Below are 144,179 nucleotides of genomic sequence, written 5' to 3'. Positions count from 1 at the left end.
GGTTCATCCTTTCAACACCTCTGGCTGAGGATGGTGCAGATACTACATCCTTGTCTTTTTCACTGATGTGCAGGGCTGTTCTATTATTTAGCATGGGGATATTTCTGGTGTCCTCTCCTCCAGTAAGTTTTTTAATAGTACATCGACATTTATGTCTGGATGTGGCAGGACTGCAGAGCTTAAATCTGATCTGTTGGTCTTGGGATCATTTCGTTCTCTCTATCAGATGTTAGTTCTGCTGTTTGGAATGAAACCACTCAAGTGCCGTAGCTTTGTTGGTTTGTCATCAGCTTTAGGTACACATGGTTCTGACCGTGGCCTGTTCATCCACACTCATCACTGAACCATCGCTCGGCTTAATGGTAATGGTAGACTGATGGAATATCCTGGGGAAAATGATACAGATTATGTTTGAATACAATCCTGCTTCTGTTGCTACTGTTGTCTACAGCATCACATGAAAGCCCAGTTTGAGCTGCAATATCTGCAATTCAATTCTACTGACTCTCCCCCAGTTCACATCGAGACCCATTCACCCATCAGCCATGTACTCAGTGACCACACCTGGTTTATGATGCAGTAATATTTCCATTTTCATATTCTCATTCTGCTGATGGTTCTCCTTGGTGTCATGCTTCCAATTTGTTATATTACTCAAACCCTTTAACATATTCATTTGAATCTTTTCCTTGCTTGTCGTGCCATTTGCGTTTGAATTAAATGTGTTTCCCTCTGGTTTTCTCCCTGATCATGATTAAGGGCTCTGTGGTGTCAGTGATATCAGCCTTATGCAGTTTCTTAGCGAATGAATGTGTGCATTTCAGTTCCCAGTGTAGGGCACTCCGTGTTGGACAGGGCGTTTGAGCAGCTTTCAAACACGTCATTGGAACTTGTTCAAAAACAGAAATTCCTGAAGAAATAAAGCAGCTCTGGCGGCATCTTCTGTAGAGAATGTAGAGTTAATCTTTCGAGTCCAGTGGCCCTCTACAAAGCATGCAGTTTCTTCAGCAATTTTTGTATTTATTTTGTATTTATTTCCAGTATCCATAGTTATTTGTTTCATTGAAAATTTGTGCTGTGCCTATTCGTTTCTGAAGAACCTCAGCAGGTCTGGCAGCATCTGCAGAGACAGAGAAACAGAGTTAGCGTAACAAGTCCAATGTGACTTGTTCTGAACTGAAAAGGGTTGTCTTTTTAATGCCTTGCCGGAGATGGGGGATGGGTGATTTGGAAAAGAGGGCGTGGCAAAAGATAATAGGGCTATTATCAGTGGTGAACGAGAATATGATGCAAAATGGGGTTAAATTAAGGTGTGAATGGGGGAAAGGGGTTTTCTCCCGTTGAGTGTAAGATAAAGAAGACACAACCACACAAGGCCATAGGGAGAACAGGAGAGAGAATGTCGACAATGTGGTATTATATAGATCTAGATCTCTACGTTTTCACAGTATACATCATCACTGCCTTCACACTATGGAATTCACGTGCTTGACCTCTTATTGGCACTAGTAAGAGTTTCATGCTGCCTTAGTTTTGTAACATAGAGCAAAACTAACAGTATGAAGTTTGTGCTGTTTTGTACACCTGTCATTTTTAATATTCTTTCAAATTTGCAGTACTTATCGTTAAACGTTTGATCTTGAAGTTAGTATCAGATGGAGTGTACGAGTTTGAAGGGTGGCATTCTAGAAGTTTATAATATCATGGGAGGCATGGATAGAGTGAATAGCGAAGGTTTTTTTCTGTAGGATCGGGGAGTTCAAACACAGATGCATAGCTTTAAGGTGGAAGGGGGGAAACTTGAAAGGGACAAAGGGACAAAGTTTTTTACACAGACTGTGATGTATTATGGAATGAGTTGCCAGAAGAACAGTGGGAGATGCAAGTACAGCTACAATATTTCAAAGACATTTGGACCAACATATGAATGGGAAATGTTTAGAGGCATTTGGGCCAAGTGCAAGCAGATGGGATTATTATAATTTAGAAAACCTGGTCAGCATGGACAAGTTGGACCAAAGGGTCTGTTTGAGCGCTAAATGACTGGATGGATGTAGAAATTAAGGAAAATGTACGAAAAGAGATGATGTAATAAATTGGTAAGAAATATTAAAACAAGCATCATGAGCTTTTCTGTCAACATTAAAAAAGCTTGAAGATGTGTGTGTGAGCTGAGGGGGAAGTGAATTGAGGAAAGTACATTGAGGCCATTAGGAGGGTGTGACTGGAGAACAGGCCACAGGGAACAGGCAGATAATTTACACTAGTATTTTAAATCACTCCTCATGAGGAAAGTAGTGTAACCATGTCAATGGTATAAACAAAGTGGTAACAGGAGGGAAGTTATTGAACTGTCTCTAACAAAAGGAACAAGGTATTTATCTAACAGATAAGAATAAGGTTTGGCAGGTCAGCAATAATTCATAGTTAATTTTAAAAGAAGTGGTCACACAGTGACTAGCGGCATTGTGTGAAATATTCCATAACTCTTTGGATTCCAGGAGTGTTCCAGTGAAACTGGAGAACCTCCAATGTGGCGCCTGTCTTCAAGAAAGGAATGAGAAAGAACACAGGAATAATTTAGCCTAACCATTATCGCTGGGAATCTGCTAGAGCCTGTTATTAAGGAAAGCATTGCAGGGCACTTAGAAAAGCTTAACGCAGAGTTGGCATGGTTTTGTAAAGGGGATACTATTTTTGCTCTGTAAAATCATACAAATTCTGTTTTGGAGATCCCTGAGAATGTCAAGATTAGAGTCATGCTCTAAAAGTACAGCATGTCATGCAGCATCCGAGGAGCAGGAAAAAAATCAATGTTTCGGGCAGGAGCACTTCATCAGGAATCCCTGAGAAAGTGACAAGCAGATTTGATAAAGGGCACTGGTCAACATGAGGCTTTCCAGAAAGTTTTCACAAGGTATCACAAAATAAATGTTCTGACACAAGACAGAGGTTTGTAGTATGATAAATAATATATTTGCATGGGATAATGGTTGCTTAACACATAGAAATCGGAGAGTCAGGATTAATGGATCTTTATGATAAAGATGTATCTACTGGATTACCACAAATATCAGGCCGATGGCATCAGTTATGTACAATCTATACTGATAACCTGACCGCGGGAGCTGAGTGCAATATACATTGGAGTTTGTGGATCACTTTGAGAACCAAAATGCAGGCTGCTATTTCATGAAGAGGAATCCCAAAACAGGAGAGATTGGAGTGTTCCTGAGTATGAAACGTAACGTCTGCATGCTGATGCAGCAAGTAACTAGTTTGGCTCATGAGGCGGCTTCCTGAGATGGAAGGGTTGAATTATTGAATACATTTAAAATGGTGAGGAGATTATTCATTGTGGTTGAAATGAATGAGGGTGATATTACTGAAATGTACAAGATACAGAGGGGGCTTGACAAGGTAGATGCTGAGAAGGTGTTTCCCCTGAGTCTCGAACTCGAGGTGGTAGATACCGAATAAGGGACATCGATTTCAATCTGAGATGAAAAATGATGCAGTCTCTCAGAAGGTAGTGAATGTCTGGAATTCCCCAATACAGGGAGTTGTGGAGGGATACAGGAAATTGGATAGGAAAGTGGAGTTGAGCCCGGAAATAGATCAGCCATGTTCTTATTGAATGAGAATTCAGTCTTGAGGGGCCGAATAGCCGTCTCATGTTCCTACTTCTTAGTTTTTTATGTCATGCTTTTGGAAAGTAATTGGTTATTTTCCTGGAAGTCGTGTTGTACAATATTGCATTCAGGAGAGGAGAAAAATTGCCTGAGTTAATCCTGGATGGGATATGAGATCTGCATTCAAAGCAATTCCAGAGCAGAAGTTATAGAGTGGGGAAGCATGGAAAAAGGGATTGCGGCTGGGGGCCACTTCCTGACCAAGCCTGGAATTTCCAAATGCATTTCCGAAACTACACCTAACCATCGGCGTGGCTTCAATCTTCCTGTTTGTAGCAGGTCTGAAGGGCTGATTGGAACAGCAGAACACAGGGCTGAGGGATGCAAGTGGGCTAAACAGCCCTTTGACACTATCCCACCAGTAAATAAGGTCATGGCTCATCTCATTGTGGTCCCAGCTGCACTTTTCTCTCCTTGCACCATTATCCCTGATTCACCTGCACATGGAAAATCAGACAAAACCAGCCTCGATATAATATAAAGATTCAGCCATCTCAAACTTCTGGGGAAGGGAATTTCACTTGAGTGAAATCCGACTTTGTGAATTTTTCCTCACTCCGGTTCTGACTGAGGTTGGAGGGTGTCACTGTTTCCTTTTCTAGTCCCACTCCTCCACTGCTCACAACAAGTTTTAAATATAACCGGGTCGGTGATACGACCGATGATAAAGGTCTCAGACTGGGTCAGGTTCAGTGATAGGAACAAGTCAGGCAGATTTCTTTCGTCAGCCGCACGTAACTAATAGGGCTAATGGAGCAGCATGTTAGATTTGTGGTTAGCACTGCTGCCTCATATCAGCAAAGAGCTAAGCTCAATTCCAACTTCGTCCCACAATCTATGTGGAGTTTGAACATTCTTCCCGTGTCTGTGTGTGTTTCTTCCCAGTTTTCTCGTTTCCTCCCACAGTTCAAAGATGTGCAGCTTAGTTTGATTGGCAAAGGTAAATTACCGATTAGTCTGTTTATTTTTGTTTATTCAGGGTGTAGTGAGTCTTTGAAACACTCTTCCCTGCAGACCATTCGAGGCAGAGATATTGAATATTTTTGAGGCAAGGTTCACGAATCACAGATGAGTCAAGGATTATCGAGGAGTGTGCAGCAATGTGCAGTGTTGGGGAAAATGTAGACAGAGGTACAAAATGACACGGCTCCAGAATATCTCGGAATTAAACGAAATGATAACATCGATAAAGTTTTATAGGGGAAACAAGATGGCAGCGATCTGAAAGGTCAGCTTTGCTGATCTCTCTATCACAATAATGCTCTACCCCACCCCACCACAGTCATTTACTTACAACTGAACACTAAAAGAGCTACAGAATCCTCACTAATGCCATTTTGTCAAGTGGAAATGACAAAACATTGGAAAGGATCAAGTAAGTCCCAACACGCAGTACACCCGTCAGAAGCTTTCAGCATGTCTGTGGCCGCACCTGCAACACCCTCTGCTCATTCAATAGACCGAGTTACTCACCAGGACTTGGTCACCGAGTTCACCAAGTTGCGGGAAATGATTGAAACCATGATTGAAGAAACAATCAGCAGGAAGATAGAACCACTCTCAGCAGTGCTCCAAAAACATGAACAGCAACTTGAAAGCCTTGGAAACAGAACAGATGAGGTCGAGAGACAAACTGCAGGGGCAGAGACTGTGATCGATTCCTGTAAGGAGCGGATCCTCACCCTTGAAAAACAGGTCCGTACCTTAACTAAACAAGGTGACGACCTCGAGAGCAGGGGAAGGATGAAGAGTGTTCATATACTCCATCTGCTGGACCGGACATAAGGTGATCAGCCAGTGAGTTTTTATTTGAGAGAACTGGCTGCAGAGATTCCGTCACTTCGAAGCTGAAGAGGGACGGGTGAAGAGTGAGACAGTTCATCGGGTTAGGGTGCGCAGGTCAGGCTCAGACCAATGCCCTCACCCTGTCCTTGTGCTATTACGTTGTTGCAGAGACAAACAAAGATTTAGGGAAGCTTCCAGAACACAGGGAAGAGACCCGAACAGGGCTCCAGGAGTATGTTCTTTCAGGTCTTTTCAGCGGCAGTGATTCAGAAAAGAAAATTTTTTATTGATATCAAGAGAAGATTAAGGGAACTTGAGATTCAGTATTCCTTAATGGACTCAGCGGTGCTCCGTATGCTCTAGTGGATCTTTCAATAGATCCACCAACTCTCCAGAGGATGCGAAAACTTTGTGGACACTTTAAAGTAGGCTGGATGCATTAATGGAAAGCGATAACCTTGTTTCCCTTTTTTATAAGAAAGTTTGTTGACCGTTTCTGGTATTAAGCAGTGTTAAATTATAGTCGGGGGTGGGTAGAGTACACATTTTTAACTTCTTCATTAGTAATACTACTCATTTTTCTCTTGATTAGTTTGTGTGTCTGGTTCGGCTCAAGCTGGAGAGAGTTATGAAGGTGATCGTGATGACTGAATACCTACCTAAGGGCAGTTCTGTCCCGATGTTTGTGATTAATTGCCCTGGATGCATTATTGATAATAGGGCAGAAGATAGAGATTTGTGACATGCAAATGCCCCCAAGTCGGCAGGGGGTAAATGCCCCTCCTGAGTGCCACTGGCACTTTGTATTTTTTTTGTTTTAGAATGTATTTAGTTTTGGAACGTTTTGAGAGCTTGTTAGTTGTAGTAGCATTAGTTTGTATGTTTTCTTAAGCTCTATGATTCTTTTTTCATTGGTGCTCAGTAATTTGTAATTCGAGCTCTTCCTCTCTGGATTTCAAATATTGTTTCAGTGTGTCATGGCTAATGTCGTGCTTAAATGGTGTATCTGGAACATTAAGGGGAGCCATTCGCCAGTTAAGAAAAAGGAGAGGGTGGATATTGTCGTATTGCAGAGATGCACTTTGATAACAAGGAACAAAAGACATTAGAGCAAGGTGGATTTGATCAGGTTTATTTCTCGTCTTTTAACACTAGGAATAGGAGAGAAGCCATACTGGTGAGGAAGAATCTTTCATTTAAATTTGTAGATTGTGTTAGACACCCACGGGAGGATCATAACCCTCAAAGATATATCGGGAAGAAAGCAGTAGTTTGAATGTTTATTGCTCCCTGGCTCACTGCCATAAATTCCTGACAGATGCATTTTCCAAATTAAGCAATCTTTCTTCGTAGCACATTATCGTAGGAGGAGATTTCAATTGTATTTTGCACCCACGGTGGACAGCATGCCCAAAGGCTCCCTGTACCATCTTTCCAATCTAAGCAATTAGTGGATTTTTGTGTGGAACTGGGGCTGGTGGATGTTTGGAGGCAGATCCACCTCATAAATAGGGATTTTAATTTCTTCTTTAACCCGCAGAAATGCCACACTAGAGTTGATCTCTTCCACACCTTGCAGCAGTCTTCGATTCAGTGGTGTTCTGTACAATTGGGAATATTACCATTTGTGACCATGCAGCAGTATATTTATTGGTTAAGATTAAGGGCAATATAGCAGGTTCGAGACACTGGCGAATCCCTTTATTCTTAAGGATAGTAAGTACATTGAGTATTTCTGTAATGAATTCAGATCTTTCTTAGCCATTAATTTAGATTCAAGCAGTAACCCATCCATTCTATGGAAAATTGCTCAGGCTTATGCCAAAGGAATAATTATTCCTTAGGGTGCGGCAGAAGCTGGAGCAGGAACGCTTGGCCAGGCACGGTTGAAGGCAGCCGAGAGGGCATACTTTGATAGACCCTCGGTGGCTAGGCTGCAGAGGATCACAACGCTACGGTCTGCAGTGAATTCCACGCTCACACAGACAGTCAAGAAGGTACTTACTTTTGCAAAGCAAAGGCTGTTTGAGCATCGTGATAAACCGGGCAAGTAGTTAGCCTATCTTCTCATGAAAAAGAGAACCCCAAAGCCATTACCTCAACTAGGGAAGGTTCTGGGACCCTTTCCTGTGATCCCATAAAGATTAAAGCAGCATTTCGGAGATTTTACTCCGAATTATATCAGACTAAGCATTATGGGGATAGATGGATTTAGATGGAATCTTTCTTCAAGAATTTTGCCCTTCCAGGGGTAACCCCCAAATAAGCGTCTTGCCTTCATTCACCATTGTCGGTGCTGGAGGGTGTAAAGCAGCTTCCAGGCGGAAAGGCACCCGGTCCTGACGGATGTCCACGTGAGTTTTATGAGGAATTTATAAACCTGTTGTCAGATCCGATGTTTACTATGTTCGTCACTCACACAGTCACGACTGCATCCCACTATCCTTAAGAGAGGCTCATATCTCTCTTATTCTTAAGAAAAGGACGACACGGAAAGATTGTGCTTCCTATCGGCCCATCTCACTTCTAAATGTTGATTTCAAAATTCTGTCTGAGTCCATAACATTGAGGATGGAAACTATTTATCCTTCCATTGTCAAAGTATACCATACCAGCTTATAAAAGGCTGCAGATATTCCAACAATGTTAGGAGATTACTCAATATGATCCAAGCGTGTCAACAGCAAATTATGCAGGTATTAATGATCTCTTTAGATGCAGAGATTTGGTCTCGGCAAAGTTTTTATCAAGTGGCTGAGAGTCCTTGAAAATGGCCCTCTGTGTGCGATCCTGTAAAATTAATATTTCTAGACACAGTCAACAAGGTTGTTTACACCAGTGTTGTTTACGATGGTGATGGAGCCACTGGTGAAGGCCATCTGCAGGGACCCAAACATATCTGCCACAGAAGTGGGATAGAAGTCACGTAAGATTACATTGTCTGCAGATGATGGTCTTAAATTTTTGTTAAATCCCACAGTTTTGGTACCTCACCTCATGCAATGCATCAGTTCGTCTGGTGCCTTTTCCGGCTGTAATATTGATTTTACAAAGTTAGAGGCCATGCCTCTGGGCAAACTCAGGGAAACACCTGATGCCGTGGGAGAATCCTGATTTCCTTTCCAATGGTCCGGAGGTAATGGGGATGTTCCCTATTTAGGTATATTCATTAATCCTATCTTTGGACTTATATTTAATGTGTGATTTGTCCATTTGTTTGACAAAATTAAACAAGATCTTTGAATACTTCCAATATCCTGGCTGGGTCAGATAGCTCTTATTAACATGAATTCCCTTCCTTATTTGCTATACCCCGTGTGAATGCTTTCTTTGATGTTTCCCAGACAGACATTTAGGAGATTAAATGGATGATGTAGCTCTGATTTGTCACCATAAGCGACCCCTTATCAAGTTAACCAAATTAGAACAACCCCACAGTTTGTGGGGAGTAGATCTCCAGGATGTGAAAAGCTATCAATTAAGCTCTTCTTTACCCGATGTTAGTGAGGCCTCGGTGTCAATATGGTTAGATATTGAAGCTTCTCAGGCAAAGTGCTCCCTTATTAGTCTGCTATTCATAGACAAAATGAGGACAGTTAGGAAGTATTACCATTTCCCAATAAATATCGACAACTTTAAAGTAGGGAGGGCAATGTGTCCGATCGAGGGCAACATAGCCAAACCTCATTTCTTACCCCAAAGCGTGATGTTCCATGTTTCCGACGGGGAATACTGGATTCCATGCTTAAACTATGGACAACTCGTTCGTGTATCTTGCTTTGATAGTTTATCTGAGGGAGAAACAAGGATGTCCTTTGATCAAATAAGTCGTAACTATAGACTACCGAGTAGAGATCTCTTCTGTTTTCTTTTTATCAGATCAGAGATGTTATTCAGAAAAGAACCACGCTTTTAACAGACCCGTACAGATCCGATAAAGAGAAGAGGGTGCTTATTCCTAAGAACACACTCTCTGTCAGTACCCTTTATCATTTGTTGGAGACTGACCTCTCAGACGAGACATTGTGACTTTCTGAGGTCTACAAAGAGAGTTGGGGATTTAGATCTCTTTGGACATAGGGGAGGATATTTGTGTAAATGCAAGAAGGATTTCAATCTGCAAGAAGACTCTTGCCATGCAGTTGAAGATTCTTCATAGAGTCTATCTGGCCCCAGACCCGCTCGCAAAATTCAAGATGGAGTATGTCTTAAATACAAAATGACTATGAACACTCTTACTCATTGCTTGTTGACCTTCCACCGGCGCTATAGGAGCGGTGTGCTCGCTGGGATGGAGAGGATCTTGCGGAACGAATTGGAGATGGATCAGGTATCCCTTTTCCTGGGCCTGCCCAGTCTATCTTACTGTGATGTGCATATGAAAAAATACTTCAATACCCTCACTCTCTGATTTCAGAAAAAAAAGTTCTGTTGCATTCGGTGTCTGAAAACCCCCTGGGTCTATTGGTTTGTCATAACCTCGTCATGGAGCATAGCCCTTTGGACTTTTTTAAAGGTATGTTGCACCATAAAATAGAGGATTTTTATAAGAAATGGCAGCCCTTTTTGAATTACCAAGGTACAGGCTGATCTGCCATTCTAATAAGGACTTTTATATAGCTATGACGAACTTGACTAATGAATCTAATGGCCAGAGAGGAGGAATTACGAACAAATGAACGTGTATTAGTTAATGCTCTTGAAGGTTGAGAGCTATAGTTTTGTTACACTGAGTTCTACTATTCGTTTTTATTATTTTTTTATTTTTCTTCGGTCCGTTGATTTACCTTTTCTTTATGTACATGCACATGGGTGTAATTGTGTTCAATTTGCATTGTTTTTTGAGTTGGGTACTTATTGGTTCATCGAAGCATTAAAAAGATTTTCTCTGAATAAAAATATTTTTGAAAAAAATAAAATATTAACATGGATAGAATAGAGTCCCAAAGGACCACTTTCTCATTAGTGAGGCCACAAATTATGGTTTATCTTAAGGGTCATCACACTTCGGGTGACAGGATGATGTTGAGAGGGTGTGCCCTTCGTGGCAACCTCTGTCTGAGTGGAGAATTGAAAATGCGCTGTTGGTCCACAAAACCACCAATTTTAGTGTCACCTTCAAATTTACTAATCATGCCTTATACATTCTGAAGAATATCATTGAAATAGATAATAAACAACAATGGGCCCAGCACTGACCCTTGAGGCATTTCTTGTGTTACAGGCCTCCACACCGAGAGCATCCTTCCACTATAACCCTCTGTTTACTACCATCAAGCCAATTGTGCATCCAATTTGTCAGCTCCCTCTGGATTACATGCGAATCTAACCTTCCAGACCAACCTATCAAGAGTAATCTTGTCCAAGGCCTTACTGAAAACCATACAGACTATGTCTACTGCGCTATCCTCATTAAAATTCCTGGTCACTTCATCAAAGAACTTAAAATTTGTGAGGCATGATCTCCCACTCACAAAGTCATGCAATCGTTCCAGTCTAAAAACAACTATTAATAATAATTGTTAAAATAAATAACAACAAACAATAATAAATAATTGTAAGATGACATTTGCAATGGACAATAAATTATCCATGGTTTGTGGCATTGGAACGTACATCATTGGTGAAGGGCAGAATAGATTTTGTGGAGAAAGTGAGGACTGCAATGCTGGAGTTCAGAGCTGAAAATGTGTTGCTGGAAAAGCGCAGCAGGTCAGGCAGCATCCACGGAGCTGGAGAATCGACGTTTCGGGCATGAGCCCATCTTCAGGGAGGGCTTCAGGATGATTCCTGAAGAAGGGCTCATGCCCAAAACGTCGATTCTCCTGCTCCTTTGATGCTGCCTGACCTGCTGCGCTTTTCCAGCAACACAGAATAGATTTTGTACCTGTGTCATTGAACTGTGTTGGAAAAAGGCAAGGGTGGCATGGTGGGTCAGTGGTTTGCACTGCTTCCTCATAGTGCCATGGATCCGCGTTTGATTTCAGCCTGGAGGACTCTCTTTTGGAGTTTGCACATTCTCCCTGTGTTTGTGTGGGTTTCCTCTGGGAGCTTCATTTTCCTTACACAATCCAAAGATGTACATGTTAGGTGAATTGGCCACTGCTTTATGTGCATTAGTTAGGGGTAAATATAGATTACGGGCATGGGACTGGGTGGGTTGCTATTCAGAGGGTCGTTGTGGCCTTGTTGGGCCAAATGGCCTGTTTCTATACTGTAGGAAATTGAAAAACAATAAACTATTTCTAATCAAACCCTGTCTTTCCAAACGTGTGTATATCTTATCCCTCAGAATCTTGTCAAGTAACCTACAGACTCCAGATGTTAGGCTTCCCGGTCAATAGTTCCCAGATTTTTCTTTGCTTCCCTTCCTGAATAATGGCACAACGTTTGCAACACTTCAATATTCTGCAACCTAACCTGCGGCTAACGATGATGCAAAAATATCACCCAGGTTCCCATAGTTTCTTCCAAAGCCTCTTGCAGTATTCTTGGATGCATCTGTTTAGGACCAGGAGATTTATCCACCTTTATACATTCTAATGCATCCAACACGTCCTCTCCTGTGATATCGACTAACCCCAAGATATCATCACTACCTTTGTTAACCTCCCAAGTCTTCATTTATTTCTCTACAGTAAAGACAAAGGAGAAATATTCATTGAGAATCTCACACATCTCCTATGGTTCTATACATGCATGTCCACTTTGGACCTTGAGGGGTCATATTCTCATGTAGTTATTCATTTAACTTTAATATACTTAAAGAACCTCTTTGCATTCACCCTAATCTTCTCAGACAATGCTATCGTGTGCGCCCTTTTCGCCGTTCTGATTTCCTTCTTTGGTAAACTCCTGTATTCCCTGTACGCCGCCAGGGATTTCCTTGATCCCAGCTGCATGGATCTCAGCCACTCCTCCTTTTTGCCTGTCAAAGCCACAATATCTCCTGACTTCCAGGGTTCTCTCTTCCTGCCAACCTTGCCTTTTACCCTCACAGGAACATACAGACCTTGAACTCCCGCCATTTCACTTTTCAAGGCCTCCCAATAGCCGGAGGTCCCCTCGCCTGGAAACAAACTCCTCCAACCAACCCCTACAAGTTCCTCTCTAATTCCATCAAAATTCGCTTTCCCCCAATTTAGAAATTGAACATGCGGGCCAGTTTTGTCTTTCTCCATAAGTATTTTAAATCTATGGTCACTGGTCCCAGCGTGATCCCCCACTGTCACCTCAGTCACCTGTCCTGCCCTATTTCTTAGAGTAGGTGAAGTTTTACCCCTTCCCGAATTGCACCCTCTACAAACTGCTTGAGGAAACGTTTCTGAACACACTTAATAGATACACCCATTCTCAGTCCTTAATTCTATGTAATTTTCAGTCAATGTTAGGAAAATTAAAATCTCCGACTATGGCAATCCTATTGGCCCTGCAAGTCTCCCCAATCTCTGTACATATTTTAATTATTCTAATTCCCTTTTACTATTAGGGGGGCTATAGTACAACCCAAATAATATCATCAATCCTTTTTTTATTTCTTAGCTTCCCCCACAAATCCTCACTGGATGATCCATTAGTTATTTTATCTCTGATTACTGCTGTGGTACTCGCCTTAATCAAAAATGAAACCCCCCACACCTCCTTCCACCATCTCTGTCTTGCATAAAGCACCTGTACCTTGGTACATGAAGCTGCCAGTCCTGTCCCTCCCTTAGCCATGTTTCTGTCATGGCTATAATATCGCAGTCCCACGAACCTCTCCACGCACTGAGTTCATCGGCCTTACCTGTCAGCCACCTTACATTGAGACAGATGCAATTTAATCCAACAGGCATTCCTTGCTCCCGGTCGTGTTCCTACCTAACCTATCTCTGCACTTTACTGTTTGTGATTACGGTATCTCCTTCCAGCCTCGCACTTGCAACCCTGCTGTTGAGGATCCCACACCGTCCCCACGCCAGCCTGTCTAGTTGAAACATTCCCTTGTAGCACTAGCAAACCTGCCAGCCAGGATATTAGTCCCCTTCCAATTCAGGTACGACCCGTCCTTCCCGAACACGTCACCTCTGCCCCACAAATGATCCAAGTGATCTAAAACTCTGAATCGCGACCTCCTGTACCAATTATTAAGCCACGCATTCCTCTGCCATGTCCGCCTGTTCTTACCCTCACTAGCACGGAGCACTGGAAGTAAACCGGATATTACCACTGTTGTGGTCCTGTCTTTTACCCTTTTTCCTCGCTCTCTATAATCACTCTGCATGACCTCATCATTACTTCTATCTGTGTCATTTGTATCAATGTGCACAATGACATCTGGCTGCTCCCTCACCCCGGTGAGAACGTTCTGCAGCCCCTCTGAGATATCCTGGACCCTGGCACATAGGAGACTATACATCATCTTGGATTCCCATTTGCAGCCATAGAATCCCTTGTCTGATCCCCTCACATATCGAGTCTGAATAATTACTTCTGAAGTTATTCGTCTCGCATAACCTTCTGACAATGGGATTTCTTCCTGAAACAGTTGGATTGGCTGAATTGCTTTGCTTCCGGCAGTGGGAAGATTCCAATGAATCATCATCAGGAATCCTCCATGAGTGGAAAGACGACGAGGCTTGTTTTCCTTCCCACACAGTGCTGTGTTGAGCAGCAGGGAAAGAGAAAAGGAGCAATAGACTGTTCCTTCACAGATAGGCTACATTTTTCTATCTGTAAGTTAAATCAGTAATGTTATCAGGCCCCAAACGGGACCATGTGAGCTCTCCTTGAATATTGTCTGAACTATATGACTCCATCACATTCTCGACTCCAGGTCAGTGCATCATTGCTGTTGTCATACACCGAATCAATTCATTAACAACAAATGGCCCGACTTGTTTTGAAGATGTGTTGATATGTGCCTGCATAGTGTAAACATAAGCGTTTGATGACTTCACAATATCTGTGTTAAGATGGATATGTTTTATTCTTAAACAAATACAGAAATTGCTGGAAAAGCTCAGCCTGTCTGGCATCAGATATGAAGAGAAATCAGAGTTCAATTGTTCGGTCCAATGACCTTTCCTTTGAACCTGACTTATTCTTAAATTATTTCCCCAATTTTATTCTCCCAAATAAGAAAAACTATCCATCCGGTATTTACCAACTACACTCTTCTCAAGATGTTATACGGTCAATAAAATATCTCTCATTCTCAGGTCGAACTGTTCCTTCTTTGTAACGTAATGCCTTCATCCCAAGAATGAGTAAAGAGAAAAATCTTTGAAACCTTTCGAAAGCAATTTTGTTTTTATCAGTTAAGGCAATTATAACGACACATAATACATCAGATGTGATCTCAACAATGCCCTGTACTGATGCAAAAATCATCGCTAAGATCAAACACAACACCCCTTACACGGAACAGAATAATTCCATTTACCTTCCAAATCACCAGCTGCATCTTCAGAATAATTTGATGTGATTCATGTACTAAGACACACAGATCCCTCTGTACCACTCTGTTCTGAATTCTCCTTGCATTTAAATAATTTTCTGCTGTTTTGTCTTTTCCCCAAAACAGAAAATTCCCATCACAGAAATGTTGTACTTTTTTCTGCTGAAGGTTTACTCAAAACTGTCCCCTGTCTGAATCCCATTGCAGACGCTCTGCCCTCCCCTGTCTGTATTCCATCGCTTGATTCTCTGTCCCTCCCCCTGTCTCTATCCTATTGCAGACGCTCTTCCCTCCCCTGTCTGTATCCCATTACAGATGCTTTGCCCTTCCTCTGTCTCTATCCCATTGCAGACGCTCTGAACCCCCCCGCTCCCCCATTGTATCCTATTGCAGACGGTCTGCCCTCCCCCTGTCTGTATTCCACTGTAGATGCTATGCCTTCCCCGTCTGTATCCCATTGCCGACGTGCTGCCCTCCCTCTCTGTATTTCATTGGAGACGCTCTGTCTTCCTTTGACATCTTATTGATTGACTATCCTGATGTATGAGCAAACTGAGATAAATCCTCTCCATCCAACTCATTGGTGTGGATTGTAATTTGTTGATGACCTCACACAGATCCCTGAAGAATTCCACTAGTTACAGCTTGCCAAAAACAAAATCAGTAATGATCTCTTCTCTGTATTTCCTGATGCTGCCCAAGGCGCCCCTGCTCCTGTGTAACAGCCTGGGATGGTTATATGGCGTCCTCCTGTGCTGTGTAATTTACTGAAATGATTTGAATACTTCATTCTATTCCTGTCTAACCCCATAGAGGTGCATTATGGCCTCCACCTGCTGTATTGTTACGATGCTGACTGGCTGAATGGGATCTTTCTCTCCCTCTGTAACAGCCTTGGAGGTGAATTGACAGAACAACGGGTGAGGTAGGAGCAGCAGTTGGCCATTCGTCCCCTCTCCAACTTGCTGCTCAGTTTAGAAACATAATGGCTGGTCTGATTGTAACTGAATACCCCTTTTCTGTCTGTTCCCAATAAATGTTGACCCTCCTGGCCATCAATGATCAGTTAAGGTCAACCTTGAATATCCTCAATGACCCAGACTTCACTGTTCTCGGGGGATGAGAACGCCACAGATCGCACAATCCAAAGGAGAAAGGAGCAAAGTAATCTCAAATGGAAATGGGAGACCCCTTTTATATTAAAGCGTGTTCACCTCACAGCAAGTCACCTACTCTTTTCAGAAACAAGGGCACAGCAAATAGGAACAAACATATACCATTCAGCCCCTCAAACCTATCCCACAGTCAAATTGATTGTTCAGTCAAGTATTTATCAAACTTAGCTTCTACTGCACCCTTGGAAAATAATCCTGACACCTTAAGGCCACAGAGCATATGAAATTGGAATTAGGCCATTTGGCCCATCAAGTCTACTTTGCTATTTGATCCTGTCGGGTGTGTTTCTCAACACATCTTTCCTGCCTTCTCACTGTATCTCTCGATCGTTGTTTTAATTTAACCTTTGTCTTAAAGACATAGTTACGTCGGTGTCTCTGTATGTGTGTGTGATTGCGTGTGTGTTTCTGTGTATATCTGTTTAATGGCAGGAGACAGGGTGGTGGCGGATGGTTGTTTTTGAACAGGAAGCCTGTGAGCAGCGATGATCCAGAGGCAAAATTGTTGTGTCCACTTTTGTTTGTCATTTATATATATGATTTAGATGAGAGTTATAGAAGGTATATTTCGCAAATTTGCGAATGACATCAAGTTTTGGTGTACAGTGAACAGTGTTTGTATAATGGTGAACAGCTGAAGATTAAAAAGAGACCTTCACTAATTAAATCAATGATTCATAGAGATGTACAACAGGGAAACAGACCCTTCAACTTGTTCATGCCATCCGATTATTCTAAATTGATCCACTCACATTTGCCAGCATTTGGCCCATGTCCCACTAATCATAAAGCCATCCAGTTGCCTTTTAAATGTTATAATTGTTCCAGCCTCCACCAGTTTCTCTGCCAGTTTATTCCATAGAAGCACCACCCTCTGCAGGAAAAAAAGTTGTTCTTCATTGTCTTTCAAATATTTCTCTTCCCACCTTAATCCTATGCCTTCTAGTTTTAGACTCTCCTACCTTGGGGGGAAGGAACCTTGACCACTCACCCTATCCATGCCCTTCATAATTTTATAAACCTCTAGAAAGTGTAAATGTGACTCCAATCAAGAGGGTTGGCTGTGTTTTCAGTCATCCTGGGTCTATCGTCTCAAATTCAGTCGTGGTACCTCTTCCTTCTCCATCAAGGCACGATTCCAAAAACGTTTCATCAACTTGTTCAGATATATTATGAAACAGCTCTGTGGGAGTTGGAACTAGATTTTTCGGCGCAGTGATAGGGACACTACCATCATTCAGCATTAGCCCCTAAAGCTGCAACATGATGCGACTGTGTGTTTGTTGATCAGCCTGTAGTAACAAGCTGTGACACAACTCCACAGGCCATGAATGCACTCCACGTTCTCCAGAGATAGGGGCACTATCAGACATTCATGGACTGGAATCGTATCCAGAGCTCCGGCGCAGAAACTTGGGCACCATCCATTAAACAAGGCCTAAATCATGCCCAGATTTCGGGTCATATTTGAAGTGTGTGGATTTATTAAATTCTGGTTAACATTACCAAATTATACAGGAGACATTTCTAATTGAAAAAAAAAGTACAAGTTATTAGCCTCAACTAAAGGATGTTGAGTGCATTCGCTGTGTCATTGAGATAACGAATGAACATCTTCAATTGCTTGGCTATGATTTCTGGTTTAAATGGTTATTGCCAGTAGTCTGCTATATTAGGGAAAGAAATCCTGCAGATACACTCTGCACTATTAATGATCGCGAGTAGATATCAATACTGAACACCAGAGAGGAGAAAGGAGCACAATTCTGTTCCCAAAATACTTGTCACTATTTCAAATCTCAATCATGTGGCTTCCCTCGTCCTAAAATCATTCATTGATACAAGGCAACTGTTTCCTTTCCAGATTTTGGTTATGGACTCCTCGCTCTGCCTGTACAAGGCAAACCAAGCACTGGGTCTTTGGGAAACTCAAGGTTGGTGTCTGTAGGCCTTCTGGAGAGGGGATTGTCGTTTAATCCAAAGGGGGAGTGTGAGGGGGCAGTGATATCCCTCACTGGGCTGAGGTGTGGCAGATGGAGTTTAAAATGGATACATGTGAGACATTGCATTTTGAAAAAACAAACAAGGGGAGGACTTATACAATTAATGCTGGGCTTTGGTAGTTACATAGACAAGAGGGACCCAGGGGCGCAGGTATAATCCTTTGAAGTTGTGGCGTAGGGTGTTTAAGGTTACTTCATTGCTCATACCTTTGAGGTTAGAAGTTGGGAAGTCATGCTGTGATTGTGCAGGATATTGATACAGCCTCTTCTGAAGTACTGTGTGCAGTTCTGTTATAGGAAGGAGATTATTAAGCCGGAGATGGTTGAGAAGAGATTACCAGGATGTTACCAGTAACACCTCATCTTCTGCCTCGGAAGCCCCAAAAACACGGCATGAACATTGGATTCACTGGTTTACAAATCCCTCCTGGCCAACCCAGATCCTAGATCCAACCCCCGGACTCACATCTGCCCTCTCGAGGAGACTTAATGTCCATCTTCCTTCCCACCATCTGCTCCACACTCCCCACCGATCTATCACTATCACCTCCTATCTTCACTCACCTATCACTGATCTTTCCCCCAGCATCACCCCCTCGCCCATTTTCTGTTAGCCCCTTCTCCCTCCCCAGTCCTGAAGAAAGGTCCTGCCTGAAACGTCGACTCTCTTGCTCCTCGGATGTTGCCTGGCTTACTGTGCATTTTCCACCGCCATGCTTTACCTGCACTGAATTATCCAATATCTGCAGTCACCATTATCTCTTAGGTACAATTCCCTTTTAACATAGCCATGTCGCAGTCTGTTATAACCGCATGTAGTCTTAGGGATATTTTCTTCTCAGATCATGGACGATAAAAGTTCTCTCAATGTCTTCCTGATATTGCAGTGCCTGATCAGTAGATACAGAACGTATGTTTCAATTCATAAACGAAGAAGCACGCTTATATTCTGATAAACCTTTGGCATTGCTCCCATATCCAAGGCAGATTGAATGCTTACACATGATTGATCTACCAGACCCAACATTTGTTCCCTCAGTCACCCCCACATATATCATCCAGAATATGTAAATTTTTAATCATAATTTGGAATTTTAATAAAACACATTGAAGTGAAATGGGTAAACGGGAGGTATTTGTTCATTGACTATGATTGATGTCAGTCCCCGTGCATCCTAAATATGTCACTGGAGGACTTTCCTCTTCTATTAATTAGGGACTCGGTTCAATGTGTTATCTCATAGTATCAGTGGGAGCATCACCGACAGCAGTAACAGGCATCAGCAGATCCAGAGAGAGGGGGAGGAGAGATCAGAATCTGAGAACATTAGACTGGAATGTTCCAACAATGGATCAGAATCTGAGACCATGAGCCTGAAATGTTCCAGCAATGGACAGGAGTTTATCCAAGGGTCTTCACTGTCTTTCTCGGCCTTGGATCTCATTAGTTTTGCGGATCTATGATGTACTGATGGTTGTTCAAGCTGGTTTCTATCCCATCCTCGCTAATTTGGTGTTCCTGGTAATTCATTCTATCTGTTCATTAAGCCAGGTTGGACTGAATTGCTGCACATATTATTTAAAATTTAGAAAGGTGGATGTCAACATTTTCAATTCCAATGAAATATTCCATTACTCACAAATTGTATAGAGCAAATTAATCTTGACAAATTACTCACCAAATTGTGAGGAGAACCAGATTGTTCTCAAACTCCATAATCCTTCTAGCCCTGTACAGATCTACATTTCTATATCCTCCCACTCACTAATCCTGTCCAATACCACCATCATGATATCCGCGACTCCTCCTCTGCCTCAGTGCATCTTCTGAATAAACCATCAATTGTGCCTTTGTTAAATCTGGATACAATTTATCAAGTCCTTTTTAACCACATGTCAATTACAGAATAATTGCTCTTGAGTATGTTGAACTTGTTTACTGCACAGATTCTGTCAGACGGGCGGATGCTGCATGCTGCTTAAGTCATTGACATATAATCTAGAGGCACAGAATAATAATCTGTTGATATCTCATGAACGAAATTGATGTTATTGGACTGAAACTAACCTCATTTGTGAGAAAAGGCCCATCTGCTTGCTTCATGTCCTTCAGAGAAGCCAAAGCGTTATCCTTCCCCAGTCATGTCTGGGCAAACCCACAGCAATATGTTTTACTCTTGACTGTCCTGTGGAACAGCTGAACCAGTCACTCAATTCAAGCTCAGCATAACATTCTGGCCTGACCATGGCTGCACACCTCCCGTGAGAGACGAACAAAAGTAAAGTTAGCTCCCTTCCTCTGCCTGTTTTCCTTATTTCTACACTTCATTTCCATTCAGGTAGGTGACCATTCCTTATTTCAAGTGCAATCTTTCTGACTGAGTCTCTCCCCAAGAGTGATGTTCATTTCCACGGGCACCTCTGGTGCTGGCTTTACTGATGCTGACAGACAGATGTAAGGAACTTTTAAATTCCACAAAAGTGGCAGTGCATAGAGAAGGAATGGGTTTTTATGTCATAATAAAGATACGGAGACCAGTAAGTGAGGGAAATGAAGTATTGTGATCATCACTGAGAGTGTAGTTGAGGCCATATTCGGGGTATTATGGACAGATCTTTCTCCTTTAAAAGGAATTATCTCATTACAATAGAGGTTGTCCAAAGGAATTTTATGAGACTAATCCCTGGGCTGGTGGTAAAAGACGAGTGAGTGAAGGTTAATCTGTAGCACAGTCAACGAATAATAGGTCATTGCATTGAAACTTGATTGTGATGGACAATCACTCGTTATATTCTACACAGACACTGAGAAGGTGATGAATTCCATGGCTTGTATTTTTATTTTTACTCGGGATGCATGATTCTGGGTATTTAAGCGCCTCTGTCGATAAAATCTTCAGTCATATCCAGCCTTGATATTAGGGTCAATCCCTCTTACCTGAGCAGGTCAGTTAAACACTTTTGTTAATGTTAATACGTGATGGTGTCTGTGTGGAGAGTATTTTCTTCTCATAGAGGGTAGTGAATGTTAGGAATTCTCGGTCTAGAAAGTTAGGGGAGCCATATCACTCCAAGTATTTAAAAAGGAGGTAGATGGATTTTTGACCTGTCAGAGAGCTGAGGGGTGTGAAGAATTGCGCATTAAAGAAGAGTTAATGACAACAGTAGGTTAGCCATGATAGCATACAATGGTTTGAGCATCCAAATTACCTCTTCCTGTTTCTTATGTTCTCATATTCTGTCTTTGGAATGTTAATGGTTTTAAATTTCCTGGAAATTTTCCTATTGAATGTTGAGGACAATGAGAGAAACGAATTTTATGAGCCGTCTCTGGGAGAGGTAGGGGCTGGATATTCACATGAATCTGGGTCTACAACATGACCAACAAATGAAACACCACTTGCAGAGAGGAGACACTCTTTAAAGCGGTGGGAGACCACTTTCATACACAGCTTGGATTTCCCATCACATTTTCCAACTCACAGCAAACCACACAGTGTTGAGGGACTGAATGATATCCTGTAATACTGCGAACCAGGTATTTGGAGCAAGTGGTCTCTATCTGCTCCTATACAAGTGGTTTTAAGGACTGAATGGAACATAGGAACAGAGAACTGAAGAGCAGGAGTGGGTCATTAGGCACTTTGTCATTGCTCGAACAGACAGTAAGATCATGGCTGATCTGAGAGTGGTCTGCGCAGCACTTTTCTGTCTGTCCACAATTTTCCTCCATTCACATGTCTGTCAAATGTTCCAAAACACAACTTTGAATAAATGCAAGCATCCAGGCACAATACTAGGGAACTGAACAAAGTCAAAGTACACAGGCAGCACAATTCTGGAAGGCAACAGGCATTTATCTATCAGTCTTGTTCCCAACCAATTAATGCTGTTGCAGTTTATAATTTAAATTTGTTCATGGAATGTGGGTGTTGTTGATAGGCCAACATTTATGGACCATGTCTAATTACGCTGGAAGTGGTGGTGTTGAGCTGCCATCTTGAGCTGAATCATCTGGGGAAGAGAATTCCCATTTGAACAGCCCGTGCGAATTTCTCAGTTCTGCTCCGACAAATGTTGGAGGGTTGCTGTGTCCTTTTCCAGCCCCACTTCTCCACTGGTTACAACAGGTTTGAAGTGTAACCTAGCCCAGTCTCTCAAAAAATGTGAATACACAGAGTCACACACGTACAGACACATACACAATCGCACATGTCTGAAGACGAAAATGAATAGGAAAAGGTTTCCAGAGTTTCATAATAGTTGAACTCATTTCAAATGGAAAAGAGATAATGCGTCCCAACCGATACACTGTCTCCAACGGTATTCTACTCAAACAAGCTGCTGGTATGAGACTTCTTCCTGGAACAGTTGGATTTGGCAGAATTTCCTTTCCTTCAATCAGTGGAGCGATTCCCCTGAATCCTCAACAGGAATGCGCCAAGTTTTGTGAAGATGACTCAGGGATTTTTACTCTCACATTTTGCGGTCAGACGGGGCAAAGTGAGAGAGAGTGGGCAATAGTCAGTGGGTAACGACCATAAGATCATCGGATACAGGAACAGAAATTAGGCCATTCAGCCCATCGAGTCTGATCCACTATTCAATTACGGCTGACAAGTTTCTCAAAATCATTCTCCTGCCTTCTCCCTGTAACCCTTGAACCCTTTGATACTCAAGAAGCTAACGACCTCTATCTTAAATATACACAATGAACTGACCTCCACTGCCTTCTGTGAAAATGAATTCCATTCGTTTTCCACTCTCTGGCTGAAAACGTTTCTCCTTACTTCCGTTCTTAAAGGATTTCCCTTTACTGTAAGGCTGTATCCTTGGGTCACAGAGTCTCCTACCAATGGAAGTCTTCTCACCATCCGCACTGTCCAGACCATTTAGTATTCTGTATGTTTCAATTAGATCCCCCACATCCCTCTGAACTCCATCAAGAACAGACCCAGAGTCCTCAAACATTCTCATATGTTAAGCTTTTCATTCCTGGGAACAGTCCCGTGTACGTCCTGTGAACCCATTCCAAGGTCAGCACATCCTTCCTGAGATATGGGGCTCAGAACAACGCACACTACTCCAAATATAGTCAGACAAGAGCCTTATAGAGCCTCAGAAGTACGTCCCTGTTTTTACATTCAAACCCTTTCAAAATAAATTCCATCACTGCATTTGCCTTCCTAACTACTGACACAACCTGCAAGTTTACATTGAGACAATCCTGGAGTAGAATTCCCAAGTCCCTTTGCACGTCAGACATCTGAATTTTCTCGGTAGTCCATGTTTTTTATTCTTCCGAACAAAGTGCATGTTCCCACAATTTCCCACGTTGTACTCCATCTGCCATTTCTTTGTTTATTATCCTAACCTATACAAATCCTTTGTGAGCCTCCCTGCCTCTTCGACGTTACCTGTCCCTATACCTATTTTTGCTTCATCTTCAAACGTAGATAGAATGCCTTCAGATCCTTCATCTGGATCGTTAATGTAGAAAGTGAAAAGTTATGATCCCAACATTGAGCCTTATGGTACACCACTTGTCACCGACTGTCAACCGGAGAGGGACACTTTTATCGACACTGTTTGCTTCCTGCCAGACAGCCAAACTTCTATCCATGTTAGCACCATGCCTCTAACACCATGGGCCCTTGCCTTACTCAGTAGCCTCCTGTCAAAGATCTTCTGGAAGTTCTGGTCGATGACATCCATTGGCTCTCCTTGATCTAAGCTGATTGTTACATCCTCAAGGTTTTCGAACAGATTTTCCAGGCATGACCTCCCCTTGATGAAACCATGCTAACTTTGTCCTACTTTACCATCCACATCCAAGTATTCAGAAATTTCATCCTTCACAATGGATTCCAGGATCTTACGTACAGCCAAGTTTAGATTAGTCACTTTGTAATTTTCCGTTTTTTTGTTTAATCTTTTAAACGGTGGTATCACGCTCGCGATTTTCCAGTCCTCTGGGAATCTCCCTGATTCGAGAGATTCCTGAAAGATCTCCACCAACGCCTCCCCTGTCTCATCAGCTATCTGCCTTAGAAATCTGGAGTGGAGTCCATCTGGTCCAGGTGATTTACTTACCTTCAGGCCACTCAGTTTTCCCAACACCTTCTCCTAGGTGATGGGCACCTTACTCAGGTCTGTCCACTAAGTCTTTTCAATGTTTGGGATATTACTCGTGTTTTCAACCGTGAAGACTGACACAAATAATTTTTCAGCTCCTCAGTCATTTCCTTGTTCCACATAACTATCTCTCCTGTGTCAATTTCTAGCGATCAGATGCCCAATCTTGCCTCTCTTTTGCCCTTTATGTCTGGAAAGAAGCTCTTACAGTCTTTCTTTACATAACTGGCTTGCTTATCCTCATATTTAACTTTCTCACTAATTATTTTTTTTTCTCTCTGTTGGTCTTTGCAAGTGTTACGATGTGGGGGTGAACGCCTCTGTTAATGAAACCAAACCCCCAGGAGAGCTCACCTCACCTCGTAATCTATTAGAATATGAGTGACAGAGAACTCCCAAATTCCACTATTTAAGGAAAATAACGTCAATTTATTTTTAACTGTAAAAGTGAACATCATGCCACAACTATTTACAACTTTAACCAACCCACCCCCCATAACTGCCCCCAAATCCCTAACAATATGCTGTTTCAATCAGACACTTATAAAGATTACATCAACTTAATTTCAAAACCACACAGCCACTGCCGTCCTCTGTGATGTTACTCTCCTGGCTATGAATTCCCTGGGTCGTCGTATTTCTGTTTACTGTGAATATGTTTCATATGAAAAAATATATATGACAGTGAGTATTTCCTAATTTCTTGCGGAGCAAGATGATTGATCCCAGGCTTCTTCCGTCTCGATGGCATCTGTTCTCTCCCCAATTTTCAAAATGTCTGCATTTTATGTCCCCAGCATCAAACTGTCTCACTGTTTCAATGTTGGCAAAACAATAAATTTAATCTCGATTTGCTTTCAGTGACAGAGAGAGTGAAGGAAAGAGAGTGTTGCATGCAATAGTGAGAGTAGTGGAACAAGAGCCTTGTTCGGGTGTAGGTGCTGTAACAGATATACAGAGAGTGTGAGGGAGTAGAGAGAATAGGAAGACCATTGTCCTGGCTGAACGGGGAAGGTTATTGATGCTTGTCCTGTATTGATGGGCATTTCTTCAGATCATCTCAGCATCGGGGTGAGCCTCCCCAATGTCTTGTCCACGTCTATCACTAATAACAGCACAGAGCACATCCCATAGCTTCTTCAGAATATGTTTGCATGGATCTTGCAAACACAAGGAAGAACACTCATTGGTGCCTTACATATCTAAACCAAAACTGTTGTGCAACTTTGCGCATCCGATTATCTGGAAATTAGATATGTAAATATCTTGAGTGATGCGGTAATACTGGATGATCTAAATTTGCATCTAAACTGCGTTAACTAAATGATTGCTAATGCTGTGAAAAATCTATTTCATGTGTATATGAGGTAGCTTGAAGAGTGTGTTGTGAACCAAAGTAGATAGCAGGTTATTTCGGGTGTGGTGTTGTGTGGTCAGAAGGACTAATTACTTACCGTGCTCTGAGGTAGCTTTTGGGCAATCGCATTAATATGTTGAATTTTACACGGCGCCTGCAAGCAATATAGAATTTTTGAACATTACACTCAAATATCATGGAAACCCGAATGCTAGAGGGTCAAGTGAATTGGAAAAATACAATATGACATTTAGTGTGAGACAAACAATGGCATTCAGTGATAGAAATACTGTAAAGTCTGAAAAATACATACATATCACTAAGTTACAAACACCAACGAAAGGGAAGGTGACTCATCAATGGTTTACGTAAGAAAGCAAAGATTGCATTAAATCTAAGGAAGCAGCTTCAGAAGAATTCCAGATATTGTACAAACCTGAACATTCTGAGAGATTTACTTTTCCGATAATAAGGATGAAGAAAGTGTTAAGGAAATCAAAAAGAACATGAAAACAAACAAACAGGAAACACACAGACTGCTTACATCTACAATCCATATTCCAAAGAAAACAAAAGCAAGGTCAAATGTAGAAATTTGTAAGGTACAGAAGAATTTATTTATGGGGAACAAGGAAATGGCAGAGAAAATAACCAGCTACTTTGCATCTGTCTTCATGGAGAAAGCGCGAAGCAAACTATGTGTAAAGCAAGTGATCACATGGGACTTGTGGAACTAAAGACAGAAAGCCCATTCATATCAGCAACAAGGTAGTACTTGAAAATTGAGCGAGATTGATCATTGCTAAGTCTGATGCGCCAAATATACTTCATATCAAAATGTCAAAAATAAAACAGCATATTAATTGAACTGTCGGTGACTGTATTTTATTTACTTGCAGACTCTGCAAAGGCCATAGACATTGTAGATAACTGAAAGGTAGTAAACATGATCCATCTATGTACACAGGGAAGAAGAGATCATGTGGAGGACTGCAGACCAACTCATTTGACATATGTAGGGAAACAGTTGGAATCCATTATATAAGAAGTGATATAGGGTATGTAGAAATGAACAGCAAAATTGCAGAGAATCACAATGCATTGCTGTCAGAGAAATCTTGCCTGACAAACTTCGGAATTATTTGAAGTTCTTTCTTGCAGCATAGACCACGGACAGCCAGTGGAAGTAATGTATTTGGATTTTCAGAAGTCAGGGCAGGAAAAATTCCTAGCTGTAAAAGCTGCTCCTTTTTTGAGGTATTTTAGGTGTTGGAGTTGATTTCCTCGAATTCCAGAAGCAGCAATTACTGTTTTGTATGCTGTTGCGTTGTTTTGGAACTTTGGGAAAAAAAAGTCAAAGCAACAGCAGCTTTAAGAGGGAAAAGAACAGACAAAGGAAGCACATGGTGTGGGGAAGAAACTGATAGGACAGCGTACCTGCTGAGTTACTGCCTTTTGTATTTGCATTCATGTATCGCTGGATATCGGAGTGCGTCTAGGAAATTTAACACACAGTGAAATTTACAACTGGTTTGGAGGAACTGTTTGGGCAAGGTTCCCTGCCAGATAAGTGAATTGTTTTATCTGTGTCCTACAGAAAGTCTGCAGAAGTACGTCGAGTGGGTTCTTCCTTAATTATATGTTTTTGAGATATGTCTCTTGATTAATCTTAAAATATAAGCCATAAATATTAATTTTACTTTGAGCAGTGTTTTGTAGAGGAATAAGACAGTTTTGTTTTTCTGGGTCAGTAGATTGTGAAACAGCACAAATGGCCTTAGTAGAATCATATGCGCTTCTTGTCAAATGTGGGAGTTTAAAGAGGATTTAAGGCTTACTGCAGATTATATCTGCAATAAATGCTTCTGGTTGAGAATTCTGTCAGATCGAATGTATCGTTTTCAGAGACAGTTAAAGACAATGAAGAATTTGTAACAGCAACAGTATGTGATGGATAGCAGTTATAGGAAGGGGGGAGGTCTCAGATACAGTCACATAGATGGGTTAACTCCAAGTAAGGTAAAACAGTTAAGCAGGTAGTGCAGGAGTCTTCTGCGACTGTCCCCATTTCAAACAAATATGCTGTTTTGGAAAATGTAGCGGGTGATGGATTCACAGGGGAATGTAGCACGAACAGGCAAGTGTCTGGTATTGAGATTGGCTCTATTGCAACAAGGGATACGTCGGATTCCACGAGGTCAATTGTGTTAGGGGACTCCCTAGTCTGAGGAACAGACAGACGGTTCTGTGGCCAGCAGAGAAAAAAATGGTGGATGGTATGTTGCTTACCTGGTGTCAGGATCAATGATGTCTCAGAAAGGGTGTAGAATGTTCTCACGGGGGAGAGGGGCCAGCAAGAGGTCATTGTCCAAATTGGAACCAACGACATAGGAAGGGAAAAGTTTGCGATTCTGGACGGAGATTGCAGGGTGTTAGGCAGAAATATTAAAAGGAGGTTCTCGAGAGTAGTAATATCTGCATTACTCTTGGTGCTACGAGCGAGTGAGAACCGGAATAGAGGGATAGAGCAGATGAAGGCATGGCTGTGGAGCTGGTGTATGCGAGAAGTATTCACATTTTTGGATCACTGGAATCTCTTTTGGGGTGGAAGGGAACTGTACCAGAAGGACGGATTGTATCTAAATTGGAAGGGGGTGAATATACTGGCAGGGAGATTTGCTCCAGCTGCTCGAGTGGATTTAAACTAGTAAAGCGGGGGAGGGGGGAGTGGGCAGAGAGATAGTGAGGAACCAGATCAATCTGAAATTGGTACAATTGAGAAAAGAAACAAGTCAAATAGTCAGGGCAGACAGGGACAAGGTAGGACTAATAAAGTAAACTGCATTTTTTTCAATGCAAGGGACCTAACAGGGAAGGCAGATGAACTCAGGGCATGGTTAGGAACATGGGACTGGGATATCATAGCAATTGCAGAAACATGGCTCAGAGATGGGCAGGACAGGCAGCTAAATGTTCTAGGATACAAATGATACAGTAAAGATAGAAAGGGAGGCAGGAGAGGAGTGGGAGTGGCGATTTTGATTAGGGATAGCATTACAGCTGTACTGAGGGAGGATATTCCCGGAAATACATCCAGGGAAGTTAGTTGGGTAGAACTGAGAAATAAGAACGGGATGATCACCTTATTGGGCTCGTATTATAGACCCCCTAATACTCAGAGGGAAATTGAGAAACAAACTTGTAAGGAGATCTCAGCTAGGGTGTCAGAAAGTAGGGTGATTCGGTCGGAGATTTTAACTTTCCAAACATAGACTGGGGCTGCCATAGCTTTATGGGTCTAGATGGAGAGGAATTTGTTAAGTGTGTACAAGAAAATTTTCTGATTCAGTATGTGGATGACCCTACAAGAGAAGGTGCAAAACTTGACCCACTTTGGGGAAATAAGTCAGTGGAGATGCACTATGGGGCCAGCTACCGTAATTCTATAAAATTTAAAATAATGATGGAAAAGGATAGACCAGATCTACAAGTTCAAGTTCTAAATTGGAGAAAGGCCAATTTTGACGGTATTTGGTAAGAACGTTCAAAACCTGATTGGGGGCAGATATTCACAGACGGCTGGAAAATGGGAAGCCTTCAGAAATGAGATAACAATAATCCAGAGAAAGTATATTCCTCTTAGAATGAAAGGAAAGGCTGCTAGGTATAGGGATTGCTGGCTAACTAGGGGGGTTGATTAATAAAAAGAATGAAGCATCTGTCAGGTATAGACAGGATAGATCGAGTGAATCCTTAGAAGGGTATAAAGGCAGTAGGAGTATACTTAAGAGGGAAGTCAGGAGGGCAAAATGGGGACATGAGATAGCTTTACCAAGTAGAACTAAGGAGAATCCAAAGGGTTTTTCTTTACAAATACATTAAGGACAAAATCATAACTAGGGAGAGAATAAGGCCCCGCAAAGCTCAGCAAGGCAGCGTTTGTGTGGAGCCGCAGAAAATGGGGGAGATACTAAACGAGTATTTTGCATCAGTATTTACTGTGGAAAAGGATATGGAAGACATAGAATGTCAGGAAATAGATGGTTACGTGTTGAAAAATGTCCATATTACAGAGGAGGAAGCGTAGGATGTCTTGAAATGGTTAAAGGTGGACAAATCTCCAGGACCTGATCAGGTGCATCCGAGAACTCTGTGGAAAGCTACAGATGTGATTGATGGGCCTCTTGCTGAGATATTTGTATCATCGATAGTCACAGGTGCGCTGGCAGAAGACTGGAGGTTGGCTAATGTGGTGCCACTGTTTAAGAAGGGTGGTACGGACAAACCATGGAACTATAGGCCAGTGAGCCTGACGTCGGTGGTGGGCAAGTTATTGGAAAGAATCCTGAAGGACAGGATGTACATGCATTTGGAAAGACAAGAACTGATTAGGGATAGTCAACATGGCTTTGTGCATGGAAATCATATCTCACAATCCTGCCAGAGTGTTTTGAAGAAGTAACGAAGAGGGCAGAACGGTAGATGTGATCTATATGGACGTGTTCGACAAGATTATCTATGGGAGACTGGTTAGCAAGTTTAGATCGCATGGAATACGGGGACAACGAGCCATTTGGATACAGAACTGGCTCAAAGTTGAAGACAGAGGGTGGAGGTGTTCGGTTGTTTTTCAGACTGGAGGCCTGTGACCAGTGGAGTACCACAAGGATCAGTGCTGGGTCCTCTATTTTTTGTCATTTACATAAATGATTTGGATGTGAGCCTAAGAGGTATCGTTAGTAAGTTCGCAGATGACAACAAAATCGGCGTGCAGTGGACAGCGAAGAAGGTTACCTCAGAGTACAACAGGATCTTGATCAGATGGGCCAATGGTCTGAGAAGTTTAATTCAGTTTACTTCATGGAGTTTAATTCAGATAAATGCGAGGTGTTGCATTTTGGGAAAGCAAATTTTAGCAGGACTTATACACTTAATGGCAATGTCCTGGGGAGTGTTCCTATATAAAGAGAGCTTGGAGTGCAGGTTTATAGCTCCTTGAAAGTGGAGTGGCAGGTAGATAGGATAGTTAAGGCGGCGTTTGGTATGCTTTCCTTTATTGGTTGGAGTTGGGAGGTCATGTTGGGGCTATACGGGACACTGGTTCGGCCACTGTTGTAATATTGCATGGAGTTCTGGTCTCCTTCCTATTGGAAATATATTGTGAAAATTGAAAGGGTTCAGGAAAAATTTACAAGAACGTTGATGGGTTTGGAGCATTTGAGCTACAGGGAGAGGCTGCACAGGCTGGGGCTGTTTTCCATTGAGTGCTGGAGGCTGAGGGGTGACCTTATCGAGATGTATAAAATTATGAAGGGTATGGAGAGGATAAATGGACAAAGTCTTTTCCCTGGGGTCATTGAGTCCAGAACTAAAGGGCATAGGTTTAGGTTGAGAGGCAGAAGGCGTTGGGTGGCACGGTGGCACAGTGGTTAGCAATGCTGCTGCATAATGCTAGAGACTCAGGTTCAATTCCTGCCTCAGGCTGTGTGGATTTTCTGTGTGGAGTTTGCATATTCTCCCTGTGTCTGCGTGGGTTTCCTCCCACAATCCAAAAATGTGCAGGCTAGGTGAATTGGCCAGACTAAATTGCCTGTGGTGTTAGGTGAAGGGATGAATGTAGGGGAATGGGTCTGGGGGGGTTGTGCTTCGGCGGGTTGTTGTGGACTTGTTCCCACACTGTAAGTAATTAAACGTAAAGGACCTAAGGGGCAACTTTTTCACACACACAGTGGTACGTGTATGGAATGAGCTGCCAGAGGATGTGGTGGAGGCTGGTACAATTGCAGCATTTAAAAGACGTTTGGATGGTTATATGAATAGGAAGGGTTTGGAGGGATATGGTCCGGGTGCAGGCAGGTGAGACTAGATAAGGTTGGGATATCTGCTCGACATGGACGGGTTGGACTGAAGAGTCTGTTTCCATGCTGTACATCTCTATGCCTTTTTAACTCATACAGTGTGTTCGTAAATGCAAATAGCGTGAATGGTATTTGGAGGAATACATGTAATTGGAAAGTTAAAGTTAGGTTGGAGATTGTTCAAGGGAATTGAAATATAGAGGTAAAGACATCATGAAGCAGTGGCATAGAATGTTGATGAGAGTGTACCTGAGGTATTGAGTGCAGCGTTGGTGATCTAATCTAAGAAAGATTACACTGATCACAGAGGACGTGCAATGGACATTCTCCAGATTAATTCCTGAGATTACAAGAGTTTCTGATGGGGAGAGTTGTCTTGCGACCTCTCCAGTTTCAAAGCATGAGAGGTGATCGCAGTGAAATTTCAAAAATCTATGATTCATGTGATGTGGTGGAAATAAACAGGATGTTTCTCTAGCTGTCTACTCTATATTTAAGGCAAATAATGACAGGATAAGGGATTTGCCATTTAAGACCGTAATAAGGAGGCCATTCTTCCCTTGGAGGGGACTGACGAACACAGGGGCGTGGAAGCCTGTTGGCAGGGCAAGATTAAGGAGAATCCCAGATATTCTTCACGTATATCAGGTGGAACAGAACAACCAGGGAACATGTAGGGCCTATTAGTGACTTGGCAAGTTGTATCCAAACTCAACTTCATGGTAAAAGGGTGTTTGTGTGACTGGAGCCCAATTTCCCCAGTGCACCCGGTAGAGATCAGTGCTGTGTTCCGTATTATTTGTGGTATTCATAAGTGATGTAAATGTGAAGTGGGTAGGGGGAGTGTGATACGTACGTTTGTGTTTGACACAAAGATTGGCCGGGTGGTTGGCAGTGAGGAGGGAGGTCTTATGTTACAGGAAGATACAGATAGAATGGTCAGATGGACAGAAAAATGGCAGATGGAATGTATCCCTGATAAATAGGGGATAAAGTTTGGAAGAACGAACCAGACAAGGGGAGTACCCAAAGAATGGCATCACACTAGGAAGCTCAGAGCGTGCTTCTCCACACATTCCTGAATGTGACTGGATATGATAATTGATGAGTTCAGCATGACTGTAGGTAAAGCCTTTATTCATTTACCCAAAGATTATCCGAGTTTTATATAGCACTTCGGTAAGGCCAAATGAAATATTGTGTGCAGTTCTGGGAGCCGCATTACAGGAAGGATGTGATTGTACTGGATGAGGTGAAGAAGAGATTCACCAGGATGCTCCCTGGGATGGACCATATGAGCTGTGGAGAGAGGCCGGGTAAGCTCGAGTTATTTATTTTGGAGCAGAGGAAGTTGAGCGGATAAGTCATTCAGGTTTAAGATTACAAGGGGCATGGACAGGGTGAATAGACAACAGCTGTTCTTTTTAGTCAAAGTTTCAGCTTCCTTACAGAGTGAAACCAGGGAATGGAGAATGGAGAACAGAGAAACATGACACAGCTACTTCACTTCTGCCTTCACAGAAAAAGACATAAACAAAGCCTTCCCAGCAATAGGAGAAAACCTGAGTCTGATGAGAAAATGATGTGGAATGAAACTAGTAAATAAACTAATTTGGAGAAATTATTGGAACTGAAAATAATGGGCACAGAAAAAAAAACAACACAGATTGATGAAATGGGAAACATATTTGAAAAACTGACAGGTAGATCAATTACAGAAAATACAATAGAGGCATTGAACTTGGATTTTCAGCAAGAATTTTAATAGAGTCCCAAGCCTCGTGTGCAAAGTAAAAGCACATGGGATGGCGTGTAATATATGAACATGGTGTTAAAATGGGAGTGTGGACAGGAAACAATGAGGAGGAATAAATGGATGGTTTTCAGTTTGGAAGGCTCATGAGGCATCGCAATGATTGGTGCCGGGGCACCAGATATTCACAATACATCTCAAACATCTCGTTGAGGGAATCAAATGCCAAGTTTCTAAGTCTGCTGACGGAACTAGGATTTTGAAAGTGAGGAGGATGTGAAAAAAACTTAAAGGTGATTGAAACAAATGGAGTGAATGAGTAAACATGTGGCAGATGAAGACCAGTGTGGATAGATGTGATGTTGTCTACTTTGTTGGGAAACACTTAAATTCCAGCCAACCATTGGAAAAGGGAGTGGTTGAGAAATGTCCATCTATGAAGGGGATTGCACTTTTCTTCTGTTATTGTTTGGACAGACATCTGAGTTCCATGCAGGGCAGTGAGTTCTGAAGACAGAAGCCAATACAGGGAATACATTGGCACACAGACCAGTTTACACAGACCCATTATGTGGGGAGCTTTAACATTGAAAATAATCTGGGATTTCCCTGTACACCAGTCACTGAAAGCAATATTGCAGGAGCAGAAAGCAGTCAGGAAGATAAATGGAGTGTTGACCCTTATTTCAGGTGGGCTTGAGTCCAGGAGTAAGGGTGTCTCAGTGCAGCTGTACAGGCCCTTGGTTAGACCTCAACTCGAACATTGTGCAGTATTGTGTGCAGTTTTGGTGTCCGTACCTAATAAAGGACAAACCTGACATTGAGGTAGAGCAGTGAAGGATGAACAGACTGATCTCTGGGATGGCAGACTTTTTGTGGAGCAGAGTTTGGGACAACTGAGCCTGTATTCCATGGGGTTTAGGAAAATGAGTGGAGATCTCAGTGAGATATATAAAAAAAACTGACAGGGTTAGGTCGATTGGAAGCAGTGATGATAATTCCCTTGGCTGGGAAGCCTAAAACAAGAGGCCACAGTATTAAATACAGATGGGTCACATTGCATTTAGATACAAATAAATGTCTGCACTCAGAGACTGGTGAACCTGGGAATTCTCTCTCACATAAGGCTGTGGAAGACAAGGCACTAACGACTAATAAGGATGTCTAGACACCGAAAGGATGGGGGAGAGAGCAGGAGTATGTCGTAGAAATAAAGGGTCAGCCATCATTATATTGAATTGGATAGCAAACTCGACAGACCAAGGGGACAATGCAGTTCCTATTTTATAGCTCCACAAGGTTAATCACATTAAGGCATGTGTACAGTGTGTGGGGAAAGTGCATTGAGGAGATGTTCAGACATTAACTGGAATGGGGCAGGCTCAATGTGCTGTATGGCCTATTCCACTCCCGATGTTTCTGTGCGGTCTGGAGGAAAGCTCTGTAAATGTTGTCACAAGTTCGCAGATGTTAGGAAGGGGGTCTCTGCAGGGTCAACAGGACCTTCTTTCCAGTTCCCTTTCCCATACTGAGGCTGAGGCTGGGTGTTCTGTCCGGTTTTATCCTTTAAGACCTTGGAGCAGTTTGATACAATAGAATGTCTTGCTTGGCTTTTTCAGAGACCATTGAAGAGTTGATACGTGTCTGTGCGTCTGGAGTCAGATTTAAGCCAAACCAGGAAAGCACGGGAGAATCACTTCCTGAAAGGTCATTGGAAAAACAAATTGGTGTTTACAATCGACATTGACTTCAAGGCCACTGTTACTGACACCAGATTTGAGACCTCGATATTTTATTAATTGTTTTTAACTTCCACCCGCTGCCAGAGCATTAGCCTGGTCTGGGTTATTCATCCAGTATCTTTTCCAAAACAGCGCCATCTCCACAGGGGAACGATCGGAAACCACACTGATCAAGTTTATATCTGTGCTGCTTGACAGCTCTGTCAAAACGAACTCCCAATTTGACTATCGTGATGAGAATGAGAGGGTTGTAATTGGTCAGATTGTAATTATTCCCCGACACTGAGTAATTTTCCACATTGCCAGGGAGATGTCAGAGTTGGAGCTGGAAGGAAACCGCTTCCCCAGGGGCACGGCTTGTTGTACAGCACAAGTCTTCAGTCCTATTGCAGGAATGGGGTCAGGGCCCATTGCCTTTGCCGTCTCTACTGTGTTCAGCTGTTTCTTCATGTCACGTGCAGCAAATCGAATTGGTTGAAGACTGATCTGTGATTCTGTGGGCATCATGATGACGGTGAGTTGAATCATCGACTCAACACCCCTGGCTAGGATGGTACAGATATTATTTCCTTGTTTTTTACACTGAGGTGCAGAGCTGATCCATTGATAGAATGGGGATAATTGTGGAGCCCTTTCCATCAGTCAGTTGTTTAATCGTCTATCACGATTTTTGGCCGGATGTGGCAGACTGCAGAGTTCGATCTGGGTGTATTGACCTTGTGACAATTTCTCTCTCTCTATCATTAGATTTGGGTTCATTTGATTTGATAGGAGTCATTGTCGTATGTATCTAAGTGGAGTGAAACTCTTTGTTTGTACACAGTTCTGGCAGATTATAGGGAGAGTTGGAGCTGACCTTTTTTTAGAGACATGGAGTGGCCAAAATTTAAAAGTCTACTTCAACTGTCTGTTTTTGAAGAGCCACAAAATAGCCAGAAATTAAAATAGATTGCTTCAGCATTAGTGAAAAAAGGGCCTTTGAGAAGGGAATTATTCCAAAGCAAAATAAAGGATAATCTGATTCGTAAGATTCTGAAACATGCCAACATAGTGATAAAGAAAGTTCTTTTTTAAAGAATCGATTATTTTTAACAGAACACAGATGAAATAATGAAATTGTAGAACAAAAATTTTGAAGAATCATTACAAAAGGTAACTTATTCTGATCTCAGTAAGGATTCTTTTCATCCACAAAAACAGCAACTCAAGTTATCTTTCAGAAGCTCGCTGTGCCTTTGAAACTGTTTACAATAGTAATAGGTCCGAGTTAAATATTTGGTAAATAATCATGGACACAGATTTCAACGTAATTCTAAAAGCTTAAAGAGATGCCTGGCATGTCTTGTCTAATTCACTAAGAAAGAAGTTAACAGTAGAAATAATAATAACAATACGAATTTTGTAACAGAATCAACTTTTTAATGTAAAATGTGATCTCGGAATTTGATAAGAGATAGCCTGCCCATTGGAGAATAGAATTTATGCAATCCTTCAAGATAAACAATGAGGGCTATGACTAAAAAGAGCACAGCCACTAACTTTGGAATGCATTATAGAAAGACCCCAAGGCCTAGAGATAACAATTGTTAAACTTCCGAAACAAATAAGAACCTCGAGCTGTCCCTGGGAGTGTCCATCATTGATCAGTTGTTTTACAAGATTGGTTCTGCAGAAGGGGAGTGGAGTGTACACTGACAAAGTTGTGTATGATCATTGCATCATAGAAAGTATAAAAATACTGTCCTTTTACTGGAAACTCGAAGTGTGTCATTGATTTGCCGTCTGATCTGAGCTAAAGATTAAGGAAACGATTGTCTTCTCATGTCAAAGTCAGATTCGAGGAAGATCCTTTGGGATTCTCCCAGCATTAGCCAGGTTTTGCTTGAATTAAAGTCCATTCCGTGCCTGTGCCCTGTCTGCCTCCAGAGTCTTTGTCCCTAGTTGGGGAATCTCCCTCCTACAATAAGCAAGGACATACAGATCATAGGGTAAAAGAAAAGCATAGACTGAGGCATACAGGCTACACCAGAAAGGACATGCAATAGGCAACATCAATGTGAGCAAGATCACCATAATTTGAAGTTAGAGAGTCCATTCATTAGTTAAATAATGGCTCGGAAGAGGCTGTCCAGGAGCTGCTGGTTTGTGTGTTCAAGCTTCTGTATTGTCTCCATGATGGAAGAGATTGTAAGAGATCCAGGGTTCGATGGGTCTTTGATCATGTTATCAGCCTTTCCGCGGCAGTGAGCTGTGTAAATGGAGACAATGGATAGGACGTTGGTTTCCGTGATGGCATGGGCTGTGCACACAACCTTCTGTCATTTCTCTTACTGTCCTGGGCAGGGCTGTGGCCACACAAGGTCATTATGCACACAGATAGTTTGCTGTCAGTGGTGCATTTGTAGAAATTGCTGAGGGTCCTTGTGGACATGTCAAATGTCATGAGCAGCCAGAGAAAGAAGAGGCGTTGTTGTGCCATCTCGGCTGTCACATCTACATGGGAGGTCGGTTATCGTCACTCCAAGCAACTTAATGCTTTCCACTCTTTCAACTTCAGTTCCATTGATGCAGATAGGGGCATGTTCTCCTCATTTCTTTCTGAAGTCATTGATCAGTTGGTTAGTTCTGCCGACGTTGAAAGAGAGATTTGTCTTAGTGCAGCACATCACCATGTCCTCTATTTCCGTTCTGTATTTTGACTTGCCATCATTACATACCTGTCCGACTATGATGGTGTCACCAGTGAACACGTAGATGGCATTTGTTCAAAATTTGGCAATACAATCGTGGGTGAAAAGGGAGTATACTAGGGGGCTGAGGACACATCCTTTGGGATTTCAGTATAGAATGTTTTCATGGAAGAGACACACTTACCTATTTTCACTCACTGTGTACTGTAGGTCAGAAAGATGAGGATCCAAATTCAGAGGGCGGAGCCAAGACTAAGGTCAGGGAGTTTGGTGATCAGTCTGAAGGAATAATGGTGTTGAAGGTGAACCAATAGTCAATGATGTGGGTGTCCTTGTTGTCCAGATGTTCCAGGGATATGGCACCCGCTATGGACCCATTCCACTGGTAGGAAAATTGTAAGGGATCGAGGCAGGCTGGGAGACTGGAACTGATGTGGGCCATGACTAGCTTCTCGAAGAACTTCATGCCTCCCTCAGTCTCCTGCGCTCTAAAGAGAAATGTCCCAGCTTATCCAACGTCTCCCTATGACTCAGACCCTTGAATCCTGGCAAAATCCACGTAAAGTTTCAGTTTAATACCATCCTTCCTATAGCAAGGTGACCAAAACTGAACACAATGATGAACTGGGAAATATCTGGAACTGTAAGTTTTACTCTGCTGCCAATTATTATGCTGCTGTGATATTGTTTTATTTTTTGAGTTATTCTGAAACCTTAAAATTCATTGAATCCCCTGACGGTAATCCCCTCGGGTGAACGTCCTGCTGACTGTTTGAATTTGAATCAATCTATTTTGTTTGGACTGATATTTTGAGGCCGCTGTATATCAGAGAACAGGAAGAGATGATGGATGATTGTGCAGTGTGTGTCTTTTACTGGACCAGCTTGTCTCTCCAGGCACCTAAAGCTTTTATTGTGGGCCAGAGTACCTCAGAATCGTTACATCAGAAAAGAACGCTACTTAGCCCATTGTAGGTCCATGCACACAGAACATTACTGCTCAGTACCTACAACATCCTTCAGCACTGCCGACAGATCCACCGACCTTACTGTCAACCGTAAATTTACTAACTCATCCTTCTATACCCTCATTAAGGTCATTTTCAAAAGGACAAACAACAGTCACTCCAAAGCAGATCCTTGCAGTATACCACGAGTAACTAAACTCCAGGATGAACATTCTCCATCAACTACCACCTTCTGTCTGCTTTCAGCCAGCCGATTTGTGATCCAAACGCTAAATCATCCACAATTCCACGTCTCCATATTTTCTTGGAGAAAGTAAAGACTGCAAATGTTTGAGATCAGAGTCGAGAGTGTGGCGCTGGAAACGCACAGCAGGTCAGGCAGCATCCGAGGAATGAGGAGAAAATGAAGACTGCAGATGCTGCAGACCAGAAAACTGATTCCTGATGAAAGGCTTACAAGAGAATCATCAACGTGCATGCATCTTGGACGCTGCCTCATCTGTTCTGCTTTTCCAACACCACACTCTCCATATTTTCTTCAATAGCCTACCATGAGGGACCTTATCAAACGCTTAAATGAAATCCACATAACTGACTTTACCCTCATCCACCTTCTCAATGAACTCGGTAAGATTTGTGAGGCATGACATACCCTTCACAAAACCTTGTTGACTATTCCTAATCAAATGATTCCTTTCTAGATGATAGTAAATCCTATCTCTTATAATCCTTTCCAACACCTTACCCACAACCAAAGTAAGACAGGCATCTAATTACCAGGGTTGTCTCTTCTCCATTTCTTGAGCAAGGGGACAACGTTTGCTGTCCTCCAGTCTTCTGGCACTATTCCTGTAGATAATGGCGGTGTAAAAATCCGAACAGATGGTTGTGTAAACTCCTCTCAGAGAATCCTAGGATAAATCCCATCTGGCCCAGGGGACTTATCTATTTTCACACTCTCCAGAACAGCTAACATCAATTACAAACTTCAATCCTGTCTAGTCTAATAGCCTGTATCTCAGTATTGGCCTCGACAGCATTTTCTTTTTCCATTGTGAATACTGATTCAAATATTAATTTACAGCCTGTCCTATCTCTTCAGACTCCACACACAACTTAACACTACTGTCCTTGATTGCCATTAATCTTCATTTGTTCATTCTATTATTCATGACGTACTGATAGAAAGGTTGAGGGTTTTCCGCGATCCTACTTGCCAAAGACTTCTCATGTTATCTCCTGGCTATTCTTAGCTCTTTCTTTAAGACCTTCCAGGCTGACTTGTAACTCTCAAGCATCTGAACTGAGCCTTCACGTTTCATCTTAAAATAAGACTCCTTCTTCCTCTTGACAAGAGATCCTACTGCTTCAGTAAACCACAGCAGCCTCACTCGACCACATTTCCCTTTCCTGACAGGTATAAACTTATCAAGGACACACAGTAGCTGTTGTTTGAAAAAGCTCCACTCTTAAATTGTACCCATCCTCTGCAATTTCCTTCCCCATCCTATGCATCCGAAATCCTTTCCTAATTGCATCATAATTGCCTTTCCCCCCAGCTATAACTCTTGTCCTGCGGTATACACCTGTCCCTTTCCATTGCTAAGGTAAACATAACTAAATTGTGGTCACTATCAGCAAAGTGTTCACCTACCTCAAAATCTAACACCTGGTCTGGTTCATTACTCAGTACCAAACCCAATTTGGCCTCGGCCCTTGTTGGCCTATCTACATACTGTGTCAGTAAACCATTCTGCGCACATTGGACAAAAACTGATCCATATGAAGTAATTGAACTGCAGCATTTCGAGTCAATATTTGGAAAGTTAAACTCTTCCATGACAACTACTCTGTTATTTTCGCTCCTATCCAGTATCATCTTTGTAATCCTTTCCTCTACATCTCTGGAACTTTTCAGATGGCAATCGAGAACTTTCAGCAGAGTGACCTCTCCGTGTTTGTATCTAACCTCTTCCCATACATCATCAGTAGACGAGTCCTTATCAACATCCTTTCTACCAACGTAATGCTGTCTTTGATTTTCAATGACACCTCACCCTCCCCCACCCCAACCCCCACCCCCGCCCCACTTTTAGTACCTTCCTTGTTCTTATTGAAGCATCTAAACCCCGGACCCTCCAACGATCAGTCCTTTCCCTGCTCTATCCATTTCTCCAAAATGGCCAAAACATCAAGTTGTTCAACTGCACAATTTGGAAACAGGGAGTGATTGGAGGGATGCTAAAAGAGGGTGAGTTGGATAGATCAGAAGACAGCATGAGGGGTGATAGACAGGAACGGACAGAAAATGGAAGTTTTATTTAGAAATTCTCACGGATGGCAAGGTCTTTATCTATTGCCATACGGTTTGAGCATTGTGCGGATACTGGCTGTGGTCCCAGAGCATTTATCGCCAATAATATCACAGAGCTGAGTTGCTGACAGTTAGCAGAGTCCAAAAGGCAAAGTGTTTTTTTTTCTCTACAGTGAGAAGGTGATTTAATTTAAATAGACTGGATAAACAGCAGGAGGAACTGAGAATCGTGCTCGATACTGAGATACTGCGCCAGCGAATCTCAATGAGGTGGATCACTGACAGAGGGGAAATCAGCATCTCAGCTGTGGGCCAAAAAATGATTGACAAAGATTACACACAACTTCCGTGGTTTTGTAATGCACATTTCAATTTATGAAGCTCAATATCATGAGTGTATCTTATTTCTTTGTACTACCCATAGTTTAGCACGGACAGAAAATTATTTTGTCCCCGTACTTTGTGTTCAATAAACAGATTTTACTCCTCATTCCTCACTTTAGATATATCCTTGAATCTGTTCTTCATATGAGGTATAAAGAGTAACATTCCAATGCTGATGACTGGGGAATATTATTGTCCCTCCCTCCAGTCTGAACTGCCATGTCTCACAATTCTCTCTGTTTCCTGTCTCCTCCACAATGCCATAATCACACTGTAATTGAAGTCCAGTAAATAACATTTCATCACAGTTCACTAACATCGATAACATCAATAGCACAGGCCTCATCTGCCTCTCTCTAAACCTAGAAAAACAATCTGAATTGTATTCGCCACGTTCAATTCTCTGTTAACATATCCATGCTACTTGTCTGTGACAACCCCACGTTTCTCAGACACGCATTCACCTCAGATCATGAATTATAAAAATTGTCTCAATGTTTAATTGAAATTATGATGCTTGATCAATAGTTCCAGGATGGATGTTTCCATTTATAATCAGAGACACGTGTTTACGTTCTGATAAACTTATGGCATTACTCCTGCATCCAAGACAGATTGAATGGTTACACTCAATTGATCAACAGTCCTCAAGTTTGTTCCATCAGTCACCCTCACATAGCCCATCCAGAAAATGACAGTTTGAATCATTGTTTTGAATATGAATAAAACAATATTGAATTGAAAGGCGTTGGCTGGAGCTATTTGTTCAGTGACTGTGATTGATGTCAGTCTCCGTGGATCCGAGATGTGTCACTGGAGGGTTTGCCTCTTCTATTAATTAAGGACTCGGTTCAATGTGTTATCCCAGTATGGGCAGGAGCATCAATGACTGGACGAACAGGGATCAGTAGCTTGAGAGACAGGGGGAGGAGAGATCAGAATCTGAGAACATTAGACTGGGATGTTCCCTTAATGGATCAGAATCTGAGAACCTTAGACTGGAATATTACAACAGACAGGAGTTTATCCGAGGGTCTTTACTACCTTTCTCAGCCTTGGATATCATTAGCCTCACGGATCGAAGATATCCTTTGGATTATTCAAGGTGGTTACTATCCTATCCTCGCTATATTTGGTGTTCCTGGTAAGTCATTCCATCAGACCATTAAGCTGATTTGTTGTTCATATTCAAATTTTAAAATTTGCAAGTCATCATTTTCAGGTCCAGTCAAAAATTTTATTCCTTACTGATTATAACTAGCAAACTACTATTCACAGCTTACTCAACAATACACGAGGAGAAACCAGACTGTTCTTAATTTCCATTATCTTTTTTCTTCATTCATATTTACATTTATACTTATTCTCCCCTCACCAATCCTGCCCAAGACCACTATCAAGATATTTCAGTCACCTTCTCAGCCTCAATGCAGCTGCTGAATAATCCATCGTTTGTGCCTTTGGTAGATCCAGATATAACCGTTTCAAGTCCCTTCTAACTATGCTTACGTCACTTGAGCTGGTTAATTTGTCCTCTCCACAGAATCTGTCAGATTGGACAGACAGTGCATGGTGGTCAAGTCGTTTACTCATAATCAAGTGGCACAGAATAATAATCTTTTGGTGTCTCATGAAAGAAGTTGATGGAATGAAAATGAAATCATCACCACTAGTTTTAAACAGGAGCATATCTGTTTGCCTCATGTCCTTTAGAGAAGGCAATGGGTTATCCTTTCATGTTCAGGTCTCTGTGTGACTGTAAACTCAAAGCAATGGTGTTTACTCTTTATTATCCTGTACAACAGCTGAATCAGCCACTCAGTTCAAGATCAGCATAACATGCTGGCCTGACCAGGGCTGCACACATCCCGTGAGGGAAGAACAAAAGGAAAGATAGCTCCCTTTCTCTGCCTGATTTCCATTTTCCTGCAAGTCATTTCCATTCAGGTAGGTGACCATTCCCATTTTCAAGTGAATTCTTTCTGATTGAGTCTCCCTCTGAACGTGATATTCATCTCCATCGACACCTCTGGTGATGACTGACGCACATATGTAAGAAACTTCAAAATTCCACATCATTCGCAGGGTAGAGAGAAGGAATGGCTTTTTATACCACAGGAAAGAAGCTGAGACAGCTAAGTGAGGGAACAGAATTATTGTGATCAACCCTAGAGTGTTGTTGAGATAGTATTTGGAGTATTGTGCGCAGATTTTCTCTCCTTTATAAGGAATAATCCTCTTGGCAGAAACAGTATAAAGGAGTTTCACCAGACTAATTATTGGGATGATTGTACCATCGGGAGTGCATGAGGATCTGTGGCGCTTTGAAGAATAAGAGGTGATTGCATTGAAACTTAAGATGATGGACAGTCACTCATTATATCCCAAACAGAACTAATACGGTGATAAATTCCATGTTTGTTTAACATGGTTTACATAATTCTCAATGGCTTAAAAGACTCTGAGAATGTCCCTCTAAGTCCACGCCACTCCCCATTTCGATAAACTCTTCCAACATTAATCCAGTGCATTTGGTGTGTGATCATACATAGAACTTCACGTTATCCTCCATCGCGACAGGAGCCACAACACCTTCATTCTAAAACAGTTAACTATTCCCACCAGCTTCTATCCCCCACGGAGAACATGGGTCTGTCTTCTTGGAGATGGAAGATGCCTCCTTGAGGCTTGGCACAAAACATTTGATTCCTTCCTCATTGCCAGCAAAACACGTTAAAGAATCATCTGTTCCACAGGCAATGGAGCCACGAGGAACATTGTGAGCAGTCTATAAGTGCAGTCTCTGCTCCATTCGTTTTCCAGTTTGGAGAATCAATGACACCCTCCTATTCCTGTGTAAGTGTCACGAGAGGTGAATGGTCTCTTCTTGGTTCCATAGAACAGGTTTAGGGGTCTTACTGAACTCTGCCTGTTCCTGTTTAACAGTTCAATGTACTGACCAGACGCCTCCTCTTCCTGTGGAACAGGCAGAATGATTGAATGGGTTGTCCCTCTTCTTGTTCAGTCATTTCGATGGGCTGAATAGTTTCCACATATCCGGGTGTAACCAGCTTGAGGTGCTGAATGATTTTCTCTTTTAATTGTGGAAATGTGCAGTGCCTGGCCGTTCTGTTACATCAATGTTACCGACACTTTAACAGCACAAATGTGAATGTTGGTTGGGTCTTGCTGAATATGGACACATACCGGTTCAGGAGCTGAGTGGGGACAAAATGTTCTGAATATTGTGTGATCTTCAGTGATCACTCCGCTTCTGATCTTGGGATAGATGGGGGGCGCCGGGAATGGGGGCACATAGACGATGACGAATGAGCTGAAGATGTTTGTGCTGAGGAAGTTAATCTGAGGATGTCCTGAAGTGATGTCCTGGGACTGAGAGGATTGTCAGCCAACGACCACAAACACCTTCCTTTGTGCTCTGAAAGACCCCAACCAGTGAGGACGTTAGACATGACTCTCATTAAGCTCAGATAAGTAGGTGGTCTTGATGACATCCTCAGTCAACTACTGCCTTGATATCAAGGCCATTCACTCTTTCCTGAGCCCCTGTGTTCACCTCTTGTTCACATCAACACGGTGACGGTGTATGTGTAGAGAGTGTTTTCCTCTCACAGAGGGTAATCAATGTCAGGAATTATCTGGACTAGAACGTTAGGGGAGCTACATCACTGAAAGTATTTAATGGGGTGGTACATGAATCGTTGACCTGTCAGAGAGCTGAGGAGTTTGAATAACTGGGCATTAAGGAGGAGTTAATGCGAACAGTAGATTAGCTATGATCGTATACAATGGCTTGACCGTCCGAAATACCTATTCCTGTTCCTTATGTTTTCATTTTCTGTAATTTCAAAGTAAATGGCTGTAATTTTCCTGGATGTACTGTTATTGCATGTTGCAATCAGAGAGAGCAAAGCACTTTTGAGTCATCTCTGAGTGAGGCTCTACCATGCACTATGATCTGATTAAGGTCTCAGCAGCACTTTTCTGTCAGTGTACCATTTTCCTACATTCATTTGTCTTTCAAATGTCTTACATAGACAATTTTGAACAAATGGAAATATCTAGGAAATATCACAATCCTCTGTGGAAGGGAATTCACACCTTGACAACCCTATGAGAATCTCTTGTTCGTGTTCTGACCAGTGTTGGAGGGTCACACATGTCTTTTCCCACTCCTCTATTGGTGAAAGCAAATTTTAAATGTAACCAGTTGAGTGCTGTGTCCAATGATATAGGTATCGGACTGGGTAATTTTTCTTCAAAAATCTGAGACACAGAAAGTTGAACTGTGAACAAATGGTAAAATGATAGTGTCCCAAGTGTTTTTTTCTGACTTTCAACTTATTCTGCTCACACAAATGTCTGGGAATGCGGATTTCTTCCCGGAACAGTTGGATTTGGCTGAATTCCCTTTGTTTCGAGCTGTACAGAGATTCTTATGAATCCTCATCAGGAATCCTCCACGAATGGTAAAGATGACTCAGGATTTTTCTGCTCTTACACCTTGTTTTCAGGCAGAACAAAGTAAGAGATAGAGACCAATTGGCTGCTGCTTCTGAAGCAAATAATATTTTTCTCCGTCTTTGTGTGGAAAAATACAAGAATGTCAACTGAAAACAAAACTGGACCATGTGCGCTCTCCATGTACATTCTCTGGAATGGATGATAATAGACTGTATGCTGTATGCAGCATCATTGCTGTTGTTGTGCACAATGTTTGTTCATTAGCAAAAGAAAATAATGTCCGCACCGACCACCCCACCAACCTCCATGTACAGCATATGATCCGCCGCCATTTCCGCCACCTCCAAACGGACCCCACCACCAGGGATATATTTCCCTCTCCTCCCCTATCAGCGTCTCTACAAAGAAAGTAATGTGCCCGTTTGATGATTTGATGAGATGTTTATATACATCTGCGTAATTTTTAAAAAATGGGTTGATATTTTCATAGTATTTGTGTTAATACCAATGCATCTCATTCAAAAAATTATTATCGATCTTTAGTCTTCTTAACAAGGGAAAATGTGTATCCAGCTGAAAAACATCTCTGAAAATCGTGGTTTAATAAGATTTCTCATTTAAGATCAAAACAGATAATCCCTGATAATAAAAGGCCTTCATTTCAGGAATGAGTAAAGGGAAACATCTTTGAACATTTTTGAAAGGAATTATATCCGGTTGTATTTTTAGTTTAGAGGATCAGAACTTCACCCAGAGTATCTGATGTCGTCTCAGCAATGCCCTGTACAGATACAGTGAAATATTCCTAATTAAACACAATACCCGTTGCTAAAAACAGCATCATTCCACTTACCTTCCGAATCACTTGCTGCATCTGCAGACAGACTTCGTATCAGTCATGTAACAAGAATATGAAAAACATCTGCATCAAAGAGTTCTGCAATCTCTCTGCATTTAAATTGCTCCCGACTGCAATAAACAACTCACATTATATTATTTCTGCTGAGGGTTGTCTCACTAACCTTCCCTGTCGACATCATAATGCAGATTCACTCCCTCCATTTGAAGATCTATTGAATGATCATTTTGGTGTACAAGATAGTTCAGCTTTGATCCATTCAGTCCCTTCATTCAGATATTTTCCATAGATTATTGATCATTGATGACCCTACAGTGATCTCTGAGTCAAAACTAGTTACAGTTTTATTTTTAAAAATCATATATCTCTACTATTTCCTGTTAGCGACAGCTTCCCTGTTCCTGTGCAGCAGTTCAGGCGGGTTGAATGGCCTCATCCTGGGCTGTGTAATATACTCAACGAGCTGAATTACTTCATCCTATATTCCTGTGTAATTCTTTGGAGGAGCAGAATGGTCTCCTCCCGTCTCATTGTAATGATCCATTCAGGCTGAATGGGATGGTCCTCTACCCTGTAATCGCACTCAGTGGTGGATTGAGGGAACAACACATGGGGTATGGTCAGCAGTATATCTCTGTAACGGCCGTGAGCGTGGATTGAGGGAACAACAGATTGGAAAGTGGCAGCAGTTGGCCATTTAGCGGCACCATCCAGAATGCTCATGGCTGATCCGGGTGTGTCTGACCATCCGTCTCCCGTCAGTTCCCAATAAACATTGTGTCTCCTGCCCGGCAAAGATCAGTCAAGCTCAAACTAAAATACCTAAATTAACCGAGTCTCCACTGCTCCCTGAGGATGAGGGCACCACTGACAGCACAACAGTAAAGGGAAAGGGACATCCTTCTTTCATTGTGGGACACAGTTTTTTTAAAAAACCGTGTTAACCTCATATCAAATCACTGCCCCTTTTCGGATAAAGTGGTACATTAACTAGGAATAGACATTAACCATTCTGCCCTCCAATCTTTACCCACGTTATCACTGACTGTTTCCAATCAAATATGTTGCTGCTGCTGTCTCAGGAAGAGAATACCTGATAGCATAACACCACATGGGCATTAAAAAAAGGAGCAGAATTAGACCATTTGGTTCATCGAGTCTGATATACCATTCAGTCATTTCTAATATGTTCCTCAACATCATTCTCCTACCTTCTCCCTAGAATCCTTGATCTCCTTATAAATCAAAAACTTATTTATTTGAGTCTTAATGACACTCGCGTCTGTGTCTTAATGTGTATTTATGTGTGTGTGTGTGTGTGTGTCCATGTGCTTGTTACTTTTGTATTTGTGTGACTATGTCTGTCTGTCTTTGTATCAGCCTGTGTGTTTCTATCTGTGTTTGTGTCCAATTGTGTGTGACTGTTTATGTCTTTGTGTGCTTCTCCGTGTGTGCATGCTTATCTCCTTGTATGTATTGTGCATGTTATTATATTGGGGTATTTAACAATGCGTCTGTGTATTTCAATGCCCGCATCTCTGTGCAATGGGGTATCTGTTCTTCTACGAGTGAGAGAGATGAGGTTGGAACTGACAGTAGGTTTGAATTGAGAATTGCTCTTTACTGAACACTGCTCCTTATTCAGTTGGTGGGACGTGGATGTTTCCGAATCTCCACACAAGGCCTCCTGGTCCTCTCCGGCTCACTCCAGGATCCTCCCCACATATCAGGGTAGGGGCATGAGGGAACGGATATCTGGCACTCCACCACCCGGCCTGGCCCGTTCTGTCCTATTCCAGGCTGGTTCTCCTGGAATGGGAGAAAGGGAAGGAAGGAGTGTGGGTGGAAGTGGATGGTCCTGCTGTTAGTGCTGGACTAGGTGAGGTGTGATATGGTGAGGTGGCCGGAGGGAGTCTGTCCATAGTGTTGTATCCATGTTGTGCTCTTAGTGTGTGGGACTATTGCATCAGGGACAGGAAATGTGGGGGAGGGAAGGTGCTGAATTCAACAGTGAGAGTGGTCGTGCTTGAACCTTATTGGATTTAGAGTGTGAGCCTTGGTTGAGGGTAGGTGCTATAAGAGATATACAGTGAGTGTGAGGGAGCAGTGAGAATATACGGTGACACTTATCCTGACAGAGCGGAATGGATATTGATGCTTGTCCTGTATGCTGGTCATGTCTTCAGATCATCTCAACATCGAGGTGAGCCTCCCCGAATGTCTTATCCAAGTCTATCACTAATAACGACACAGGCTCTGTCCCTCAGATTCCACAGAATGAGTTTGGGTGGGTCTTACAAATAGCAAGGAGAAACAAACTTGTTGTGTTATATATCTGAACCAAAACTGTCGCGCAAATATTTTGCATCATATGCTCTGGAAATTATATATGCAACTATACTCAAAGGGAAGCTATGACATAGTGATATTATCGCTGGGCTCTTAACCCAGAGACCCAGTTAATGTTCTGGGGACATGGTTTCAAATCCTGCCATGGCAGATTGTGGAATTTGAATTCAATATGTATCTGGAATCAAGGGTTTATGATGATCAGGAATCCATTCCTGATTGCTGGAAAAACTCATCTGGTTCACTAATGTCCTTTAGGGAAGGAAACGGCTGTTCTTATGTGATCTGGCCTGCATGTCACTCCAGATCCAAGGCAAGACTCATAACTGCCATCTGGAATGGCCAGTAAATGCTGGTTATCCAGCTAAGTCCCCATCCTGTGAATGTGTAACAAATACTCGTGGGTTCTGCAGTAATAATGAATGGTGTCAAGTTGCATCGAAACTGAGTTAACTAAGTGACTGCTAATGTTGTGAAAAATAAATTCCATAAGTGTATATCAGATAGGTTGAAGAGTATGTTGTGAACCAAACGAGAGAGCATATTATTTCGGATTTGGTGTTGTGTGATACTGATTAAGGATGATCAGCCATGATCATATTGAATGATGGTGCAAGCTCGAAGGCCAGAATGACGTACTCCTGCACCTATTGTCTATTGTCTCTTGTCTATTGTGTGGTCGGAAGGACTAATTACTAACCTTGCTCTGAAGCAGCTTTGGAGGAACAGTGACATTAATATGTTGTATTTTACACGGTGTCTGTATTCAATGTGGAATGTTTGAACATTCTGGTCAAACATCATGGAAGCCCAGACGTTAGAGGGTCAAGTTCACTCCAGTGAATTGGGAAAGTACAATATAACATTCAGTAGGAGAGCAATGGTTGTTAGACCCATATAGTCTTACAGCACGGAGAAAGGCCGTTCGGCCCAAACTGGTCCTTCCGAACAAAATATCCATTCACATTAACCCCATTTCCCCGCCATTTCCCTGTATCCTTCTAATCCTTTCCTACCTGTGTATTTGTCCAACTGTATTTTAAATTTTGTGAATGTACCCGTCTCAAACACTTCTGCTGGCAGCTCATCCCATATGCATACCACCCTGTGTGTAAAAGAAATTGCCCCTCAGGTTCCCTTTTACTCTTTCCCCTCTGAAGTTAAATTGATGCCCTCTAGACCGTGATTGCCCAATCCGAGGGAAAAAAAGACTGAGTGAATCGATGCCACCCATAATCTTATACACTACTATCAGATCCCCCTCAGCCTCATACATTCTAAAGTAAAAACTCCTAGCTTGTTCAACCTCTCACTATAAATCAGACCATTGTGTCTTGGCAACATCCTTGTAAATTTCTTCTGCACTCTTTCCAGTTTAATAACATCCTTCCTCGAGCAAAGTGAACAAAACTGAACATGACGCTACAAGTGTGGACTCGCCAACATCTTGTATAACTGCAACATAACTCCCTAATTTCGATACTCAGTGCTCTAACTGATGAAAGCCAGTGAGTCAAAAGCCTTTTTCAGTGCCTTGTCTACCCGGGACTCCACTTACAGAGAACTCTGCACCTGAATTCCAAGGTCACTCTGTTCCACTGCAATCCTTAAGGCCCTGCCAGTCACCATGAAACTCCTGCCTTGATTTGATTTTCTAAAATGCAAGAACTTACACTTATCTGATTTAAATTCCATTTGCCATTTCTCGGCCCACTTCCCCACCTGATCAAGGTACTGCTGTAATTTCTGAGATTTCTGATAACCTTCCTCACTATCCACTATACCACCTATTTTAGTGTCACCTTGAAACTTACAAATCATGCCTGTACATTCTCATCTCAATCATAGATATATGTAATATATGAATATATGGTCGCAGCACCGACCCCTGAGGCATTCCACTCATCACAGGCCTCCAGGCTGACAAGCATCCTTCCACGATTACACTCTTCCTCCTATCATCAATCCAATTTTCAACCTAATTTGCCAGCTCCCCCTCAATTCCATATGATCTAACCTTCCAGAGCAGCGTACCATGGGGAACCTTATTAAAGGCTTTACTGCAATCCATATAGACTATATATACAACCATGCCCTTACCAAAGTTACTGGTCACTTCATCAAAGCACTCTAGCAAATGTGTGAGCCATAATCCCCCATTCACAAGGCCCTGTCTTTCCAAATGCATGTATATCTTCTCCCTCAGAATCTCCTCAAGTAACTTACCTGCTACAGATTTTAGGTTTACTGGTCGAAAGTTCCCCGGTTTTTTCTTTGTAGCCCTTCTTGAATAAGGGCACAGCATTCACTACCTTCCAGTCCTCCAGGATTTCACCCGTTGGCTACTGATGATGCAAAAGTATCATCCACGGCCCCCGCTATTTTTTTCCTGTCCTCCTGCAATGTTCCTGAATATATCTGGTCAGTACCAGGATATTTATAGAAATACTACAAAGTCTGAAAAATATCTTTATTTATTTCAGGTAAAACACCCAAGAGTGAGAAAGTGAGTTAACAATGATTAGCATAATAAATTAAGATTATATTAATCACAGGAAGTGACTTCAGAAGAATTCCACACATTGTGGAATCCTGAGAAGTCTCAGAAATTTACGATCCAGAAAAGCAGGGCCATGAAACGGGTAAGGAAATCAAAAAGGGCACATGCATGCAAACAAACAGGAACATAAAGACTGCATAAATCTATGGTCTATATTTCAAAGGAAAGAGAGAAGCATAGTCAAATGTGGAAATCTGCAATCAGGAGAGACGAGCTTATTATGGATAACTGGGAAATAGCCAAGCAAATAACCAGTTACCTCGCATCTGTCTTCATGGAGGAAGATCCAGAAAATCACCCAGAATTGCAATGTCATTATTTAGGACTTATGGATCAAAAGACAAAAAGTCAATTTATATCTGTAACAAGGCTCTACTTGAACATGCAGCTGGATTGAGCATTGCTAACCTTGACAAACCAGATGTCGTTCATACCAAAATCTTCAGAAATAAACCACTAATAGAAGTATTAGTTGCACTGTCGATGACTGTGTTCTATTACCCAGTGCATTCTGCATCGTCTGGAAGCCGTTGCAGATAAATGGACATTAGTAAACGTGATCCAAGCACTAGAGATGAACGGTCATGATTCAAGCATCTACAAAGGAAAGAAGAGATAGTGTGGAGAACTGCAGACCAATTAACTTGACATTTGTGGGGAAACTGTTGGAGTCTATTATATAGGATGTGATATTCGTTATTTAGAAATTAACACCAACATTGGAGAGAATCAGTCTGTATTTCTGAAAGGGAAATCATACTTGACAAGCTTTGGAATTGTTTGAAGTTGATTCCTACAGCATAGATAATGGGGAACCATTACAATTGGCATATTTTAGATTATCAGAAGGCTTTCTATAAGAACTCATGCAATGAGTTCATAAATGCAATGAATGTGAAGGGTATTTGCAGGAATATATGCAAGTGGTAAGTTAAAGTTTGGATTGCCTTGCTTTAAGGGAGTCAGAATATAGATGTAAAGACATTTTGAAGCAGTTTAACAGCGTGTTGGTGAGTTCTGTACCTGGAATATTGAGTACAGTTTTGGTCACCAAATCTGAGAAAGAATATACCGACCCCAGAGGAAGTTCAATGGACATTCTCCAGATTAATCCCTCAATTGGCGAAATTGCGTGATGAGGAATCTCCGCCTGTGTTCTCTAGAGTTCAAAGAATGAGAGATGGGTCACTGTGAAATGCAAAAAATTCACAAAACATGTGACAAGTTGGAAATTAACAGGATGTTTCTCCGGCTGCCTAATACACAATCAAGGGAAATAATGGCAGGATAAAGGACAGACCATTTAAGACTTCAATAAGGAGTAAATTCTGCACGGGTCGGGGACTAACTAACACGGGGCATGGAAACCTGCTGACAGGGCAAGATTAGGGAGAATTCCCAGATAATATACAAGTGTGTCCAGCGGAACAAAATAACCAGGGAACAGGTAGGTCTCATTAGTGACTTGCCAAATTGCATCCAAATGAAGTTTAGTGGTAGGAGACACAAGGTGGTGGTTGACTGCTTGTGTGACTGGAGGCCAGTGTCCAATGGTAGACCACAGGGATCAGTGCTGTATCTCTTATTGTTTGTGATTCGGAGGTGCTGGTGTTGGACTGGGTGGACAATGCTGTAAATCTCATAACACCAGGTTAAATCGAACAGGTTTATTCAGCGGCACTAGCTTTCGAAGTGCTGCTTCTTCATCAAAGCGCACAATCACCTGATGAAGAAGTAGTGCTTCAAAAGCTAGTGCCTCTGAATAAACCTGTTGGACTGTAACCTGATGTTGTGTGATGTTCAACTTGAATATTTGTGGTAATCATAAATGATGAAGCTGTGAATATGGATGAGAGGTGGGGAGTGTGAGAAGTAAGTTTGTGTTTGATACACAGATTGGCTGTTGGCTGGCATTGAGGAGGACTGCCTTAAGTTACGGAAAGATACAGATGGAATGGTCATCTGGGAAGATCAATGACAGATGGAATGTAACCCTGATAAATAGGAGGGGATACACTTTGGAAGAAGGAACCAGACAGGAGAGGACTCAATGAATGGTAGCACACTAGGAAGGTCAGAGGGTGCTTCTCCACACATCCCTGAATGTGAGTGGACAGGTTCATACACAATTTGGGAAAGTATAAGGGACTGTAAACATTGAGGCGCAGATTATAAGAGCTATGCGGAACTTTGGTGAGGCCAAGATGGAATACTGTGTATAGTTCCGGAGAACATATTACAGGAAGGATGTGACTGCATGGGAGGGTTTGCAGAGGGGATTCACCAGAATGTTCCCTGGGATGGCGCATATCAGCTATGGAGAGAGGCTGGATAAGCTTGAGTTGTTTAGTTTGGAGGAGAGGAGGCTGAGGGGGACGTGATTCTGAAGGATAGGATTACGAGGAGCATGGACAGGGTGGATGGGCAGCAGTTGTTCCTTTTCGTCAAGGGGGCACACTTTTAAAGTGAAGGGTTTGCGGTTTAGTGAGGATTTGAGGATTGCTTTTCAGCCAGTGTGTATTGGGGTCTGAAGTACACTTCTTGAGAGGGGAGATATCATGGCAAACTCAAAACTATTAAAAGATACGCGGTTGTGCACTTGAAATGCCTTAAGATTCACAGCTAGGCGTATTGTGTCGGAAAGTGGGCCTTATATAGACCATGCTGTATTTCTGATAGTACAGAGTCTTTGCTTCTGTGGTTGTATGACTGTAGAAGGTCAATCAGTGAGTACCTTAAAATTGGAATTGATAGGATTCTGAAGAATGTCTTAACAAAGTTTATAAGAGAGAACTTGTGATATTTTCGGAAAATATGTTAATGGCAAAATTAAGAGAAAGAAATGTGCAGCTTTCTTACAGTTTGATGTCAGATAATTGAGGACTGGGTAATGGTAGAACTATGGAACAAAAGTTTCAGTTATGCCTTCACAGAGGAAAACAAAATAAAAAAGAAAACTTCCTAGCAATACTAGGGATCTTTAGTCTGGTGAGAAAAATGGAATAGAATGAAATTAGCAACTAAACAGTTTAGAGAAAGTATCGGAATGAAATTAATGGACATAGACAAAGTCAACAGAGATTTATGAAATGGGAATCATATTTGTTAAAGTGGCTTTTAGCAACATTATGGAGAAGGTAGCAATGTAATACGAGGGGAATCTCAGAAAGATTTTTGATAAAGCCCCAAGCATATTGTGCGAATTCGAATCCTGAGGGACTTGGTCTAACGTATGGTCATGGTTTTAGAATGGGAGAGCTGGCAGGAAACAGTGCGCAGGAATATAACAACATTTTTTTCAAAATGGAAGTCTAGGAGGATATAGCAAGGATCGTGTCTTGGGCCCCAGCTATTCCCAATACCCATCATATATTTGGTTGACGGGCTCAAATGCAATATTCCCAAGTCTGCTGACAGCACTAAACGATATCAGCATGTGAGTTGTGAGGAAGATGTAAAAAAGCTTCAAATTGACTGAGACAAGTGAAATTCCTGGGAAAATACGTGGCAGATGAAGAGTAATGGCAGAGATGAGATGTTGTGTACTTTGATGGGAACAATTGATTTGGCAGCCTATAATTTGAAAAGGGAATGTTTGAAACAAGTTGTTCTATAAAAGAACTTAAGCTGCATTTTCGTTTATTTCTGTGCAGCCCTCTGAGTACATGTGACAGTGAATCTGAAGCCAGAAGTCAATACTGGGACTGTCATTGACACGCTGACCAGTGTATATAGACCCAGCAAGTGGGGAGCTGTAACATTGAAAAGAATCACGATCACCTTGTACACCAGTCACTAAAGCAATATTGTAGGAGCAGAAAGCAGGTAGACAGATAAATGATGTATTAACCTTCATTTCAGGGGAATTGAGTGCAGGAGTAAGAGTATCCTACTGCAGCTGTACAGGGCCTTGGTGAGACCCCATCCCGAACATTGTACAGTATTGTGTGCAGTTTTGGTCTCCTTACCCAGGAAAGGACAAACCTGACATTGAGGGAGAGCAGGGAAGGATGACCAGACTGATCTCTGGGATGACATGCTTGTTGTGGGAGCAGAGTTTTGGGCGGCTGGACCTGTATTCCATGGGATTTAGTAAAATGAGTGGTGATCAGGGTGAAATATATAAAACTCTGACAGGGCGAGAAAGATTGGAAGTTGGCTTGGACGCCTGAAACAAGGGGCCACAGCATTAAGTACAGAGAGGTCACTTTGCATTGAGATGAGAATATATGTCTTCACTCAGAGACTGGCGAACCAGGAGTACTATCTCCCAGCTCGGGCTGTGGAAACCTAGGCACTGAATATAACTAAGGATTTCTGGAAATTAGAAGGATAGGGAGAGAGCGGAGTATCGTGTGAAGATAGAAGATCAGCTATCAATGAGGTTGTTCTCCAATAACTCAGTCGCTGTGTTCCTGTGCAACACCATGTTGTGCAAAATCGTGCAATATTAATAATGGGGTCTATGGGAAAAAGAGGGTAAGGGGCGAACCCCCAAAAATATTAGTAAAGCCAAAAATTTAACTTAGGCTAACACACATACTAGCACAGTCCAAATAAATCTTTAAGTCCCATATTGTAATAAAACAGTGTTGTAAATGTAACACTTTCAAAACTGACTACAGCAGTGTACCTTTCACCACACTCTTCACCAGAAAGTGCGTGAGGCTGACTGACCACGTCATGTCGATGGGGAGATTCCAGTTCTCCTCAAGAATCTCCCCACAGTTTGAAATAAAGTTCTTTCTAAGTGGATACTACAATTCCCCGTTTCAGGCTCAGTTTCAAGGCTTCCAGAGCGGATTACATTCCTGTTTTAGCTGAACACATTGTTGTACATTTTGCAGACAGAGGATCCTGAGGCTGGGTTTTGCTGTTCAGTTGGTTCCCGGCAAGGAATTGCGTCACAATGAATGGGAGTTCACTTTATGGAAAAAGGTTCATGAATCACATTGCAACCAAATTGTATTTAATCAACACGCGTTATCTGAGAACTGCCTGTATATTGTATAGAGGAGCAAAATTGATGGGCTGAAGGGACTACAGCAGTTCTCACTTTATATTTCACAATGTTTAAACATATTAAGGGATATGAAAATTGTATGGGTAAAACTGCATTAAGGAGATGTTCGACCATTAACTTGCACAGAGAAAGCTCGATGTGTTGTGTGACGTACTCATTTCCCGAAGTTCCTGTACAGTTTGTGGGAAAGCTCAGTAAGTGTTGTCACAAACCGTCAGACATTAGGAAGGAGGTCTCTGCAGGGTCAACAGGACTATGTTTCCCGTTCCCTTTCCCGACACCAAAGTTGGAGGCAGATGTTCTCTCTGGGTATATTCTTTAAGAGTTCGGAGCAGTTGATACAATTGAGTGTCTTGCTTGGCCGTTTCAGGGACTATTGAAGAGTTTATCACATGGCTGTGTGTCTGGAGTCACTTTTAGGCCAGACCAGGAAAACACGGGAGATTCACTTCCTGAAAGTACATTGGGGAAGGAAATCGATGTTTACAATCAACATTGGACACAAGATCACTATTACTGACACCAGATTTTAGATCTTGATATGTTAATAATTGTTTTTATCTTCCACCAGCTGCCCAAGCATGAGCCTGGTCTGTATTAGTAATCCAATGACAATTCCAAGACCGCATCATCTCCACATGGAGACCTATCTGAAACCACACTGAGCTGGTTATTTCTGTGCTACTTGACAGCTCTGTCAAATAGAAGTCACACCAATTTGACTGTCGTGATGGGACTGATGGGGTGGTAATTGGTCAGATTGTATTTATTCCCCTCTTAGGAAACTGGACATAGCTGAGTAATTTTCCACGTTGCCAGGGAGATGTCAGAGTTGGAGCTGGAATGAAACAGCTTCCCCAGTGACACGGCTTATTGTACCGCACAAGTCTTCAGTCCCATTGCAGGAATGGGGTCAGGGCCCATTGCCTTTGTTGTATCTACTGTGTTCAGCGGTTTCTTCATGTCACGTGCAGCGGATCGAATTGGTTGAAGACTGCCATCTGTGATTCTGTGGGCATCATGATAGGGTAAGTTGGATCATCCACTCAACACGTCTGGCTGAGGATAGTGCAGACACCACATACTTGACTTTTACACTGATGTACAGGACTGTTCCATTATTTAGGATGGGGATATTTGTGGAGTCCTCTCCCCCAGTAAGTTGTTTAATGGTCCATCGACATTTATGCTTGGATTTGGCAGGATGACAGTGCTTCGATCTGATTTGTTACTCGTGGTATAATTTCTGCCTCTGTACCAGATGTTCGTTCTGCTGCTTTGAGAGAAACCAGCCAATTGCGGTAGCTTTAATGGGTTTTCATCATATAAAGGTACACATGGTACTGACCCTGGCATGTTCACCCACACTCGTCACTGAACTATAGATCGGCTTGAGGGTAATGGTGGACTGAGACATTATCCTGGGGGAAAGGTTACAGGTTGTCATTGAATACAATTCTGCTTCTGCTGTTGCTGCTGTGACCTACAGCATCAGATGATAACCCAGTTTTAGCTGCAATATCTACAATTCAATTCTAGTGACTGTCCCCCAGTTCACACCGAGACCCATTCACCCATCAGCCCTGTATTCAGTGACCTACTCTGGTTTCTGATGCGGCAACCCTTCCATTTTCTAATTCTCATTCTGCTGAAATTCTTTCCTTGGTGTCACGCCTCCAATTTGTTCCTTTAACTCAATCAATTTTAGGTACTAATCTAAATCTTTTCCTTTCAGTAATGCCATCTTCTGTATTTGAAGTGAATGTGTTTCCTTCTGTTTTTCTCCCTGACCATAATTCAGACCACTGCAGTGTCAGTGATGCCAGCCTTATGCAGTTCCAGAGTTAAGGAACTTGTCACCATGTGTTATCGTTCAGTTCCCAGTGTACGGCGCTCCATGTTGGACAGGATGTTTGAGCATCTTTGACAATATGTCGTTGGAAATTGTTCAAAAACAGAAATTGCTGAAGAAATTGCTGAAGATGTTGCAGCATTTTATGAAGTGAATGCAGATATAAACTTTCAGGTCCAGTGAACCTTCTAAAAGCCTCCCGGTTTCGCTAGCAATTTTTGATATTTTTATTTCCAGTATCGATCATTATTTTGTAATTGAAAATATGTTCTGTGCCGCTATTCATTTCTGGAGAAACTCAGCAGGTCTGTCAGCATCTGCAGAGACAGAGAAACAGGATTAGTGTTTCAAGTCTAGTATGACACTTCTTCAGAACTCGAAATGATTGGAAAATGTGCTTTTAATCACTAGCCAGAGTTGGGGAATGGGTGACAGGGGAAAGAGGGTGTGGCAAAAGATAAAAGAAGATTCTGTGAAATGGGTTTAAATTAAGGTGCGATGGGGAAAGGGGTTCTCTCTATTGAGTGCAAGATAAGGAAGACACAAGCACAAGGTCATTGGGAGGCCAGGAGGGGGAATGTTGACTATGTTTTATTATATCGATCTGGCCATAGATACGTTTTCATTGTCGAGATCATCACCGCCGTTCGACAAATAAATTCAGGTGCGTGACTTGTTATTGGCACTAAATAAGCGCTTCATGCTGCCTCAGTATTGTAATAAGGAGAAAAACAAATAATAGTATGAAGTTTTGACTGAGTATTATTTTACTGTCATGTTTAATATAGTTTCAAATTTGCAGCGCTTATCTTTAAATGCTTGTTCTTGAAGTTAGTATCAGAGGGAGTGTAGAAGGTTGTGGGCTGACATTATAGAAGTTTATGAAATCAAGAGAGGTACGCATCGGGTGAATAGCCAAGGGCTTTTCCACAGGAGGGGAGAGTTCAACCATAGAAGGCATAGGTTTAAGGTGAAAGGGGGAAGATTTAAAAGGGACGCAGAGGCAGTGTTTTTATACAGAGTGGTACGGGTATAGAATGAGCTTTCAGAGGAAGAGTGGTCGATGCCAGTACAGCTATAAGATTTAAAACTCATTTGGACAAACATACAAATGGGAAACATTTACAGGCCTATGGGTCAAATGAAAGCAGATGGGGCTAGTTTAGATTGGAAAACCTGGCCAGCATGGACATTAAGAAAAGCTTCACGCAGTGTCAGTGCGGGTTTGTGAAAAGGAAATTATATTTTGCCCTTTAAGATCATGCAAAGATTTCTGGAGATGCCTGGAAATATAACAAGCGGACTTGATAAAGGGGATCTAGTAGAAAGAGGCTTTTCAGAGATTTTCCGCAGGGTATTACAAAATAAAAGATCTTACTCAAACCAGAAGCTTGTAGGATGACAGATAATGTATTAACATACGATGATGACTGGTTAACACATAGAAATCGGAGAGTCAGGATTAATGGATCTTTATGATAAAGGTGTATCTGCTGGAGCACCACACATATCAGTCCGATGGCATCAGTTATTGCAATCTATACTGACAGCCTGAAGTAGGGAGCTGAGTGCAATATACATCCGAGTTAGCTGCAATATCTAAAGTTCAATTCTACTGACTGTCCCCCAGTTCACACCGAGACCCATTCACCCATCAGCCCTGTATTCAGTGACCTACTCTGGTTTCTGTTGCGGCAACCCTTCCATTCAGCCCATTGACACTACTCCACCAGTAAGACACTGAGAACCAAAAGGCTGGCTGTTATTTAATGGAGAGGACTTCCAGAAAAGGAGGAGTACAAAGTGATTGGAGTCTTCCTGAGTATGAAACATAACGTCAGCATGCTGATGCAGCAAGTAACTAGGTTGGATCATTAACCGACTTCCAGAGATGAAAGGGTTGAGTTATTCAGAATCTCTGTAATGGTGAGGTGATTATTCATTGAGGTTTAAATGAATGAAGAGTGATACTGTTGAAATATACAAGATACAAAGCGGGCTTGAGAAGGTAGATGGTGAGAAGTTGCTCCCATTCCTGGGCAGAATGTCGAACTCGAGGATACAGATACCGAATAAGGAACATCGATTTCAATCTGAGATGCAAAGTGATGCCTTCTCTCAGAAGGTAGTGAATATCTGGAATTCCCTAACCCAGAGAAATGTCGAGAGATACAGGAGTCAGCATGAAAGTGGAGTTGGGCCCTGGAGTAGATCAGCCACGTTATTATTTTATGACAGGGCTAGCTTGAGGGGGCGAATGACCTACTTCTGTTCCTATTTATTAATTTCACATGTTACGCTATTGGAAACGAACAGGTTATTTTCCTGGAAGTCATGTTGCACAATGTTGCATTCAGGGACAACAGATGATTTGTTTCAGTTAACTGTAGGTGGGGTATAGGGGCTGTATACCCAGCGTATTTAAGTCTGTAACATGACCCACATCTGGAGCAGAGGTTACAGAGTGGGTAAGCCTAAAAGAAAGCTTGGGGTTGGCGGTGGGCTCCTGACCCAGCCTGAATTTTGCAAGTAGTTTTCCAAAACTACATCTCACCATCAGAGTGGCCTCGATGTGCCTTTGTGTAGCAGGTCCGAAGGGTTGAACGTAACATCAGAACATGGCGCTGAGGGACCTGAGTGGGCCATTCAGCCCATTGACACTACTCCACCAGTAAATAAGATTGTGGGTCATCTCATTGTGTTCCCAGCTGCACTTTGCTCCTGATGCACCACTATCCCTGATGCACCTGTTTGCGGAAAATCATTTTATATTATATCGAAGCCAGCCTCGATATAGTATAAAGATTCAGCCATCCCAAACTTCAGGAAAAGAGAATTTCCACTGGAATAAATTCCCACTTGGTGAATTTCACCGAATTCCTGCTCTGACTGAGGTTGGAGGGTGTCACTGTTTCATTTTTATCCCACTCCTCCACTGCTCCCAACAAATTTAAAATTTAGCTTAAAAATGTGTTGCTGGAAAAGCGCAGCAGGCCAGGCAGCATCAAAGGAGCAGGAGAATGAACATTTCGAGCATATGCCCTTCTTCAGCAATGAGGAGGGTGTGCCAAGCAGGCTACGATAAAAGGTAGGGAGGAGGGACTTGTGGGGAGGGGCGTTGGGAATACGATAGGTGGAAGGAAGTTAAAGTGAAGGTGATAGGCTGGAGAGGGGTGGGGTGGAGAGGTCGGGAAGATGATTGTAGCTCAAGAAGGCGGTGCTGAGTCTGAGGGACTGGGAAAAGGTGGGGAGAGGGGAAATGAAGAAGCTGGAGAAATCTGCATTCATCCCTTGTGGTTGGAAGGTTCCTAGGCGTCGTGTTGCCACCGTCTTGTGATGGAGGACGCCAAGGACCTGCATGTCTTTGGCAGAGTGAAAGGGGTATTTAAAGTGTTCAGCCACACTGCGGTTGAGTTGGTTGGTGCAGGTGTCCCAGAAGTTTTCTCTGAAACGTTCTGCAAGTTGGCGGCCTGTCTCCCCAATTTAGAGGAGGCCATATTGGGTGCAGCGGATGCAGTAAATGATGTGTGTGGAGGTGCAGGTGAATTTCTGACGGATATGGAAGGATCCCTTGGGGCCTTGGAGGGAAGTGAGGGGGGAGGTGTGTGCGCATGTTTTGCATTTCTTGCAGTTACACGGGAAGGTGCCGGGAGTGGTGGTTGGGTTGGTGGGGGGTGTGGATCTGACGAGGGAGTCGCGGAGGGAGTGGTCTTTCCAGAACACTGATAGGAGTGGGGAAGGAAATATATCCTTGGTGGTGGGGTTTGTTTGGAGGTGGCGGAAATGACGAAGGATGATACGTTGGACATGGAGGTTGGTGGGGTGGGAGGTGAGGACCAGTGGGATTCTGTCCTTTTGGTGATTGGAGGGACGGGGTTCACGGGCGGAGGAGCGGGATGTGGAGGAGATGCGGTGGAGAGCATCGCCAACCACGTCGGAGGAGAAATTGCGGTCTTTGAAGAAGGAGGCCATCTGGGTTATTCAGTATTGGAATTGGTCTCCCTGGGAGCAGATGCAGCGGAGGCAAAGGAATTAGGAACATGCGGTGGCATTTTTACAGGGGGCAGGGTGGGAGGAGGTGTAACCTCGGTAGCTGTGGGTGTCATTCGGTTTATAATAAACATTCATGTTTAGTCGGTCATCTGAGATAGAAATGGAGAGGTCTAGGAAGGGGAGAGAGGTGTCTGAGACTGTCCAGGTAAATTTGAGGTCGGGTGGAAGGTGTTAGCAAAGTTGATGAACTATTCTCCTAGTAAACTTTAAATGTAACCAGGTTGGTGATATGGCCGATCATAAAGTTCTCAGACTGCATCAGGTTCAGTGACAGGAACAAGTCAGGCAGATTTCTTTAGTCAGCCACAAATAACTAATAGAACTGACGGATGTGCATGGTGGATATCTGGTTAGCACTGCTCCCTCCCATCATCGAGGAGCTGCGTTCAATATAACCTCAGGCGACGCTATGTGTGGAGTTTGAGCATTCTCTCTGCAGATTTCTGTGTGGGTTTCCTCCCAATGCTCCAACAGTCCAAAGATCCGCAGCTTAGAGTGGATTGGCCATGCTAAATTGCCCTTCATGCCCAGGGATGTGTAGGTTAGGTAGGTTAGTCATGGGAAATGCAGGATTACTTGGATAGGGTAGGGGGGCAGGTCCGGTGGATGCTGTTTGGAGGGTCAGTGTGGAGTTGATGGATGGGATGCCCTGCTTCCACACTGTAGAGATTCTGTGAAAATGGCAAGAAATTTGGTCTATACCCAGTGGGTATCTATCTGATCCACTCTCATCTAGGTCTTGTACGTTTCAATAAGATCATCTCTCTTTCCAAGTGTGACCTGTTAAATCCTTCATAATATAAGGTACTCATTCCTGGAATGCGTGAAGTGAAACATCGCCGAACTGCTTCTAACGTAATTATATTCTTTCTCAGAGAAGGAGACAAAGAAAAAATAATCTCACACTCAGATCTTGAGTTTTATTTTTTTTTCTCTCAGTGTTGTGGTTCTTTGTAACTCTTTTCGCCACAGAGCATTGGAGGCAGCGATATTGAATAATTTTGAGGAACAGACAGAAGGTTCATAAATAACAACGGTGTCGAGGATTATCAGGGATTGGCAGTAATATGCGGTATGGGGGTAAATGTAGACAGTGGTACCAAATGACACTGCTCCAGAACATCCAGGAATATAATTCAAAACCAAATGGTAATATCGATAAAATGTTAAGGGGGAAGCCCAGATGGTGGCGATCTGGAAGGTCTGTTTTACTGGGGTCTGCATCAGAGCACAGGCAAAGTGGTTCTCTAACCCACCCCATCCCAGCCAGTTACTTAACATTCAACACTAAAAAGAGCAATAGAGTCTTTACTAATCCCGTTTCATCAAGTGGAAATGACAAAACATGGGAAAGGATCGATCAAGTCACAACATGCAGTGCGCCCGTCAGAAGCATTGAGCAGGCCTGAGGCTGTAGCTGCAACTCACTCTGCTCGTTCCATGGACCCAGTTACTCACCAGGCCTTGGTCACTGAGTTCACCAACTTAAGTGAAATGATTGAAGGCATGACTGAACAGAAGTCCAGCTGTGGCTAGAACCGCTCTCAGACGTGCTCCAAAAACATGAGCAGCAACTCGACAGCCTTGGAAACAGAACATACAATGTCAAGTGCCGAACTGCATTGACAGAGACTGCGATCAATTCCTCTCGGGAGAGGATCCTCCTCCTTGAAATACAGGTCCATACCTTAACTGAACAAGATGACCACCTCGAGAACAGGGAGAGGACGAAGAATGTTCACATCGTCGATCTGCTGGGCCCGACGGCAGGTGGTCAGCTTTGATCTGGCTGCTGTGATTCCTTCACTTCGAAGCTGAAGTTCATTGGGTTACGGCACGGTGGTTATACTCAGGCCAACACCTTTGCCCTGTCCTTGTGCGACTACATAGTTACAGGGATAAACAAAGACTGATGGAAGCTCAGTGTGGTTTCCGATGGCTTTAATCCACGAGAGCTCCAGGATTATGTTCTTTTATGACTTTTCAGCATCGGTGATTCAGGAAAGAAAATCTTTTGATGATATCAAGAGAAGAGAAAGGGAACTCGGGATTCAGTATCCCTTAAGGTTTCCAGCGGTGCTCTGTGTTGCTTTGAATGGGTCAATTAACTCGTCTGATTCTCCAGAGAAAGCGAAAACTTTGTGGATAATTTAAAGAAAGCTGGATGTTTAGATAATCATGTTTCTCCCTTAAAGAAATGTTGTTGGATTTTTCTGGTATTAACCAGTGTTAAATTATAGTCAGAGATGGGTAGAGTTCACTCTTTTAACTTCTTCATTAGTATTACTACTTGTTTTCTCTTTCTTTGCATGTGTCGGAGGTGTGGCTCAAGTTGGAGGGAGTTACAAAGGTAGTTGTGATGACAACTGCCGACCTAAGGACAGTTGAAGCCTGGTTTTTGTTATTATTTGCCCTGAATGCCATATTGGTAGCGGGGAGAAGATAAAGTTTTGGGATATGTAAGCACCCCCAATGGGCAGGGTAAATTTCCATATAAAGTATCATTGGCAGTTCGGATTTTGTTTCGTTCATTTTTTTTTATGTGATTAGCTTGTTAGTTGTAGTAGTAATAGTTTGTATAGTTTTTAGGGTCGCTGAGTGTTTTATCATTAATGCTCAGCGATGTGTAATTCGATGTGAAACTCTCTCAAATTCAAATGTTGCTGCAATGTGTTATGGATTATTATGTGGTTAAATGGTGTACCTGAAACATTAAGGGCAGTGAATTGCCAGTCAAGAGTAAAAATGTAATTTCTTGTCTTAAAATCAAAGAGGGTGGATGTTGCCTATTGCAGGAGATGCACCGTGATGACAAGGAACATATGATGTTACAGCAGGGCGGCTTTGATCGGGTTTATTTCGCGTCTTTTAATACTGTGAGTAGGGGGAAAGTCAGAATGGATAGTAAGAATCTTCCATTTAAATCACTAGATTGTATTAAACACTCATGGAAGGATCATAATCCTCAAAGCCTTGAACTATGGGAATTAATGCAGTGTTTTGAATTGCCACCCAGTGCACCCGCTTAAAATCCTGGTAGATGCATTTCCCAAATTAAGTTATCTTGCATCGTGGCACATTATTGTAGAGGATATTTCAACGGTGGACAGAATGTCCAAAGGTCCCCAATACCCTCGTTATAATGTACGTAATTAGTGGATTTGTGTGCAGAATCAGAGCTGGTGGATGTCTGGAGGCAGTTCTACTTCACAAGTAGAGATTTCATTTTCTTCTTGAACCCGCATATATAGCACAAGAGGGTTGATCTCTTCCCCATCCCTGAACCAATCTTAGGTTCGCTGGCATCCTGCACAATTGGGAATATTACCCCAACATACTTGCCCCAGATTTGGGATAGAAGTCACATAAAATTATGTTGTTTGTAGATGAAGGTCTTATATTTTTGTCAAATCCCGCAATTTCGGCAGCTCACGTGATCCAATGCATTAAATCGCTCCTCGCCTTTTTGGGCTTTAAGATTAATTTTGCAAAGTTGGAGGCCATGCCTATGAGAGGTCTTAGGGAAATACCAGATTTTGAGGGTAATTCCTGTTTTCCTTTTAAATGGATGGGGGTGGGTGGGGGGAGGGAGGTTTCTCTATTTCAGAATATTCATTACATCCGTTTTTGATCATTTATTTAACATGAACTATGTCCATATGTTTGAAAAATTAAACAAGACCTTCAAAGAAGGGAGGCACCTCCAATATCCTGGCTAGGTCGGATAGCTGTTCTTAAAATGAACGTTCTTCCTCATTTATTGTAACCCGTGTGAAAGCTTCCTTTGATGTTTCCCAGACAGACATTTAGGAAATTTTATGGCTGGTTAACTCTTTCATTTGGCACCATAAGCGACTCTCTATCAAGCTAACCAAATTTTAACTACCCCACATTGTGGGGAGTAGATCTCCCAGATTAAAAGTTATGAATTCAGGTCTTTTTTATCCTATGTTAGTGCCTGGGCCGCTGAGGACTCGGCGTCAATAGGATTAGATATTGAACCCTCTCGGACAAAGTGGACCCTTATTAGTCTGCTGGTCTTAGACAAAATGAGAATATTTATGGAGTATTGTCGTAACCCAATAATTATCAATACTGTTAAAGCATGAATGACAATGCGTCACATTGAGGGCAATACAGTCAAAACCATGTTTCTTACCCCTATAATTGGTATACCGGGTTGTCATCTTGGGATAATGGTTTCCAGGTTTAAACTGTGGGCAGCAAAGGGTGTGTCTTACTTGAGTGATTTAGAATTAGTCGAATCCTTACAGTGTGATTAAAAGCCCTTGGGCCCATCAAGGGTAAAAACATTCTCTGCTCGAAATTGTATTTTATAACAAGACGTGTTTAGTAGTTGTTTTTGTTGTAATATCATTATGGTGAGTCAACTGAAATAACCAGAATTACATAGTGTGATTGGATATCTATAACCATAAAATAAGAGTATATTTTTGTTTGGTTTGTGTAAAGCATGCTGACTGTTGCATTAAAGTATACAGTTGATGGAATATACTGTTAGGAGAGTGCGTTCCATCGGAAATGCCCTCAAACAGGCGCTTGAAGAAAATTGGGGTAAAAGTGCCTGAGTGCCGTCTGGACAGTGACAGGAACGCAGAGGGTTGAATGACTGAAAGCTCCTGTATCTGAGAAAAGCATCAGATCAGCTGGGAACTTATTAAATGCTAGAGCACATTTGAAGGGCTGATGGCCTCAACATGGTTTGAAATATATGTGATTTCGAAAACGTGCATCTCTACTCCTTCCTCTTTTGTGGTTAAACACTGGGGCACTGCCATTTTCCTGAAACTGGGCATTATTTGGAACACTATCTGGAACATTCCATATTCGGTGTTCTCCAGAATATTCTCTAACTGTGTTGGGGGGTATTGCAAAGGCGAGAGAGAGAGAGAGCGAAGCTGTTGCATGCGGCAGTGAGAGTGGTGGAGCATGAGCCTTGGTCGTGCTAGAACAGATATACAGTGAGTGTGAGGGAGTAGAGAGACCAATTACCCTGACAGACCGGAGAAGGTTATTGATGCTTGTCCTGTTTTGCTGGACATTTCTTCAGGCCGCAGATGCTACACTGAATTTGGTGGTGAGCACAGACCATGCTCGGTGGGTCTGGTGGTATGGCCCCCTCTGGGAAGGCAATGGCCCCGCTCTGCACTAGCCCATCCACTATGCAGACCATGCACCGTCAACAAACTATCTGCCATGATCGGGGTAAACTGTACACGGCAGCTCCAAACTGAGAAAGCTCAGCCGTGTGCCCCTTGGCCTTTTAAAGATGGCACCAATGACAGGGAACACGGAATATCTAGGGAAATCCTGGCGACTGTGAGTACCTCCAATCATGATGGGTGGGAGAATCGGGCTGGCATTCAATGAGAGGTGGGTGGGGTGGGGGTGGTATTTAATGAAGTGAGTTCGATAGGATAGCATCAGGAAACTAGCTCAGCTTCATACAGACAATCTTTCTGTCACACTCAATGAAAATGACACTGAGACAAATTACTGTTTTATACAGTTCAATGAGCCGAAGACTCTGCTGTCCTCACTCCCAGTTACAAAGTTGCAGAACAAATGCTCATTCAAAACTTCCCATCGCCTGAACTCACAGCATTATTCCATTCACTCATAATTCTTCATAATACTGACCCGTGTTGCATGATACTATCGAAATGTCTTCCTATCAACATTCTAAAACCTGTGAACATATCTTTCCATAACATTTTTTCTCAGTCTGTCCCTCTCTGTCTTTATCCTGAAACACACGTATTTACTGCATGGAAACAGGCCCTTCGGCCCAGCTGGTAGATGCCGACCAAAATGTGCATCCACACTCACCCCAATTCCCTGCCCTTGCTCCTTTCCTATCCATGTATTTATCCAAATACCTTTTTAATGTTGTTATTGTACCCACCTCAACCACTTCCACTGGCAGCTCAGTCCAAAGGCAAAACACAGTCTGTGTAAAAACGTTGACCCTCAGGTTCCTTTTTACTTTTGTCCTCTCCAAATATTAACAGATGTCCTCTAGTCCTTGGTTTCCCAACCTTGCAAAAAAATTGAAATATTCACCCTATGCATGGTTCTCATATTTTGATAAGAGGTACACTTCTATATAATCCCCCTCAGTTTTCTACGCTGTGAAGAAATATGTTCTAACCTGTCCAACTTCTCCCTATAATGCAGACCCTTTAGCCCAGGAAACATCTTTATAAATTTCTTGTACATTCTTTCTCGTTCAATAATATCCTTTCTAGGGCAAGGTGAACAAAACTGAGCACAATACTCCAACTGCAGCCTTACCAACAGCCTGTACAACGGCAACAGAACGTCCCAACTTCTATACTCAATGCCCTGATGTAGGCCAGTGTGCCAACAGCCTTCTTCACTGTCCTGTATGTCTGCGAATCAAATTCAGACAACCATGCACCTGATTTCCAACATCCTTTTGTTCCACTACACTCCTTAAGGCCCTCTCATTCACCATTAAACTCCCACCTGAATTTGACTTTCCAAAATGAAAGATGTTGCATTTATCTATATTAAACTCCACTTGCTATTTCTCAGCCCACTTCCCCAGCTGATCAAGGTAGTGCTGCAATTTCTCATAATGTTCCTCACTGTAAACAATACCTCTTATTTTAGTGCCATCTGCAAACTTACTAACCTGCATTGTGCACTCTCGACTATATCATTGATCTAGATAACAGACAGCAATGGAGACAGTACAGACCCCTGAGGCACTCCACTAGTCACAGGCCTCCAGTCCGACAAGCATACCTCCACCATAGCCATTTGCTTTATAATGTCAAAGCAATTGCATCGCCAAATTGCCAGCTTACCTTAGAGTCTGTGCAATCTAACCTTCTAGAGCGGCCTTTCATGTGGAATCTTACGAAAGGCCTTACTGAAATCCATATAGATTATGTTGACCGCCCTGTCCTCGACAACTTTCCTGGTCACTTCCTTAAAAAACCCTAATAAAATTTGTAAGGCATGATCTGCCATGCACAAAGCTATGCTGACTGCTCCAAGTCAAACACTGTCTTTCCAAATGCATGCATATCTTGTATCTCAGAACCTTCTCAAGTAGTTTACCGCAAACAGATGTGAAGCTTACTGGTCTGTATTTCCCAGGCATTTATTTGCAGCCCTTCTTGAAGAAGGGCACTATATATTTGTTACTGCCCAGTCTTCCAGGACCTTGGCGTCTGTCTTCTCTCACCTCTTGCAGTGCTCTTGGATATATCTGGTTAGGACAAAGAGATTTATCTGACTTTGTGCATTCTAATATGTCCAGCAGCACCTCTACTGTGATTTCGACAGTACTAAGATATGACAATTAACCTCCCAAAGGTCACAAGTCTTCATGTCTTTCTTCATGGTAAACACAGAGGGGAAATTGAGGACCTCAACCATCTCTTGTAGTTTTACACATGCGTGCCTATTTTGGTTTTTAAGGCATCCTATTCTCTCTCTAGTTGTTCTTTTTCTTTACTATAGTGAACTTGGTTTCACCCTAATCTTCTCAGCCAAGGCTATCTCATGCTCCCTTTTTGCCTTCCTGATTTCCGCTTCAGTAAACTCCTGTATCCCCTGTGTACCTCTAGAGATTCCCTTGATCCCAGCTGCCTGTACCTGAACCACGCCTCCTTTTTGTTGGTCAGAGCATCAATATCTCTTGTCATCCAGAGTTTTCTCTTCCACCCTCACTTTCCCTTCACCCTCACAGGAATATATAAACCTTGAACTCGAGCTATCTCACTTTTACAACCCTCCCTCGTGCCCAATATCCTTTTCCCTGAAAACAAACTACTCCAATTAACCCCTGCAATCCTCTGTCTAATTCCAACAAAATACGCCTTGCCCCAATTTAGAACTTGAATCTGTGGATCAATTTTGTCCCTCCCATAACTATTTTAAAATTAATACAACGCCAGTCACTTTTCCCAAAAATCTCCCCCACTTTACCACCGTCACCTATTCATCCCTATTTCCCAACAGTAGGTCGAGTGTGTCCATTCCCGTGTAGGACCCTTTATATACTGCTTTGGGAAACTTTCTTGAACAAACTTAAGAAACTACGTTCCATCGAAGTTCTTAACCATCTGCATGTCCCCGTCTATGTTAGAAAAATTTAAATCACCTATTATAACAATCCTAATGCTTCTGCTACTCTCACCAGCTTCCCTGCATATTTGTTCCTCTAATTCCCATTGATGATTTGGAGTCTTATAGTGCAACCACTATAACATCACTAACCCCCTCTTCCTTCCTTGTACCATTCACAGAACCTCATCGGATAATATCTCAGTTATTTCATCTTTAAATACTTGTGGGATACTCGCCTTAATCAGAACTATTGGTGTTTCAACTGTTTCCATTTACATCTCTCCCTTGCAATGATTTTCACATCTGCATCAAAACTTGTCAAGGTACAGTGGAGATATGGTGCTGTAACTGGATGGGAGCTGCACATCCTGTCACTTCCAGCAAGTTTCCCCACACTGATCTAACACAGTGTTTCCGAAAACTGGAACAACCTGTGTTTATATATGAATAAACCAGTGAGGTCTGCACATCTCCCCCCGCTGGACATTTATCTACCTGTCTACCTGTGATGGCACTTTCAAGGAACAGAGAACCTGCACCACAAGGTGACACAGTAGCTCAGTGACTAGCATTGCTGCTTCAGAGCGCAACGATCTGGGTTTAACTCCATCCTTGAATGACTGCCTGTGTGGAGTTTGCACATTCTCCCCGTGTCTGCATGAGTTTCCTACAGATGTTATGTTTTCCTCCGACAGTATAAAGATATATAGATAAGGGTAGATCGGCCATGCTAAATTGCGTAAAGTACCCAGGGATGTGCAGGCGAGGTGGATTAGCTATGGAAAATGCAGGCTCAGAGGGATAGGGTAGGGGTTTGTCTAGTGGGATACTGTTTAGAGGGTCGGTGTGGCCTCGATGGGCCGAAACGTTTGTTTCCTCACTGTAGGGATTCGATAACTTCTATGGAATTCTCCTTGATTGGCAGCTTTCCACAGGACCCTACCTACATGTCTTGCCTTGATATGTCTTGCCAAAATGCTACACCTCACATTTAACTAAAATAAACTCTATCTGCCACTCCTCGGTTCACCTAAACAAAGTCCCATTATAGTCTGAGAGATCATTCATCACTGTCGACGACACCACCAAATCTGGTATTATCTACAAACTTACTGACCATACTTCATATACTCAAATGTAAATGATTTGTATCAGTGACAAAAGGCAGTGGACCCACTATTGATCTTTGCGGCACGCCACTGGTCACAGGTCTCCAAGTTTAATGAACAAATGTCACTGTCACGCCCTGTCTCCAATATTCAAGAAAAGTTTGGACCTAAATGGCGAGTTCTCCCTGGATCCCAGGCAGTCTGACCTTGTTAACCAGTCTACCATGTAGAACATTTTGGTTTTCTTACTGAATTCCATAAAGACAACATCCACTCTCCTGCCTTCATCAATCATCTTCATCACTTCCTCAAAAAATTTCACCGAGTCAGTGAGACGTAATTTCAATTGTACAAAGCCCTCTTCAGTCCTTGTCTTTCCAAATACATATCGATCTTTTTCCTCGAAATCTCCTCCAACAATTTAGTCACCATTGACGTCATGCTCAACAATCTAGAGTTACCTGTTTTTTCTTTACTTTCTTAAATAATTGCGCTATGTTAGCAGCCCTCCAGTCTTTTGACACCTCACCTGTGAAAATCAATGTTACAAATATATCAGCAAAATGCATAAGCAATCTATTTCCTAGCTTCCCGCAAACATCTGGGATACAACTGATCAGGTCCCAGGGATTAGTTCACCTTTATGTGTTTTAAAATGTCCAACACCTCCTTGTAATATAGACACTTTTCAAGGTATCATTGCATATTTCTTCATTCTCTCGTTCTTGTAACCTCCTCCACATTAAATACTGAGGAGAAATACTTGTTTCGTATCCCTCAAATTTGTTGTGGTTCCATAAATAGGTAGCCTTCCTGATCCTTAAGGGGCCCGATTGTCTCCCGAGTTAATCTTTTGCCATTAAAGGATTTGTAGTATATCTTCAATGCCTCATTAACCCAATTTCCAAAGCAATCTCTTGTCCACATTTTCCTGGCCCGATTTCCCGATTGATGATACACTTGCTGCCCTTATGCACCTCTCGGGATTCACTTGATCTCAGCTCTGTTTACCGGACATATGCCTCCTTCCTTACCTTGACCATAACATCAATATATCTAGCCATCCAGCACTCCCTGCACCCACCAGCCTTGCCCCTCTCACTAATAGGAACACGTTTGCTCTGGACTCTCTGAAACCAAATTTTGATGGCCTCGCATTTTCCAACCATCCCTTTACCTGTGAATAGGGTATTCCAATCAGCCTTTCACAGGGCTCACCTAACACTTTCAAAATTGGCCTTGTTCAAAGTTAGAACTTTAATGTTGACATCAAGTATTTCCGATTCCATAATTAATTTAAAACTAATATTTATGCATAACAAACTTGAAAGTTAAATAAACACTTCCTGTGCCTCTATAACGGGCTCGAGAGACTGAATAGGCTCCTCCTGTCCCTCTGTATTACACTGGAAATGCTGTCCCTCTGTAATAGACCCAAGAGGCTTAATGGCCTCCTCCAGTTCTTCTAAACACACTCGAGAGGCTGCATGGCCTCCTCCTGTCCCTGTGTAACAGATCCGAGACACAGCAACCTGTGGATTACGAGCAGCCGGTCAACTGTATCTGATGGAGGTCCATTCCTTTTCAGTTACAGAAACACAAACAACACAATGTACTCCAGGTGCCCTCTCAGTGACACCTGATACAGCTGCAGTGACAAATCTCTTTGTTTTGAATGGTTCTGTTTGCAAAATGTGCCAATATTCCAACTTTCCACCTTTTCAAGTAGCAACAGGTTAATATGGGCTGAATGGCCTTCTCCTATCCCTCTGTAAGGGGCCCATAGGGACAGAATTGCTTTGGCCTGTTACTGAGCAGCAGTCGCAATGCTCTGTCTCAAGGTTATGAAAGGATTTGAAAACAGGGTATTAAAACCAGGAGTAGCCTCACACTGGTCAATAAGTACCGTACATTGTTTCAGGTATCTAGAAACGTGCCCACCAGACGTTTTTTTTTTACGCAGCAGATCTGTCATTTTATAACTGCCTATTTTCATAAACAGAGTGGAACATATATAGACCGCTGCAGTGTTCTGTTAATACTCTCATATACAAGGGGAAAAAAGATTAAAAATATTGAAAGATTTATGGTCCATCCCTCAGCAACCTTATCCATTCCGTCCAAAACCAGTAAATGAAAAGTGATGAATTGGTTAACGGAGCCTGTTTGTTCAGTGACTGTGATTAATGCCAATCCCCATGGCTTCGAATTATCCCAGTGGAGGGTTTCAATCTTTTAATGATAAATGGGCTCCGTTCAATGTGTCAACCCATAACATGAGCGGGAGCATCACTGACAACACTGATAGGGATTAGCAGATCCAGAGAGAAGGGGAGGAGAGATCAGAATCTGAGAACATTAGACTGGAATGTTCCAACAATGGATCAGAATCAGAGAACATTAGACTGAAATATTCCAACAATGGATCAGAATCTGAGAACATTAGACAGGAATATTCCAACAATATACAGGAGCTTATCCGATTATGTTTGGTATCTTTCTGAATTTGATTGGATGTCATTATCATCGCGGATATATTTCGCTCTTCACATTATTCAATACTTTTATTATCCCTTCCTGGCTATCGTTGGTGTTCCTGGTGAGTGTCACTATCTAGATTTTGTTTTCTATAAACCGGTCATGAGTGTATTATTGTTATTTCATATAGTCTACACTTCCTGCCACTAGTATTGTTACAATCCAATCTCTCAATCCAGATATTCACTCTACAGACCACTACTAACTACATTAATGAAGGTGTTCAATTTCTGTCTCCCTCTCTGCTCTGGCAGTGTTACTCACGGGTCTCTATGTTGAACTATTCAGTTTCAGGGGAGAACCACAATGCATTGTCTCATTGCCTTTACTGTTAAGAGCATGGAGGTCACTTTCTACTCTTCTGGTTACAAACTCCACTTCCTTCCACTGTTTCCATCCCTTTCCTGGCCAATATCTGCAGCTGAAGCAGTCAGGTCACAACTGTGGGAGATCCCTTTGACTATGAGCTGATTCTTGACACCATACCCTGAACATTTCCAACTTGAAATACTCACCACTCCAGAATATATCTCACTGGTTTATTCGATCTGTTGTTTGAACCTTGAGCTATGAAATACAGTCTTAATGAAGCCAATAATCTGCTGCTGACACTCCGGGCTTCAAACCTGCTGAAGCAAATCTGATTCAACCTCACACCAAACTCCCATCCATCTGTCATTCATGTGCACGCCGATGGATATTGCTATTGTGTCTGGCAATGCCTTTATTTTAACATTCTCAAACACTTTAGCTCATTTGTCCATGAAACCTCTCTCGTTCTCTCTACTGATTAACAAAAAGCTTGCCTGTTGTTCGTATTTAAAATAATTTCCTCCATGTGCGTTCCTTCTCAAACAATGAGTTTTGCACTCAACCACGCCAATCGCGTGCACACACACACACACACACTCTCTCTCAGTCTCTGATGAACACACACACAAGCAGAGAGAGCAAACCTTCCCACTGTAAGCAGTAAATCTGTTGCGAGTATAGTTAGCATATGATAGTCAAGTTTGCAATACTCTCTATGCTGTGCAGATAGTGCAGTTTACTGAGGAACACACTAGCATGCTCTGCACAGCTCTCCATGCTGGGCTGTCACCTTGTCCCAGTTTATGTTGTTTGTGGTGTTCTCTGAAGCAGATTGAGAACTTGATGTAACAAACCATTTCAGCTGATCTGACAATGCCTTTATTCATTGTTCTCATTCTTGTAATTTTACTCTCGAAGATCTCACTTCGCCAGTTAGTCCCACTGCCCTGACGTTTTCCACATATTTCCACAACATCTTTTCAGTTAATTAACTGTCTGTTTCTGTCTTTAATGTGAATCTCTTGTCCCTTTCTTTCCTTCCCTGGCCTTGGGTTTTGTCTACCTAGTGTATCGAATGCTGGCATTGTGTAGCTCAGAAATAATGAAATGGGGTGTGTCAAGCTGTTGTTCACTTCCTGGTATGTCCCATGTGATGGTCCATGGACAAGCGTGTTTCAGAAGTTATGAGAAACATCCTTGTAACTTGGTCTGTACCTGTGGCTGTCGCTCTCAGGTGACCATGCGATTAGTAACAAAAGGAAGCCCACTGAGTAAAGGACCACGCATATAAATTGCCTGACAATGCTGTCACTTTTTAAATAAGAGGTTATTTTCTCCCTTTTTTTAGTAAGAGACCTTAAAGGCAAAACTTCCTACTGAAAACGGCTCAAGTAAATAACTTATGGGGCTTTTAGGGTTTTTAAATAAATAGCAGTAACAATGGCCAGCTGGCACAGACCAGGATTTCTAGTTTTTTTTACATTGTAGCTATAACAATCACCAGGTGCTTGGGGTCGCAGAAGGGTTGTAAGTTTCAGTAAATTATCCACAGCTGGTATTCTCTCTGGAACCTCACTTGATGGTGTTTCCTCCTGGATTGGAGAACTGTATGAAAGAATGCATGTCTGAATGGTCCTTTTTGCGAAGGGGTGTGTTTATGGGATGTTGATATATTAGAACAGTTCATTAGTAGAAGGTACTGTATCCATTATTCGGTTATGATTGCCAATAGAAAAATTATTCTAAATTCATCTTCATTTCTAATTGGATTTTCATTAGAGTGTTTAAATATATTGTGTTTGAATAGTTTGACATCTGGAACACCCAACTCACATCTACCTTTAAAATAAGGAAAGGTTGGCATCCAACCTACCTTCTTAAAATAGTTTGAGGCAGTCTGGTTCGTTTATAGCAAACTGTGGACTCTTGTCTTGTTCTATATTGATAATACCAAATTGGGTTTAGAATTACAATCCCTACTGTGTGCAAGCAGGCCATTCTCCCCAACAAGTCCACACCGACCTTCCGAGGAGTAACCTACTCAGATGCATTCCTCTACCCTATTATTACACATTTACCCCGACAAAGGCAACTAACCCACACATCCCTGAAAACTATGAACAATTTATCATGGCCAATACACCTGACATGCACATCTTTGGATTGTGGGAGGAAACCAAATCATCCAGAATAAGCTCATGCAGACACTGGAGAGTATGCACCAGGAGGCTATTGGGTTCAAAGGTCGTGTATGGTAGTTGATAGTGTCTTTTTTCTGGATGTTGAATTTGGTTGGTTTAAACAGTATTGTGTGTAAAACGATTCAGTCCTTAACAGTTCTCTGGGTGTGGAGAAGTGAAGTTGGCGGTTTTACAAAAGCTAATGATGGTAAAGCTTTAGGAATTGACAGACAACCTGGAGTTAGGGTTGCGATTGGTCTGTGAGAAAATGAGAGATAATTACAGCTATAGATCGGCAATTACGTTTAGTGGAACCGCCATCAGACTCTTTGGAAATGGCTGGAATTCAATTTCAAATGATGGTCTTTGAACCTGAGAAGGAATTGAAAGAGTTTGAATTATGATGAAAAGTAGAAATAAAAGAAAGGGAAACGAAGAAGAAAGAGAGAAAAGGATAGAAGAAAAGCAGAGAGTTTCAACTTAAAACGTTAGCAATTAGAGACGAAAGTTGATATAGAAGGCGGAGATGAAGGTAGAATGTCGGTGGGATGAGGAGGGTAGTGCGGTTGAGCAACCCTATTGTAACCAATGGCCTAACGAGGTTCTGTTTAAATGCATCCAGGCATTCTCTAAATTTGATGAGAAGGATGGGGAAGCCTTTTGAATTTCATTTGAGAAAGTGGCTAAACAAATGCAGACACCAGTGATCATGTGAATTTATTTGATCCAAAGCTGATAGGTATTTGCATCCCTATCGGAGGAGGTATCTGGGGAGTATGAGGTGTGTAGAAAGCCATCTGAAGTGTATATGAGCTTGGGCCAGACACTGACAGACAGCGTTGCAGGAATCTAAAAGAGGGTCCCTGGTTAAACGCACATTGAGTTTGAAAGGATCAAACAAAGTAATTTTGAAAGGTGGTAAGGGTATTAAAAACAGAGCAAACCTAAGACACTCTTAGAAAGATTCTTATTTTGGAGAAGTTCAACCATTCACTTCGTACAGTCGTGAAAGCTCGTGTGGAAGAGCAGAGTTAAAACGGCAAGATTAGAAGCTGAAATGGCTGATGATGGTGATTGAGTTCAGAAATCAAAGTTTGGTTTCTGTGAGAGATGGAGAAGAATGTGCGAGGTCTTGTTAAGGTTTACTGGCATAGGCCAAGAGTAGCAGGTAAAGAGGTTAGAGCATTAAGAGGTACAGAAGCATGTCATTCTTTTATGCTGAGACATGAGGAGCTATGTCATTCAAAAGGACTATTGGAGAGATGAGAAGTGCTCCATTATGTAACGTGTGGTTGGAGTGTCCAGTGGAAACATCAACAGATTTATTCCACAATGGGGAAGGAGGCCTTGGTGTTGGCATTGCAACATTTCAGATTTACATTGCCAATAACATACCTGAGACAAATCTTTATCACTGATCATAACCCCTTAAAGTTTTTGGAGAAGCTTAGGGAGAAAAACACCAGTCTGTTTCGATTGAGCTCATTATTGCTGCCATTCAGTTTGAAACTATACAGGCGACAGGGTGATAAAACCTAAGTGTGGAGACTTGGATGAAGAAAGACAAAGGCATTCTGTGGCAGGAGTAAAATGACTGAAATCGAAATAGATGTGAATATTTGTATGCTCAGAGTCAATGTAATATATATGCATTTCAGTCTACTAATAGAGGAAGATTAGGAGGTCTAAAATGAATCCACCTTTGTGTATTGATAGATTATTTTATTAAAGATGGAGTTGTGAGGACACTATCACTGTAAAAAGGTTATTTTCTCTTGGGTTTTTCTTTTGAAGAGAGGTGTTAAAGGCAGAGGTGCAGAACTGCTGTCTGAAAACAGTTTAAATAAATAACTGAGATTTTAGGTTTCATTAAAACGGTGGTAACAATGGAAGGGCAGTGGCCAGCTCTCCCAGACCAGATTTCCTCATTTTACTTTTAGCTGCAGCATTCAGAAGCTGCTGGGGATCCCAGAAGGGTTGGAAGTTTCAATACATGATCCCCAGCTGCTTTTCTCTCTGAGATCTCTGTTGATGTTGTTTCCCCCTGCATTGGAAAACTGCTGTAAGGATTGAATTTGAATATATCTTTGTGCCAAGCGGTGTAAACCAAACAGGTACGGTATCTATTGTTTGTGTAAGTGTTCCAACATATAAGCTATTCCAAAACGTTCTTTTCTTTGATTGTATTTTAACTAAAGCATTTGAATAGTTTATATTTTGCTCAATGTCGAGTGGTTTGACTAGTCACAACATAACTGGAACGCACACTTCACATCTATATTTAAAATAAGGAAAGATTTGGGTCTAAACGGCCTTCTGGAAATATTTTGAGGAAATCTGGTCTGGTCGAAAACACTTGTAGTGAGGGGCTTCTGACTGGCTTCTGCAATTGAAAATTTAGTGGAGGGTCAGGGGAGGTTTTGCTGGAGGTTGTGCTGTAAGTTGCCTCAGACATTCAGGGAGACCTGAGGATTTGGTGACCCAACTCTGGATGGAACCTGGGGACTGTAGTTACAGCATCTGTGTCTGGAACATGAACAACAAATGGAGCAGAGGCTGCAGAGAGGGGAAGCTCTGAAATCACACAGTGAGTGTGTGTGGGGAAAGGGATCTGCTGTATCTACCCCGGATTTTCCAGGAACAATTTCCAAAACTCCACTTAACCCAGGATCAAAGTATGAGGGGACCCTGACTGAACAAGGAGCTGGTCACAGAGCGGTGTCACCTCCTTCAACACGACCTGCAGCCTCACACCAGGGGGAGGATGGTGCTGCCAGGGGCTGTGAGGGTCATTGTTTCATTCAGCTTCTATGATCCAGAACTTTCCAAACAGGACTAGGTGACATATCCATCATCTCCCAGTATCTCAACATCAATGTTACCATTCGGTGATGGAGGATATATATGGTGGATGAGGTAAATAGATTGTTTCTCTCTCAGCAGGGAGCTGCCGGTTGTATCTATACTGGATAGTGGGATTCCCGATGCATCTGCAAAGTATCCATATTAATGCGGAGATGTAGAGGAACTAAAGGAGCTCTCTCTCACTCCATTAATGTCACAGCGTGCCCATCACAGTACATCATGTCGGTGAATACCCACTGTCCTGGCAGCAGTCATGGTCTCTTCATTCAGAAGCAGTCAGCCAGTCCCATCGTCATCGGGTCTCCACGTAGAAAGGAATGAATATATTTTGGATAAAGGCCGTCCCCTTGATGCACGTTTCAAAACACCATCCCCATCACCAATCAACCACATCGAAGTATTCCATGTGTACGGAGAGCAATGGGGTCACTTGGGGTGTCTGGGAATAGACGATCAGGGATGGAGCAAAACCTCCCATGTCTGAACGGGGCTGAGTGAACCCCCCAGTACAGAGTATCATTAATCCCTGTAATCCCTCTCCATTTCAGTAGCATACTGCCTTCCATTATTCCTGTAAATGAAATGACAGATTATATCATGTTAAATTCCACCTGCCAAACTATTATCTATTGCCTTTACCTCTCTGAATCTATTTGCAGACTCTCCACCCTCTCTTGATAATTTATTCTCTTGCTTACCACAGCGACATCACCAAACTCAGCATCTGTATATCTGTTCCATCCTCCTGATCATTAATATAGATTGTAAATAGTTGAGAACCCAGCGCTGGTCACTGTGTGACCCTACTGGTTACGTTCTGTCTAACTGATTGAGACTGATTTATCCTGAGTGCCTGCTCCTGTATGATACCCAGTCCTCCCCCATTCCAGTGAAACACTGTCGAAGGGTTGAATAAGAACAAGGAGTATCTGTGAGGAATCCAACCCCTCGATTACATTGATGTCAACACGGCCTCTGTTCCACTTTCCTGCCATCTCTCCATCCTAAAACTCTAGTCTCTTATTGTAGATTGCGCCACATGAAAAAAAAATCCACTCCATATCTACACATTCAATTACTTTTAGAATGTTACAGACCTCAATGAGATCTCCTTTCATTCTTATAAACTCGAGAGTATATGCCTAAACTGCTCAATTACTCTTCATAAGGCAAACACTTCAAATATGGAATCAATCTAATGAAGCTCTTCTGAATTGCCTCCAATGGAAATACCTCATTCTGCAGGACACCCAAACTGTACTCCAGTTGCAGCCTCACTAATGCCTTCCATAGCTACAGCAACACTCCCTACCTTTCTACTCTATCCTTTTATAAATAAACACTGAAATTATGCTTGCATTTCTCATTACTTGCAGTACCTGCAGGCAGGTTTTCTGTGATATGCAAGCAGACACCTAGATCCCTCTGCACCTAAGCACTTTGAACTTTCTCTCCATTTAGATAATAATTTGTCTTTCTATTACCCTGGCCAACTTGAATAGCCCCATATTTATTCCCTTTAATTTTCCTTGCTAAATATTGGCCTATTCACGCAACCTATCCATATAGTTTTAAAATCTCTTGCATCATCATTCCAATGTAATTTCCCACCGATGTGAGAGTCATCTGAAAATGTGGCATTGTATTTTCTCTCCCGTCAACCGAGTACAGTAATCCAATCAATGTAAATGGTTGAGGCATGAGTACTGAAATCAATGGTACCCCACAAATTCCATTTTCAAAATAAAATGACACATTTATTCCATCTGACTCAATTTTGTTGGTTAACCAATCCTCCATCCAAGCTAATAAATTACTCCTAAACCCATGTTGTCTGATCTTACCACTTACTCTTTGGAGAAGCGACATATCTGATGCCTTCAGGAAGACCAGATATGTTCCATCTCCCACGATCCACCTTTTTTGTGACATCTTCAAATAACTCAAGCAAACAATTCAAACTTGATTTGTCCTTTGTAAAACCATGTTGACTCTGACGGATTGTGGTTTAACTTTGCAAATGTCCTGAACAATGGACTCTAACAATTTGCCTTAAATTACAATGGTTTATTGTTACACTTTCGTCCCTAATGTATACGATTATTATAAGGTCTTCCCTTTCGAAAGCCTTCACGTTTTCTTTGAATTCCTATTTAATGGGCACACGTTTTTAAGAGATCTGCTCCAGTTGCTGTGTAAGGGCCATGTGTGGCTGAATGGACTCACCATCCTGCTGGTGTACAAACTCGATGGGCTGACGTCTTTCTGGTGTTCCCATGTTGTCAGCTCCAAGGCCAGAATGACCTGCTCCTGTTGATGCTTTAGAGAATTGGGAGATATGGAATCTTCCTGTTGCTCTCTAACATTTTGATGGGCTGATGGGTCTTCTCATACTTCTCCAAGGAAATATTGAACAGTCTCCTCATGTATCCGGAGATGGTTCCGAGGGATTGATTGGTCTTATCTTGTTCCCATACAACAGACACGTGTCAAAATTTCTTCTTCCTTTCTCATTAAAGAAGTCTCAGATAGTTTTTATCCTTATCCAATTCCCTTGCAATGGTCTCGGTGGGTCTGAATGGCCTCCTGTTATCCCAGTGTAACAATCTCCAGTCACTGTGTGACCTCCTCCAGTTCCCATGTTACAGACTTGAGGAGGCTGAATGGACTGATCCTGTTGCTGTTTCACAGGATACTGGTGCAGCATGTCCTACTGTTATAGGCTCGAGTGGCTGATTGGCCTCCTTCTGTAAATGTATATCAGGCTCCAGGGGCTGAATAGCGTCATCCTGTTTTGGTGTAACAGGGTCGAAGGCTTGAAATCCTCCTGTTGTTCCTGTGTAACACACTGGAGAACGGAATGGTTCCTCCACTATCTGTGTAATTCGCTTCACTCGTTGATTACATCTGTCATCTATGTTGAAGTAAGTTCATCCTTATTTTTTGTAAACTCCAATGGCTACTGCGTCAACCTGATCATCCTTTCGTTATAAGCTAGCACCTTCATTGCAGGAATCAGTTGAGGGAACCATCTCTGAGCTGCTTCCAATATAACAACATCATTTCTTCACTGAAGAGATTAAATCTGTACACACTACTCCAGATGTGATCTCACTAAGATCCTGTACATCAGCAGCAACACTTTACCACCCTGCTGTAAGGTTCCCACCCAGGTTAGAGCTGTCTCAGCTCTCTGGGGGAATATAGAGCATTGTTGGAAAATCATTGTCCTTCTCTACTCCATCAGCATAACGGGAGATCTGGAGAAATTAAAGTTTGAGAAGTTAATAAATGATGTGGCGAAATGATCTCTACCATTAATCTCTCCAGAGCCCACATCGCTCAGATTCCACAGAATTTAGTAAGATGGAGCAAACATTGATGGGAGTTACATATCAAAGTGAAAGCTGCAATACAAATGCTGGACATTAGATTAGATTACTGACAGTGTGGAAACAGGCCCTCCGGCCCAACAAGTCCACACCGCCCCGCCGAAGCGTAACCCACCCATACCCCTACATCTACACCTACATCTACCCCTTACCTAACACTACGGGCAATTTAGCATGGCCAATTCACCTGACCTGCACATCTTTGGACTGTGGGAGGAAACCGGAGCACCCGGAGGAAACCCACGCAGACACGGGGAGAACGTGCAAACTCCACACAGTCAGTCGCCTGAGGCGGGAATTGAAGCCGGGTCTCCGGCGCTGCGAGGCAGCAGTGCTAACCACTGTGCCACCGTGCCGCCCACATGTTATAAAACAGGAAATGAGATATACACATTCGTGGGTACTGCAGCAATAATATACTGCTTACATTATATCTAAACTGTGTTAACCCAATTGAATGCTAATGCTGGGAAAATGGATTTCATGACCGCGTGTGAGATGGTTTCCATGAATATTATGTTGAGCACTGAGCTCGAGATCAGGTTATTGAGGAATTGGTGTTGATTGATCAGAAGAGCTAATTGAAAATTTTGCCAGAAAGGACATTTTGGGAACAGTGACCACAATGTATTGGTTTTCTTTTATGCTGTTTGAGTACACGACAGTTTTTGTTGTATTTGAAGTAACCATTTGAAATCTGAGTCATGCAGACCATGAAGGTGTGAGGAGAAAGTGGGGACTACAGATGCTGAAGATCAGAGTCGAAGAGTGTGGTGCTGGAAAAGCACAGTCAGGCAGCATACTAAGAGCAGATAAATCGATGTAACGGGCATAAGCCTTTCATCAGGAATGAAGCTTATGGGCCCAGGCGGCTGAGAGATAAATGAGAAGAGGATGCGGCAGGGGGGAGGTAGCTGGGATTACGATAGGTAGATGAAGGTGGGGTTGAAAGTGATAGGTGATGAAGGGAGACAGAACGCCTCATCTACTGCATCCATTAAAGACAATGTGGTCTTCTCTACATTGGCGAGGCAGGAGGTCAACATGTAGATCATTTCAGGGAACATCTCTGGGACAGCCACATTGAACAACTCCATCGCCTAGTGGCTGAGCACTTTAACTCCCCTTCCCACTCTGCCAAGGACATGAGAGTCTTGGGCCTGCTCCATCGCCAAACTCGAGCCACCAGAAGCCTGGAGGAAGAAAGCCTCCTCATCTGCCTCGGGACCCTCCAACCACAAGGGATCATAGTGGATTTCCCCATTTCCCCATTTCCCCTAATCCCACCTTATCCTACTCCAATCTTCTAAGTCAGCACCGCCCTTTTGAATGTTCCTATATGTCCATAGTCCTTCCTATCAATCTGGGCCACCCTCCTCTCCGACTATCACTTTCAACCCCATCTTCATCTACCTATTAGATGAAAGGAGGCAGCTTAGAAAAATACCAAGTGTTGCAGTAAGCCAGTGGATTCAGAGAGATGTAGGACCCAGCAAAGGATGACCAAGAAACTGAGAAGAAAATCAAAAAGAGAAAAAGCGTGCAAACGAAAGAAAAACATAAAGACTGCTAAAAGGCGTTTATCAATATATCAAAAAAATAAAAACAAGGCCAAATGTGGAACAGTTGGTGTGCAGACAGTGTAATTTATTGCAGAGAACAGAGAAATCGCAGGGAAAAGGAACAGTTTCTTTGTGTCTATCTTCATGGAAAAATGTCCAGAAATTCTCCCAGAAATACCAAGTGACCATGGGACATGTGTAAGTAACGTCTAAGATCATTCTTATCAGTGTTGAGGTTATCTTTGAAAATAAAGCTGGATTGAGTATTTATAGTTCTGACAGACTAGATGTACTTCATACAAAAATTTCAGAGGAAGCAGCAATAGACATGTTGATTGCATCGTGGATTTTCACTTTATTTTCCGACACATTCCCGAAAAGCATTTTGCCAATCTGGATAAGGTAAAGGTTATAAATATTATCCAACAGTTTAAGAAGAGATGAATTTGGAGAATGGTAAACTACAGACCAGTTAACCTGTCATCCGCATTCCGGTATCTCTTGGACTCGATTACAAAGAACATGCTACTAGATATTTAGAAGGTAATAACATAACTGGGGAGTGTGAGAATGTACCGATGACCGGAAAACCAGAATTGACAAACATTTTTTTGTAATGGTTTGAAGATGATTCTTGTGGACAAAGGCAATGAAGAACCAATGGATAACGTATAGTTGGATATTCATGAGCTTTTTTAAAGAACTCACACACTGACCTCATAAGAAAAGTTAAACCGAGAGGTATTAGGAAGAACATATGCAAATAGGAAAATAAAAATTAGGTTTACATTCATGTGAATGTAATTGGAAGATAGAGGATATCGTGTACCAGTTGCATCGAGCATTGGTGAGACTAAACTTAGACTATTGTGTATCGCTCGGAGTCCCAATCTAAGAAAGAATATACTGACTACAGAGGAACTGCAAAAGGTATTCTCCAAATTAACCCCTAAGTTGGCAAGGTTGTGTGACGGGGTAACTCAGCCTGTAATCTCGAGTTTCGAAACATGAGAGGTGATTGTAGTGAATCTTAGAAACATCGAAAGGACTGAATAACAGAGGGACCTGAGGAAGTACAAGTAGGTGAGATCTGGGAGAATCCCATGATATTCTACACAGACAAGTAGAACAGAATAATCAGCAAACAGTCAGTGCACATTAGAAACCAAAGGGGCAATCTGTGTGTCAAGCTGGAGAACATTGATGGATTGTAACATGAGACCTTCACATCTATTTTACTTGGGAGAAGGAGGACGCAGGTACAGAATTCAAGAAGATGGATTGGACAACTCTTGAACAGATTGATGTAAAATACGAGTAGGGATTTGAGGCTTTGTTCTATATAAATTTGGACCAATCTCCATGTCTGAATGAGTTGTATCACAGGCGGCTGTTGGGGTCAACGGAGGAATGACTCTGATTGAATATTTTAATTAGAATCTGACCATAGGGGAGGTGCCAGAGAACTGGAGGACTGCGAATACGATTACACTTCACAGTAAAGGTGGGAGAGATAGTCTAGGTGACTATAGATGAGCGAGTATTAGATCACTGTTAAGAAAACTACTGGAGAAAATAGGGAAGGAGAAAATCGAACTCCAATCAGAGTCGCAAGGTTTGATCAGGGATAATTATCATGACTTTATCAGAAGGGAGTCGCATCTAATGGATTTGATTGAATTAGTTTGAGGAGGTCAATTGTTTAGTTTTGTAGGAAGGTCTCTGACAAATTTCCAGCTGGGATACTGAGAAATAAAGTAAAATCTCACAATATGAAGGATACCTGGACAGGTTACAAGGAGATTTCTCTTAATGGCAGCAGGCAGAGGGTGGTGGGAGAAGGCTGTTTGAGCGACTGGAGACCAGTGTCCCCTGGTGTACCACAGGGATCAGTGCTGTGTCCCTTATTGTTTGTGTTATTCATAAAAAAAGATGTGAATGTGGAGGGGGCAAGGTGGAGAGTGGGGGAGGTGTGAGCAGTAACTGTATGTTTGACATAAAGATTTACCGGTTGGTTCGCAGTGAGAAGGAAGGCCTTAAGTTACAGGAAGATGCAGATGGAATGGTCAGATGGGCAGATCAATGGCAGATAGAATGTAACCCTGATAAATATGAGGTGATGCACTTTGGGAGAAGGAACCAGACAGGGGAGGACTCAATGAATGGCAGCACACTGGGAAGTTCAGATTGTGCATCTCCACACATCCCTGAATGTGACTGGACAGGTTAATGGGCTAGTTAAGAATTGGACCTTGGGTGTTGTGTTTCCTAATCAGGATGTAGATTATAAGAGCAATACAGGGCTTTGGTTCGGCCAAAATGGAGTACTGTATGTGGTTCTGGGAGCCACATTCCAGGAAGGATGTGATTGTACTGGAGAGGGTGCAGAGGTGATTCACCAGGATGTTCCCTGGGATGGAGCATATCAGCCATGGAGAGAGGCCGTATAAGCTCGGGTTGTTTACTTTGGAGCAGAGAAAGCTGAGGGGTCCGTGATTCAGGAGGATAAGTTTATGAGGGACATGGACAGGGTGGATAGACAGCAGCTGTTCCTTTTAGTCAGAGGGTCAAGAACAAATGAGCCCAATTTAAAGTGAAAAGTTTGAGGTTCAGAGAGGATTTAAATATTTTTTCACCTCGAGGATGTGGGGTTCTGGGATTACTTCCCGAGAAGGGGAATTATCACGGGTAACCTCACAATCATTAAAAAGTACTTGGACGAGCACATGGAAGTGTCATAACATTCCAGGCTATGGGCCTGGTGTAGGAAAGTGGGACTAATATAGATTGTGCTGTATTTCTGTTGGCACAGAGTCTATGCTCCTGTGAGTGTATGGTATGGAAGGTCAATTATTGAGCAGTCTAAGGCAGGAATTGATGGCTTTCTGAAGAGTGTATTCACAAGGGTTAAAAGAGTGAACTGTAATAGCTGGTTAATTTATGCCAATGTGAGAAATATGAGAAAACAAGTGCAGTTTCCTTACAGTTTGAAACCAGAGAATAGAGAATGGGAAACAGGGAAATGGCAGAACTATGAAGCCACTACTTCAGTTCTGTCTTCACAGAACTTTCAAACAATACAAGGAAAACCAAGTCTGGTGGAGGAAAATGATAGAGTACATTGAACATAGAACATAGTAAGTAAATGGTTTAGGAGAAATTATTGTGGCTGAAAGTATTGGTCATAGGCAACACTAACGTAGATTTATGAAATGGGAATTATGTTTGAGAAACAGAATGGGAGACAAATGAAAGAGAAGCAATGGATGTAAAACATATGGATTTTTATAAAGATTTTGGTAAAGCTCCAAGCCCAATTTGCAAAATCAAATCTGAGTGGATTGGGGGCTAATATATGGATATGTTTCTAGAATGGGACAGCTGGCAGAAAACGGTGAATAGAAATAAACAGACTCGTCAAGCAACAGCCTGACATTGTCTGTAAGATATGATTCTGTGAGTATAACTATATCGCAGACACCCCATTACCTTCCCCAGATATCTCCTGTCTCATCAGGACGGACACAGCAGAAGTGGTGGCACAGTGGGATACAGTTGGAAGGGAATTGCTCTTGGAGTCCTCAACAGTGACTCCGTATCCCATGAAGTCTCATGGCATTACTTTGCACATGGGGAAGGAAACCTCCTGCTGATGACCATGTACCAGCCTCTTCCAACTGATGAATCAGTACTCCTCCATGCTGACCAACACTTGGAGGAAGCACTGAGGGTAGCACGGATGCAAGATCTACTCTGGGTGTGGGATTGCAATGTTCACCACCAAGAGTATCTCAGCGACATAATTACTGATCGAGCTGGCCAGGCCCCAAAGGATATAACTGCTCGACTGGTTCTGCAGCAGGTGGGGAAAGAACCAACAAGAGGAAAATATATACTTGACCACAGCCTTACTAATCTGTCAGTTACAGAACTATCTGTCCATGACATGATCGGTAAGAGAGACTACCGCATAGTCATTGTGGAGACAAAATCACACCTGCACATTGAGAATTACCTCCACCATTTTGGGTGGTTCTATCACGTTGCTAAACAGGGCAGCCTTCGAACAGATCTAGCAGCTCAAATCTGGATGTCCATAAGGTGTCGTGAGTCATCAATAGCAGCCAAGTTGTACTCCCACATAACCTCATGGCCTCCCGCATATCCCCCTCGCAACAATTGCCATCAATCTAGAGGATCAACATTGGTTCAGTGGAGTGTGCAGGATGGCAGGAGCAGCACCAGCCATACCTGATAATGGGGTGTCAGCCTGGAGAAGCCACCAATCAGGACTACTTGTGCGGTAAACAGCATAAGCAGTAAGTGATAGACACAGCTAAGTGATCCCACAAGCAAAGGGACAGATCTAAGCTCTGCAGTACTTCCACATCTAGCCGAAAAACGTTGGGGACAATTAAACAATTCACTGGAGGAAGAGATTCCACAAATAACCCCTTCCTCCATGATGGAAGAGCCCAGCACTTCAGTGTATAAGATAAGGCTGATGTATTCGCAACAATCTTCAGTCAGAAGTGCTGAGTGGATGATCCATTTCAGCCTCCTCCAGTGGTCCTCAGGAATTCAGTTACCAGTCATCAGCCAATTCGATTCAGTCCACTCGATATCCAGAAACGATTACAGATACTGGATACTCCAAAAGGTGCATAATCTGACACCATTATGTCAATAGAACTGAAAACCTGTGCTCCATAATTTGCCACTCCCCTAGCCAAACTATTTCAATACAGTTACAACAATGGCTTTTCCTGATTACTTGGAAAATTATCCCAAGCAATCATTGCTCCTGTATGTAAAAAGCAGAACAAATCCAATCCGGCCAATACCACCCCATCAGTCTACTCTCGATCATCAGTAAAGTGGTGGAAGGTCTCAGTGTTTTTAAGCAGCACCTGCTCAGCAATACCCTGGTCAATGACGCCCAGTTTGGGCTCCACCAGGGCCACTCAGCTCCCGATCTCATTACCATGGTTCAAACATGGAAAAAAGAGCTGAATTCCAGAGGTGGGGTGAGAGCGATAGCCCTTTAAATCAAGGCTCTCTTCGACCAAGTGTGGTATCAAGGGGCTTTAGCAACACTGGAATCAATGGGTATCAGAGGGAAACTCCCCGCTGGTTAGAATCATACCTGACACATCGGAAGGTGGTCATGGTTGATAAAGGTCAGTCAACTCAGCTCCAGGACAAGTCTGTAGGAGTCCCTCGAGCAGTGACCGAAAACTTCTTCAGGGCTGCTTCATTAATGACCTTCCCTCCATTTTAAGGTCAGCAGTGGGGATGTTCGCCAATGATTGTACAATGTTCTGCAACATTTGTGGCTCCTCAGATACTGAAGCAGTCTATGTCCAAATGCGACAAGATCTGGACAGTATCCAGGCTGACAAGTGGCAAGTAATATTCAGGCCATGCAAATGCCAGACCATGACCATCACCAATAAAATACAATCTAACCTGCCCCTTGGCATTCAATGGTGTTACTATCACTGAATCCCCCAGTATCAAAGTCCTGGTGGGTAATCATTGCTCAGAAACTCACTGGTCTCGCCACATAAACACAGTCACTATAACAGCAGATTAGAATCTAAGAATACTGCGGCGAGTAACTCACATCCTGACTTCCAAACGTCTGTCCATCATCTACAATGCATAAGTCAGAAGTGTGATGGAAGACTCCCAATTTGTCTGGATGAGTGCAGCCCCAACAACACTCAAGAAGCTTTACACCATCCAGGACAAAGCAGCCAGTTTGACTGTCCATTCTTCCACAATGCTCCACCATCAACGCTCAGCAGCAGCAGCAGTGTTTTACTATCTACATGCTGCAATGAAATGATTCACCAAAGATCCTCAGAGACCAACTTCCCAGCTCCCATGTCTATCTAGAAGGACAAGGGCTGCAGATGTATGGAAATATCATCATCTTCAGGTTCCCTCCAAGCCATTCACCATCCTGACTTGGAAATTTATCACCGCTCCTTCACAGTCACTGGGTCAGAATCCTGGGATTCCCTCCCTAATGGCATTGGAGGTCAACCACAGCAGGTGGACTGCAGCGTTCAACAAGGCAGCTCACCACCACCTTCTCAAGGGCAACTAGGGACAGGTAATAAATGCTGGCCCAGCCAGTGACACCCAGATTCACGAAATAAATAAATAGAAATTAACAGAGGACGGTTGTTGAGGTGTCGCAGGGACCGGTGCTTGGGGCCCAGCTGTTCACAATGCCCTTTAAACATTTGGTTACTGGAATCAGATACAATATATCCCACCCTGCTGACAGCACTAACGGGTGTGGGATTGTGAGTGGGTGAGGAGGATGTAAAAAAGCAACGCGAAGACTAAGACAAGGGGAGTGAATGGGTAAATACGTGACAGATGGAGAACAATGTGGATAGAGGTGACGGTGTGCTCTTTGGTGGAAACGATAAATTGTCAGCCTACCATTTGAAAGGGATTGGTTGAAACATGTTGATCTACAAAGGGACGTATGCTCCTGTTTGTTTCTTCCTTCTGCATAAACCTCTGAGGCCCCTGCAGTGCAGTGAGTTCTGTAACCAGAAGTCAATACTGGGCATGGCATTGGCACACTGCCCAGTGTACACAGACCCACCAAGTGGGGAGCTGTAACATTAAAAAGGATCTGCATCTCCCTGTACACCAGACGCTGAAAACAATATTGCAGAAACAGAAAGCAGTGATGAAGATAAATGGTGTGTTGACCTTCATTTCAGGGGGATGTGAGTCCAGAAGTAAGGGTGTCTTACTGCAGCTGTATAGGGCCTGGTGAGCTATCATCCCAAACATTGCGCAAAATTGTGTGTAGTTTTGGTCTCCTTACCTAATAAAGGGCAAACCTGACATTGATGGAGAGCAGTGAAGGATGACCAGACTGATCTCTGGGATGACGGGCTTGCTGTGGGAGCACAGATTGGGGAGACTGGATAAGTATTCCACGGTGTTTAGGAAAATGAGTGGAGATCTCAGTGAAATATACAAAACTCTGACAGGGTGAGTCAGAATGGAAGCAGGTCACTCTGCATTGAGATGAGAATAAATGTCTGCACTCACTGACTGGTGAACCTGGGGAATTCGCTCGCACCTGGAAACCCAGACATTGATTATAGATAAGGATTTAGAGACAGTAAAGGGATGGCGGGAGAGCAGGAGTACGGTGTGGAAATGAAGGGCCAACCATCATTACAATGAATTGGATAGCAAACTCGATGGACCAAACGTACTACTGCACCACCTATTTTATAGCTTCCCAAGGTTACTCACATTAACAGATATGTATATCGTGTGGGGTAAGTGCATTGAGGAGACTTTTTCCATGAACTAGAATGGGGAAGGCTCAATGTGTTGAATGACCTACTCCTTTCCCGCTGTTTCTGTGCAGTCTGGGGGAAAGCTCTGTCAATGCTGTCACAAGCTCTCAGATGTTAAGAAGGAGGTCTCTGCAGAGTCGACAGGACTGTGTTCCCATTCCCTTTTCTGACATTGATGCAGAGGCCGGGTGTTCTGTCCAGTTTCATCCTTTCAGACCTCGGAGTAGTTTGATACAAATGAGTGTCTTGATTGGCCGTTTCAGAGACAATTGAAATGTTTATCACATGTCAGGGTCTTTGGAGTCAGTTTTAGTCCAGCCCAGGAAATCACGGGAGATTCACTTCCTAAAAGTATATTGGAGAAGGAAATTCTGTTTACAATCGATATTGGCTTCAAGGTCACTGTTACTCACCCCAGATTTTAGATCTCGATATTTTATTAATTGTTTTTAACTTCCACCAGCTGGCAGAGCATTAGCCTGGTCTGGATTAGTAATTCAGTGACATTACCACAACAGCACCATCTCCACATGGGGACCTATTAGAAACCACACTGAGCTGGTTATTTCTCTGCTGTTTGCCAGCTCTGTCAAAAAGAACTCCCACCAATTTGACTGTCGTGATGGGTCTGAGGGGGTGGTAATTGGTCAGGTTGTAATTATTCCCCTCTTAGGGAGCGGGACATAGCTGAGTAATTTTCCACACTGCCAGGGAGATGTCGGAGTTGGAACTGGAATGAAACAGTTTCCCCAGGGACACAGCTTGTTGTGCAGCACAAGTCTTCAGTCCTATTGAAGAAATGGTGTCAGGGCCCATTGCCTGTGTCATATCTACTCTGTTCAGCTGTTTCTTCAGGTCACGTGCAGCAATTGAAATTGGTTGAAGACTGACATCTGTGATTTTGTGGGCATCGTGATGAGGGTGAGGTGTATCATCGACTCAATACTTCTGGCAGAAGATGGTGCAGATAAAACATCTTTCTCTTTTACACTGATGTGCAGGTCTGTTCCATTATTTAGGATGGGAATGTTTGTGGAGCCCTCTCCTCCAGTCGTTTGTTTAATCGTCCATCACCATTTTATAACTGAACGTGACAGGACTGCAGTGCTTCGTTCAGATCTGTTGGTCAAGTCTGGTAGCTTTAATGAGTTAGCATCAGGTTAAAGTTCATGTGAATCTGACTCTGACATGGTCACCCACACTCGTTACTGAGCCATAGATGGTGTTGATGGTAATGACAGACGGGAGTGTTACCCTGGCAAAAAGTTAAAGGTTGTGGTTGAATGAAGGTCTGCTTCTCCTGCTGCTGTGGTCTACAGCACTACATGAATATGCAGTTTCGAGCTGCAATATCTGCAATGCAATTCTGCTGTCTGTTCCCCAAGTCTCACTGAGACCCATTCACCCATCAGCCCTGCACTCAGTGACCTAACCTGGTTTCTGATGTGGAAATACTTTCATTTTCAAACTCTCATTCTGCTGAGGGTCTGTCTCCCCGGGTCTTGCTTCCAATCTGACACATTCCACAAAAGCATTTAACTGATCTTAATGCAAATGTTTAATTCACCTGAATCCTTTTCCTTGAGAAATACCATCTTCTGTGTTTAAAGTGAATGTGTTTCCTCTGTTTCTCTCCCTGACTATGATTAAGAGCTCTGTCGTGTCAGTGATGCCAGCGTTATGTAGTTTCAGAGGCAACGAATTCTCTGGATTCCCAATCATCTTCACCACATTGTATGTTTTATCTTTTGGTTTGATGCCTTATCACTCATGGCTGCCTTGTTCTCCCATGAGTATGTTTCATCTTCTTGGGGTTGAATTTCTGGTATTATCTTCCGAATTATCCCCAGAACCTCCTCCCATTGCTGCTCCATGGTCTTTCCTGCTCAGCTCCCCTTCCAATTAACTCTGGCCAGCTCCTCCCGCATGTCTTTGTAGTTACATTGCTTAATTATAACCACATTACATCTTGAAGAGAGCGTTAGATATAAACTGAAAGAAGGGGTTTTGGGAGATGGGACACGAAGAATAATTGGTGGATTTCTTAACTAGATGCAAAGGGAGAACGAGAGAGAGGATATAGATCTGGAGATGTGGAAAATGAGAAAACTACATGATCGAAAGAAGTAGATGAACATTCCCCAATGGTTTGGCAATGCCTGTGTGCTGTGGTCCTTGGTACAGTGCGTGTACAACAGAGTAATATGTTCAAATGCTGAGTCTGATGCCAGAATATTTATCTCCCATGATATGACAGACACTCGCTTTGGAAAGAACCCAACAGGCCAATATATTGAAGGGGATTAACTGAAATAATTTGGGACACTAGAATCAAAAATTTGGAGCACTCATCCTGGTAAGAATGAGAGAGTAGAGTAGGGAATTCCAGAAAAGGAGGGAACGTTGAGAGGATCAAATCATGTTTTAATGTTTTATCAATTTTATACATCATGTGCATCATTTTTCGTTAACTGTGTTTCTGTTGGTCATTTACAATGTGTTGTGCACGTGTGAAAAATGCTACTTAACTTCACACAAACATTGATTAAACAGTGTGTATAAAATCACTTTTCGAACATTGAAACTGTCCTGTTGTCGTGTTATGAGGATACATGAACACCAACTGGCCACCAAAAGACATGACCCATTATCACTATGTTCCATACATACAGACAAAGAAAGGCACCACTTTGACTGGGACAAAGCACACACACATACTAAGACATGCAAGGACCTTCTTAGAGGAATGACGTTCTAACCAGAAGTCCATCAATAGACACATCAATTTAGATCCTGTCTACATTTTCTTGTTAAAATAACCAGAAATGACATCACCCACTTTAAGAAACCAACTGATGATGTCACCTAGTCATGGTGACGAAACTTCTGAAAACAAACCTTCACGCTCAGCGAGCTAACTTGCACAGATATGAATTGTTATTTGTTGTTTATTAGTGGAATTTAGGAGTTCTCTGTCGCTCACGTTTTAACAGATTATGATGTGAGGTGAGCTTTTCTAGGTGTGTGATTTTAATTAACAGAGGGGTGCGACATTGATGTCATGACAGTTTGGGGCCTTGCCGTGTGGCACTTGGACCGACTTGAACAAATTTGAGATACAACAGGTCCCAGCAAATTCCAACTCATTGGAATTAGTGACTTTGATCTTCAAATAAAACCAGTGGGAAAATTCGTTTAATTTTGTTACTTGTGGTTGAGTAAATCAAAAGTGAGGGAAATGGCTTTTAACATTACTAAAGAGGTTCCCAAATTTTCCAAGGAAGTTTAGAAAGACAGAAGGAGGACATTTTTTAGAATTAGCAAATAGGTTGGAATTGGGTTTAACCAGGGAGAAAAGGGAAGCTGAAATTGTAATGGAGTTGGTTAAGCACTTTGATGTATCAGAGAAATAGGGAACTGCAGTGGAGTTAGAAAAAACTTAAATTGCAAATGTGGCAACTGGAGATAGAAAATAACTAAAGGGAAGGAAATAGAGAGAAGAAAGAGAAAGAGAAGAAAAAGAAAGAGAGAGAGGATTTGAAATGCAGAAGTTGGGAATTAGACAAGCAAGTTAAGTTAACAGGATGGAGATGAAGGGAGAACATAGGGATGTATACAACTATGTTAATAACTTGCCATATTTCGGTGACAAAAATGTCAAAACCTTTTTTATTTCATTTGAAAAAATGGCTAGGCAGATGACGTGTCCAGTGAACTTGTGGCTAATGCTAGTTCAGACTAAGCTGGTGGGCACAGCTGGTGAGGTATGTGCAGCGCTGTCAGATGAGGGATCAAGAGATTATCAAGATGTTAAATTGGTTATTTTGATTGGTTATGAATTGGTACTAGAAGCATATAGACAGAAGTTCAGAAAAATAGAGACGGAACCAGGTCAGACTTATATTGAGTTTGAAAGAAGTAACCAGTCATTTTGACAGGTGGGTGCTGGCCTTAAAAATGGATAAGACCTGTGAGGCTTGAAGGGAGATTAATTTGCTGGAGAAGTTAAAAGACTTACTTCCAGAGATAGTAAGAATTCATGTGAATGTACCGAAAGTTCAAGAAGTGAGAAGCACGGCAGAAAGGGCAGGTAAATATGCACTGTGGCATGAGATGATATTTAGCTTCTGGCAGGAGTTGCATCCTGTGAGGGATAGAAATTGGGAGAAGGGAAGATCACACATTACAAAGCGAACAGTAGCGCACAATACTTTACCACAGGTGAAAGAAGAAGCCCAAGGGGGTTGAAAGGTGGTGAAAGGCCTCAGGTGTTCTCACTATAAGGGAGTGTAACACATAAAATTACAATGCTGGTGGTTTAAGAAGGGCACTGGGAAAAGGTGGTTTCACTGCACTAAGCGGGGACACACCGTGATGGGAGTTGAATGAAGGCACTTTGGGGAAAGCTGTGGCAGAAGAGGTTAAGCCCAATGGCATTAGTGAAACTGGTAAAGGAGACCCCAAGTAGAGCCGAAGAGCTGCAGGAGAGTGCACAGCCTAGGCAAGGGCTGGGTATGGAGGCAGTGCCTGATCTCTGAAAGAATTCACCTCTGTAGATAAAGTTTACTCAGAAAGAACAGGGGGAGAAGGACAAGAAGTGATAATTTTGTGAGGTACGGGATCTGCTCAGTCTCTAATAGTTGAGAAGTGAGGCGCCAGAAAAGCACAACAGATCAGGCAGCATCTGAACAGCAGGACAATCGAATATCAGGCAGAAACCCATCGTCAGGAATGTGGTTGGGGGACAATGGGACTGAAAGATAAATACGAGGGTAGTAGTTGTGCTGGTGGGAGGGTCACTGGGAAGACATTAAGAAGATGTAGGTGGGAGTGATAGTGATATGTTGGAGGGTAGGGTGGAGTCGATAGGGGGAAAGGAAGATGGTTAGTTAGGGCAGTCCAAGAGGGCAGTGCTAGTTTGAAAGTTTGGATCTGGGAGAGGTTGGTGGAGGGGAGATTTGAAATTTGGTGAAGTCAACTTTGATGCTGTACAGTTTGAGGGTTCCAGCTGTCCTACCACCGATAGGAGTCCTATCACCCTCCTCACCGACCTATCACCATCACAACCTCCCTGCATCTACCTATCGCATTCAAAGCTCCCTTCCACACAGCTCCACCCCACCCTTCTATTTATTTCTCAACCTCCTTCCCCCTCCCTTACCCCCCACTTTCCTGATGAAGGATTTATACCTGAAACGTTAGCTCTCCTGCCCCTCGGATGCTGCCGATGTGTTGTGCTTTTTCCAGCCCCACACTTTACAACTCTCATCTCCTGCATCTGCAGCCCTCACTTTCTCTCACCCTCTAATAGTAAGAGATGAAAGATTTTTTCACTCTTTCTGGCATGATAATCAAGAGTGTGTTAATTTATGGAATGGGGACAGAAATTAATCATTCCCTTGTGTTACATCAGGATGGAATGCCAAATCAAGATTAGGGAAGTAACAGTGACAGTGAGTAACAGAGTGTCAGTTCCAGGAATACAGTTTGTTCTTGTGAACGATTTAGCAGGAGGCGAGGTGGGAGACGCACCCCTTGTGGTGGAGAAGCGAACAGAAGTCTACGGAATTGGGGTGTTAAAAGAAAAATACCGAGGAATCTTCCAGAGTGTGTAGTAACAAGATCCCACTGTCATAAGTTACAGCAGGAAGTAAAACCGAAAGAAAAAGACAAATGAGTTGATGTGCAGTGAACTGACCCCCTGTTTGATGTAACGGTGCAGGATAAACCTGAACAGGAAGAGGATCAGGCAGAGGTGTTTAGTCCAGAAAGGCTCATGGACTTACAACAGATATATACACACACATTCACACACACATACACATGCACACACACAGAAAAGGAATCAGAATATATTGTTGAATGTTATTAACTTAAAGATAGAATCATAAAATTAAAATGGAGACCCCGATAGGTTACTGCAGAAGGGAAATGGGCCGAAGTGCACCAGATTGTGTTAGCAGTAACGTACAGTGTTATGGCTAGCACATAAACTAATTGCAGGCGGTCACTTAGGTGTACAGAAGACTCAGGCTAAGGTACAGAAGCATTTCCACTGGCCTGGAATGCACAAGGACGTGTTTTTTTTGTACATGATATACATCCCAAATGGTAGGTAAGTAACAGGCAGGAATAAAACCAGCACCTTTCGTGCCAATTACTGCATTCGAAGAACATTTCACGTGGGTTATGATTAATTGTGTAGCTCCACTTCCTAACATAGAAGTGGAAAACTATATTTGCTGACCATAATGAATATGTCCACCAGATTTCCAGACGCAATTCCATTACGGAATGTTAAGATAAAAAGGGAGGTGGAGGGGTTGGTAGCTTTCTTTACTCGCTGTGGGCTAGGCAGTAAGATTGAGTCAGACGAAAGTTCTCATTTCACCGCTCAGCTGTTTAAGGAAGTCATGGATAGCTTCTGCATGCCGCAGTTTAAATCAAGTGCGTCCCATCCTGAATCCCAGGGAGCCTTGGAAAGTTAGCATCAGACGCTGAAGACCATGTTAACAGCGTACTGTTATGATGACCCGAATGATTGGAATAAAGGTGTCCCATTATATTATTGCCATTAGAGATGCCCCAAATAAATCTACTCACTTTACTTCCTTTAAGTTAATATTCGTACATGAAGTGAGAGGTCCGTTGAAATTAATTAAATATAAATTGACAGGACCGAAGTCGGAAATCTCACCCTTGGATTCTGTGTGTGAGGTGAAGGAGAGAGGAGATGGAGTAGGTGAGTTTGCTAAATACTATATCTGAATAGTATCTGAAGAGCACGACATAGAATGAAGCAGGTGGCAGATAAAAACACTGAAACTTTGAGGATATCCCGTGGGGATGACGTATTAGTATTGCCACCAGGGGTAGGTAATCCCTTCAAAGCCAGGTTTAGTGGCCCCTTTCAAATTTAAAAAAATGTGGAGTCAGTTCAACTATCTAGTACAGATACTGGAGATGACAAAAAATTTATCGAGTATTTTATATGGATGAATAATGCTCCAGACACATTTAAGACTCAGGAACAGAGCTGTGGCCAGATGAACAAATTGTGTAGTTAATCTGTATGATGTGGTGATCTTTAGCAAGTGATTAAAAGCTCACATGTTACAGTTGACAGATCATGTTGAACAAGAAGCAAACTTGGTAATAAACTTAAAGAAAACAGAATTCGCGAAGGCAGAGGTGACGTTCTTGGGACATTACAATGGACATGGGAGGTTGACCCCATGGAACACAAAGTCGAAGGGTTTTGAGGGATTTCCACAACCATCCTCGAAGAAAGAGATGCTTCGATTTTTGGAACTGAGTGGATTCTATCAGAAGTTTGTTCCAAACTTCAGCACCACTGATGGATTTACTAAAGAAGAACACAGAATTGTGGTGGACAGAACAATGCCAGGAGGCATTTGAGAATTTTAAAGCAGGATTAATCACCGCACCCGTTTTAGCTACACCAAATATTCTGAAATCCTTTGATAATTGTGTTTGACGCTCGGGATATCGGGGTCAAAGATGTATTGATACAGAAAGATGATGATGGAACTGAATGGCTATTTGGTTACTTGTCGAAAAAACTCAATATCCACCAGAACAAAGATACAAAATCTCCATTATTGAACAAGAATGATTATGTTTCGCACTGGCCTGACAATATTTTAATGTGTATATGACAAACAAATTGTCGGAGATGGTTTTGGACAATGACAAATCTCTCGCATTTTTTGGAATAGTTAAAGACCAGAATCTGAGACTATTTCATTGGAGTTTTACCTTCCTGACTTTAAACTTACAAAAGGTACATGCTGCGGCTCCTACAATGTGATAGCAGATGGGTTATCACGGATTTAAAGGAAAAAGTGTAGATAAGATTTAGTGTTATTCCAGTGTTATAATGGTGTGCAGAATTAATATGAATGATATAACTGAGATAAATACTTTTGTATTTCATAAAATTGGGATTTAAAATTAGAGGAGAAGAAATGTAGTCATCTTTTCATTCTGCTGGTTCACTTTATTTTCTGAAGCGGGGAGATGTTGTGAAGCCAAAAACATGTAGAGTACTTTAAAACAGAACGGGTTTTGCCGAATAGAAATTAAAGCCACAAATGCCAGCTAAAGGTCAAACTGTTCCACATGTCCACATTAGCTGAGAAATGGATACCTGAGTTTTGGTTGCTATTGTGACAGCCATTCAAATGCAACCAAAGAGTTTAAATAACGCTCAGTAAACCAGAAGCCAATGGAATTTGAATATTATTGTTTGGACACCTGGTAAGCAACCAAATTATGATAATTTTATATCATGGGGAGTATACATACCCAGCATTTTGAACACTACAGGGAGAGCTACTGCCATCCAACAGCAGAGCAACTGCTGTAGAGCAGCAGTGCTAACTGGCCATCCCAAACACTCTCTATCAAAGATACATGTTCATCTAAACCTACATGCAATAATAAAATGACCCGGGGAGATCAGCAGCTGAATGAGTGAGCACAGTTGGGAAGACAGAGACTGTGTGCTCTCGAGTTTGTAATGTTTTATATGTGGGCTGTTGGAACAGCATATATTTACAGAGTTGGAGTCAGATATAAAGTAGCTAAGAAAACAGGGGCTTGTATTTGTCAATAGTTGTTGTTTAGTGTTCACTATTAATGTTAAGAAACAAACTTGTTAATTTTTGTTTAAATAGTGGAATATAGGAGATCGGTGTCATTCATGTTTTAACAGATTACGAGGTGTGACGAGCTTTTCTGGGTGTTTGGTTTTAATTAACAGAGGGGTTCATCTTCACCTTGCAAATGTCCATCCACGTTAGCCCCATTTCCCTGCAGTTTGCACATATCCTTCCAGTCCTTTCCTATCGACATATTTATCCAAATGCATTGAAATGTTGTTAATGTTGTTAATGTACACCCCACCTCCCACCCGCATCACCACCAACCACATCTGCTGGCAGCTCATCCATGTACCAGCACTCTGTGTAAAGAAGTGGCCACTCAGGTTCCCTTTTATTCCTTCCCCTCTAACCTTAAACTGATCCCCTCTACTCCTCGATTCTGTACACCTTGGAAAAAGACTGAGAGCATTAACTCTATCCATAGCCCTCATGACTTTATACAGCTCTATAAGGACTCCCTCAGTCTCTTACACAAAAAATAAAAGGTCCTAGCTTGTCCAACCTCTCCCCATAACATAGACCATTGGGTCCTGGCAATGTCTTTGTAAATTTCTTCTGCACTCTTTCTAATTTCATAACATCCTCCCTATAACAAGGTTATAAAAACTGAATACAATACTCCAAGTGCGACCTTACCAATGTCCTGTGTAACTGCAACATAAATTCCCAACTTCTATCCTCAGTGTCCTGACTGATGAAGGCCAATGTGCCAAAAGCCTTCTTCACTGCCCTGTCAACCTGTGACTCTACTCTTAGAGAACCGTGCCCGTGAAAACCAAGGTCTCTCTGCCCACTGCACCCCTTAAGACCCTCCCATTCACCGTGAAACTCCTACCTTGATTTGAGTTTCCAAAATGCAAGACCTCACACATTTATATTAAATTCCATTTGCCATTTCTCGGCCCACTTCCCCACCTGATTAAGGTCCTGCTGCAATTTCTGATAAACGTCCTCACTGATCACGCTACCAATTATTTTAGTATCATCCGCAAACTTAATAATCATGCCCTGTACATTCTCAACCAAATCATAGATAACAAACAGCAATGGACACAGCCTTCAGTCTGACCATCATCCTTCCACTAAACCCTCTGCTTCTGACCATCAACCCAACTGTGTATCCGATTGGACAGTTCCCCCAGCATTCCACGTGATGGAACCTTCCAGAGCAGCCTGCCATGTGGAACCTTATCGAAGGCCTTACTGAAATCCATAGAGACTAAATTTACAGCTCTGTCCTCGTAAACCTTCTTGGTCACTTCATCAAAGAACTCTAACAAATTTGGGATGCATGATCTCCCACTTACAAGTCTATGCTGACTACTCCGAATCAAACCCTGTGTACGTAATGGGTGCAGTCAATGGTATGCTGTCCTTCATTATAAGATGATTCGAGTACATGAGTAAAGCCATCTTCCTGCTGTTGTTGAGCCTTGCTGAGAGAGCATTTGGGGCGCTCTCTACAGATTTGATCTCCTTTGTAAGGAATGATCTCCTTACCACAGATACAGATGGCGGTATCATGAGGGTAGAGTGAAGAACCTGAGAGTTTAATCTGCATGCTGTAAAATCTGAAATGGTGACGCTGAAACACGAGGGGTAGCAGGTATATTTCCAAAAGACACATTGATAGGGTGAGAAATTCCATACTTTACCCAGGATTGATTGATCTGATTTATTGCCACGTGTACCTCAGTACAGGGAAACACTTTATTTATGAGCAGTGGAGGCAGATCATAGTAAGCATAGCCAGACAGATCATAGGGTAGAAATAGACTTGGACAGAGTAAGGCACACAGGTTCCACTGAACAGGACATGCACTAGACAAGATCAACATGAGGAAGATCAGCATTATTTGAACACAGAGAGTCGATTCATCAGTCTAACGTGACTTTCCTAAGAGTTTATATGCCTAAATTAACTCTCCATATGTTATTGTGCTGTTGGCGTGTGAACCCGTTCTGAACGCCATGTTGTTCACAATCCCCAACAGCAGGCACAATACCTTCAATCTGAAACAGGTAGCCATTCCCACCAGCTTCCACCCTGCATAGAGAAAGGCTGGCTTCTCAGAGATGGAAGGTGCCTTGTTGAGACTTCACACAAGACATATGGCTTCCCTCCTCACCACTAGAAAACCATGTTAAAGTCCCACGTGTTCATCATGAGCAACGGAGCCAGGAGGAACAACGTGGAGCAGTCTGTCTGTGCAGCCTCTGCCCCACTTGTTCATCATATTGGAGCATCATTCTGGAGACAGTGAGGACTGCCGATGCTGGAGATTGTAGTAGACAGTAGATTGCTGGAAAAGCACAGATGGTCAGTCAGCTCCGAGGAGCAGGAGAATCCACGTTTTGGGCATAAGCCATTCATCAGGAATCAGCATCAATTACCTCATTCTGTCCCTTTGCAAGTGCGTTGAGGGGGGAATGGCCTCCTCCTGTTCCTGTGTAAGAGACTGAAGGAGCTGAATGGCATCATCCTGTTGCTGTGCAAGTGGCTTTAGGGGCTGAATGGCCTCCTCCTGTTCCTGTGTAAGAGACTCAAGGGTCTGACTGGCTTCTTCCTCTTCCGATTGGACATGACCAAGGGCCTGATTGGGTTACCCCTGGTTCCTGTTTGACAGCTCAATGTACTGACAAGTGTGATGATGCTGCAGGCTTTGAGAGGTTATTTTGTCCTGGTTTCTTTTCAGAGAGAGATTGAATGATCGTTACCAAACTGGTTAGTTAAGACCACTGAGTAAACAGCTAGGGAGGTCTTGGGTTTATTTTAATGCAGCCTGAATGGGTGTGGCCAGCTGTCACAGATTAGGATCTCTGGGTTTTGGTTTCTCAGTAGTATCAGAAACTACTGGGGTCTGCACAGAGTTGGAATCTTCAGTGACTATCTCCTGGGTGCTACTCTCTCTGAATTTTCTCTTGGTGCTGTTTTTAATTCCCGTATTAGAGAAATGTTTGTGACAATCTGTGTCTGAATTTTCCTTTCTGCCAGAGGCTGTGTTTTTGGGATTTTCCTATATTGGTACAGTTCATTTGTAATATTTCCTAGATTTGTTATTCTGTTAACTTGTCTAATGGAATTATTATTTTCTAAATTCCTCTTTCTTTGCTTTCATTTTATCTTTCCCGTTTCAATAAATAGTGTTTAGCTTCACACCGAGTAGTTTGACCTGTCACATTGCATCTGGAACAGTAACTTTATATTCCCTTTAAAATAAAAAAAATAGGGTATAGGTGACCGCCTTCAAATATTTTCGAGGGGCTCTGGTGTGGCCCATCACACTAGACTCCTTCTCTTCCTGAGTAATAGGCTGGAGGCACTGAATGGGCTGTCCCTGTTCTTCTCCAATACTGTCAATGGGCTGAACGACTTCCTCATATTCCTGTGAAACTAGCGTGAGGTGCTGAATGAACTCTTATTTTACTGGGGCAATGTGCAGTGACAGGCAGCGCTGGTAGATGAATGTTATGGACCATTTAACAACACAAGTTTCAATGGAGTCCGGGTCTTGCTGAACATGGACACAGACCAGCTCAGGAGCTGAGGGGGGAAACAAAATGTTCTGAACATTGTGGCATCTTCGGTGACCATCCCCACTTCTGATCTTATGGTGGGGAAGGTGGGGGTGGGGAGAGATTGATGAAGCAGCTGAAGCTGTTTGTGAAGAGGAACTTACCCTGAGGATCTCCCACAGAGGTGACCCAGGACTGAGATGATGAACATCTTCCTTTGTGCCATGTTTGACTCCAAACACTGGACAGTTTACTCTGATTCCCATTAAGTTCAGTTTTGTTAAGATCCTTGATGTCAACAGAAGTCAACCACAGCCTTGATATCAGGGCCAGTCATTTTTACCTGAACCCTTGTGACAACCTCTTTTGTTCATATCAATAAACCATGATATAGGAGCAGCAAGTGTTTTCTTCAAACAGGTGGGATTGAATGTCAGGATTTCTCTTCTCAAGAGTGTTCGGGAAGCTAGATGACTGAAAGTATTTGAAGAGGAGGTAGACGGATATTGATCTGACAGTGAGGAGAGGGCTATGAAGAATTGGGTATGAAAGAGGATTTGAGACCAAGAGCAGATCAATCATGATCTTAGTGAAGGGCAAGGCAGGCTTGGGGAGTGAACGACCTGCCCCTGTTTCTGATGTTCTCACATTCTGTTATTGGAGAGTTAGTGGGTGTTATTTTCATGAATGTGCAATTACTAAATATTGCAGTCAGGGAGACCAGAGGATTTTGTGAGCCAACTCTGGTTGAGGTATGGGGGCTGTATTCACAGTGAATCTGGGTCTACAACATGACCAACAAATGAATCACAAGTTGCAGAGAGGGGAAGCTCTGTGAAGAGAGATGAGGGGCCTCTTTCATATCCAGCCTGGATTTTCCAATTACTTTTCCCAAATCACTTCAAAGCATGTGTGACAGTATTGAGAGGCTGAATGGTCTCCTCTTTTCTGTGCACCAGATTATAGGAGTAAGTTGCCTCCAACTGTCCCTGTCTAGTAGGTTTGAGGGGCTGAATGGAACACAGAAACATGGGACTGAGGAGCAGGAGTGGGTCATTAGACACTTTGAACCTTCTCCACCAGGCACTAAAATTGTGGCTGATCAGGTTGGGGTCTCAGCCCCACTTTTCTGTCTAAATCCCATTATCCGTGACTCACTTCTCTGTCAAATATTTAACTAATGCAGCTTTCAATCAATGTGAACATAGAGGCACGATAAACTTCCAGTGAAGAGAATTCCCACTTGAAAGGTCCTTTCAGAATTATTCAACATCCTTCTTATAGAACCAGAGAGTCATGCAGAACAGAAACAGACCCGTTAGTCCAATCTGTTCACTCCGATCAGATATCAAATCTGATCCAGTCCCATTTGCCAGTATTTGGTAAATATCACTCCTCTTTCAGATACTTTTTAAATGTGCGATTGTAACCGCCTTCAGCACTTCCTCTGACAGCACTTTCTGTACACACACCACTCTCTGTGTGTAGCATTTATCTTCAGGTCCCTTCTAAATCATTCGCCCTCTCCCCTTCAACCTATGCTCTCTTGTTCTGGACTCCGCTATCCTGGGGAGCAGAACGTGGCTGTTCAGAATATCCATGCCCCTGATGGTTTTATAAACCTCTATAATGTCACCCTTCAGCCTTTGACACTCCAGGAGAAAGCACCTCAACCTCATCAAATTCTCACTAAAGCTCAAACCTCCTGTCCTGGAACATCCGGGTAAGTTATTTCTGCAGAAAACCGAGTTGTACGCAGTATTCTTAAAGTGGCCTCACAACATTCTGTACAGATATAACATCCCACCACAATTCCTATACTCAATACTCTGACTGATTAAGACAAATGTGCCAAATGTGTTCTGCACCACTCTGTCGACATGCGAGTCCACATTCAAGGAACAATATACCTGCAGTACTATGTCCCTTTGTTCTACAACACGCCCCAGGACCTTATCATTAAGTGTATAATTCCTGCCCTGGTGTGCGTTCACAAAATACAAAACTTTGTATTTATCTAAATTAAACTTCATCTGTCACTCCTTGTCCCTTTGTCCCATCTAATTGTGGTCTTGTTGTACTCTGAGATAATCTACTACACCACCTTTCTGATGTCATCTGTAAACTTACTAACTATGGCCCCAATATTCACATCTAAATCCTTTACATAAATGATGAAATGCAGTGAACTCAGTACTGATTCTTGCAGCACACTGCTGCTCACAAGCCTCCAGGCTGAAAAATATCCCTCTTCCTTCAAGCCAATTGTGACTAGCTTCCTCTGTATCCGTTGTGACCAAACCTTACTCATCTGTCTAACAATCAGAATGAAATACCAGCTATGAAGAGAGGCTAAGTTAGTTCGGTTTAATTTCACTAGATAAAAGGAGATTGAGGGGGGACCTGATTGAGGTTTACAAAATCATGAAGGGTATAGACAGGGTGGATAGAGACAAGCTTTTTCCCAGGGTGAAGGATTCAATAACGAGAGGTCATGCTTTCAAAGTGAGAGTTGGAATGTTTAAGGGGGATACATATAGTAAGTACTTCACAGAGGGTGGTGAGCGTTTGGAACGTGTTGCCACCAGAGGTGGGAGAGGCAGGCGCGGTAGATTCATTTAAGATGCATCTGGACAGATACATGAGTAGGTGGGGAGCAGAGGGATACAGATGCTTAGGAATTGGGCGACTGATTTAGACAGTACATTTGGATCGGCTCAGGCTTGGAGGGCGAAGGGCCTGTTCCTGGGCTGTAAATTTTCTTTGCTCTTTGTTCTTTAAATGAACACCTTGCTGAAGTCCATATAGACAATGTCTACCAAACTGGCTTCATCAATCTTCTTTGACACCTCTTCAAAAAACTCAATCAAATTACTGAGGCATGATTTCCCATGCAGAAAGCTTCGTTGTCCACTCCGATCAGCCCTTGCCTTCCCAAATGTATTTAAATGCTATCCCTCAGAACCCCCTCCAACAACTTACCCACCACTGACATCAGGCTCACCCGTCTATAGTTCCCCGGCTTTTGGGGTCACTGTTTCCTTTTCTAGTCCCACACCTCCACTGTTCACAACAAATATTAAATGTAACCAAGTTAGTGATATGGCCGATAATATCGGTCTCAGACTGGTTCAGGGTCAGTTTCAGCAACAAGTCAGGCTAGTTTCTTTAATCTGCTAAAACAACACGTTTATGATCCAGAGCAATGTTACTCAAAATATGATGGAAAGATGAATGGCAAACTGTTTGGGTATTGCAATTATATAATCAATGGTTTGGAAAGGGTGGACGCTAAGAAATTGTTTCCGTTACACCTTAGAATGAGAAGGGGTAAATTCAGAACAGAAATGCGGAAACATTTCTTCAGCCAGAGAGTGGTAGGCCTGTGGAATTCATTGCCACAGAGTGCAGTGGAGGCTGGGACGCTAAATGTCTTCAAGGCAGAGATTGATAAATTCTTGATGTCACAAGGAATTAAGGGCTTCGGGGAGAATGCGGGTAAGTGGAGTTGAAATGCCCATCAGCCATGATTAAATGGCTGAGTGGACTCGATGGGCCGAATGGCCTTACTTCCACTCCTATGTCTTATGTTCTAATATTTCCCTTTCTAAACACAAACACACAAACACACAAACAAACGCACACACAAACACACACATGCAAACACACACACACACAAACACACACAGATTAACAATATTTCTGCAATTTAATTTGAAAGAACTTTGTCCAGATATTAATGGAACTCATGACAAAAGTAAAAATTGAGATTGTCCAAAACGTTATTCTGCTTCTGAAGATATTGTACACACACAGCTGCTAGCAATGGGATTTCATCCTGGGAGAGTTGGATTTGGCTGAATTCCCTTTGCTTTAGGCAGTGAGGAGATTCCAGTAAATTCTGGTCAGGATCACCCAAAGTGCAGCACGGTGGGCAGCACTGCTGCCTCACAACACCAGGGACTTGGGTTTGATTCCAGCCTTGGGTGACTGTCTGTGTGGAGTTTGCACATTCTCCCCTTGTCTGTGTGAGCTTCTAATGGGTGATCCAGTTTCCTACCACAAACTGTGTAGGTTCGGTGGATTGGTCATGCTAAGGTGTCTGTAGTGTGCAGGGAATTCTAGGTTAGGTGCATTAGTCAGGGGTAAATATAGGGAAATGGGTTGGGAAGGTTGATATGGATCTGTTAGGCCGATGGGCCTATTTCAACACTGCAGTGATTCTATAAAAGTAAAGATGACTGTAGAATTTATTTTTTAGCTTGCACACATTGCTGTGATGAGGAACAATGAAGGAGAGAGAGTGCAATAGGCCATTCCTTCTCAGGCAGATTACATTTTCTCTCTGTCTGAGTTGAATCACACAGTAATGTCATCCTCTCCCAAACTGGACCATGTGAGGTCTCCTTGTACATTATCCAAACCATGTCTCCATCACATTCCCTATTCCATGTAGGTGTATCATTGCTGCTGTCATACACAGAGCCATATCCTTAGCAGAAAATGGTCTCGACTGATTTGAAATATGTTTACATGGCCCTGCGTCATTAAAAAATAAAATATTTAATTTATTCAGAATACCTGTGTTAAAATGACTGCATTTTTAAACAAATGCAGAAATTTCTGAAAAGGTTCGCCAGGTCTGTCAGTACCCAGATGCCTTTTACATGCTGTAGTTGTACCAGCCTCCACCACTTCCTCTGGCAGCTCATGCTATATGCACACTATCCTCTGTGTGAAAAGGTGCCCTTTAGGTCTCATCAAAACCTTTCCCCTCTCACTTTCAAACAATGCCCTCTAGTTTTGGACGCCCCAAACCTGGGGACAAACCCTGACTACTCACCCTATCCATGGCCATTTTGATTTTATAAAACCCTACTGCTGCGAAATGTGACTCCAATAATCACGAATAGCTGTACTTTCAGTCATCCCGGGCCTAAATTCTGAAATTCAATACTGACACCGCTCCCTTATCCATCAAGTCACAATTCTAAACCCATTTTAATCAGTTTGTTCAGATGTATCATGAGACACTTCTGTGGGATTTACACTGAGACCTTTGTGCCCAGAGGTAGGGACAAGCATCACTCAGCAATACCCATAAAGCTGTAACAGTATTCTCCTCTGTGTTAGTTCATCAGACTGTCCTGACATGATGTGACATACCTCTGCAACAGGCAGGACTTAAATCCAGGCCTTATAGTCCAGAGCTAGGAACACTACCACACAAGTTCAGGAATTGGAATCAAATCCAGAGTTCTGGCTCAGAGACAGGGACACTACCCACCACACTGCCATACCCAGATTTTGGGTCATATTTTAGTGCCCACTTTCAGCTCGGTGTGGATGTATTATAATCAGGTTCCCATTACTGAACTACACAAAACCCTTTGTATTGTTAAACAAATGCAAGATATTTATCTCAACTGTAGGATATTGAGTAACGTGCTATGCCATTGATTAATTGCTATTATCTGTAGTCTGCAATATTTCGGAAAGAAATCCTGCAGACACACTCTGCCTAATGAAGGGTCTCAAATGGATATTTGTTACTGAACACCAGAGACGAAGGAAGAGCTTAATTTCTGACCCCAAAACACCGATCACTATTACCCAACTCTCACGTGCGACTGCCCTTTTCCTAAAACCATGAAATGACACCAGGCCGCTGATTACTGTCCAGCCTCTCCTCCCCACTGACTGTGTTTGCAATCTGTCCCTCCTCCCCCTAACCACACAAGGCAAACCAAGCTCAGGGTCTTTGTGAAAATCAAGGCCGGAGTGTGCAGGCCTCCTGGAGAGGGATGGGCGTTTTAAAATTGAAGGGGGAGGGGAGGTGGCAGTAATATCACTCACTGGGCTGAGGGGTGGATGATGGAGTTTAGTTTGAATTAATGCGAGACACTGGATTTGGTAAATCAAACAACAGCAGGACTTATACAATTAAAAGTAGAGCCTTTGGCAGTGCTGTAGTACAGAAACCTAGGCCGTCAGGTTTAATTCTTTAAAATTTGCATCTCATATAGATAGTGCAGTTAAGAAGGTGTTTAACACACATGTCTTCATTGGTCAGACCCTTTGAGTATCGGAATGGGGATGTCATGTTGAGGATGTACAGGACATTGGTGAGACCTCTTCTGGAATACTGTGTCCAGCCTGGTCATCCTGCCCGCTCATTCCATAGGCACACCATCCTCTGGGTGAAAAAGCTGCCCTTTAGGTCGCTTTAATGTTTCCCCTCTCACCTTAAACCTCTGCCCTCTCGTTTTGGTCTCCCCTACCCTTAGAAAATACCTTGACTATTCACTTTGATATTATTGACCTTGATATTATTAAGCTGGAGAGGATTGAGAACAGATGAACCTGGATGTTGTTGGGAATGCAGGGAGTGAGCGATAAGGAGAGGCTGGGTATGCTGGGACTTTTTTCACTGGGGAGGATGAGGTTAAGGGGTAACTTCACAGAAGTTTACAAAATAATGAGGGGTACAGATAAGCTGAAGGGCTGATGTCTTTTCCCTAGAGTTGGAGATTCAAAACTGAGGGATATTTTAAGGGGCGAGGAAAAAGATTTACAAAAGTCATAAGAGTTAATTATTTTAGACAGAATCTGGCTTGTGTGTGGAATGAACTTGCAGAGAAAGTGGTGAAAGCAGGGACTATTACAACGTTTAAAGGACATTTAGATCAGTACATGTATAAGACATCAGTTTGGATGGTGCTGTGAGCAGCTGCTCTCTCCCTCCCCCTCTCTGAATGAATCCCTGTTGGTTTTCACCCTCTGCCAATGCCTTGCAGTGGCGTGTGGAGGCCAGCAGAGTGTGGCATTTCATCACTTTAAGCACCACAGAGACTGCCAGACCTGCCCCACACACATACACTGACAGGAATTGTTAGGACATGGCGTGAAGCTCATCTAGTAAGTTAAATGAAACATAAAGAAATGCTCAATTCGACTCGTAAACTGTTAAAATATGAGGAACAGAGAACTCCCAAATTCCACTGTTTAAATAAAAACATCAATTTATTTTTTCACTCCGAAAGTGAACACTTTACATCAAAAATTCACAATTCTGGGAGCCTCTTTCACTTAACTGCTTATTACCCGAGTAGAAAGTGAGGACTGCAGATGCTGGAGATCAGAGCTGAAAATGAGTTGCTAGAAAAGCGCAGCAGGTCAGGCAGCATCCAAGGAACAGGAGAATCGACATTTCAGGCATAAGCCCTTCTTCAGGAATGAGGAAAGTGTGTCCAGCAGGCTCAGGTAAAAGGTAGGGATGGAGGGACTTGGGGGAGGGGCATTGGAAATGCGCTAGGTGGAGGGAGGTTAAGGTGAGGGTGGTAGGCCGGAATGGGGTGGGGGCGGAGAGGTCAGGAAGAAGATTGCAAGATAGGAAGGTGGTGCTGAGTTCGAGGGATTTGACTGGGACAAGGTGGGGGGAGGGGAAATGAGGAAACTGGAGAAATCTGAGTTCATCCCTTGTGGTTGGAGTGTTCCCAGGCAGGAGATGAGGCGCTCTTCCTCCAACCGTCGTGTTGCCATGGTCTGGCGATGGAGGAGTCCAAGGTCCTTGTTGGAGTGGGATGGGGAGTTGAAGTGTTGAGCCATAGGGTGGTTGGGTTGGTTGGTCCGGGTGTCCCAGAGGTGTTCTCTGAAACATTCCCCAAGTAGGCGGCCTGTCTCCCCAATATAGAGGAGGCCCCATCGGGTGTAGCGGATACAATAAATGATGTGTGTGGAGGTGCACAGATACACACATGGGGATGGTAAGGATACAGCGTGAAGCTCATCTGGGAACTTCAATGACACAAAGAAATGCTCAATTCACCTCGTAAACTGTTAAAATATGAGGGACAGATCCGCCAACTCCACTGTTTAAATAAAAACATCAATTTATTTTTTTCACTCTGAAAGTGAACATTTTACATCAACTATTCACAACTCTGGGACCCTCTTTCTCTTAACTGCTTATTACCGACTCCAGCTCTATAGCAATATACTGTTTCAGGGTCTGCCATCCTCTCATATCACAGGAGCTTGTAAGCTCTCAGTTCAGAACAGCTTTCACCCTCTCTTAAAGGTACAGTACACACTTTCAACTTCATCACATTATACTCTGATGAAGTGGATAAGTGGGACCTAACCGGATTTCTCTTGCTCTGTGGTTTGTCAATAATTCATCTACTCTGTCTCGTATGTGTCAGGACTTCTGTTGCTCCATTGATAGCACGTCATTATTCGACTCTGTCCGTGGGAATATATCAGTATTTCACTTGCTCAGACTCGTGTGTGTGGGGCAGGATTTCAGTTGTTTCATGGGGACTCTGACACTATTTAAATCTCAATGTTTGTGGATGGCACCAAACCTGAAAGAATTGTAAAGTCTATGGAGGAGAATGTGGAACTCGAACAGGACAGTGAAACGTTGGTGTAGTGTTCAGTTTTAAGGCAGATGGGGATCAATGCAGAGCAGTGTGAGGTGATGGACTGTGGTAGGAAGGACATTGAAAGGCAGTTTAATACGGGCCGTACCGTAATAAAGGGGTTGCATGAGCAGAGAGCGCTGGGTGTATATGAGCACAGATTGTTGAAGATATCAGGACAAGTGGGGAGAGCAGTAACTATCACAGATTAGTTTCAGTATCTGAGCTGTTTACAGGGGGAGGTGTAGGAGGGAGTCTCCGTGCTCCCTTCCTGGGAGGTGGTGGTGACGATATGTTGTGAGCCCACCCTCCTGCCCACCGAGACCGTGGGGATTCCATTTGTACCAGCTCGACACAAAAGGGAGATGGCATCAGGGCCACGGCTTCTAAGTTGTGCTGTGGGTGAATCGGAGCTGCCAGTGGGTTTAACGTGAGAATTGCCCTTCACTGAACATTGCTCCTTACTCGGTCGGTGGGACATGGATGTTTCAGAATCTCCACACGAGACGTCCTGGTCCCCTCCAGCTCGTACCAGGGTCCTCCCCACATGGCGGGGGAAGGGGGGTGAGGGAACGGATATCGGACACTCCACCACACAGCTTGGCCCTTTCTGACCTATTCCAGGCTGTTTCTCCTGGAATGGGAGAAAGCGAGGGAGGGAGTGAGGGTGGGAGTGGGTGTCCCTGCTGTTAGTGCTGGTTTAGGTGAAGGGGACGGGGACATGGTGAGGGGTCCGGAGGGAATCAGTTCACAGTGTTGTATCCATGCAGTGTAATTAACTTGGGGGGGTAAAGTGGAGGGAGGTGGAAGACAGGGGGAGAGAGAGAGAGGGAGAGAGAGAGAGAGGGATAGAGAGTGGGAGAGAGAGGGAGAGAGAGATCACGGCGGGGTGGGATGGTGCTTTACCTGTTATACGGTGAGGGTGAGGGAGCAGAGAGAATATGTTGACCCTTATCCTGACAGAGTGGGGAAGGTTATTGATGCTTGTCCTGTATTGCTGGGCATTTCCTCAGACCCCAGATACTGCACTGAGCTGGGTGGGAAGCTCAGACCATGATCAGTGGGTCAGGTGGTGTGGACCCTCTGGGATGAGAATGGTCTCCCTCTGTACTAGCCCATCCACCAGGACATCCGTGCCCCTGTCGACAAACCGCAGTGTAATTGCCCCTTATCACCCATGCTCAGGGTAAACTGCGCAGGACAGCTCCTAACTGAGAAAGCACAACCGTGTGCTCATTGGCCTTTTAAAGATTGCCCCAGTGTCAGGGAACGATGAAAATCCAGGGTCAACCGGGAGATGGTGAGTACCTCCAGCCATGATGGGTGGGAGAATCGGACTGGTATTGAATGAGAGGGACACCATGGGGTGGGCTGGGTAGTTAATGAGGTGAGTTTGATCCGATAGCACCAGGAAACTAGCTCAGCATCGTGCAGATAATCGTTCTGTCAGACTAAGGGATAATGTCACTGAGACAGTTTTTTGTTTGATTCAACCCAGTGAATCATAGATTCTGTTGAAACAACTCCCATTTATAAAGCTGTAGAACAAATGCTCAAATATCCCATTTTCCCATCTTTCCTGGGAAGACAGGCTCATGTTACAGGATGCTATCGAAGTTTCTACGTTTCAGCATTCTGCAACCTGGGAACACATCCTTCCATGACACTGTCTCTCAGTCTCCCGCTCTCTGTCTATACCCCAAACCCCTCCCATGTCATGATATTTAAACTGATTCCCCCGCCTGGTCTCTCTGGCAGTGATGTTCACACCCACAGCACCCCCTTTGTCAGGACAACAATGTAGATATGGAGCTGTAAATGGGTGGGAGCTGTACATCCTGTAAGTTCCAGAACGGGCTGCAAATTTCCCCACACTGGGCAGGGATCTAACACAGTGTTACAGATCAATGCACTGGGGTGGTGTACAAAGTCTTACATGCTGGGAGGGTAACTGCTCCCGGTTTACAGATCAATGCACTGGGGTGGGGTACACAGTCCTACATGCTTGGAGGGTAACTGCTCCCGGTTTTCAGATCAATGTATTGGGGTGGTGTACACAGTCCTACATGCGGGGAGGGTAACTGCTCCTGGTTTACAGATCAATGCACTGGGGTGTGGTACACAGTCCTACATGCTGGGAGGGTAACTGCTCCTGGGTTACAGATCAATGCACTGGGGTGGGGTACACAGTCCTAAATGCTGGGAGGGTAACTGCTCCTGGTTTACAGATCAATGTACTGGGGTGGGGTACACAGTCCTACATGCTGGGAGGGTAACTGCTCCTGGGTTACAGATCAATGTATTGGGGTGGTGTACACAGTCCTACATGCGGGGAGGGTAACTGCTCCTTTTTTTAAGATCAATGCACTGGGGTGGGGTACACAGTCCTACATGCTGGGAGGGTAACTGCTCCCGGTTTAGAGATCAATGCACTGGGGTTGGGTACACAGTCCTACATGCTGGGAGGGGAACTGCTCCTGGGTTACAGATCAATGTACTGGGGTGGTGTACACAGTCCTACATGCGGGGAGGGTAACTGCTCCAGGTTTACAGATCAATGCACTGGGGTGGGGTATACAGTCCTACATGCTGGGAGGGTAACTGCTCCTGGGTTACAGATCAATGAACTGGGGTGGGGTACACAGTCCTACATGCTGGGAGGGTAACTGCTCCCGGTTTAGAGATCAATGAACTGGGGTGGGGTACACAGTCCTACATGCTGGGAGGGTAACTGCTCCCGGTTTAGAGATCAATGCACTGGGGTGGTGTACACAGTCCTACATGCTGAGAGGGGAACTGCTCCTGGGTTACAGATCAATGCAATGGGGTGGGGTACACAGTCCTACATGCTGGGAGGGGAACTGCTCCTGGGTTAAAAAATCAATGCACTGGGGTGGGGTACACAGTCCTACATGCTGGGAGGGGTGGGGGGGAATGGCTCCCGGTTTACAGGGGGAGAGGTGATAGGTCAGAGAGGAGGGTGGGGTGGATGGGGGTAAGGTGATTGACAGGTCAAGGTGTTCCCCATAACATTCCGTCCCCGACATTCTATAACTGCCATTCCCCGAAACGTTCCGTCCCGGACATTCTATAACTGACATTCCCCGGAACGTTCCGTCCCGGACATTCTATAACTGACATTCCCCGGAACGTTCTGTCCCCGACATTCTATAACTGACATTCCCCGGAACGTTCTGTCCCTGACATTCTATAACTGACATTCCCCGGAACGTTCTGTCCCCGACATTCTATAACTGACATTCCCCGGAACGTTCTGTCCCTGACATTCTATAACTGACATTCCCCGGAACGTTCTGTCCCCGACATTCTATAACTGACATTCCCCGGAACGTTCTGTCCCTGACATTGTTTGTGAACGGCCGGACGTCAGTGAATTGAACAAACGATAAGATCCCGAGGGAAGAGATCCCGTTCCAGGGAGAAGGAGACACTGTTCCGAAGGCCCCTCAGGCAGTTAAAGGGGGGAATACGTTTTCCCTCCGTTTACATTTCTCCACGACACAGGATCGACCACAATTTAGATCAAAATACAGAAATTCCCAAACTCCGTTTGTCTTCGGAAACTGGGAGAGAATCCTTCAGGACAGCAACATTCCCACCCTCCGTATTAGGAACTGGGAAGGAGTGACCTGTGTCTGCTCTCGAGTGATCGAGTGTGTGGGAATGTTCTAGAAACCATCTGTCCTATGGATGTGTCTCTGTGTGTTTGGGGAGGGAGGGTTTCTTGTGGTTTCTGTCACATTTTTGTCAGTAATTCCGACCTTCCTATTTGTTATTCCAGCTCCAATTATTTTAATAAATCCCTGAATGCAGGGACACATTTGAAAATCTCACTGGGTCCCTGATCAAACGGGTCCCTTTGCCTCCAGGCTGATGGATAATGGGTTTGTTTTCCTTCCTCACAGTTAACGTAGTGACCATCTACGTCCTGCTTCATAAAGATTGTGGATTGTCTCCATGTGTCAGACGTTACCTGGGGGCCATGGCAGCGGCGGATCTCCTGGTCATTATCCTCGACCTGATCCTGAGACACATTCCCATTGTTTATTGGGAACAGTTTTATTTCCTGATGGACTCCGTCCCCGTGTGTAATATCCACGCTGTCCTGCTTTATGCAGCCACTGACTGCTCTGTCTGGTTCACCGTCACTTTCACCTTTGATCGGTTTGTGGCCATTTGTTGCCAGAAGCTGAAAAGTAAATATTGCAGTGAGAAAACGGCGGCTGTGGTTCTGGGAGCAGTGACTGTGCTGAGCTGTTTAAAGAACATTTCCTGGTATTTTATGCTCGAGGCTCGGTATTGGCTGGTGAACGCCCCCTGGTTTTGTGATGTAACAGACGCTGTTCTATTATCCAGTGTCTGGGTCACAATCGAGTCCCTCCACCACATTCTAACCCCGTGTGTCCCATTTCTCCTGATTCTGCTGCTCAATGTTCTCACCGTCAGACACATTTTAGTGACCAGCAGAGCCCGCAGGAGACTCCGCGCTCACACCAATGGGGACACTCAGTCTGACACTGAAATGAGAAACCGAAAAAAATCCATCATTTTACTGTTTGTGATCTCGGCCAATTTCATCCTGTTATGGTCAACGTTAATGCTGTATTCTATATGGTACCGGATGGATTGGATTGTGTATACCCCTGTGTATCTCGATGACTTTGTGCAGGAATGGGGCTTCATGCTGCAGCTCCTCAGTTGCTGCACAAACACCGTGATTTATGCCGTGACCCAGACTAAGTTCAGGCAGCAGCTGAAGAATGTGCTAAAATATCCCTTCACCCAAATCCATCCATCCATCAAATTCCCTCATTAATCAATCCATCCGGGATTTTCTCATTTCAGTTCAGTGTTTCAGCGATGGAGCAGCCTGTCGCTATGGTAACAGACTGAGGGTAGCGCTGGTTTGTCCATCCTTATCCCACAGGGGGGTTACAGGGAAACATTTCAATGTTTCTCACAACTCAGGGGCCAGTGAGAAAAGGCACCATCCCACTGACTGTATCCATCACTTCCATTTGTAACCAATAAAAATGTTGATTAAATCGTGCCGAGCAGCAGAGTGACTGATGTTGTTGTGTGTCTTTGTGTTGGAGAAGCTGAGCTGGAGAGAGACAGACTCAGCCCCAAGTCCTGGTCCTCAGGGAAGGGGAGGGCACCGCGCCCTGAGCTCAGGAGCTGGGTTTAACTCCCTCTATCCCCCCCAATCCAACCTGTCCTCCCCATTTCCTATCCCCCACTCTTCCTCCTCAATTCTCTCCCTCTCTCTCTTCCACCACCTCTCCTCTTCATTCTCCTTCATCCCCCTCTCTCACACACACCCCCAAAACAGGTTTCTCCACCTGCCTCCATTCTTCCCTCTCCCCCTCCCCCTCACTCTCTCTCTCTTGCCGCCTCTGTCTCCCTTCTGCAACTCCATCTCTACCACATTTCCCCCCCTTCTCCCATACCCATCCCCACCATCGCACACACAGCCTCACCACCAATACCCCAGTCTCTGGGTCAGAGGGGAAGGGAAGGACCAGGGAGACAGTGTGTGGCAGATAGACAGGGAGGGAGGGAGAGAGATTCAGCTGAAGAGAAACGGAAGGAGGTGGAGAGAGAGAGAGAGAGAGAGAGTGTCACCGAGGAAACGGGATCGAGAGTGGGAGAAGGTGGAGAGAGAGTGAGGGGCAGGGAGAGAGAGGGACAAGAGAGAGATCGGGTGAGGAAAAGAAAGAGAGACACACGGGAGGAGACAATGAGAGTGAGGGTTGGGAGAGAGAGAGTGGGCGAGAGAAAGGGTGAGACTGAGAGAGGGGTGAGGGAGGGGGCAAGAGAGAAAGGGAGAGAGAGAGAGAGACGGGACGAGAGACAGAGCGAGGGCGAGAGAGAGAAATGGTGAGAGAGAGCAAGGGCAAGAAGGAGAGAGGAGTGTGTGGGGGGGGTGGTCGAGAGAGAGAAGGGAAGGAGAGAGAGAGAGGGTGAGAGCGAGCGTGAGGGGCAAGAGAGGACGAGACAGAGCGAGAGGGAGGGAGGGAGAAAATGGGTGAGAGAGAGAGGGAGAGAGTTGAGAGAGGGCGACGGGTTTGAGAGAGGAAGAGAGGGTGCGAGAGCGAGACTGAGATGGGATGAGAGCGCAAAGGAGGGAGAGATGTGTCGAGAGAGAGAGAGGGCAAGAGTGATAGAGGGGAGTGAGAGATGGCGACAGGGAGAGGATGACAGAGAGAGAAGCCATAATGAGAGAAAGAGTCGCAGAGAGATGAAGGAAGGAGGTGAGCAAGGGGGAGAGAGTGTGCACGAGAGTGACAGCGAGAGAAAGAGGAGGCGAGAGAGAGAGAGGTCAAGATGGAGGGAGAGAGGGGCCAGATATGAGAGAGAGTGCGAGAGAGAGAGGGAGAGAGATGGTCGAGAGAGAGAGGATTGATAGAGAGCGAGAGAAGGGGGTGTGATAGAGAAAGAGGGCTACAGAGAAAGAGAGGGGGGGAGTGAGAGAGAGAGGCCGCGAGAGAGGGAGAGGGAGCGAGAGATAGGGGAGAGCGAGATGGAGGAATGGGGCAAGTGAGAGGTAGAGAGATGACAGAGAGAGAGAGGAGGCAAGAGACGGAGGGAAGGCCATAAGAGACAGAGAGAGAGAGACAGACAGAGACAGAGAAAGAGGGGTGAGGCAAGAGTGAATGAGGAAGACAGTGGTGAGAGAGAGAGAACAGACAGGGGCCAAATAAAGAGAGGTGCGAGAGAGAGAGGGGCGAGAGAGAGAGAGGGGCGGGGGGTGATAGACAGAGGGATAAAGAGAGAGAGGGAGAACGAGAGAGAGAACGAGAGAGAGAGAACGAGAGAGATAGAGAACGAAAGAGAACGAGAGAGAACAAGAGAGAGGGAGAAAGGTGCAAGAGAGAGGGAAAGAGGGGGCAGATATGAGAGAGAGTGAGAGAGCGAGGGAGGGAGACAGGGAGAGAATGAGCGAAAGAGAGGAAGGGAGGAGCGAGAGAGGGGCGACAGAGAAAGTGAGCGAGGGGGAGAGAGCGAGGGGGAGAGAACGAGGGGGAGAGAGAGAGGGAGAGAGAGGGGAGAGACTGCGAGGGGGGAAAGAGAGAGAGATACAGAGAGAGAGCACGAGCAAGTGAGAGAGGGAGAGTGAGAAACAGAGACGGGGAGAGCAAGAGAGAGGAGGGCAGAGCGAGAGATGTGAGCAAGCTAGAGACAGAGAGATGAGAGAGAGAGTTGCGAGAGAGAGAGGAGGTGATGGAGGGAGGACTGAGAGAGATAAGGAGAGAGAGAGAGCAACTGACAGACATAGAGAGAGATAGAGTAAGAGTGAGAAAGAAGAGGTGAGAGAGGGAGGGAGGACTGAGAGAGAGGAAGAGACAGACAGACAGACAGAGCACGAGTGAGTGAGCGAGAGAGAGAGTGAGATGAGCGAGAGAGGGAGAGAGCGTGAGAGAGGGTGAGAGCACATGAGAGAGAGAGGAAGAGTGAGATAGAGATAGGAAGAGTAAGAGAGAGAGAATGCGAGTGTGGGAGGGGGACAGAGAGACGGATAGAGAGAGAGAAAGTGGGAGAGAGAGGGACAGCAAAAGAGAGGGGAGGCGATCGAGAGACAGAGGGATGAAAGAGAGGGGCACGAGAGAGACAGAGGAGGCAAGAGAGGGATGGAGAGCTGAGAGAGAGAGAGAGACAGACAGTGTGACAGAGAGAGGCAATGAGAGGGGGAGAGAGATGGGATGATGGAGGGGAGGGAAGGGGACGATGGGGGAGAGATGGAGACGATGGGGGGAGAGAGAGGAAATGATGGGGGAGAGAGAGGGGAAAGAGAGGGAGAGAGAGGAGATGATGGGAGAGAGAGAGAGACGGGTCCATGGGAGAGAGAATGAGAGGATGAGAGAGGGAGAGAGAGGGGATGATGGGGAGAGAGAGGGGACAAAAGAGGGAGAGAGAGAGGGGGAGAGAGTGGGGATGAGAGAGGGAGAGAGAGGGGGAAGGAGCGGGGATGAGAGAGGCGTGAGAGAGGGAGAGAGTGGGGACGAGAGGGGAGAGAGAGGGGGAAGGAGCGGGGATGAGAGAGGGGTGAGAGAGGTGATGAGATGGGGAGAGAGAGGGGACGAGAGAGGTGAGAGTGGGGGAGAGAGGGGTGACGTGAGGGGTGGAATGAGGGGACGAGAGAGGGAGAGAGAGGGGTAATGAGAGAGGGAGAGAGAGAGGGGGTGAGAGAGGGAGAGAGAGGGAACAAGAGACGGAGAGAGAGGGGAAGACAGAGGGGGAGAGAGAATATGATAGGGGGCGAGGGAAAGAGAGGAGGGGAGAGAGGGGACAAGAGGAAAGAGAGGGGACGATGGGGAGGGGGGTGAGCGGGGGAGAGAGAGGGTAAGAGAGGTGGGACAAGAGGGGGAGAGAAAGGACGAGTGTGGAGAGAGAAGGGTCGAGAGAGGGAGAGAGAGGGGAGGAGAGAGAGGGGAGAGTGGGGACGGGGGTGAGAGAGAAGGGATGATGGGGGAGAGAGAGGGGACGATAGGGAAGAGAGAGGGGACGATGGGTGTAGAGAGAGGGGAGAGAGGGGACGAGAGAGGGAGAGAGAGAGAGAGGGGGGACGAGAGAGGTGAGAGGGAGGGGAGAGAGAGGGAGAGAGGGGAGACAGGTGATGAGAGGGGGGAGTGATGGGACGAGAGGGGGAGAGAGAGGAGACGATGGGGGGAGAGAGGTGGAGTGAGAGGGTGAGGGAGGAGAGAGAGTGTAAGAGAGATGGGACAAGAGGGGGAGACAGACAGGATGAGGGGGGAGAGAGAGGGGACGAGAGAGGTGGGGGAGACAGCGGTGAGAGAGAAGGTACGAGAGGGAGAGAGAGAGGGGACGATGGGGAGAGAGATAGGGCATGAGAGGGGGAGAGAGGTGATGAGAGAGGGAGAGAGAGTGGACGATGGGGGTAGAGAGAGGGGACAAGAGAGGGAGAAAGGGGGAGAGAGAGGGGACGACAGAGGTGATAGGGAGGAGAGAGAGACGGAGAGAGAGGAAGAGAGAGGGGAGAGAGGTGATGAGAGGGAGTAGTGAGGGGACGAGAGGGGGAGAGAGAGGGGACGATGGGCGGAGGGGGGCAGTGAGTGGGGAGAGAGGGGAGAGAGAGAGGGCAAGAGAGGTGGGACAAGAGGAGGAGAGAGAGAGGACGAGGATGGAGAGAGAAGGGATGAGAGAGGAAAAGAGAGGGGAGGGAGAGAAAGGGGAGGAGAGAGGGAGAGAGAGGGGACGAAAGGGGAGAGGGGGGATGTTGATGAGAGAGAAGGGTCGGTGAGGGGAGAGAGAGGGGACGAGAGGGTGAGAGAGAGGGGTTGTGAGAGGGAGAGAGATGGGAGGATGGGGGAGAGAGAGGGGATGATGGGACAGAGAGAGTGGAAGAGAGGGGGGAGAGAGTGGGGATGGTGGGGGTGACGGGGAGACAGAGGGAGACAGAGGGGACGGGAGAGGAAGAGAGAGGGGGAGGGAGAGGGGATGAGAGAGGGGAGAGAGATTGGATGAGGGGGGTGAGAAGGGACGAGAGAGGGGAGAGAGAGTTGACATGATCGGAGAGAGAGTGGTCGAGAGAGAGGGGAAGAGATAGGGGGAGAGAGGTGATGAGAGGGGGGAGCGTGGGGACGAGGGGGGGGGAGAGAGGGGGGATGAGAGAAGGAGATAGAGGGGACGATGGGGGAAGATTGGAGGAGTGAGAGGCAGAGAGACGGGGGAGGGAGAGTGTAAACAGAAGCGCGACAAGAGGGGAAGAGAGAGAGAGAGGACGAGGGTGGAGAGAGAGGATTGAGAGAGGGAGAGAGGTGATGAGAGAGAGAGAGAGGGAAGAGAGGGGGGGGAGCAGGTGATGAGGGGGGAGCTAGTGGACGAGACGGGGAGAGAGAGCGGACGAGAGAAGGAAAGTGGGGAGAGAGGGGGAGAGAGAGGGGCGATGTGGGGAGAGAGGGGAGAGATTGTGGAGAGTGAGGGGAGAGAGAGGGAGAGAGGGGAGAGAGAGTGAGAGAGAGGAGCCAATGGGGGGAGAGAGAGGGAGAGAGAGGGGACGACTGGGGGAAAGAGAGGCATGATGTGAAGAGAGAGGGTACAAGAGACGGGGAGAGAGGGGACAATAAGGGGAGACAGAGGGAGAGAGAGGGGACAATGGGGGAGAGAGAAGGCATGATGGGGGAGAGAAGGCACGAGAGAAGTGGAGAGAGGGGACGATGGGGGGGAGAGAGAGTGAAAGAGAGGGGACGATGGGGTGAGAGAAAGGGGACGAGAGAGAGAGAGGGGAGAGAGAGGGAGAGAGGAGGCACAAATGGAGAGAGAGAGGGGACAAAAGAGAGAGAGGGAGGGGACGAGAGGTGGAGAGATAGGGGAGACCGATGGGACGATGGGAGGAAAGTGAGGGGACGAGAGAGGGATAGAGAGGGGAGAGAGAGGGGGGCGAACGATGGGGGAGAGAGAGGGGACGAGAGAGGGGACAAGAGAAGGAGAGAGAGGGGACGATGGGGGGAGATAGAGGGGATTTAGAGTGTAGAGACAGGAGACGATGGGGGAGAGAGAGGGGAGACAGGGGAGAGAGGGGGCGACGGGCGATAGAGAGACGGAGAGAGAGGGGTCGATGGAGGGAGAGAGAGGGGAGACTGAGGGGAGAGAGAGAGAGGGAGAGAGACTGGACGATGTGGAGAGAGAGAGGGGAGCGAGAGTGGAGAGAGAGGTGAGAGAGAGGGAGAGAGAGGGGATGATGGGGGAGAGAGAGGACGATGGGGAGAGAGAGAGGGGAGAGTGAGGGAGATAGAGGAGAGAGAGGGAGAGAGGGGGGACGATTGGGGAGAGAGAGGGCATGATGGGGGAGAGAGTGGATGAGAGGTGGAGAGAGAGGGAATGATGGGGGAGATAGGGGGGACGCGAGGGAGAGAGAGAGAGAGAAGACGAAGGGGTAGAGAGGGGTGATGAGAGAGGTAGAGAGGACATGTGAGTGGGACAGAGAGGGGAGGAAGAGAGGGTGAGAGAGGGGGGACAATGGCGGGGGACAGAGAGGACGAGAGGTGGAAAGAGAAGGAGAGAGAGAGAGGTGAGAATGGGGAGAGAGAGGGGACGAGAGGGGGAGAGAGCGGGGAAGAGAGAGGGTTTAGAGAAGGAGAGAGAGGGGAGAGCGAGGGGATGAGAGTAGGGAGAGAGGGACGAGAGAGGGGAGAGAGAGGTGACGATGGGGGAGAGAGGGGGATGATGTGGGAGAGAGAGGGGACGAATGATGGGGAGAGGGGACGAGAGCATGAGAGAGAGGGAACGAGGGGGAGAGTGAGGGAGAGAGAGTGGACGAGAGGGGGAGAGAGGGGACGAGAGCGGGAGAGAGAGGGGACGATGGGCGAGAGTGAGGGAGAGAGAGTGGATGAGAGGGGGAGAGAGGGGATGAGAGCGGGAGAGAGAGGGGACGAGACAGGGGGAGAGAGAGGGGACGAGAGGTGGAAAGAGAGGGGATGAGAGAGGGAGAGAAAGGAGAGAGTGAGGGCAGAGAGATGCGAGAGAGGGGGGACAATGGGGAGAGAGGAGAACGAGAGGGGAGAGAGAGGGGAGGATGGTGAAGAGGAAGAGAGAGGGGGAGAGAGGGGACGATGGGGGTGAGACAGGGGACGAGAGAGGGAGAGAGGGGACGATGGAGGAGAGATATGGAGAGACAGAGAGAGAAGGAAGAGAGGGAGAAAGCGGGGACAATGGGGGAGAGACAGGGACAAGAGGGTGAGAGAGTGGGTATAAGAGAGAGAGAGAGGGGGGACGAATGAGGGTGAGAGAGGGGTCGATGGGGGGCGAGAGAGGGAGAGAGGGCGGCGAGAGCGGGTATGTGAGAGGAAGAGAGAGGGGACGTTTGGGGGGGAGAGAGGGGACGAGAGTGGGGGAGAGAGAGGGTGACGAGAGAAGGAGAGAGAGGGAAAGAAAGGGGACGATACGGGGAGAGAGAGGGGACGATGCGGGGAGAGAGAGTGAGAGAGAGTGGGAGAGAGAGGGGATGACAGAGGGAGAGGGGGGGACGAGGGAGAGAGCGAGAGAGAGAGAGAGAGAGGACAAGGGGGGAGTGAGAGGGAGGGAGAGGGAAAGGGGGACGATATGGGGAGAGAGTGGGGACGAAGGAGGGAGCGAGAGGGGACAAGAGGGGAGAGAGAGAGGGGGGATGAGAGGGTAGAGAGAGAGGACGAAGGAGGGAGAGAGAGGGGACGAGAGGGGGAGAGAGAGGGGATGAGGGAGGGACAGAGAGGGGACAATGGTGGGAGAGAGAGGGGACAATGGAGGCAGAGAAATGGAGAGAGAGGTAGAGAAAGGGGACGATACAGGGAGAGAGAGAGGGAATGATGGGGGCGAGAGAGGGAGAGAGAGGGGGAGAGAGCGGGGGTGAGAGAGGGAGAGAGAGGGGACGAGGGAGAGGGGGCGATGGGGGAGAGAGAGGGAACATGAGGGGGAGAGAAAGGGGATGCGAGAGGGAGACGAGAAAGTGGACGAGAGAGGGGAAGAGAGAGAGGGAGAGAGAGGGGGAGAGAGGGGGAACGAGAGGGGAGATGAGACAGTGTGAGGGAGAGGGGACAATGAGGGGGAGAAAGGGGGAGCAAGAGAGGGGGAGATGGCGAGAGAGCAGATGAGCAAAAGAGGGAGAGAATGACACAGTAAGAGAAAGAGAGAGATAGAGCAAGAGCGAGATAGAGCGACAGACGGGGATAAGTGAGAGAGAGGGGAGTAAGTGAAAGAGAGTGCAAGTGAGAGCGAAGGAATGGAGAGAGTGAGGGTGGTGCAGGTGAGAGTGAGAGAGAGTGGGCGAGTGTGAGAGGGGACGAGAGAGAGTGGGAGAGAGTGAGAGAGTAGGTGAAAGAGAGTGGGCGAGAGTGAGTGAGGGGGCAGAGGGAGAGTGTGGGTGAGAGTGAGAGTGGGCAAGGGTGAGAGTGGGAGCGAGTGAGAGTGGGTGAGAGAGAGAGTGGATGAGAGCGAGAGAGTGGGTGAGAGAGAGAGTGGGCACGAGAGAGAGAGTGGGCGAGAAAGAGAGAGTGGGCGAGAGAGCGTGTGAAAGAGAGAGAGACAGTGGGCGAGAGAGAGAGTGGGAGAGAGAGAGTGGGCAAGAGAGAGAGAGTTGGTGAGAGAGAGAGTGGGCGAGAGAGAGAGAGTGAGTGAGAGAGAGTGGGGGTGAGAGAGAGAGTGGGCGAGGGAGAGAGTGGGCGAGAGAGAGAGAGTGGGCGAGAGAGAGAGTGGGCGAGAGAGAGAGTGGGCGAGAGAGTGTGGGTGAAAGAGAGAGAGAGTGGGCGAGGGAGAGAGAATGGGCGAGTGAGAGTGGGCGGAAGAGAGAGTGTGGGCGAGAGTGAGAGAGTTGGTGAGAGAGAGTGGGCGAGAGAGAGAGAGGGCGAGAGAGAGAGAGAGAGTGAGTGAGACAGAGTGGGGGTGAGAGTGGGCGAGGGAGAGTGGCCAAGAGAGAGATTGGGCGAGAGAGAGTGGGCGAGAGAGAGAGTGGGTGAGAGAGAGTGGGCGAGAGAGAGAGTGGGTGAGAGAGAGTGTGGGCGAGAGAGAGAGTGGGCGAGAGAGAGAGAGTGGGTGAGAGAGAGAGTGGGCGAGAGAGAGAGTGGGCGAGAGAGTGTGGGTGAAAGAGAGAGAGAGTGGGCGGAAGAGAGAGTGTGGGCGAGAGTGAGAGTGGGCGAGAGTGAGAGAGTTGGTGAGAGAGAGTGGGCGAGAGAGAGAGAGGGCGAGAGAGAGAGAGAGAGTGAGTGAGAGAGAGTGGGGGTGAGAGTGGGCGAGGGAGAGTGGCCAAGAGAGAGATTGGGCGAGAGAGAGTGGGCGAGAGAGAGAGTGGGTGAGAGAGAGTGGGCGAGAGAGAGAGTGGGTGAGAGAGAGTGTGGGCGAGAGACAGTGGTAGAGAGTGAGAGAGTGGGTGAGAGAGAATGGGCGAGAGAGAGAGAGAGTGAGTGGGTGAGGGAGAGAGAGTGTGGGCGAGAGAGAGTGTGGTGGAGAGAGAGCGAGCGAGAGAGAGAGTGGGCGAGAGAGAGAGAGTGGGCAAGAGAGAGAGTGGGCGAGAGAGAGAGTGGGCGAGAGAGAGAGTGGGCGAGAGAGAGAGTGGATGAGAGAGAGACAGTTGGAGAGAGAGAGGACGAGAGGGAGACTGGGTGAGAGACAGTGGGCGAGACAGAGTGAGAGAGAGTGAGAAAGGGGGCAGAGGGAGAGAATGGGTGAGAGTGAGAGTGGGTGAGAGTGAGAGAGTGGGCAAGAGAGAGTGGGAGAGAATGAGAGAGGGGCAGAGGGAGAGAGTGGGCGAGCGAGAGTGGGAGAGAATGAGAGAGGGGCAGAGGGAGAGAGTGGGCGACAGTGAGAGAGTGGGCGATAGAGTGTGCGAGAGTGAGAGAGGGGGAAGAGGGAGAGAGTGGGCAAGAGAGAGAGTGGGGGTGACCGAGAGTGGGCGAGAGAGAGAGAGGGGATGAGAGAGAGAGTGGGCGAGAGAAAGCGTGTGAGTGAGAAAGTGGGAGTGAGAGAGTGGGTGAGAGAGAGTGGGTGAGAGTGAGGGAGTGGGCGAGAGAGAGATTGGGGGTGAGAGAGTGTGGGCAAGGGTGATAGTGGGCGAGAGAGAGAGAGTGGGCGAGAGCAGGTGTGGGCGAGAGAGTGTGCACATGAGAGTCAGAGAGGGGGCAGAGAGAGATAGTGCACGAGAAAGAGAGTAGGCGAGAGAGAGGGAGAGAGAGAATAGACGAGAGAAAGACTGGGCGAAAGAGAGAATGGGTGAGAGAGAGAGTGAGGGTGAGAGAGAGTGTGTGGGAGAGAGAGGGTGGGCAAGAGAGAGAGTGGGTGAGAGTGAGGGTGGGGAGAGAGAGATAGTGGAAGAGAGAGAGAGTGGGTGAGAGAGAAACTGGGCGAGTTAGGAGTTGGTGAGAGAGAGAGTGGGAGAGAGAAAGAGTGGGTGATAGAGACAGAGTGGGCGAGAGTCGGTGAGAGAGAGTGGTGAGAGAAAGAGTGGGCAAGGGAGAGAGTGGGCAAGAGTGAGAGAGTGGGCGAGAGAGAGAGTGGGTGAGAGAGTGGGGGTGAGAGTGGGCGAGAGAGTGTGGACAAGAGAGAGATTGGGCAAGAGAGAGAGAGAGTGGGCGAGAGAGAGTGGGAGAGAGAGAGTGTGGGCGAGAGAGAGTGGGCGCGAGAGAGAGTGGGTGAGAGAGTGGGTGAGAGAGAGAGTGGGAAAGAGAGAGAGTGTGGGCGAGAGGGAGATAGTGGGCGAGAGTGAGAGAGTGGGCAAAGGGAGTTGGCAAGAGAGAGTATGGGTGAGAGAGAGACTGCGCAAAAGAGAGATTGGGTGAGAGCGAGTGTGCGAGAGAGAGAAAGAGTGGGCGAAAGAGAGTGGGCGAGAGAGAGATTGTCGAGAGAGAGTGTGAGTGGGCGATAGAGAGAGAGAGTGGGCAAGAGAGAGTGGGCAAGAGTGAGAGAGTGGGTGAGAGAGAGAGTGGAAGAGAGAGAGTTTGGGTGAGAGAGAAACTGGGCGTGTTAGGAGTTGGTGAGAGAGAGAGAGAGTGGGAGAGAGACAGAGTGGGCGAGAGTCGGTGAGAGAGAGTGGTGAGAGAAAGAGTGGGCGAGAGAGAGAGTGGGCAAGGGAGAGAGTGGGCGAGAGAGAGTGTGGGTGAGAGAGTGTGCGTCAGAGAGTGGGCGAGAGAGAGAGTGGGCGAGAGAGAGTGTGGGTGAGAGAGAGAGCGGGCGAGAGAGAGTGTGGGTGAGAGAGTGTGCGTCAGAGAGTGGGCGAGAGAGAGAGGGCGAGAGAGTGTGCGCGAGAGAGAGTGTGGGCGATAGAGAAAGAGTAGGCGAGAGAAAGAGTGGGCGACAGAGAGTGGGTGAGAGACAGTGAACGCGAGAGAGAGAGTGGGTGAGAAAGTGAGAGGGTGAGAGAGAGACTGGGCGAGAGAGAGAGTGGGTGAGAGAGTGAGAGGGCGAGAGAGAGAGTGGGCGAGAGAGAGAGTGGGTGAGAAAGAGTGGGAGTGAGAGTGGGGGGTGAGACAGAGTGGGCGAGAGAGAGTGAGGGCGAGAGTGAGTGAGGGGGCAGACGGAGAGTGGGTGAGAGAGAGTGGGTGAGAGAGAGGGGGCAGAGGGAGATAGTAGGCGAGAGAGAGAGAGTGGGCAAAGGGTGTGGGCGAGAAAGAGTGTGGGTGAGAGAGGGTGTGGGCGAGAGTGAGTGAGGGGGCAGAGGGAGAGTGGGTGAGAGAGAGTGGGTGAGAGAGAGGGGGCAGAGGGAGATAGTAAGCGAGAGAGAGAGAGTGGGCAAAGGGAGTGGGCGAGAAAGAGTGTGAGTGAGAGAGGGTGTGGGCGAGAGTGAGTGAGGGGGCAGAGGGAGAGTGGGGGAGAGAGAGTGGGCGAGAGAGAGTGGGTGAGAGAGAGAGAGTGGGCAAGAGTGAGAGAGTGGGCGAGAGAGAGTGGGAGAGAGTGAGAGAGAGGTCGACAGAGAGAGTCGGCGAGAGAGAGAGTGGGCGAGAGAGATTGTTGGCGAGAGAGAGTTGGCGAGAGTGAGAGATTGGGCGAGAGAGAGTGTGGGCGAGACAGAGAGTGGGTGAGAGTGAGACTGAGCGAGAGTGAGAGAGTGGGCGAGAGAAAGAGTGGGAGAGAGTGAGAGAGTGGGTGAGAGAGTGGGTGAGAGAGAGAGTGGACGAGAGAGAGTGGGAGAGAGAGAGTGTGGGCGAGAGAGAGTTTGGGTGAGTGAGAGAGTGGGTGAGAGAGTGAGCGAGAGAGAGAGTGGACGAGAGAGAGGGTGGGTGAGGGAGAGTGGGCGAGAGAGGGAGAATGGGTGAGAGACAGAGAGTGGGCGAGAGGGAGATAGTGGGCGAGAGTGAGAGAGTGAGCAAAGGGAGTGGGCGAGAGAGAGTTTGGGTGAGAGCGAGTGTGCGAGAGAGAGAAAGAGTGGGCGAAAGAGACTGCGCGAGAGAGGGATTGTCGAGAGAGAGTGTGAGTGGGCGAGAGAGAGAGTCTGGGAGAGAGAGAGAGTGGGCAAGAGTGAGAGAGTGGGTGAGAGAGAGAGTGGAAGAGAGAGAGAAAGTGGGTGAGAGAGAAACTGGGGGTGTTAGGAGTTGGTGAGAGAGAGAGAGTGGGAGAGAGACAGAGTGGGCGATAGAGATAGAGTGGGCGAGAGTCGGTGAGAGAGAGTGGTGAGAGAAAGAGTGGGCAAGGGAGAGAGTGGGCAAGAGAGAGAGAGGGTGAGAGAGTGTGGGCGAGAGAGAGTGTGGGCGATAGAGAAAGAGTAGGCGAGAGAAAGATTGGGCGACAGAGAGTGGGTGAGAGACAGTGAAGGTGAGAGAGAGAGAGTGGGTGCGAGAGTGAGAGGGCGAGAGAGAGAGTGGGCGAGAGAGAGTGGGTGAGAGAGTGAGAGGGCGAGAGAGAGAGGGCGAGAGAGAGAGGGCGAGAGAGTGTGGGCGAGAGAGAGTGTGGGCGATAGAGAAAGAGTAGGCGAGAGAAAGATTGGGCGACAGAGAGTGGGTGAGAGAGAGTGAAGGCGAGAGAGAGAGAGGGTGAGAAAGTGAGAGGGTGAGAGAGAGACTGGGCGAGAGAGAGAGTGGGTGAGAGAGTGAGAGGGCGAGAGAGTGAGAGGGCGAGAGAGAGTGTGGGTGAGAGAGAGAGGGCGAGAGAGTGCGGGCGAGAGAGTGTGTGGGTGAGAGAGTGCGCGTCAGAGAGTGGGCGAGAGAGAGAGTGGAAGTGAGAGAGTGTGGGTGAGACAAAGTGGGCGAGAGAGAGTGTGGGCGAGAGTGTGTGAGAGGGCAGAAGGAGAATGGGCGAGAGAGAGTGGGTGAGAGAGAGGGGGCGAGAGAGAGAGAGTGGGTGTGAGAGAGGGGACAGAGGGAGATAGTGGGCGAGAGAGAGAGAGTGGGCAAAGAGAGTGGGCGAGAGAGAGTGTGGGTGAGAGAGAGTGTGGGCGAGAGTGAGTGAGGGGACAGAGGGAGAGTGGGCGAGAGAGAGTGGGCGAGAGAGGGTGGGCGAGAGAGAGAGTGGGCAAGAGTGAGAGAGTGGGCGAGAGAGAGTGGGAGAGAGTGAGAGAGAGGTCGAGAGACAGAGTCGGCGAGAGAGAGAGTGGGCGAGAGAGATTGTTGGCGAGAGAGAGTTGGCGAGAGTTAGAGATTGGGCGAGAGAGAATGTGGGCGAGACAGAGAGTGGGTGAGAGTGAGACTGAGCGAGAGTGAGAGAGTGGGCGAGAGAAAGAGTGGGAGAGAGTGAGAGAGTGGGTGAGAGAGTGGGTGAGAGAGAGTGGGAGAGAGAGAGTGTGGGCGAGAGAGAGATTGGGTGAGTGAGAGAGTGGGTGAGAGAGTGGGTGAGAGAGAGAGTGGGCGAGAGAGAGTGGGACAGAGAGAGTGTGGGCGAGAGACAGTGGTAGAGAGTGTGAGTGGGTGAGAGAGTGGGCGAGAGAGAGAGTGGACGAGAGATAGGGTGGGTGAGGGAGAGTGGGCGAGAGAGGGAGAATGGGTGAGAGACAGAGAGTGGGCGCGAGGGAGATAGTGGGCGAGAGTGAGAGAGTGAGCAAAGGGAGTGCGCGAGAGAGAGTGTGGGTGAGAGAGAGACTGCGCAAAAGAGAGATTGGCTGAGAGCGAGTGTGCGAGAGAGAGAAAGAGTGGGCGAGAGAGAGTGTGAGTGGGCGATAGAGAGAGAGAGTGGGCAAGAGAGAGTGGGCAAGAGTGAGAGAGTGGGTGAGAGAGAGAGTGGAAGAGAGAGAGAGTGGGTGAGAGAGAAACTGGGGGTGTTAGGAGTTGGTGAGAGAGAGTGGGAGAGAGACAGAGTTAGCGAGAGTCGGTGAGCGAGAGTGGTGAGAGAAAGAGTGGGCGAGAGAGAGAGTGGGCAAGGGAGAGAGTGGGCGAGAGAGAGAGTGGGTGAGAGAGTGTGGGCGAGAGAGAGTGTGGGTGAGAGAGTGTGTGGGTGAGAGAGTGTGCGTCAGAGAGTGGGTGAGAGAGAGAGTGGGCGAGAGAGAGTGTTGGTGAGAGAGTGTGTGGGTGAGAGAGTGTGCGTCAGAGAGTGGGCGAGAGAGAGAGTGGGCGAGAGAGAGTGTGGGTGAGAGAGTGTGCGTCAGAGAGTGGGCGAGAGAGAGAGGGCGAGAGAGTGTGGGTGAGAGAGAGTGTGGGCGATAGAGAAAGAGTAGGCGAGAGAAAGAGTGGGCGACAGAGAGTGGGTGAGAGAGAGAGAAGGCAAGAGAGAGAGTGGGTGAGAAAGTGAGAGGGTGAGAGAGAGACTGGGCGAGAGAGAGAGTGGGTGAGAGAGTGAGAGGGCGAGAGAGAGAGTGGGCGAGAGAGAGAGTGGGTGAGAGAGAGAGAAAGGGCGAGAGTGAGAGAGTGGGTGAGAGAGAGTGTGTGTCAGAGAGTGGGTGAGAGAAAGAGTGGAAGTGAGAGATTGGGGGCGAGACAAAGTGGGCGAGAGAGAGTGTGGGAGAGAGTGAGTGAGGGGGCAGAGGGAGAATGGGCGAGAAGAGAGTGGGTGAGAGAGAGGGGGCAGAGGGAGATAGTCGGCGAGAGTGAGAGAGTGGGCAAAGGGAGTGGGCGAGAGAGAGTGTGGGTGAGAGAGAGACTGCGCAAAAGAGAGATTGGGTGAGAGAGAGTGTGCGAGAGAGAGAAAGAGTGGGCGAAAGAGAGTGGACGAGAGAGAGATTGTCGAGAGAGAGTGAGTGGGCGATAGAGAGAGTCTGGGCGCGAGAGAGAGTGGGCAAGAGTGAGAGTGGGTGAGAGCGAGTGGGAGAGAGAGAGTGTGGGCGAGAGAGAGATTGGGTGAGTGAGAGAGTGGGTGAGAGAGAGAGTGGACGAGAGAGAGTGGGAAAGAGATAGAGTGTGGGCGAGAGGGAGATAGTGGGCGAGAGTGAGAGAGTGGGCAAAGGGAGTGGGCGAGAGAGAGTGTGGGTGAGAGAGAGAGTGGGCGAGAGAGTGTGGACGAGAGAGAGAGTGGGTGAGTGAGAGAGAGTGGGAGCGAGTGAGAGAGTGGGCGAGAGAGAGTGGGTCAGAGTGAGACTGGGCGAGAGTGAGAGTCGGCGAGAGAGAGTGGGAGAGAGAGAGTGTGGGTGAGAGTGAGAGAGTGGGCGAGAGAGAGTGGGCGAGAGAGAGTGTAGGCGAGATAGAGTGTGGGAGAGACAGAGAGTGGGTCAGTGTGAGACTGGGCCAAAGAGAGAGTGGGTGAGAGAGAGTGTGCGAGAGTGAGACTGGGCGAGAGTGAGAGTGTGGGCGAGAGAGAGAGTGGGATAGAATGAGAGAGTGGGCGAGAGAGAGAGAATGGGCGAGAGAGAGTGTGGGCGAGAGAGAGAGTGGGATAGAGTGAGAGAGTGGGTGAGAGAGAGAGAATGGGCGAGAGAGAGTGTGGGCGAGAGAGAGTGCGGGAGAGACAGAGAGTGGGTCAGAGTGAGACTGAGCCAAAGAGAGAGTGGGTGAGAGAGAGAGTGCGAGAGTGAAACTGGGCGAGAGTGAGAGTGTGGGCGAGAGAGAGAGTGGGATAGAGTGAGAGAGTGGGCGAGAGAGAGAGAATGGGCGAGAGAGAGTGTGGGCGAGAGAGAGAGTGGGATAGAGTGAGAGAGTGGGCGAGAGAGAGAGAATGGGCGAGAGAGAGTGTGGGCGAGAGAGAGTGTGGGCGAGAGAGAGAGTGGGTGAGAGTGAGAGAATGGGCGAGAGAGAGAGTGGGCGAGGGAGAGAGTGGGCGAGAGAGAGAGAGTGGGCGAGAGAGAGTGTGGGTGAGGGAGAGTGGGTGAGAGAGAGAGTGGGCGAGAGAGAGAGTGGGAGAGAGAGAGTGGGCGAGAGAGAGAGTGGGCGAGGGAGAGTGGGCGAGAGAGAGATTGGGCGAGAGAGAGAGTGGGCGAGAGAGAGAGTGGGCGAGGGAGAGTGGGTGAGAGAGAGAGTGGGCGAGAGAGAGAGTGGGTGTGAGAGAGAGTGGGCGAGAGAGAGAGAGTGGGCGAGGGAGAGTGGGCGAGAGGGAGAGTGGGTGAGAGAGAGAGAGAGAGAGAGTGGGCGAGAGAGAGTGTGTGTGAGAGAGAGAGAGGGGGTGAGAGAGAGAGTGGGCGAGAGAGAGTGGGCGAGAGTGAGAGAATGGGTGAGAGAGAGTGTGGGCGAGAGAGAGAGAGTGGGCGAGAGAGAGTGTGTGTGTGAGAGAGAGAGAGGGTGAGAGAGAGAGTGGGCGAGAGAGAGAGAGTGGGCAAGAGAGAGTGGGCGAGAGAGAGTGTGGGTGAGAGAGAGAGTGGGCGAGAGAGAGAGTGGGTGAGGGAGAGTGGGTGAGAGAGAGTGTGGGCGAGAGAGAGAGTGGGAGAGAGAGAGTGGGCGAGAGAGAGAGTGGGCGAGGGAGAGTGGGCGAGAGAGAGATTGGGCGAGAGAGAGAGTGGGGGAGAGAGAGATTGGGCGAGAGAGAGTGTGGGCGAGAGAGAGAGTGGGTGAGAGAGAGAGTGGGCGAGAGAGAGTGGGTGAGAGAGAGAGTGGGTGTGAGAGAGAGTGGGTGTGAGAGAGAGAGTGGGTGAGGGAGAGTGGGCGAGAGGGAGAGTGGGTGAGAGAGAGAGAGAGGGTGAGAGAGAGAGTGGGTGAGAGAGTGTGGGCGAGAGATAGTGGGTGAGAGAGAGAGTGGGTGAGAGAGAGAGTGGGTGAGAGAGATAGTGGGTGAGAGAGATAGTAGGCGAGAGAGAGATTGAGCGAGAGAGAGAGTGGGTGAGAGAGATAGTGGGTGAGAGAGATAGTAGGCGAGAGAGAGAGTGAGCGAGAGAGAGTGGGTGAGAGAGATAGTGGGTGAGAGAGTGGGTGTGCGAGAGAGAGAGTGAGCGAGAGAAAGAGTGGGTGAGAGAGAGAAAGCGGGCGAGAGAGAGAGTGGGTTAGAGAGAGAGTGAGCGAGAGAGAGAACGTGGGCGAGAGAGAGAGTGGGCGAGAGAGAGTGGGCAGGAGACAGAGTGGGTAAGAGAGAAAGTGAGCGAGAGAGAGAGTGGGCGAGAGAGAGTGGGCGAGGGAGAGTGGGCGGGAGACAGAGTAGGTAACAGAGAGAGTGGGTGTGAGAGAGAGTGGGCGAGAGAGAGAGAGTGAGCGAGAGAGAGATAATGGGCGAGAGAGAGTGGGCGAGAGAGAGAGTGGGTGAGAGAGAGAGAGCGCGGGCGAGAGAGAGAGTGTGTGAGAGACAGAGAGTGGGTCAGTGTGAGACTGGGCCAAAGAGAGAGTGGGTGAGAGAGAGTGTGCGAGAGTGAGACTGGGCGAGAGTGAGAGTGTGGGCGAGAGAGAGAGTGGGATAGAATGAGAGAGTGGGCGAGAGAGAGAGAATGGGCGAGAGAGAGTGTGGGCGAGAGAGAGAGTGGGATAGAGTGAGAGAGTGGGCGAGAGAGAGAGAATGGGCGAGAGAGAGTGTGGGCGAGAGAGAGTGTGGGCGAGAGAGAGAGTGGGTGAGAGTGAGAGAATGGGCGAGAGAGAGAGTGGGCGAGGGAGAGAGTGGGCGAGAGAGAGAGAGTGGGCGAGAGAGAGTGTGGGTGAGGGAGAGTGGGTGAGAGAGAGAGTGGGCGAGAGAGAGAGTGGGAGAGAGAGAGTGGGCGAGAGAGAGAGTGGGCGAGGGAGAGTGGGCGAGAGAGAGATTGGGCGAGAGAGAGAGTGGGCGAGAGAGAGAGTGGGCGAGGGAGAGTGGGTGAGAGAGAGAGTGGGCGAGAGAGAGAGTGGGTGTGAGAGAGAGTGGGCGAGAGAGAGAGAGTGGGCGAGGGAGAGTGGGCGAGAGGGAGAGTGGGTGAGAGAGAGAGAGAGAGAGAGTGGGCGAGAGAGAGTGTGTGTGAGAGAGAGAGAGGGGGTGAGAGAGAGAGTGGGCGAGAGAGAGTGGGCGAGAGTGAGAGAATGGGTGAGAGAGAGTGTGGGCGAGAGAGAGAGAGTGGGCGAGAGAGAGTGTGTGTGTGAGAGAGAGAGAGGGTGAGAGAGAGAGTGGGCGAGAGAGAGAGAGTGGGCAAGAGAGAGTGGGCGAGAGAGAGTGTGGGTGAGAGAGAGAGTGGGCGAGAGAGAGAGTGGGTGAGGGAGAGTGGGTGAGAGAGAGTGTGGGCGAGAGAGAGAGTGGGAGAGTGAGAGTGGGCGAGAGAGAGAGTGGGCGAGGGAGAGTGGGCGAGAGAGAGATTGGGCGAGAGAGAGAGTGGGGGAGAGAGAGATTGGGCGAGAGAGAGTGTGGGCGAGAGAGAGAGTGGGTGAGAGAGAGAGTGGGCGAGAGAGAGTGGGTGAGAGAGAGAGTGGGTGTGAGAGAGAGTGGGTGTGAGAGAGAGAGTGGGTGAGGGAGAGTGGGCGAGAGGGAGAGTGGGTGAGAGAGAGAGAGAGGGTGAGAGAGAGAGTGGGTGAGAGAGTGTGGGCGAGAGATAGTGGGTGAGAGAGAGAGTGGGTGAGAGAGAGAGTGGGTGAGAGAGATAGTGGGTGAGAGAGATAGTAGGCGAGAGAGAGATTGAGCGAGAGAGAGAGTGGGTGAGAGAGATAGTGGGTGAGAGAGATAGTAGGCGAGAGAGAGAGTGAGCGAGAGAGAGTGGGTGAGAGAGATAGTGGGTGAGAGAGTGGGTGTGCGAGAGAGAGAGTGAGCGAGAGAAAGAGTGGGTGAGAGAGAGAAAGCGGGCGAGAGAGAGAGTGGGTTAGAGAGAGAGTGAGCGAGAGAGAGAACGTGGGCGAGAGAGAGAGTGGGCGAGAGAGAGTGGGCAGGAGACAGAGTGGGTAAGAGAGAAAGTGAGCGAGAGAGAGAGTGGGCGAGAGAGAGTGGGCGAGGGAGAGTGGGCGGGAGACAGAGTAGGTAACAGAGAGAGTGGGTGTGAGAGAGAGTGGGCGAGAGAGAGAGAGTGAGCGAGAGAGAGATAATGGGCGAGAGAGAGTGGGCGAGAGAGAGAGTGGGTGAGAGAGAGAGAGCGCGGGCGAGAGAGAGAGTGTGTGAGAGAGAGAGAGTGGGTGTGAGAGAGTGTGGGTGAGAGAGAGAGAGTGGGCGAGAGAGAGAGAGAGTGGGTGAGAGAGAGTGTGTGAGAGAGAGAGTGAGCAAGAGAGAGAGTGGGTGTTAGAAAGTGTGGGCGAGAGAGAGAGTGGGCGAGAGAGAGTGGGTGTGAGAGAGTGTGGGCGAGGGAGAGAGAGTGGGCGAGAGAGAGTGGGTGAGAGAGAGAGTGGGCGAGAGAGAGAGTGGGCGAGAGAGAGTGGGTGAGAGAGAGAGTGAGCGAGGGAGAGAGAGTGGGCGAGGGAGAGTGTGTGAGAGAGAGAGTGAGCGAGAGAGAGAGAGTGGGTGAGAGAGAGTGGGCGAGAGAGAGAGTGGGTGAGAGAGAGTGTGTGAGAGAGAGAGTGAGCGAGAGAGAGAGAGAGAGTGGGTGTGAGAGAGTGGGCGAGAGAGAGAGTGAGAGGGGGGCAGAAGTAGAGAGTGGGCGCAAAAGAGAGTGGGCGAGAGAGAGTGGGAGAGTGTCGGGGGCGAGGGAGAGAGAACTTGTGAGAGAGGGAGGTGAGAGAGAGAATGAGGGTGTGAGAGTGCGAGAGGGGTGAGAGAGAGAATGTCAAGAGCGAGAAGGTGTGAGGAAGAGAAGGGGGTGAGAGAGAGAGGGGCTGAGAGAGAGGGATGAGAAAGATAGAGGGGTAAGAGAGAGAGGGAAGAGAGAAAGGTGTGATAGTGTGGGTGTGAGAGGGAAGGGGTGTGAGAGAGAGACAGGGCGTGAGAGAGAGAGGGAGTGAGAGTGAGAGGCTGTGAGAGTGAGAGGGTGTGAGAGATAGAGGGACTGAGAAAGAGGGAGTGAGAGTAAGTGCGAGAGAGGTGAGAGAGTGAGAGGGAGTGCGAGAGAGAGGGAGTGAGAGAGAGAGTGAGCGAGAGCGAGAGAGTGGGCAAGAGAGAGACTGGGCGAGAGAGAGGGTGGGTGAGAGAGAAGAGTGGGCAAGAGAGAAAGTGTGAGAGTGAGCGCGAGAGGGGTGAGAGAGTGAGAGGGTGTGAGAGAGAGAGAGGGAGCGAGAGAGTGGCTGAGAGAGTGAGCAAGAGAGAGACTGGGCGAGAGACAGAGTGGGTGAGAGAGAGTGGGCGAGAGAGAGAGAGGGAGAGGGGGGCAGAAGTAGAGAGTGGGCGCGAAAGAGAGTGGGCGAGAAAGAGAGTGGGAGAGTGTAGGGGCGAGGGAGAGAGAACGTGTGAGAAAGGGAGGTGAGAGAGAGAATGAGGGTGAGTGAGCGCGAGAGGGGTGAGAGAGAGAATGTCAAGAGCGAGAGGGTGTGAGGAAGAGAAGGGGGTGAGAGAGAGGGGCTGAAAGAGAGGGATGAGAAAGAGGGAGGGGTGAAAGAGAGAGTGAGGGGAGAGTGTGAGAGGGGTGAAAGAGAGCCCGAATGGTGATAGAGAGAGGGGTAAGACAGGGGGTGTGTAAGAGAGGGCTGTGAGTGAGAGCAGGAGTGAGTGAGAGGGGAGAGAGTGAGGGAGAGAGGGAGAGAGGGAGGGAGGGAGAAATGGAGAGAGAGATAGAGAGAAGGGGGTGAGATAGAGAACTGTGTGAGAGAGAGAGGATGAGAGAGAGAGAGTGAGGGTGTGGGAGAGAGAAGGGGCGAGAGAGAAGGGGAGAGAGGCTGATGGGGTGAGAGAGAGAGGGGGTAAGAGAGAGGGGGGCTGAGAGACAAGGAGAGAGATAGAGGGGGAGAGAGTGAAGGGGAGAGACGGGGGCAAGAGAGAGGGGCGAGAGAGAAAAGTGTGTGAGAGAGGAGGAGAGAGAGAGAGAGGCGTGAGAGAGAGGGGTGAGCGAGAGCATGGGGTGAGAGAGAGAGAGGGGTGAGAGAGAGAGGAGTGAGAGATAGGGCGTGAGAGAGAGAGCGGTGAGAGAGAGAAGGTTCGAGAGAGAGGGAGGGTGTGGGGGGGTGAAAGAGGGAGAGGGGTGAGAGAGAGAGGGGTTAGCGAGAGCATGGGTTGAGAGAGAGAGGTGAGAGAGGGGGCGAGAGAGAGATAGGGTGAGAGAGGGGTGAGCGAGAGAGAGGGGTGAGCGAGAGAGAGGGGTGACAGAGAGGGGCGTGAGAGAGAGAGAGGGGTGAGAGAGGGGGAGAGAGATAGGGGCGAGAGTGAGAGGTGAAAGAGAGAGGGCTGAGAGAGAGAGAGTGGGGGAGGGGGGTAAGAGCGACGGGGGTTGTGTGAAAAAGAGAGCGTGAGAGATAGGGCGTGTGAGAGAGAGGCGTGAGAGAGAGAGGTGAGAGAGAGAGGGTGAGAGAGAGGGCTGAGAGAGTGTCATGAGAGAGAGGGATAGAGAGAGAGGGAGAGAGGGGTGTAAGAGAGAGGGGTGAGAGAGAGAGAGGGTGAGAGAGAGAGAGGGGTGAGACTGAGAGGACTGAGAGAGAGGGGGTGAGACAGAGGTGTGTGAGAGAGAGGGTGAGAGAGAGAGGGAGAGAGAGGCATGTAAGAGAGAGGGGTGAGAGAGAGGGGCGTGTGAGAGAGAGAGGGGTGAGACAGAGAGGACTGAGAGAGAGGGGGTGAGACAGAGGTGTGTGAGAGAGAGGGTGAGAGAGAGAAGGAGTGAGAGAGTGAGGGGGTGAGAGAGGGAGAGAGAGGCGTGTAAGAGAGAGGGGTGAGAGAGAGGGAGCGTGAGAGAGCGAGGGGTGAGAGAGAGCGAGGGTGAGAGAGAGTGTGTGAGATATAGAGTGTGGGTGAGATAGAGTTGGCGAGAGGGTTGGGCGAGAGATATAGTGGGCAAGAGAGGGAGAGTGTGAGGAAAAGAGGGGGTGAGAGAGAGGGGAGTGAGAGGGAGAGGGGCTGAGAGAGGGGTGAGAGACAGAGGGATTCGGGTGGGAGAGAGAGGGGTTGACAGAGGGAGAGGGGTGAGAGAAAGAGAGGCTGTGAGAGAGTAAGGGCATGAGAGAGAGCGAGTAGTTGGGAAACAGTGGGGAGAGAGAGGTGGAGGGAGTGTGGGGAGAGAGTGAGGGGGTGAGAGAGAGGGGCAGAGAGAGAGGGAGAAGAGAGCGCGAAGGGGAGAGAGAGAGTGAGGGTGTGAAAGATTGAAGGGTTGAGAGAGAGGGAGTGAGAGACAGAGAGGGAGTGAGAGAGACAGTCGGATGAGGGAGAGAGAGGGCTGAGAGTGAGGGGTGAGAGAGGTAGGGGTGAAAGAGAGCGAGGGGTGAGAGAGAGAGGGCATGAGAGAGAGAGAGGGTTGAGAGAGAGGGGTGAGAAAGAGAGAGGGATGTGAGAGAGAGAGGGTGAGAGAGAGACAGGGGTGAGAGAGAGGGGTGAGACAGAGGGGTGAGAGAGAGAGAAGGGTGAGAGAGAGTGGTTTGAGAGAGAGGGTTGAGGGAGAGAGAGGTGGTGAGAGAGACAGGGGTGAGAGAGAGTGAAGGGTGAGAGTGAGAGGGGGTGATAGAGAGCGTGTGTGAGAGGGGGGGGCTGAGAGAGAGATAGAGTGTGAGAGAGGGGGATAAAGAGAGAGAGGGTGAGGGATAGAGGGGGTGAGAGAGAGAGAGGAGTGTGAGAGAGAGAGATATGAGAACGAGAGTGCGAGAGGGGTGTGAGAGATAGAGAATGGTGAGAAAGAGATGGGTGTGAGAGAGAAAGGGTAGTGACAGAGAGAGGGCTGAGAGAGAGAGAGAGAGAGAGGGCTGAGAGAGAGAGGGTGAGAGAGATAGGGGTGAGCGAGGGGACGTGAGTGAGAGAGAGGGGTGTGGAAGAGAGAGAGGGGTGAGAGACAGAGAGGGGTGAGAGATATAGTGACGGGTGTAAGAGAGAGGGTTTGAGAGAGTGGGATGAGAGAGAGGGGAAGGGAAAGAGAGGGAGAGAGAGGGAGAGAGAGAGTAATGTAAGAAAGAGAGTGGTGAGAGTAAGAGAGAGCTGAGAGAGGGGTGAGAGAGAGGGAGGAGTGTAAGAGAGAGAGGGGTAAAAGAGGGATGAGAGAGACCGGAGTGAGAGAGATAAGTGAGAGAGAGAGAGGCGGGAAAGAGAGACGGGGTGAGACAGAGGTGTCGAGAGAGAGGCAGTGTGTGAGAGATGGCGGTGAAAGAGAGAGGGTGAGAGAGAGGAGTGAGATAGAGAAGGGTGAGAGCGAGAGAGAGTGTGTGTGTGTAAGAGAGAGAGAGGTGATAGAGAGGGTTAAGAGAGAGATAGGTGTAAGAGAGAGAGGCTGAGAGAGAAGGGTGAGAGGGAGATAGGGGTGAGAGAGGGGGCGTGAGACAGAGAGAGGGTGACAGAGAGAGAGAAGGGCTGAGAGAGAGGGTGAGACTGTGAGAGGGTGAGAGAGAGAGGAGTGAGAGACAGAGAGGGAGCAAGAGAGAGAGTCGGGTGAGGGAGAGAGAGGGCTGAGAGAGGGGTGAACGAGAGAGAGAGAGAGAGGGGTGAGAGAGAGACGGTGTGTGAGAGAGAGCGGATGAGAGAGAGGGGAGTGAGAGAGAGGAGGTGAGACAGACATGGGGTGAGAGAGGGTGAGAGAGGGGTGAGAGAGAGAGGGATGAGAGAGAGAGGGGGATGAGTAAGAGAGCGTGTTGAGAGAGAGGCGGTGAGAGCGAGAGAGGGAGAGAGAATGATGGGGTGAGAGTCAGGGGGTGAGAGACGAGGGAGAGATAGAGGGGGGAGAGAGAAAGGTGGCGAGAGAGACGGGGGCGAGATTGAGGGAGTGTGTGAGAGATGGGGTGAAAGAAAGAGGGTGAGGGAGAGGGGTGAGCAAGAGCATGGGGTGAGAGAGAGGGGGGTGAGAGAGAGAGAGGGGGGCGATAGAGGTGTGAGTGAGAGAGAGGGAGTGAGAGAGAGAGGGGGGCGAGAGATAGAGGGGGCGCGAGAAAGGCAGCGAGAGAGACGGGGGCGACAGAGAGGGAGTGTGTGAGAGACGGGATGAAAGAGATAGAGGGTGAGAGAGGGGTGAGAGAGAGAGGGGTGAGCGAGAGCATGGGGTGAGAGAGAGGGGTCAGAGAGAGAGGGGTGAGAGAGATGGGGCGAGAGAGAGAGAGGGGGTGAGAGAGAGAGGGGGTGAGAGATAGAGGGGGTGAGAGAAAGGCAGCAAGAGAGATGGGGGCGACAGAGAGGGAGTGTGTGACAGATGGGGTGAAAGAGAGAGAGGGTGTGGGAGAGCATGGGGTGCGAGAGAGAGGGGCGAGAGAGAGAGGGGGGGCAAGAGAAAGGCAGCAAGAGAGACAGGGGGCGAGATTGAGGGAGTGTGTGAGAGACGGGATGAAAGAAAGAGAGGGTGAGGGAGAGGGGTGAGAGAGAGGGGTGAGCGAGAGCATGCGGTGAGAGAGAGGGGGGCGAGAGAGAGAGGGGTGAGAGAGAAGGGTGAGAGAGAGAGGGGTCGAGAGTGAGGGAGTGTGTGAGAGAGGGGCGTGAAAGAGAGAGAGGGTGAGAAAGAGAAGTGAGAGAGGGGTGAGAGAGAGAGGTGCGAGAGAGAGAGATGGGTGTGAGAGAGAGGGGAGAGAGAGAGAGTGAGAGAGAGGATTTTGAGAGAGGGGTGAGAGAGAGGGTGAATGAGAGAGAGTGGGGGCTGAGAGAGGGGTGAGAGAGATAGAGAGGTGTGAGAGAGAGGGATGTGGGTGGGAGAGAGAGGGGTTGACAGAGAGAAAGGGTGGGAGAGAGAGGAGGTGAGACAGACAGGTGGTGTGAGTGGGGGGTGAGAGAGAGGGTAAGAGAGAGGGGTGAGACAGAGAGAGGGGTGAGAGAGAGAGGGTATGGGTGAGAGAGGGTGTTGAGCGAGAGGTGGCGAGAGAGACAAGGGGTGAGATTGAGGGAGTGTGTGAGAGACAGGGTGAAAGAAAGAGAGGGTGAGGGAGAGGGGTGAGAGAGAGAGGGATGAGAGAAAGGGACGTGAGTGAGAGAGAGAGGGGTGAGAGAGAAGTGAGAGAGAGAAGGGGAAGAGAGAGATGGGGGTGTGAGCGGTTGAGAGAGAGCGGGTGAGTGGGTGAGAGAGTGTGGGTGAGAGAGAGCGTGGGTAAGCGTGGGAGAGAGGGTTAGGTGGTGAGAGAGAGAGATTGAGAGAAAGAGAGAGGGGTGTGAGATAGAGGGGTGAGAGATAGTGGGGTTTGAGAGAGAGTGAGAGAGAGGGATGAGTGAGATAGTGAGTTGAGATAGAGAGAACGGGTGAGAGAGAGAGAGGTGTGAGGGAGAGAGGGGGTGAGAGAGAGTGTGTGAGAGATGGTGTTGAGAGAGAGAGAGGGGGGTGAGAGAGCGAGACGAGGTGAGACAGGGGGTGAGAGAGAAGGGGTGAGAGAGAGGGGGTGAGAGAGAGGGTAGAGAGGGGAGAGAGAGGGGTGTGTGAGAGAGGGGGTGAGAGAGGGGGTGATAGAGAGGGTGAGAGAGGCGGGGAGAGAGAGGGGTGTGAGAGAGAGAGGAGATGAGTGAGAGACGGTGTTGAGAGAGAGGCGGTGAGAGAGAGGGCGGAGCGAGTAATGGGGTGAGAGAGTAACGGGGGTGAGAAACGGGCAGAGTTAGAGGGGGAGAGGGAAAGGCGGCGAGAGAGACAGGGGTCGACAGAGAGGGAGTGTGTGAGAGACGGGGTGAAAGAGAGAGAGAGGGTGAGGGAGTGGGGTGAGAGAGAGGGGTGAGAGAGAGGGAGTGTGTGAGGGGGGTGAAAGAGAGAGAGGGTGAGAGAGAGGGAGTGTGTGAGGGGGGTGAAAGAGAGAGAGGGTGAGAGAGAGGAGTGAGAGAGAGGAGTGAGATCAAGAGAGAGAGGGGTGAGAGAGAGAGTTGTGAGTGAGAGAGGGTGTGAGAGAGACAGGGCTGAGAGAGGGTGAGAGAGAGAGGAGTGAGAGAGAGGGGTGAAAGAGAGAGGGGCGTGAGTGAGAGAGAGGAGTGTGAGAGAGAGAGGGTGAGAGAGAGAGGGGATGAAAGAGGGGTGAGAGAAATAGAGAGGGGAGTAAGATAGAGCAGTGAGAGAGTGGGATGAGAGAGAGGGGGAGGGAGAGAGACCGGTGTAAGAGAGAGAGGGGTGAGAGTATGAGAGTGCTGAGAGAGGGGTGAAAGAGAGACGGAGCAGTGTAAGAGAGGGATGAGAGAGAGGGGTAGAGAGCGGAGGGGAGAGAGAGGTGAGAGAGAGAGGGGGGGAGAGAGAGAGACGGGGTGCGAGAGAAAGGCCGAGAGAGAGGCAGTGTGTGAGAGAGGGCAGTGAGAGAGAGAGGGTGAGAGAGGGGTGAGAGAGATGGGGTGAAAGAGAGGAGTAGAGAGAGAGGGGGAGAGAGAAAGTGGTGTAAGAGAGAGGGGTGAGAGTATGAGAGTGCTGAGAGAGTGGTGAGAGAGAAATGGAGGGGTAATGGGTGAGAGAAATAGAGAGGGGAGTAAGAGAGAGGGGTGAGAGTTTGGGATGAGAGAGTGGGATGATAGAGAGGGGGGGAGAGAGAGAGCACGGTGTAAGAGAGAGGGGTGAGAATATGTGAGGGCTGAGAGAGGGGTGAGAGAGAGAGGGGGAGGAGTGTAAGAGAGAGAGGGAGTAAGAGAGGGATGAGAGAGAGAGGGGTCGAGAGCGGAGGGGAGAGAGCGTGGTGAGAGAGGGCTGAGAGAGAGAGGGGGAGAGAGAGACAGGGTGCAAGAGAAGGGACGAAAGAAAGGCAGTGTGTGAGAGAGTGCGGTGAAAGAGAGAAAGGGGCTGAGAGACAGGGGGAGAGAGAGAGGGGGAGACAGAGCAATGGTGGAGAGTGTGAGGGGGAGAGAGAGGCGGAGAGAGAGGGGGTGTGTGAGAGAGATGATGAGAGAGAGGGGTGAGAGAGAGGGGCGTGAGTGAGAGAGAGAGGGAGGAGAGGGAGGGGTGAGAGAGGGGGATGAGAGAGGGGTAGGAGAGATAGAGAGAGGTGTAAGAGAAGAGGGTGAGAGAG

The sequence above is a fragment of the Chiloscyllium punctatum genome, unplaced genomic scaffold (assembly GCF_047496795.1).
Source record: "Chiloscyllium punctatum isolate Juve2018m unplaced genomic scaffold, sChiPun1.3 scaffold_109, whole genome shotgun sequence".
NCBI classification, from domain to species: Eukaryota; Metazoa; Chordata; class Chondrichthyes; order Orectolobiformes; family Hemiscylliidae; genus Chiloscyllium; species Chiloscyllium punctatum.
Note: the sequence above shows the minus strand (reverse complement) of the source record.